This window comes from Nelumbo nucifera, chromosome 6 (genome assembly GCF_055504915.1).
Source record: "Nelumbo nucifera cultivar China Antique chromosome 6, China Antique-T2T, whole genome shotgun sequence".
Lineage (NCBI taxonomy): Eukaryota > Viridiplantae > Streptophyta > Magnoliopsida > Proteales > Nelumbonaceae > Nelumbo > Nelumbo nucifera.
The window spans coordinates 68,436,449-68,580,627 of NC_142654.1; the positions used below are offsets into that span (position 1 = coordinate 68,436,449).

Sequence of the window (144,179 nt, forward strand, 5' to 3'; positions counted from 1 at the left end):
GAGGAACTCGGTCACGGTCTTGGGTTGATTGACAACTACGTGCCACTTGAACTCTTTGTGGGTGATACCTCACTTAGCTGCAGTGAGGCGAATTGCGGGATCCAGGTCAGGTATTTGTAAGCAAGCATCGTTGAACCGCTTAATGTAACTCCGAATGGACTCCCCTTCCTTTTGAACTATGCCGAGGAGGCTTTCCTGAGTTCTCGGACACATTTTGCTGGTGACGAAGTGAGAGGTGAAAACCTGCACGAACTGTGCTAGCTTCTTATCGAACTAGGCGCGAGATTACAGTACCATGTGCGGGCTACCCCTTTGAAGGTGGTGGAAAAGGCCACACACATGCAGGATTCACTGGCTCTTGCCAGGTGCATCTGGGACTGGAAGGCGTCCACATGATCATTTGGATCGAAGGATCTGTCATACTTGTCCAATGGAGGGAGCTTGAAGTCCCTTGGCATGGGGACAACAAGGAGTTTTGGAGATAATGGGGAAGAAACTGAGAGGAGAGGGGTAACTTTCACTTCACCTGAGCGTACCTCCTCTTTTCCTTTGAGCTTGGGTGAGACTCGGGTAGCAGTTTGGCGAGCTCGCCGGTGTCTTCGCTGCTGCTTTGCTGGCTCGGCGTTGGTGCTTGATGCTTCAGTGTCACCGAGCTCGACGGGCTCAAACTGCTGGTGGTGGCTCTGAACCGAAGGGCCCTACCTATAGTCTACGGCCAGAACCTCGAACGGATTCTCTGCGAGCGGGAGCTCGAGCCGCAAAGGCCGGGGTGATACGGGCTTGGTTGGCTGGGAGGCCCTTGACCTGCCCACAGGCTGCGAGGCGGGGGTGGCTGGCCTTTCCTTTTGGCTATGGGAAGAGGCTTAGCTCTTTGCGGGATCCTTGGTCTGGGAGGCCTCTCCCCGGTGAGGTTGTTCACTCCGGTGGGAGGGCTTGGTCTGCTTCGTGGCCGGATGCCGAGGGGGAAGCGACGACTGGGCCTGAGGCAGAGAGGGAAACTGCTACTGATACTAGTATTGGGAAACCTGGTGTAGCACGTGTTGTTGATAGAGTTTGAATTGTTGAAATTGTTGCATTTGAGCTTGCATGGCTCACATGCACTGCTTTAAATCCTCCGACTGATTCAGGTTGACCGCTGGGGGCACAACCGAGGGTTCAACAAAGGTTGCTCCAACTGTGGAAGGGAGTGGAGCGACCGTGGGTGCCACTGTGAGAGGCACGTTCAAACTGGGAACTTTGTCCACGGAGAGGAGGACGGTGAACTGCCTAATACAGATAGTAGGAAGTTGGGGCTGCTCCTCAGAAGCATTCTGGCTGGCACCACGTCCGGCGTTGCTGGAGGAAGCCATGAATGTTGAGTTTTCAGAAAAGGAAATTGTAAAAGCTTAAAGGAAGGCTTCTTGAAGCGTTTCCCACAAACGACACCAAATGAAGCGGCATGATCCGGGCACTCCTAGCTGGCTGTTGACTGGCTTCTAGCTAGCAACGGACGACACCTGAGAAAAAGAAGGTGAAGGATTCCCGGGGGATTTGCCTGGCGGGAATACTCCGAAGCTTAAGTTAGAACGCTGGGGGAGAAAGTAAAAAGTGTAAAGAGGCTAAGAGTGTAGGTCGCGCTAGATCACTAAGTTCTCAAGATTAGCTCGAGAGCAAATAAGATGACTCAAAATCAGATTCAATCAGAGATGACTCAAAATCAAATTCGATCAGAGATCCCTTTCCCCTTCGACTAAGGAGCTTTTATAGGGGCATTCTTGTCAAATCGGGCGTAACCGCCACTGGGCTTCTGTCGCAACCGTTACTTGTCAGGGCTGCGTAGGTGACCGTTGCAGGGTACTACCCAATTGGATGGGTGACACATCCCGGGAGGACAGGCACGCCACCATCTGTCGAGAGACGTGGGTACAGTCTGTTGAATGGGCAGGGACTGCGTCGTTAGTCAATAGACATGGCGTAGTCTGACTGGTACGGTCTTGTCAGATAGAAGCTTCCTGAGGGCACCGCGTCGCTTAGTCACGAGCTACCCAATCGCGCAGCGAGCTATCTTGTCGCGAGCTACTTCGTAGTGAGCTCCCAGGGGTACTTTGAGGAGATCCTCATCAAGATTGTCTTTGGGGCTGTCTTTCTGCCTAAGTGTTGGAGTGAGCTGGTTACCCTAGCTCGCGAGTTGGGATAGTCTTGGAGTATTCCCTTTCAGTAGATCGGGGGACCTCGAGCACGCATTGTAGCGAGCTCCCCCAATAGCGAGCTGTCCTGCAGGCTCGTTACTTAGTCACAGTCAAGCTGTGGCGCTGAGCTGTTGCTCATGTTGAGTCATGTCCACGTGTCATTGTCTCAAGGGTTCAGGTCAAATCATCCTTCATCACTCAACGAAAGGGAGTTAGGTGGTGCACTACCAAACACCCCGTTACCCATTTTGTCTCCTATGATCACATTTCCCCCTCATACCGAGCCTTCCTATCTGCATTTGATTGCATCCCTGTTCCCAGAAATGTTGCAGAAGCCTTAAAATGCCCTGAATGGACAGATGCTATGAAGGAGGAGATTAATGCTCTTCACAAAAATCAAACTTGGGAATTGGTGGATCTTCCAAAGGGGAATGACCCTGTGGGGTGTAAATGGGTGTTCATGGTTAAACACAAGGTACACAAAACATTTGAAAGGTACAAAGCAAGATTAGTAGCCAAAGGGTACACACAAATATACGAGGTTGACTATGATGAGACTTTTGCTCCAATAGCTAAGATGAACTCAATTAGGGTTCTCTTGTCCTTAGCTACTAATCTTGGCTGGGAATTGCATCAACTGGACATAAAGAATGATTTTCTGAATGGTGATTTAGAGGAGGAAGTATACATGGTTCAACCCCCTGGATTTTGTGCCAAGGGAAGTGAAAATAAGGTGTGTAAGCTACGAAAGTCTCTTTATGGTTTAAAACAATATCCTAGTGCCTGGTTCAATAAGTTTCACATGGCAGTTCAACAGATGGGCTTCAAACAATGTCAGTCTGATCATACACTTTTTGTGAAGAGATGTCAGGAATAGGTTGTTGTATTGATAGTGTATGTGGATGATATCATCATTACAGGAAGTTGGAGTTCATAAATACAAAAATTGAAACAATTCCTTGCGTCTAAATTGAAGTGAAAGATCTAGGTCCCCTGAAGTATTTCCTTGGGATTGAAGTTGCCCGCTCAGAAAAGGGTATCTTTATCTCTCAAAGGAAATACGCCCTTGATCTATTACAGGACATAGGCAAATTAGGTGCAAGGCCGGCAGATACTCCCATGGACATTGACCACAAGTTAGGTGACTGTGATGGTGAACCTCTGGAAGATGTGAAACAGTTCCAAAGGTTAGTGGGAAAGCTAATTTATTTGTCCATGAACCATCCAGACATTGCATATTCCATTGGGGTCTTAAGCCAATTCATGCACTCTCCTAAGAAACCACACATGGAGACAACCGAGAGAGTTCTTAGATACTTGAAAAAATATCCCAGAACAGGTCTACTATTCAGTAAACACAATCACCTAAAGGTGGAAGTCTTTACAGATGCTGATTGAGCATGTGCTGTGGATGACAGAAAGTCCACAAGTGGGTATTGCACGTTTGTGGGAGAAAATCTAGTGACCTGGAAAAGCAAGAAACAAAGTGTGGTAGCAAGGTCAAGCGCTGAAGCTGAATATAGAGCTATGGCACATGGGGTGGATAAAGTCCTTTGGCTAAAGAATCTTCTAGGGGAGCTTGGTGTTGTTGTTCATAGTCCTATGTCTCTTTACTATGACAACAAGACTGCAATAAACATCGCCAGCAACCATGTCCAACATGAGAGGACCAAGCACATTGAGGTGGACAAACACTTCATAAGGGAAAGATTGGAAAAAAGGGAAATTTGCATCCCTTATGTCAACTCCAAGAAACAACTTGCTGATGTCCTCACAAAGGGGCTTCCATACTCGCGACACAATGAGTTATGTGACAAGGTGGGCATGATAGACATATTCAGCCCAACTTGAGGGGGAGTGTTGTAAGGCTTATTTAATTGTTACTTTGTAGTTGTTGTTAGTAGGCTGACTTCTGAAGATACTGTTAGTTAGTTACTTTTCTTTTTTTTTTCTTATTAGTTTGGTTCTAGGGTGTGCCGCCAGGGACATACTTGTAATTTCTATTATTTTTATTAAGTTAATATAAATAGAGAACTGGTGGCAGCCAGTAGTGATTTTTCCTTTTCCTCTCAATCGTATCTCCCTTTCTTCTCTTTCTCTCTCTCTCTCTCTCTCTCTCTCGTCTCCCACTCTCCATGAATGATTACAGGCACCAACTCGATTGAAGGGTCCCAGAGGAGGTGCCATAGATGCACACGCCGCATCACAAGAAGGAGCCACCTCGCTCTAAATGATAATGAGGAAAAGAAACGAGAAGAGAAGGAAGCCAGCCAAATCGACAACTCATTGGCGCAACTGGATTCCCGTACATTGCCACTGGCTGCCAAAATCCTCATGGCCCTGTGGCCTAAAGACTTCAAGGCCCCTAGTCTTGAATCCTATGACGGGACAACTAACCCATTCGACCACCTCAATAGTTTCCAGGCCCTAATGTAACAAAACGGGGCAAACGATTGCAACTAAACGCAACCAATCTAGAGTACCACATCCGAGTTTCCAAGCCTTGATGCAGCTTCATGGCCCCATGCACCTCTTACTCGTCGTGAAGGCATCCGAGAGCAAGCTCAAATTAGGGTCATGACTTATGAGCAAAGAGTTGCCAGATACTACAATTCCTGGTTAGAGAGCATCACTTCAAGGAAGGTGACCTCGTCCATAGGAAGGTCATGGTGCTGGAAAACTTGGCCCTAATTGGGAAGGGCCCTACAAAGTCGAGCAAGTGGTCGGCCTTGGCACCTTTCGGCTGGAGTACATGAGTGGAAGATCAATACCACGTACCTAGAACTCCGAGAACCTCTGGATGTATTATCAATGATGTAAATATGGCTAGTGGAAATTTTGTGAATAAAGTGTACAAGTTCCTCTAACCTTGGCTCGAGTCTCCTTAGTGTAAATGTTCTCGTTTCATCTAATCTCCAAGACCCCTCGGCCGAAAGACCAACTGTAGCACACAACCTTCAATACGTTCGGACTAGATGATGACCCAAGGCACATGACTCTTGGAGAGTCATACGCCTATTCACCTTTTTTTAGTTAAGGCAAGAACTTTTGGAACCTCAACCATTGTTAATGAATGGCCTATGACATTGGCCTTGGCCTCAGAGACCCTCAAAAGAAGCGAGTCTTTATGTAGGCCAAAAGAGCTGATATTGGCCCATCACTTAATGCAAAACATGATGGACAAATATGCTAAACGAGTAATGCTACCCCCACTAAGGCAAAGGCACTCCGTGACCTCGGCCACACACCATTCTCTGAGCCTCGACCACATGTGAGTTCAGTCTCCAAGTCCCTATAGAAGAATATGTTAGGTAGGCTAAGGCAATTGCCTCCCTTCCTTTTTCGCTAAGGAAGAGGGTCTTGAGACCTCGGTGACAAAGGTTGGCCTTGACTTAACAACCTTAAAGAGAAATTCCTTTACGAGTAGCTAAGTCGAGAGTTATGAGTTTTCTTTGCAAAATACGCCTCTTCTGGGGAGGCATCGACCCCTTGCGTGAAAGAAAAGAAAAGGCAAAGAAAAGAAAGACAAAGGCATAATTTTGACAAAAAAAAACACAATCTAGCAAAAAAGTTTGTATATTCACAAAAAAAGTATGTCAAAGTAAGAAGAAAATAAGCAAATCAAAGAACAATCCCAAAAGGATCCTCAACCCTACACGAGCATCTTCACTCGGCCTCAATGTCAGCGTGCTCATTGGTCGCCTCTTGCTGCGTAGGCTACTCAGCGCTGCCTTGGCCCTTGGTTGGCCCACCACCTCGGCCGCTTGTTGACTCGGAAGACGAGGGCCCAACTGGCTGACATCAAAGTCAGGGAAGAATGCCATCACTTGAGACCGAGTGTCTTTGATCCCCTCCAGCTAAGAAGAGGCATCAAACTCAGCCAACTCCTCCTTGTGGGCCTTGGAGGCCTTGTACTCCTCCACGGTTCGGACATATGCCTCCTGAAGATTTTGCTTTGCCTCGTCCAATGAAGCCCTAGCAGCCCTCAGTTGCTCCCTTTTAGCCACCACCTTGCCCTCGAGCTTCTTGTGATGCTCATGCTCCCCATGAGCCGTTTTGGCGACAACCTCTCAATTGGCCCGCTCCTCGGCCAACTGGCGCTTTAGCTACTTGTTCTCCTCCTACAACGTCCAGAGCTGTTGTAGCATCACCTCCATCTTGTCGCAGAGGCCAATAACACAGGAAGGTGTCTACAAAGACACAAGGACCATATCAATTGGAAAAATCTAAGTAATAGGAGAGTTGCACAAAGAAAGTGAAAATTAAGCCTTACCTTGGCTAGCTTGTCGAGCAGCGTGTCTCAAATGGCCTAGGGGGAGACCTGGGTCCATGAGTGTCGATCTCCAATGGGAAGCAAGCAAGTGATCAAGGCGCGGTTGACGCCCGGGTTGCTAAGAGAGTTGCCCTCCCTGACGTTCTAGCTTGGGCGGAACACCTGACGCACCACCAGCGGGATGTCATCACGCGGGTCTGAGGAGTGAGGCCCCGACTACCGAGAACCTCTAACAGTACCCTCGGCTCGGTGGTCCCTCATTGCCACCTTCTTCACCCTCAGGTCTTGAGGTGCATCGGCAGTTCCTTTTGCCCGAGGTAGTTCCTTCTCACTTGGCCTCCTTGAAGGCCCCTCGGCTAGGCCCTTCTTGGACTTGGCCATTGCCGCCTATAGGAGCCTCTCCTTCAAGTTGACGTCCATTTCTACAATAAAGAAAGACAATCAACATTAGAAGAAAGACAATGAAGGTTAAGCAAATGACACAACTAGCTGATAGGAGTGCCCATACCAAGGGGGGAAGGACTAAGGCCAACCCACACTAAGGCTTCCTCTGTTATGAAGGGTCTGACATGAATTGTCCCAGTTAGCTTAATCTAATTCACCATGGCCAACTCCTCGTTGTTGTACGACTGATCCTCTTGGCCAGCGAGTTCGACGTCCCCCAGTCAGATCGGAAGGACCATCCCTATGGACAATGAATGAAGAAAACTTCTTCTTCCAATTGTAGAAGGACAATAGGTTGTCCACTACCCTACCTCGTCAGCCTTGGAAGTACCACAAACCTTCCCCATCGGAGTGCTTCCTCAAGGAGAACAAACCCCAGAAGATTTTCAAGGTCACGGACACACCTCAGAGGCGAGCCATCACCAACACAACCACTATGGTCCTAACAGCATTCAGAGCAAGCTGACTAAGGGAAATGTTGTAATAGTTGAGGATTTCAGGGATGAGAGGAGGCAAAGGAAACTGAAGGCCGAAGTGGAGGTAGTGCTCATGCATACACAACTCCCCCTCGGTGGGCTGCCATGGCCGGTCACCTAAGCAGGGGACTCTAACCCTATAGCCCCCTGGGACATTGTACATCTCGGACAAAGCCCTCACTTGCTCTTTGCCGAGATCACTATCAAAGTCAGAGTGGGGATAGTGCATCAATGTCACACCTCAGCGTTTGGACTCGGCTCGCTCCTCAGGTGTAGGATCTTCAGCCTCCTCTAGCTCCACCACTTCAGGAAGCACAGGGGCATTCCCCATGGCATTGGCCCTCGACCTCGTGGAACCAGTACTTTTATTGGGAGAGTTTACGCTCCGTTGGTCATGCTCGACTCCCCAAAGGGCGGTCCTCTCCCTCAGTTACCCAGACGTTGGACGCCCAAGAGGGGTTCTCGAAGTCACTACTGCCTCTCCCACTATTGGTCAAGGTGGAAGAGGAGCTGCTATAGTCACTCTAGTCAAGAAGTTCATAGCACTCAAGTCCTGAGTCTAAGACCGACATGTTGAAGACAGGAGTCCTTTACCTAGTGCCTGTGTGAGAGAAGAAGGCTTAGGGAATTGGCTTATTGGTAGCTCAGGTCTTTGAGATCACAAGCGAAGACTCAAGGATCGAGCGAATGGCGACAATTCGCTCAACCAACATCCCTATTTAAAGGAAAACATATGGCTCATAACTCTTTGATTCAACAACCACGGACTAGCCGATCTGACAACTCGAACTGACGAGCTATATGTGGCATCAGCCTCGGGAAGATGAAACGACGCCGAAGGAATGAACCGATTCACCTGTTAGCTCTGGGTCAAGAGCAACCCAAACCGGATGCCCCTTCGCACCATTTCGCATGGCCGCGACTGGTGAGCATTGACGTCCGTCTCGCATACAGACTCACACTGGATGACATTGACACCCGTATGGGGCACAACTGACAAACATGTGCGTTCCACACCCATGCCGGCCATGGTCGTACATTCTCGGTCCATCATGATCCTCCACTAAGGTGGGGAGCAAACAAGGAAGTAGTCACCACACAGTTGCCAAGAAGAGTCCTCTACAGCTGAGGCCGATGCCTCCACGCAACTACATGGAACTCTCTTTGGCCAAAGCCGAGGTCTCCACTCGACACGCCATCCGATCTCGACCACTACAACCTTGAGAATGGGGGGGGCAAGTGATGTAGGGATACTTGGCGGGCCTCAAATTGTGCCACGTGGCATTGGCTAGATCAAATCGTGGCTGCACATCACCAACTGGTTCCAACCACTCAAAGGCAAGGTCAGCTATAAAAGGGGGTGCTCATCTCAAGGTAAAGACACTTACTCACTTACATTCAGAATCCCAAGAGAACCATTATTGGCTATTAAGGATTAAGCTTTGAGCCCTCGTCTTTAGCCTGGTTCGACCCTTCTTAAGCACTCGGCTAACTTGACTGTTGGAGTCTCCACCCTTGGGATAATACCCGGACCTCTAACATGTACTTCTCTCTTGTTTGCAGGTCGGACTTGTCGGCCTCGGACACCAGCAATATTCCCTTGTTGCCCTCAGCCTCATATTTGATAGCAATAATACTATTATTTTTTTGCATGTGAACACAAACAATAAAATTTATTTTATTTCACTTTATATCATGAAATGAAGTGTGGTTTAGTGGTTTGGAATCAAAGTGGGTTTAATTGCATGTTAGGTGATCTGAGTCGAAATCACCCGATTTGCATTTTTTATGGAGATTAGTGAATAGATGTAGTGCGTATTGGCCTGTATCGCATTGTATTGGCCATACGAATGACTAATGGGACATTATTAACTGATATCGCTACAATACGCCTCAGACATATGATAAGAATTTTCAGAATTGATGCCAAACATCCATTAATGATGTATTAAAGTGGCACTTTTCAAAGTTTAGGTACTAAAGTGAGACCACCCCAAAGTTTAGGGTACTAATCTACAATTTACCCAAAATGAATTTATTTTTATCAATTATCATATTATTATTCATTTAATCAAATTATTCCTAGAACTAATAATTTCTATCATGGTTTTCAAAACTAGACTAGACAGTCAGACCGGAAAAACCAGGAATCGGTCAGGTGATCGGTTTTGTTTTTCCCCAAAACCGGATATTTGCAAAAAGACGTTGATTTGGTCAACAAACCATTGATCCCTGGTTGAATCGTTTGAACCGTTCAACAATTTTGACTATTTTTTAATTTTTTTGTCAGAATGGGCTGATTGTTCAACTTGGAAACCGGACCCCTGACCGATTTGTTCTCCGGGTCGATTTTAAAAACCTTGATTTCTATTCAATTTTCTTTTCTAAAAAGATTTGAAATGTATTAATAATTAATTATTTTTTTGCCATAACTATAGTACGCTATACAGGCACAGAACAAGAGGAGTTATCCATACATTATAAATGTAATTTGAAAGTGGATCTGAATTGGCTGCTAACTCTAATCTATATATTGAACGGATAACTTGAAAATGGGTCGAAAAAACCTGATGTAGTCATCTTACGCCATGTTTGGTTCATTGCCCATAGCTTCATTCTTTTAATTCTTGCCGATTCTAGAAAAGAATGGGCAAGAATGAATGAGATATAGGTGTTTGGATATTCATTTCTTGCCACAGAATGCATTCTTCCCAGAATGAAATTTGAGCTTCGGCAAAAATTTGTATTTTTCGTGCCCTACCAATTCTTTTTTTTTTTTTCGTTCGAGCTCGAGTATCTCGACTTTCACTGAACCCTCTCGCCCTCGCTCTCTGTACAAGGTAAACGCTCGCTCCTCTCTCTTTGTAGAAGGTAAACCCTCGTCCCTCTCTCTCTCTCTGTACGAGGTAAACCCTCGTCCATCTCTCTCTCTCTGTACGAGGTAAACCCTCATCCATCTCTCTCTGTCTGTGTTGAGGTATTTCTATCTGTTAAGTTAAACTAATCGACTCTCTCTCTTTGTACAAGGTAACCATGAGATCAAAATAAGGAAACATATGTCATTTTTTTCCCACGACAAGAGAAAGAAGAAATAGGAAAAATGATCATTTGACTGTTTAACGATGATCAAGCAAAACATAGAAGAAAGGGAATCGGGGAACACCTTTTACATTTGTTTGTCTGTCTATTTTCCTAGTTCTTAAATTCTTCTCTAATTCTTTTCATGTAGGACATTGCCCTCGCCGACTTGGCTCCCACTCACCCAATAAGGCTTGGGCTTGCACTCGACTTCTCGGTGTTCTATTATGAAATCCTGAACTCACCAGATTGTGCTTGCAGTCTTGCAAAGCAGGTTTGTCGTTTTAGATGTCTTTCCTTTTACCCTTAAACTCAATACATTGAAAGTGTTATTTTCCTGTTTTTATTTTCTCATACATGGTTGAGAAGAAATTCATTTGATTTTCTTGTTGCACAGCATATGAGGACCTTTGAGCCATTTTTAGGTTCTCCGTGCCATTACTTGCTTCCTAGTTCTTGGTCGTTTAACATTGTCTAATAGTTAATACAACATGACTTCTATGCTCTCTCATTGTGCATCTTTCTCCTTATTAAGCATCTTAGTTTAACTTGAAGCCCTTTTAGGAAGACACTTGGTATGGGGATAAGTCTCTAACTTTCAGTCTTGTACAGTTATACCCTTATACAGCACGGAGAGCATTGGTATCAAATGCTCTGACTTGGTGGTTAAAGAGGTGATGTTGAGTCCTTTTCTTTGACACCATGTGAATGACTGCTGTAAGTGGACTTGCTGGTTGATTTATTGTCCAAGAAAAATAAGACCTCTGTGGGGAAATGATAGAAGAATTTGGGATGTGGATGCTAATGGCTGTAGTGAAGATCAATAAAACATGTCTGTTTTCATGAAGTCTTGATATTTTCTTTGAGTGGTTGGGAAGTTGATATATTTGAATTGGGTATGGTGACTACATATCCTATCCAAGGTCTTATTCTTTATGTGATGAATGTAGTCAATAAAAGTCTCACCATTGATCAGCTTATGGATAGACATAGTCTCAGAGAGGCATTCTATACTTGTGCTTCCATTCCAAATAACAGGTCATGCCTCCCATCTCATGATAAACTATTAGTGCTTCTTGCAAATTTGGTGGCATTTTTTTTAATCTTTTCAGAATCCAGTGGATCATTCTAAGCAGCTTGGCTTAATTTCTTAGACTTGTTTGGTTAAATTCAATAGGAGATACCAATAAAAAAAACTATAGGAGGGGGATAAACTTTGTGGAACCTTGCAGCATTTTCTGTTGGAGTATTTGGCAACATTGTAACAGCATATTAGCTTATTCTTTACGGTATATTTAGTTAGGTCTTCAAGGTTTTTGAAAAAATTTAAGGGCTCTTATCTTTTTGGTCATCAATTATAAGAACGAAGTATTCTTTTGATTGCCTATTTTCTTGGAGTTTTTATTTTTTCTAATGATTGGCGTGGTATAATTATTGATCCAGTGGTTTCTGATGTATAGCATGTTTATACTTTTGGAGGGATTTCTTTTGCAGAGGGCTTTCATTTGGCCCATCTTATACTCATTAGTATAATATTGTTTTCTTTCTGATCATAAAGAAACAAGAAAATGAAAAGGATTGAATGACCTTCCCTTGCCAAGAAGCCCTTATAGCAATTATTAATGAAATAATAATTGCTAATGGTTGTACTTTACAGATGCAGGCTCATTCTGCCTAGATCATTGGATTGATCATATTAGGTGGCTCCTTGAGTGATTGTTGTGAACTTATTCAAAGGTTGTTTAGCAGATAGTACTGTGAGAGATAATCTTATTGCTGACCACTCTCAGTGTTCCCCAGCTTTCTTTTAGGGTCTATACAATTGGATCTTGATGGTTTTATTGGTTTGAAATGGGGCCATCTTGTACATGAGGAATGTCCACCGGTAGTTCTGATGTAGAAAGGGTGATTCAAGCAGAACTCAGCTCTTTGCTCTCCTTCAGAGGTTCATTCTTTTTCTTTCTCTTGAAGCAATGAGGTTTGGAACTTTGAAACCACTGAAGGAGATGAATTGGGAGTTGAAAGCTTTTGATTGAGCTCCATGCATGATATGCTTTTGAGATCAATTTAACAAAAATATGCCTGGAGGCTCTCCAATTTTGGGAATTGATGTGGTTTTGATAGTTGTACAACAAAAAGATGGTCCCATCCCCCTTATCAGGGTGTTTCAATACTTTGAGCCTTGCCCTGCACACCTGTAGATTCTTTTTTACTTTTTAGCATTTCCTTCTAGATTTCTTTTGCTGGAGTAGGGGCAGAGGGTTAGTTTGCTAGCAACCGGCAAGCCTTTCTTTTGGGCTGTAAATTGGAAAAATTTTAAATAACCAACACCACTTTGAGATAACTTGGAAAAATACAGTTACTGCTACAATCATCCAAGGAGAAAGGATGAAGACACTTAGGATCTGATGCAGAGAACTTACTCTTCCACCAGACCAAACCTATGTCTCCTGCACTTTATCCTCGGCCTTACAACTCATCTGTCTTTGTCCCTACAAAGACTTGAGTGGGGTAAGTGATGGATCTTAATTTCTTTTTTTTCCTGGGTGGATCAAGAAAGGTTAGCTTCAATCTCTAAAGCTTTTTCTCTGCAATAAGGTTTCCACTTTCCATGTGGTTATGACTTCTGAAGGATAAAATAACAGTGGTGCATATTTTGTTATTCACTTGTATAGATATTTGCTTCTTCTCGTAAAGGCTTCACCTAACTTTTGTAGCCTTCATTTTAGCGACCTGTACAAAAGCTTGTGGAAACCAAATTTTGGTGGAACCCCAAATGACAAAAGGCAAAACATTCAAGTAACTAACAAGCAGTGCGGTCCATATAATAAAGCAATAATTGGATCAGTTCATCCCCATTAGCCAGTTTGTTTGTGGATCATATGCAGTCAGGTTCCTAGAAATGACCCTTAAGGTTGTTAGTTTGTCGACTGATATAGATGGTGCTTTACAGGCATTCATTCAGGTCCATGTGAAGTTGAGAACTCAGACAACAATAATTGAATGCATCTTATTGTAGTTAGAGCTTAGGGGATGAGATATTTTCCATGTGTGACTGTAATATTATATGGGTAGATGTGGGTAGAATTTTTATGAGCAACTGTACAGGCATAAACACACGTGCAACTAAGGGCAAAGATATAAAGTATGGTTATATAATCAAGTATTTACTTTATATAATGATAGAATAGATAAACAAATAGAAGAAATGCAAGCTAGCTTTTATTTAATACCCATATAGAGATTCCCTTATTTGCCTAATTACGGTAGGCCATACACCCACTTGAACTTTAATGCTGGCATGGTAACAACATACATGTATTTACTAAAACAGGTCCACCAATTTTCAACAGAATCTTTCGTTTAGCAGACAAAATAAGAACTGCTATGTTATGTAAAATTATCACAGAAATAAATGTTTTTTGTGTTATTTTCTCAAGTAGTTTTCACTTGTATATTTCCAGCTATTTTTGTTTTCTATCTGCTTTTGAAATTTAACATAATCCACCATGGCAGCATGACCGATTTTCTAAAACATTGCTGGGTTTGTTTTTTCCTGGCTTGTATTGGGACTGGGTTGAGAGTGTGAGGAAGAGTGTTGTATTACTTCTTTATATCACTCATTTTGATGGTATACATAGCTTCTTTTCATTTTTTATATATATTTTTAATGCAACAAACTATAAAAGTTTCTCAAGTTTTTTTGTCCTTTTTCATATTATGTTATTGATATGGGCCCACATGAATATTTGCTCCTAACAAAGCGCACCTCACACCAACCTCACAGCATCATCCCACCGTGTATTGGGAACATCTCCCCAAGAATAACAACACAAAATATGGGAGATGTTCCCAATGTATGGTTAGGATGGTTGTGAGTAGACCTGTTCATGGGTCGGGCCTGGCCGGGTTCGAGCCGGGCTTTGCCTCTTTATAAACAGAAAATTACTAGGCCTGAGCCCGAGCTCGAGCCCGAGCCCGAGCCTATATAAAGTTTGAAGCTCAGGCCCAAGCCTGAAGCCCAACAGTGATAGGTATTTTATAACATATTAATTATATATTATATGATATATAATATTTTATATATTTAATATATGTAATACTTTTTTTTTCTATTAATTCTATTATTATATAATATATATTATGTATTATTAACATATATATTATATTTCTTTTATATATTTAATATTATCGGGCCAGGGTCGGGCTTGAGTCAGGCTTATTTGGGAAAGCCCAAGCCCGGCCCAAAAAATAGTCGGGCCTGATTTTTAGAGCCCAAGCTTGAGCCCACAGGCTTAAAATTTTGTTCAAGCTCGATTTAAGATGGGCCAGACCGGGCTAGCCCATCAGGCTACCTGGCCCATGAACAGGTCTAGTTGTGAGGTTTGTGTGAGGAGCAGATCCAGACTCATATAAGAATTCACATAACTACAAAACTAAAAAAAATTGGATCCAACATAGAGATAAGATGAACTTCAAAACTAAAATCTTTGACTTTAATACATAGATTGCACAACCATAAAATTTGAATCAAATACAAATAGTGATATAAAAATTAAAAATGAACTGTAGAAATTAAAAAAAAAAACTAAGGAGTTATCTACAACATGAATTATTTTTCTTGTTGCCAGTTTTAAAAATAGATCAAAACGATGTAGTTTGAAATTAAACAAATTGTTTCCCAAAACAAAAACCAAAATATCTTCTTGAGTATATGTGTTTTTTGTTTTCAAAACTAGAAACACGTTCTTGAATTTTTGGTTTCAAAAACATGTTTTCATATGCTTATTTAATATCATGTTGCATAAATCATAGAATTCTTACTTTTTTTTTTTGTTTTAAAAACCAAATATCTTCACTCTTGATTTCTGGTTCTCCATAGTATTTTATCCTTGTTCTTATCAAAGACAACCTTCAAAATTAAGGTTTTAAAAGATTAAATATGTAGTTTAGGCTTAATGGCCCAAAAAGGTGAGGCATAAGCCTCAAGGCATTACGAAGTGTAAGCTTCAAAGATTAAGAAAAAATTAATTAAAGTTTATAAATTGATAAAAATAGCATATAAATGTACCTAGAATGATGGAAGGTACCAATATCAATAAAATAGAAAGTTTTCAAATTAGTCAATTATAACTTTATAAGCATTTCACATTAAATAATATCCATTTTATATTTCATGTTTCAAAACTTAAAGTTTTCAAATTATTCAATTTAAAACAATAAGAAAAAGAAATCTTACTTAGTTTATCCAAGAGAAACTAAGAACTTGATTGACCCTTTTTGCATTGAAGTCTCCTGAAACACAAATAGAAAGTAAACTTGATTTGTCTTATTGGTTTTTCATTTTTTACATTTTTTTTCTTTGGCCCATAATTATTTAAGTGCTTCTTCCCATACATATTGAGCTATAAAAATGTGTAAAATATATTCTTTTGCATCAAGTCACGAAGTAATCCTTTATATTTGATTATTTGATGCTTACGCCTTTTTGTCTCACACATTGAGATGTAGGCTGTGTTTGTTTGTGGTGTAAAACATCATCGATGTGAAAGTCCATTGGTGATGTTTCACACTGACTGTTTGAATTGTTGAGCATCAAAAAACATGCGTATTGATGTAGTATTACATCAATTTTGATGATGTAGTTTTTACATTGATAATCGATGTAAAACCTCATCATAAGTGACGTTTTACATCAATTTATAATGTAAAATTTCACTCCATCCAAACACCAATAAATCTAAACCTGAATAGTGTGGAGTTTTACATGGATATTGATTTACATTGCAAACAAACTCCAAAACTGAACTGGTGGTGAGGTTTTACACTACAAACAAATGCAGCGTTAAGGCTTACATCTCATTCTACGAAGGCTTAAACCTCATCAAAGTTGTGAGGCTTAAACCTTAATACAAAATTTGTGCAACTTGCCGCCAAACATATGCCTCATGACTCAAGGCTTAAGCCTTTTAAAATAATGTTTAAAATTCTTATATTGAAATGGAGATTTCATTATCCAAATTTGATTGATTGTAGAGAGGAAGGATAAATTCATAAAACATAAAACATCTGACAGAATTGAAGACTGCTTGGAATTCAACGGACTAACAGCAAGACTCCAACTTACACCTATAGAGGTGGAGTGTGGGTATACCACCACAAGAGAAGAAGTAAAGATCTCCATGTAGGCTATATTTGATTTGAAGGAAAAGTAGGGAAAATCTACCTTTTCTGACCTTTTCTTTAAAACCAAGGGAAGATCTATGATGCAGAAAATATATGATATGGAAAGAGTTTTGACCAATCAAAACACACCCGTGAATTTTCATAAATAACACCTTATTTGCTATCACATTTATGATTCCAGTTTATTGGTCAGTTGTTTTCTCATATCATATCTTTTCTATATCATAGTGGAATTCTTAAACCAAACATAGCAGGGTATATGGCAATAGAGCTTTAGAGAGAAGGAAGTTGGGCAATTATGTCATTTCCAATCTTTTTCATTGGCATTTTAGGACAACTCCAATATTTTAGGACAACTCCATAAGATACTGCAACCTCACACCCTGTACTCGTCATTCATGGGGAAATAGAGTTCAAATCTGCCCCCCACAGAATGCGCCCCAAAAATGTCTCATAGCACATCCCAACCATGTACTGGGAACATTTCCAAATGACAAGTATGGGGAGATGTTCTCAATGCGTGCTGAGATGTGCATGTGGGACATTTTTGGGGCACGTTGTGTGGAGGGCAGATGTGAACTCGGGGAAATGCTGTATGTTGTCATTGATGGGAGATGTTTCATATGTACGGCTATAGTTGTCCTATGGGGGTAGGAGTGTCAATGGACTGAATTTAATTTATTACATCTAATACTTTCTTCCCCTTCTCTTCTTTTGCTACCCCGATCCCTCTTATTTAATAAGGCAATCTCCCTTTTTTGACAAAAAAATGATTACTATTATATCTTCGGATCTCCCTAAAAAAAAAAAAAAATTTAGGATAAATTGCAGATTAATACTTTGGGCCTAGTTTCACTTTAGTACCTGAACTTCATTACGTGCCAATCTACTACTCGAACTCCCAAAATGTTCTACTTTAATCCAAAATCATTAACCATCGTTAAGTGGCATGTGAAAGGAAACAAATGTCCTTCAAATGTCATATAATTTTCTTATCAACCACCCAAATGCCAAATCCAAATGTTCTTTGGGTTGTTCATCATTGCTTTGGTTCAGTCTTGATTTTTAAGGAAGAGGATGATGGGCAGTATCTCATTTTAAAGGGTAATTTTGACATTTTCAAAAGTGATAAGTCACATTATCACATAATACAAATAACTGACAGATTTCTAATGACAGAATTGAGATGTTTTGGAAGTCCAGGTACCCGATTGACATGTTTTGAAATTCGGGTCTGAAAGTGAGACTAGCTCAAAGTACAATGTACAATGATGAGAGAAAATTAGATCCAGTCAGATAGATTAGAAAGAGAAAAGAGAAGAATAAAATCATCCTCAATATGATTTAACTTATTCAACAAAAGAAATTAACGTAGAACAGAATCCAAAAAATAAGAAAGCAACTATTTCCTCAACACGATTGATTTCATGCAAAGGCACTAAAAAAATATTTGACAATAGGTGAATGCGAAACCCAGTTTCCAATTTGCATTGGTGGCCTTTCCGTCATCTCCGGTCAATCCCTCTCCCATGGTCGCAGATCTCCTCTGCTGTCCAACCTACAACCCGGCAGTGATCTTTGTTTTCTTCTCAACACTTCTTAAAATATCCCTGTTGCAGATCATGTCAATCCCAGGCAAATGCTTATAAAATTAACCATCCACCTCCCCAGTTTTCTCTCTTACCGCCGTCGCCAGAGCTCAACTAGATTTAATGATGCTAAACGGCAGAGTTGTTAGGTTATGGGATAGTGATAGACTGAAGAAGCCATGTGACTGAATATCGTCGAAAAAGATTTCTCGTTTCTTCATCTTCCCCCTTGAAGCCTGACCGAAAACTCATATTTTCTCTGCCACAATGGAACTTGACAGTTGGAGCAGTTAGAGGGAGAGGAAAAAAAAGAGAAGTTACGAGCAATAGAGTGGTGGGAGGAGTTTAAATATTTAAAAACGGAGTTTTACATCAATCTTTGATATTTTTTTACACTCCATCCAGACAGCGGCAAAATTAGACTGGAATGTACCGTAAACAAATGCGGCCTCAGTGACTTTTTCTCAGAGTTCTCTACAGTTTCGGATTCAAATTGCCACTGTTAGGAGCCCAGGTTTCCTGATAACTTTTCCTACCCACTCTCTAGTCTACCCGCCGTGAAATGCTGCTACACATCTCTCAATTATGCTCCAATTCACGCCAGGCAGAGACTAGAGAGTGGGCAGGAAAAGTGAGTAGAAAATCCCGAATGCATTGTTAGTACCGTAAGACCAGTGAGCACCAATTCAGTGGGGTTGAATCCTGATCGTCCATTCTAATTTACGTATTTGAAATCCGTTTCCGGCTTCTATAGTCATCATCTGCTCCCGCTCATAGTTGCTTTGACTAGAGCGGTAGAACCTATTCCCTAACGATGCTAATAACTGGTTAGATTCTCCACTCAAATCTATTGAGTCGGAGTCCTCAATTCCCTAAACAGGTTGATCCCGCACATTTGTTCAATACTACTTGATGATGCACAATCTGGCCGGTCTTAGCTGTCGATGATCTTGTCTCTGAACTGAGTAACAGGGACCTGAAACGGGAGGAGAAGAGAAGCTCCGGGGAGAACCCGGCGTAAGGGCTCCGAAGCTCAAGTTAGAATCCTTCAAAGGCAAGAATAACCAGATAGCGCGAAAGTTAGCATACCTCATCCCTAGGGGGGTAGAAGCCTTTTATAACCACCTCGCGCACTCACTTCCAGGCCTCTGTCAGGTCGGGCATGATTACTTCTGAACTCCTGCCAGTTCGGGTGTCATTTCCTCTGGTCGGACAGAACCGCCACTGTTCCTTTTGTCGGAGCCGTCTCTGCGGCTAGTGATGACGGTTGCAGGTGGCGGTGGCAGGAAGCCGTTTGAAATGCGGCTGTCAGGCGTCAGATCCCAAATCAGTCAGGTACGTCGCCCTTGGATAAAGACGTCCTTGGTGTCGGGTACGTTTGGCTGGCCTGGTGTTTTGGAAGTGAAGTGTTGGAGTGGCGAGCGAGGTGCCTTGAGTTCGGTTTGGAGTGTTCCGAGCTGCCACGGGTCAGCTCGGGTCAGCTTTGTGAGGCTTGGGGCCCAGTGTAGTTCGTGCTCCTTGCAGGGAGCTCGGGTTCTCAGTAGGGAGCTCGCTCTTAGTAGCGAGCTCGGACTCCCAGTTGGGAGTTTGTTCTTAATAGGGAGCTCGGTTTTTAGGGAGCTCGGACCCTTAACAGGGAGCTCGCTCTTAACAGAGAGCTCGGGTTCTTAGGGAGCTCGGGCTCCTAGAACCGAGCTCGGACTTGGGGAGCTCAGGTTTTAGGGAGCTCGGACCTTTGACAGGGAGCTCGCTCTTAATCAGGGAGATCGGGCTCCGAGTGGGGAGCTCGGATTTAGGGAGCTCGGGTTCTTAGGGAGCTTGGGCTCCTAGTACCGAGCTCGGACTTAGGGAGCTCGGGTTTTAGGGAGCTCGGACCTTTGACAGGGAGCTCGCTCTTAACAAGGAGCTCGGACTAAGTACAGCGGTCTGGAGTTCGGGCTCGGTAGTGAGTTTGGACTTGCTTCCGATGTTCGCTTTGGGTGCTCTACTGTTCCGAGCTGCTTCCAAAGTTGCAATGGCTCGACCTGTCCATCAATGCACTCAGTGGGAAGATCGCAGACAGCTTTCTAAGCTTACAGAGCCTCAGGCATGCAAGCTTCAGGGCAAACAGACTGTGTGGAGGGATACCGCAAGGGAGACCATTCAACATTTTTCCTGTGGCTGCTTACGCCCACAACCAATGCTTATGTGACAAACCCATGCCACCTTGCAAGATAAGCAACCTGCAGGAGTAGGGTCAGTGAAATGCTGACCCAACTACCAATGGTGTCGGGCGATCGCGAGGTCGGGCCAAATTTCCCTTCATCAATTGCCCCCCACTCCCTGCAACAACGGTTCCGTCTTGGCGCGGGGAGTTTGCAAGGTAGCAGGAGGGTTTTGGTCCGTGCTGAGCGCGTTTGCTCTAATTTGATTTTCAAAAAAAGGGTGCGCGTTGGGAGTCATGACGGCAATTGTTCGGGAGTTGCGCTGCAGACGCTTTTATTGCGAGGATACGTGCACCGTTACCCCGTCAGTTTCGGGAAGACGCGTGCCGACACCTGTCCTCTGACAAGACATGCGCGACGTTCCGTCAGTTTCGGAAAGACGTGCGCCGATTGGTCTTGGAAGACGTGTGGCTTAGCGCGGCTGTGGGCCGTTGGATTGGCTTCGATCTGGGCCGTCGCTTTCCGTACGCTGTGGATATAAATAGTGCGCGGGGGGGGGACCCGTCCTTGCTACTGTTGTACATCTTGAGCTCGCGCCTTAAGTTTCATCTCGCGTCCAGGCTTTTCAGCTCGCGCCCCAAGTCTTCCTGCTTGTTCGAGTTCTCGCGGTCTGCTTCAGTCTTCTTCCCGGGTGAGTGTTTTTGGAATCCCGTTCCGTTTCACGATGTCTGGTTTGGAGGGTTCAGACTGTTCAAGCGGGTCTGATGTGGGTTCTACGAACCAGTTTGCGTCCCACGGTAGTTCAAGTGAGCCCGATGTAGGTCCTGAGGAAGGGGTCGGGCCTACCACCCGAGGTGCTTCGGGTAGGTCGGCATCCACCTCCCGTCGTGGCCGGGTTGTAGATCAGTTCGGCCCTTCGACTATGACGCTTGAGGAACTTCAAACCCTTGTAGACTACTATAATTTGCCCAGTGAGTACGGTTACTTTATCCCTACGGGGAGCTTTCCTTGGGAACACGGTCCTGATGAGATGGTGATTTTTCGGGAACAGCTCGCCGCGGGGCTGCGACTGCCCTTCCACCTTCTTCTTGTCGAGGTCCTAAACCACTTCGGTGTGACGGTTGGCCAGCTTCACCCGAACTCTATTAGGAACTTAGTGGGAACGATCTCTTTATTTTGCGACGAGAACTTCCCTCTGGATCTGGAGATTTTTTCTTCTATCTTAATGTTGAAAAAGCAAGTGGGTCCCCTTCCTGGGCGTAGGCGGGCATACTACCTGTCCCCTCGCCCGGGCTTCAAGCTCTTACACGGACTCCCCAATAAGGTCCCGGCGTGGAAGCGGGACTATTTCGGGGTGTGAAGTGCGATGGGGTGGCCGTTTTAGACCGGCTGGGGGGTGGCCGCTCCTGATTCCGGCATCACACTTGATGAGGAGACGGCGAAGGGCCTCCGGCAATGGGCGCGGCTTGGGCTGGATTGCCAATGGTATCTGACGGAGGCCAAGCTTATTGCTGCGGGCCTGAGTTCGGGTAGGTTCTTTCCCTAGTGATCTTGTCTTGCTCTTCTTTTACGTCTTACTGATGCCGAACTCCTTTTCGCAGGTACAATGGATTCTTGAGGGACCCGAGGTGGGCACTTGTTCGAGGGCATGAAGAGGAGAAAGCGGGTGGCCAAGCGAGCTCGCGCCGAGCCATCCCGAGCTGCGGAGCCCGAGGTGCCGGATTATCCAGCAGAGGAGCCCGAGATGGTTCCTCCTATGCAGGGGCCGGCGGGGGCTCCTTATGCCGAAACCACACACACGGGGGCTCCCGCCTATTCTGAGTCCGCTCATATGCGAGCTGGACCGTCGGGCTCGGAGGCCCCGGGGGACTTCAGGAGCGTGCTGTCGCCTGTTCATGCTCTTCAACGGAGTAAGGAGGCGATGTTTCCTGAGGAAGTTGCGGCGTGGACCGAGCTCCCTCTGCACCAAGTGGCCTGCCGTGCCGTTACTCATGCCATGGTGGTAAGTGATCCCTTCTTTAGAGCTCGGCTTCTATTCTTTTATTCGTTTCTCTGATCTCGTTTTCCTTTGATAGGTGAACTCCTCCATTCACGCCTTGGCGAACCAGGTGGAGAAATGCTCGCGGCAGGCATGAGCTGCCGAGGAGAATGCTCGTGCTGCTGATGCTGCTGCTCGCCGTGCACGGTCTAGGCAGGCGAGGTCTCAGAGGGATGCCGAGGCCATGGGAGTGGTGGTGCAGCGCATGGCGGAAATGAAGCTGGACCTGGAGCACCAGGTCGAGTATCTTCAGGAGGATATCAGGGAGAGGACTCAGATCTTCTCTCAAGGCATCGAAGACGCGAAGAAGAAGGCTGTCAGCGATTACATTGCTTCGCCGGATTTCGATGACCTGATGGTAGACTCCTACAGGAGGGGTTTCAAGCTAAGTCGGTGGATGATCCGGAATATGTACCCCGACCTCGATACCAGCGCCATATCCACTTCGCGCATCACTCCGGAGATGGCTAATGCTGCGGATGCCGAACCAGACTCCGAGGGGGAGGCATGTCCTTCGGGCGTTGTCGGAGAGGCTTCTGATAACGATGAAGTAGCCCCGGGCTTGTGAAATGAAATGAAATGAAATGTCTCCTTTTTTTTTCTATATGTACACATCTGTTTTGAAATGAAATGTCTTTTTGTTCATGTACTGGTGTCTTCGAGCTATATTTTTTGCCGAACTAACCATTTCGGTCCTTCAGTTCGTTTTATGAAATGACTTCGGCGTACTTGCCTTGGTGGCCTATAGATAGTACCTTCTCAAGTTGACAACGTTCCATGCTCGGGGTACTTGTTTCCCTTCTAGGGTTCCGAGCTCGTACGCTCCCCCACCGAGTGTTTTCATTACTCTGTAGGGTCCTTCCCAGTTTGGTCCAAGTTTCCCTATGCCGGGTTCGGGCACCATGACCTTACGGAGAACCAGGTCGCCGACGCGGAAGTTCCTCTTTTTTACTCGCGCGTTGTAGTACCGAGCTACCTTTTGTTGGTAAGCCGTAGTTCGGATGTGCGCGAGGTCTCTCACTTCGTCCAGTAGGTCGAGGTTGGTGCGTAACTCGCCCTCGTTTTTCTGTTCGTTCGTTCGTCGTACGCTTCTAGTCGCAACGTAGGCACTTCGATTTCCGCCGGGATCACTGCTTCGGTGCCATAGGTGAGGTTAAAGGGGGTCTCACCTGTGGCGGTCTTTTTCGTGGTTCGGTGTGCCCATAAAACACTTGGTAGTTCGTCTGCCCACAAACCTTTGGCTCGGTCCAATCGCGCTTTCAGTCTACGGAGGATGGCTCTGTTCATTACTTCTGTTTGGCCATTTGCTTGCGGGTGTGCGACCGATGTGAAGTTCTGACTAATTCCCATGCTTCGGCACCATTCTTGGAACTTGATGTCTTCGAACTGTTTGCCATTGTCGGAGATCAGTACCCGAGGTAGCCCGAAGCGACATACGATGTTCTTCCAAAAGAAGTTTTGTATGTTTCGGGCTGTAACTATTGCCAGGGGTTCGGCTTCTATCCACTTTGTGAAATAATCTACTGCCACCACTAGGAATTTTCTCCCGCCTGTCGCTGGTGGGAATGGCCCCAGGAGGTCGATGCCCCATTGGGCGAAGGGCCATGGACTGATGAGGTATTTGAGGTCGGCAGCGGGCTGATGGTGGATGCTGGCATGCTTCTGACACTTGCCGCATTTTCTGACGAGCTCGATTGCCTCTGTCTTCATCGTTGGCCAGTAGTATCCTTGTCGAAGTGCCTTTTGGGCGAGCGCTCTGCCCCCCAGGTGTCCGCCGCACAAGCCTTCATGGATGTCGCGGAGTACCAGCTCGGCTTCGGTTGGGCGCAAGCATCGCAGATAGGGGAGCGTGTAGGATCGTCGGTACAACCATTCGTCTATCATGACGTATTTGGCTGCCTGGCGCTGCACCCTCTTGGCTGTGTTGCGGTCCGCGGGGAGGGTTCCGTCTAACTGGAAGCTCGCGAGTGGATCGATCCAGCTCGGCTCCGCTTCGGTGACGGGAGCGACCTCTTCTGCCCCACCGAGAATGCTGGGCCGAGGCAAGTCCTCTACGTACACGGTTCTCTTGGCGTTGTGGCTCGTGCTAGCCAGTCGGGACAGGGCGTCGGCCTCAGCGTTCTCTGACCTCGGGATTTGCTTGATGAAGTGTGATTGGAAGTTGAGCAGAGCTTCCTTTACTTTTGCTAAGTACGCAATCATAGTGAGTTCGCGTGCTTCGTACTCGCCTGTAACTTGGTTGACCACGAGCTGGGAATCACTGCAGATAACCATGTGCTTTGCTCCGACCTTGCACGCTAGGTTTAGCCCGGCTATCAGTGCCTCGTACTCCGCCTCGTTGTTGGATGCCGCAAACTCAAAGCGTAGTGCATATTCCAGTTTTGTTCCGCCCGGGCCGCGTAGCACTATTCCAGCCCCGCTGCCTTGTTGGCTCGAGGAGCCATCTACGTGAAGGATCCAGGGCTCCTCATCCCAGTTCGCGCTTGGTCTAACCAAGAGGGAAGCCACGCTGGCTGCTACTTCACGGGGTTCGGACTCGTTTGGCTTGGGAGCTCCGAGTTCGCCCGAACTGGGGATCTCGGGCTCGACCAGCTCAGGGGCTTCGGGGTTGAACGTGCACTCTGCGATAAAATCTGCCAAGGCTTGGGCCTTGATGGCAGTTCTTGGCTTGTACTGGAGATCGTACTCGCTGAGTTCGATGGACCACTTCGTCAGCCGGCCGGAAACCTCGGGTTTGAGTAAAACTTGCCTCAGAGGTTTGTCGGTCAGGACGATGACGGTGTGGGCCTGGAAGTACGAGCGGAGTTTCCGTGCTGCTACCACCAGGGCATACGCTAGCTTTTCTATCTGCGGGTACCTTGTCTCTGCTCCCTGCAAGATTTTACTAACATAATATATGGGTCGTTGGACCCGGTCTGCCTCCTTTACTAGTACCGAACTGACCACCTCGTCGCTAGCCGAGAGGTACAGCTCTAAGACTTCGCCTTCCTCGGGCCGAGCTAAGGTTGGCACATTGGCGAGGTAGCCTTTTAGCTCGTCCAACGCGAGCTGATAGTCTTGGGTCCATTCGAACCCTTTGCCTTTGATTGCTTTGAAGAAGGGTAGGTAGCGATCTGCCGACTTGGACATGAAGCGGCTTAGGGCGGCTATGCGGCCGTTTAGCCTTTGGACTTCTTTTATTTTCCGAGGTGGTCTCATATCTAGGATGGCTTGTATTTTGTTTGGGTTGGCCTCGATGCCACGTCGATTGACAACGTAGCCCAGGAACTTGCCCGAGGTGACGCCAAAGACACATTTGTTGGGGTTTAATTTCATGTTATACTGACGTAGGATTTGGAAGACAGAATCTAAGTCTTGTATTAATTCTTGCGAAAACTGTGTTTTGACGACCATGTCGTCTACATAGCACTCTATCTTTGTGCCAATCAGGGGCCGAAACAGCCTATTTACAAGTCTTTGGAAGGTTGCCCCGGCGTTTTTTAACCCGAAGGGCATTACCTTGTAACAGTATAGACCGAACTCGGTTATGAAGCTGGTTTTTTCCTTGTCGGACTGGTCCATCCGGATTTGGTTGTAGCCTGAGTAGGCATCCAGGAAGCTTAGCAATTCATGTCCCGAGGTCGCGTCCACTAGACGGTTGATCCTAGGAAGGGGGAAGCAGTCTTTCGGGCAAGCTCGGTTCAGGTCGGTGTAGTCGACGCACATGCGCCACTTGCCGTTCGCCTTTTTCACCAGTACAGGGTTGGCCACCCAGCTCGGGTAATGGACTTCCCTTATAAAGTCTGCCGCGAGGAGCTTTTCGACTTCCTCGCCGACCGCTTTCTAGCGCTCCGGGGCTAAGTTCCGTTTCTTCTGTCTAACGGGTCTGACTAAAGGGTCAGTGTTAAGTTTGTGAGTTATAAGACTAGGGTCAATACCGGGCATATCGGCCACGGACCATGCAAAAATATCTAAATTTTGGAGTAAAAAACTTACCAGTTTGGTCCGTAGGGGTTCCTTGACAGAAGCACCAATCTGGAGTGCACGAGCTGGGTCCGTAGGTGAGGTCGGGATCGTGACTGCTTCTTCTGTTGGCGAGGCTCGTTCTTCGCCTTGCTCCGTAGGCTGCTCCAAATCGAGGTCGCCGGCCGGCTTGGACTTGCCCTTTAGGGCGGCGACGTAGCACTTGCGGGACTCGAGCTGGTCGCCCCGCACTACCCCCACACCGAAGTCCGTAGGGAACTTCATTGCCAAATAGTAGGTAGAGACCACCGCTCGCAGGATATGCGTGATTGGCCGTCCTATTATGGCGTTGTATGGGGAGGGGGTCGCGACCACCAGAAAATCGTGGTTGAGTTTGACCGCACAAGGCCACGTGCCGACTTCCACGGGCACCGTTATCTTTCCAAGGGGCCTGACTTCCTCCCCGCTGAAGCCCACCAGGGGAGTGCTTGCAGGTTTTAGTTCGCTCCTTGGCAGCTGTAGCCGATCAAATGCCGACTTGAATAGGATGTCTGCCGAGCTGCCTGAATCTACGAGCACGCGCCTAACTTCGAAGTCGCTGATCCTGAGTTTAATGACAACTGCGTCGTCGTGAGGGTAGCGAACTCCCCGCGCGTCGTCTTCTGTGAAGAGGATCGGCTCCTCGGTCTTCGGCCTCTTCGGGGGGTTCCGCTCCTCGAGGACCGCTTCGCGAACTGAGGTCCGAGCTGCCGCTGATGTGCACCCCGCCACCACTGAACCTCCCACAATTACATGGATGGTTCCCCGAACTGGCCTTTCTGCCGGAGGCTGTCGCTGCATCGGTTCGGCAGGCCTGCTGCTAGTCTCCGGGGCGTCTTTTAAGTGTTCGCCCGGCTGGTCCGCTTTATTGCTATTATTGTTGTGCTGTACAAAGTTTCTTAAGTATCCGCGACGGATGAGCCCCTCTATCTCGTCTCGGAGGTTATTACATTGCTCGGTATTGTGACCGTGGTCCCTATGGAAACTACAATACAAATTCTTGTTTCTTTCGTTCGGATTTCCCTTTAGGCGAGGTGGCCATTTCACGAAGGGGGCGTCCTTGATCGTCATTAGGATCTCGGTCCGCCTCGTGTTCAGTGGCGTGTAATCCGTCCGAGCCGGCAGGGGAGCTCGGAACGACTGGTTCGGTTTTGGGTCCCGGGCCGGGTTTTTTCGGTCGGCCGAGCTAGAGGGCTCGCCGTCCCTCTTTCTTTTCTCGTTTCCGCCCTCGGTTCTTTGGTTGATTTCCTCCTCCGTCCTCATGAACTTGTCCGTGAGCTTGAGGAACTCGGCCACGGTCGCGGGCTGGTTAGCTACCATGTGCCACTTGAATTCCTTGTGCGTCACCCCTCTTTTTGCTGCGGCGAGCTGCACCGCGGGGTCTAACCGGGGTATCTGTAAGCATGCCTCATTGAATCGTTTGATGTAGCCCCGTATGGGTTCTCCTTCCCTTTGGACTACTCCGAAGATGCTTTCCTCTACTCTGGGGCACCGTTTGCTGGTGACAAAGTGTGCAGTGAAGACCTGCACGAACTGAGCCCAACACTTTATCGATCCGGGGGCCAGGTTCCTGTACCAAGTGCGGGCTACCCCCTTGAGGGTGGTGGTGAAGGCCACGCACATGCATGATTCGCTGGCTCTGGCGAGGTGCATTTGGGACTGGAAAGCGTCCACGTGGTCGTTGGGGTCGAAGGAGCCGTCATACTTGTCCAGGGGCGGGAGCTTGAAATCTCTGGGCAAGGGGACTGCCAGGAGTTCTGAGGCGAGGGGGGAAGGAACTGAGAGAATTGGGGTGACTCCTACCTCGTCCGAGCTCGTCTCACCTTTGCCTCTGAACTCGGATAGGACGCGGGTGGCAGTTCGTCGACTTGGACGGCGCCTTCGCTGCTGAGTGGGCCTTGTACTGGCGCTGCTGGCCTCCGTGTTGCCGAGCTCGATGGGCTCGGAGTGCTGGTAGTCCGCTCCTGCCAGTGCGCCGAATCGGTTTCCCATCAGTGGGGACTCCGGTTTGGAGACCCGAGGTGTTGACCTCGCGAGCGAGGTTCCTGATCCGCCTGCGAGCCGCGAGGCGGGGATGACTTTTCTTTCTCTCCGGCCTGGCTGTTTGGGGGGTTCTGAGGCCTGGAGGCCTTTCCTTGGTGGAGGCGCCCATCCTGCGGAGAGGCCTTTACTGGCTTCGGGGTAGGGTGGCGAGGTGGAAGTAGTGGTTGGTTCGGTGTCAGTTGGGGAAACTGCTGCTGATAGTGGTATTGGGAGAGGTTGTGCAACACTTGGTGCTGGTGAAGCTGGTGTTGCTGGAACTGTTCCATCTGGGCTTGCATTGCCCACATGCATTGCATTAAGTCGTCCAACCGATTTTGGCTAGCTGCCAGGGGGACGGCGGTTGGTTCAGTGAAGGTAGTCTCGATGGGAAGAGGGAAGGGGATGTTTGCGGAAGGTAGGCTTACAGGTGCCACTGCTTGTGGCGTAGTCAGATTGGGGATTCCATCCACCGTGAGGGGGATGGTGAACTGCCCAACACACACAACGGGAACTTGGAGCTGTTCCCCGGTGGTGTTTGTCTCTGTGCCGCGTCCGGCGTTGCTGGATGAGGCCATAAGTAATGAGTTTTTCAGAGAAGAAGGAAAGGGTATGAAAGTTTTGGAGGGAGGCTTTTTGAAGCGTTTCCCACAGACGGCGCCAATTGATGATGCACAATCTGGCCGGTCTTAGCTGTCGATGATCTTGCCTCTGAACTGAGTAACAGGGACCTGAAACGGGAGGAGAAGAGAAGCTTCGGGGAGAACCCGGCGTAAGGGCTCCGAAGCTCAAGTTAGAATCCTTCAAAGGCAAGAATAACCAGATAGCGCGAAAGTTAGCATACCTCGTCCCTGGGGGGGTAGAAGCCTTTTATAACCACCTCGCGCACTCACTTCCAGGCCTCTGTCAGGTCGGGCATGATTACTTCTGAACTCCTGCCAGTTCGGGTGTCATTTCCTCTGGTCGGACAGAACCGCCACTGTTCCTTTTGTCGGAGCCGTCTCTGCGGCTAGTGACGACGGTTGCAGGTGGCGGTGGCAGGAAGCCGTTTGAAATGCGGCTGTCAGGCGTCAGATTCCAAATCAGTCAGGTACGTCGCCCTTGGATAAAGACGTCCTTGGTGTTGGGTACGTTTGGCTGGCCTGGTGCTTTGGAAGTGAAGTGTTGGAGTGGCGAGCGAGGTGCCTTGAGTTCGGTTTGGAGTGTTCCGAGCTGCCACGGGTCAGCTTTGTGAGGCTTGGGGCCCAGTGTAGTTCGTGCTCCTTGCAGGGAGCTCGGGTTCTCAGTAGGGAGCTCGGACTCCCAGTAGGGAGTTTGTTCTTAATAGGGAGCTCGATTTTTAGGGAGCTCGGACCCTTAACAGGGAGCTCGCTCTTAACAGAGAGCTCGGGCTCCTAGTAGGGAGCTCGGATTTAGGGAGCTCGGGTTCTTAGGGAGCTCGGGCTCCTAGTACCGAGCTCGGACTTGGGGAGCTTAGGTTTTAGGGAGCTCGGACCTTTGACAGGGAGCTCGCTCTTAATCAGGGAGCTCGGGCTCCTAGTAGGGAGCTCGGGTTCTTAGGGAGCTCGGGCTCCTAGTACCGAGCTCAGACTTAGGAAGCTCGGACCTTTGACAGGGAGCTCGCTCTTAACAAGGAGCTCGGACTAAGTACAGCGGTCTGGAGTTCGGGCTCGGTAGTGAGTTTGGACTTGCTTCCGATGCTCGCTTTGGGTGCTCTACTGTTCCGAGCTGCTTGCCTTTGCCACGTGTCGGGCGATCGCGAGGTCGGGCCAAATTTCCCTTCATCACTACTGGTCTAATGTTCTATGTTGTTAAGCTATAGGATGGACAGGACAATCAGAATATCCACTCCGATCCGATAAATATTTTGGACCATTAACAGGCAGGGCTGGTCTTTGGTGAAAATCTTATGTCGGAGTTAGAAATTTCTAGCCAGAATTGCCAAGGCCGCCGGGCAAATCACTGATTCAAATGTAACAACGGTCACTTTTCTGCGGGTAATGCAGGTCAGATTCATTTTAATGACACTCCTAAGGCAGAATGGCCCACTACAACACTTGTAATAGTCATCATATAGATTATAGGAGTTTGGTACTTTGGTTGTGGAGTGACTTGCCGACAGAATTACCAGTGAAGTATAGCATTAGAGTCCATGTTTTCAACAGAATCGACCGGCCAACTTGTCCAACACACCAACCAGACTTCCAAGTCTTATTTCACCACCAAACCACTTGCAACTTGCAAAATGCCTGTTACCTGATAACCTCATAACTAGATCAATTTAACCACTGAAATTTCAGGTTACACATTAATTCTCTCTCTCTCTCTCTCTCTCTCTATATATATATATGCATTTTAACCATTTTCATCATTAATAATAGTACATCTTTTTATTTTTTTGGTAAAACAATATTTTTATCACACTTGTTTAATATAATGATGGTATTAAAGGCATGTTCAGTTCTGCCAATTCTCTAAAAATTCCTATAATTTTCTGTAAATTTATCTATTCTGTACCTTTAGTTCTTAATTTATGAAAATATGGCTTAACCCATTTGACTCAAATGGAGCGGTTCTGATTAATGCAACCATACTCATACAGCCAACACGTTTTAATCGTTAATCCAATACACTATCAAAGAAAGGAAAGACAAGTCAAGCCACGCTTGGAACCTCAAATTTACAAAGGAGCTGAGGAAAACCTGCCCCTTAAAAGAAACAATTAAATTACATGGGAGCCAGCCCAACTCAGCCAAATGCAGCGAACGAACCCCACATCTACTTCTATTTCTATATGACTAAATATGTCTTCTACATCACCGTGCTGATATGAATGTGGGGCAACATTCCAACTTACAATTCACTATTCAATACAAACACAAGCATCAACAAATTATCTCCACCATGCCAACGATACGTCAAAGGGGTGTTGTATATGATGCATGAAACTGACAAATGATAAAATCCCTCGCTCCCTACTTGCTAATTAAGGATACCTCTGTGCACCAGGTGGAGCTGTTGGCATTGGGAAGTTGAAGTGTGGAACACCAGCAATGTTGGGAGCCTCCACATAAGGGCTCTAGCAGGTATAATCCAATTGGAAAGGAAAATTAGAGCAAGGAAAAAAACAGCAAAACCCAGTAACAGAAAGCAAAGAAGGGATTGTCCTAAAGGTATGGGACAAAATTCATAGATTTTCTTAGAATACAATCTAGATCATTACTCAAGGATTTGCAGAAGCTGATGAATCTATCAAAAATGTCATCAAATCATTATTTATCAGGTGATCAAATGGTGTAAAAAGATTTGATTTATGGATTAACTATCAAATGAAAATGAAACAAGGAATAAATACCTGGGCTGCGTTTGTTGCATAAGATGGGTACTGAGGTGGAAATTTTGGTGATGAATCAGGAGAACTAGCATCATGGTTCTGTTGACTTTCATTCAGCTTATGAACTGAACTGTTGGGCATAGGTTCATTTTCGCACCCATTGGCTGACTTGGCCCGCTAAATTTTATCATATTCCAATGTAAAATAAGGAACTTGATGAAAAACAGTAATATCATGGATCAAGATACACAAAATAGTACCTGAAATATTTTTCCAAGTGTTTTCAACCCCTTGGCACGAGCACGAAGCTCCTCTTTCTTGATGCTGCTATCTTGAAGGACCTGCAATTTTGCGATGAACATGTTACCACAGAACACATCTGGCAAAAATCAAATTCAGGGGTAGCTATCTTCCACAAATAACAAGCTATGAAGAAGCACAGATGAGAAAAACAAACCATCTGACAAACACGGGAAAGTGTGGCTTCAATGTCGGCAACATTGAGCTTCCACAGAGAATCAATCATCAACTTTTTATGAGATTGTAGGTATGCTTCAAGTTCCTCTTCAGTATAATTCCCCTCTGAACTTAGTTGTCGTTTCATGTCCTCTTGCAGTTGAATCAAAGCAATTGCACCTGCAATAGCCACCAACCTCAATCAATTGATCCGCCAAAAAAGATAATGCCAACAGTTGAATTTTAGGTACCTTGAAACACAACAAAGAGCTCAAAGCAGACATGCATGCAACAATGTACACAGACAAATACACCAAGGATGTATAAACAATACTAGCAAAAACAACTAGGCGTAGTAGTTTTTGGGCACCTCGGGCAGTATGGTGTACCTGTTGCAGCTGTTACTTGAGATTTAATGAAGTGCCCTTTATTCCTAAACCACTCAGCAATAAACGGCACTCCCAAATACATCACTTTCTTTCCAAGCTCCTTTGCTGCCTGTCTTGCATATATATAACCAATTGTGTTCAACATATCAACACCATAAGCTGCAGAAAACAAAGAAACAAACAAATCAGAAGTATAACAACATAAAGGCAAGAAGCATTGGACACTTATTATTTGTTTGAGGAACAGTCAGGAAAATATAAAGAAAAAAAATCATTTTAAATGTATGCAACTGAAAGTTGGACATGTTAATGGTTCCAACTCCTGATATTAAAACTTATAGAAGGATGCGACAGATAAAAGAATCAGAAACAGTCCCAACTGCTTCAAAGAGATAAGCATGTCTAATAAGTCTAATTATACAAATTCAATGGCATAGCCAATTCCTATTTACTATCTTAATAATCCATTCAAGGAATGATGTAAAATTAGACAAGTAGTGGTTGGTTGAGACATCCCCCCAGCCCTTTCCTTTTTCCCCTCTTAGTTTGGGGCCTACAGTACCCAATTTTGCCGCAATTTGCTTCAATGGTAAAATAGGCATGTCCCCCCCCCCTTTTTTCCCTTTTCCAGTACCCAATTTTGCTGCAATTTGCTTCAATGGCAAAATGCCCCCACCCAGAGATTTAGCAGATCCAAAACACAATACTGTAGGAACTACATAGCAGTAAACCTTTAGTGTTTCAAATGCTAAGCAGACAATATGTAGCAGCCAGATATACCAACGGAATAAGCTAGAGAGGATTCACAAAGCTAGAAGCTTATCAACATGGTACCTGCATTAGAAAGCCTTGACACTTCAGCTTCTGCATAACAGATAAAGTCCTCTTTGTGTCCCTGAACATACCGGTTCAGTCGGTCTTTCAATTTCTCTGCAAGCTTATCCTCTCTTTCTTTCTGAACAACCTGCATCAAAGAAGAAGTAAATTGTAAACATTTTTTTTATGGATGATAAAACTGTCAACATTATTTCTGCCCTTAATTAGTCCCCTTCTCCAACCGGATCCAAGAACATTGCCACTTTAAGTAAAGACCCCTCCCTCGAAGGCCCAGGATTCCTCATGCTGCTACCATCAAAATTAAGTTTTATGAAGCCCTTTTTCTGGTGGCTCCCATTGTTTATGTATCACAGCCTTCTTTAAGGATATTCTCACCATTTCCACCCATTTCCTTAGAATATCGTCAATTGCATTCTTTGTATTTTCTATAACTTATGTATTCTTTTTTATTTCTTTTGAAGGGATACACAATGGGGGGTAACCCATCCCCCAACCCAGGTGCAGGGGGGATTCGATCCCATGTCTCCAACCGGCAAGAGACCTTACCAACCAGCTGGTTGGCACCTTGCATTTATGTATTCTTTCTACAATTTTCGTTATTTTTTTCCATTTTCTATAATTTTTGCTATACTTTCCTGTAAATTTCCTTGCATTTTATTTAGTTTCCATAATTTTTGAATTTCTTTTGTGTTTTAATGACTTAAAATTAATGGGTTGGGTCAAGGTGGGTTTGGGTTCAACCCAACCCATTTATTTTTCTTTAAATGGGTCATTAACGGGCCAGTGGGTTGAATGGGTTGGGTTGAAGATCAACTCAAACCCAACCCGCCCAAACCCACCCAATTGCCATCCCTAGCCAACAGAAAACTAGCACATGTCATGCCAAAAAATTGAAGTTAGCCATCAAAAGGCCAATTACAATCACTGAACTGAAGAACCAACCATGTCAAACAACTAGATAATTAGAAATGCCAACAGAATTACCAAATAGAGTTGGCTAGTGGAAAGCCAACTATGGTGAACTCCATAAACCGGAGCAATAACTCGAACTAAAGCCAACTAGATAAAGTGAATCAAAATCCCATGTCACCTAAAGAGATCAAAACTCTGAGGATTTCCTCAACAATAACTCGAACTGATGAGCATAGTGAAGGATCATTACTGAAACATTTCTTCAAACACCTTCCATGCAAAACATGTATGAGGCAAACAAACCAAATGTTGGCTAATGATAATACATCCATCAATAACCAAAATAGTCTAAATATCAAACCAAGCTACAAACAAGATCAGATCAGAACTGATCATAACAATGGGGAACCATTATAGAAATTTTGCACCTTAAACACCAAATAGTCACCTTGAGACCCAATATCACACGTTGATCTTGATCAATGTTTTAAAAGGTGTGGCAGGTGTACGCTTGGAGGTGCACCTCCAGGCGAGTTGCCCCCAAACACCCCGAGGCATATGCTATGGGCATTGACACCTTTGAGGTGTACGCCTCATATGCTTTTTTCATGAGGCGTGCTAGAGGCATATGCCTCATGTGCCTCATGCACACCTCATGTAAAAAGACGGAAAAAAAAAGAAAAAAGGAAAAAAGGAAAAGAAAAGAAAAAGAAAGAAAGAGAAGAAAAAAAGTGAAAAAGAAAGAAAAGAATAGAAAAGGGAAGGGAAGAAAAGATAAAGGGAAAGAAAGTGGGTTGGGGACTCCTTGGCTAGGGGGCAAACCCCCTTTTCTACAAGACCCCTCCCCCCTTCAACTAGTGCTATGCATTTACGTTTTTCTTAATATAAAAGATTTTTATTAAAAATAAAGAAAAACGAGATTCTTCTTCCTCCTCATCCCCCCCTCTTAAGGAGGCTTACACCTCTTACGTTCTAAACTACACCTCACACCTCTAGGTAGTGGAACGCCTTGTGTCACGCCTCCGCATTTTAAAACATTGATTTTGATAATCATAAATAGACTTGAGAAGTTGCAGAGCTTCTATAACATTTCTTTGAAAAGTAAGAACTCCCAAAGGAAACACCAAACTTGACTAAATAATCAGCAGTCAACCTTTAAGAAAATTAATCAAATAATAACATAAAAACCAGAATCTGCTTGAAGATATGAATCATATGCTAGGGAGCATATAACCCACAAGATGAGAAGGAAAAAAATAAATCTTTCCAACCAGATCAGCTTTCCTTGCCTATATGACCCTTTGATCTTTCCTTTTTTTCATATAAAAATGGCATGAACTCTAAAAGCATAAGTCTAGATTCCACCAAATGTGAAAGAATTGAAAGAAGATCCAAATCTGATTTTACTTTTTCCTGGTTTCCGAAAGAAGCAATATCACCCCTTTAGAGGGGTTTGGCAAAATTCCAAAAACAGATGAAAAATACTCACAAATATTTCTCGTTGAATGGTAAAAGTTCCTAACAAAGTGCTTCACAAATTCAAGCACCACAGACCTTGCACGAACAGTAACCATGAATAGTAACTCGATTGCTAGTCTTCCTTGGTTCACCAAACTAATTCCTACACTAAACCTGCTTTAATACCAAGTCAGCTAAACATAAAATAGAATATCAAATCAAGAAGAAAATAAAAAGAAATAGAGAAAACACCAAGATTTAACGTAGTTTGACTTAGTAGCTTACATCCACGGGAAGATAAGGAAAAATATCCATTATGAGAGCAAGAGATACATAGCTGACCTCTCTATAGACTCACAACAAAATATCCATTCTCACTCAACCCTAACCCCACACAACCAATGGATTAAATAAGCAAAAGGCCAAATTATATTAGAATTTAACATAGGCCCCTCTTCCTCCCATAAATACATACAAGTCCCCAAATTTTACCAACACTACAATATACCCCTGTAACCTCCAACACCCCCCTAAAAGAAAACCCAAATACAACAACAATATATCTCTCTACAGTTGGTGTCTCCATAAAGAAAATCAAGTTCCTCAAGATGACGAGATGGGTGACAGAGTTCCAAAAGGCAATGAGATGGAGAACAGAACTAAAACTTGAAGCAAAAATAAAAAAAAAAAGAAAAGAAACTTATTTGAGTAAGGAAGAAGTGGAGGAGCTGCGGCTTTGAAGTTCAGGGAAGATAAGAGAGCCATGATATTCCTAGTGGGTGAAGATGTTAGTTGGCTGAAAGGTTTCGTGGAAGTAGTATATTCTATCAAAAAACAGGGGTGGAAGAGCTCCTTAGGCATAATGAGGAAAGGTTATGAAGAAGAAATGAGGAAAAACATGAAAGGGTGGTTTGTTGCTATAACAGAAGGGAGAGAAAAGGCTAGAAGGCGTTCACTGATAAAATCCAGGAGTTTCAACTAAGGATGGTAGAAGAATAGAAAGATGTAGGTGGGAGGAGGTGAGAAAGTGGCTGTTGAAACAAGAGGTGCTAATAAAACCTTACCCTCTGTTTCACAGTCAAAGGAGATTCAGGAGGAAGGATGGGCGAGATTATGGAGACTTCAACCATTTTTGGCTGATTATAACATAAACCGAAAACTAATATTGAATGAAGATATTGGACATTGGAGGCAACGGATTGTCCTTATAGTTGCAAGAGATATTCTAGATTGGGGAAAGATTTTGTATTGTGTTTTGAAGAAGTTTGAGGTCAAGTCCCTTGCTTCAGTTAGACCGTTCTGCAATCAGAAAGCAATGTTAGACATTGGAAACTTTGGAGGGCTTGGTGATGCTTGAAAGATGGCACACATCTTGTAACCAACTTGACTTTCCTCATGAATTCTTTACTGTAATTCTTTTCGAACTTCCCTTCAATCTCTAGAATGAACAATCTGTTGGAAAAATTATGAAGTTGTTGGGGAGAATCCTTGTTAGTTGTTATTTCAACGATCTTCATGCGGTAAGACTGGTTGTGATGGGGTTAAAACCAGGTGAAATACCCCGAGCTCTAGATATGCTCGTTGACGACTGGTGGTTGAAGGTCTGGCTGATTACAGAATGTAAAGCATCTCTGTGGGAGACTTGATTGAAGGTTGAATATGAAAGCCCATTGGTGGAATGGGGATACATGAAGAAAGAGAGGGGGAGATAAAAAGATGGGAAGGGCAGGTGTTGGAGGAAAATGGGCCCCAAAACCTTTGTCAAGGCGGTCAAGACTGGGGCCATGTCTGAACCTGGACCAGGCCCATAACAAAATAAGATTCAGCTCAACCCTTATAACTCTGAGCCAGCCATGTCTAGACCCATCAACCAGAGCCAGGGTAGTAGGTTTACTAAGTTAATTTAATGTTAAAGGGGTGGAAGGAAGACAAGTCTCACACAAGGTCGTTGGGGAAAACCTCCAAAGCCTGAACAGAAAAAATCCAAACCAAAACAAAAGTTCTTGGTAGGGTGTCCATAAGGGAAGTGTTGAGGATCTTCAAAGGCCTAGTAGAGAGACATTAGGTGGGGATAAGCAACAAATTCCTGAGGGTGAACAAGTAATAACACAGAGGCAGGATGTTCCCAAGTCCCAACAGAAATCTACTACAGAACCTTCCCTTCAGTCTTCTTCTAATCATTCTTGTTCAGGTACAATGGTCATTTCGGTTTTGGATACTGACTTTAGCTCTATGCCTGTCAGCTATCCTCCAGGTTTTCTACAACTGTCAGAGTTGCGAGCCCAGAATATTGCTGATCAAAGGGTGAATGGAGAGATTGAGGATAAGGAAGGAGATGGGCCAATTAAGGTGTTGGATGTGGTGGAGGAAGGCAGAAGAATTTGGGAAATGATAGAGGCTCTATTTGAGGTGTTAAAAAGAAAAGAATCTGAGGCAGAAGGCAGCATTAATAGAATTGAGGAGGGTGGCACTAAAGTTGTGAGGGTAGAGGGGAATGGGAGAGAAAGAGAAGTAGATAGAGCAGGTACAATGGAGAAGGAAGATGGCAAGCATGAGGGTTTGGTGTTCTTTAAGGGCTGAGGTGTTGGCTGTCATGGAGGGAATGCAAAAGGCAAAGGACATGAATACAAGAAAGCTGATTATAGAAGGCAATTCAAAGTTGGTAGTGGAGTGGCTGCAAAAAGGAAGGACAAGGACTTTGAGTTTTTAATAATGAAAAGAAAAGGTTTAAGTGGTTAACACAAACTATGGATGTGGAGTTTAATTGGGTAAAAGGAACTGCAAATGGGTTTTCTGATGTATTAGCAAAGCAAGGGGTGGGAAGGAGTGATATGTTTTGGGCTCAGTTGTAATAGCTAATTTATACCATGGAGAGTTAAGAAAGTTTACCTCTTCTGCTCTTGTAATCGTTTTGTATTAATTTAATGAAATTCAGTTATTGATAAAAAAAAGTACGAGGATTTGGTGGAATTTGCTAGAAAATTTGGGTGTAGTGTCAAGGAGTCACTTGGTATGAAAACGTATTTAAGAATAAGGGTGAAGGAAAGGTGAGAAAAAGAATTGAGTTGAGAGATTGAAGATGGGCATTTAAGGTAGAAAGGAGTTTAGTGGGAGAAGGGAAAGGACAAAGGAGAGACAGTAGGAAGGGGATTAATAGGAGGGGAGTGAAGAGAAAATAAGCATGGAGAGAGAAGAAGGTGATTGGAATTGAAGAACTTGTGGGCAAATTCATAGTATCTATAAAATTTCGGCAAGTGGAGGGTGGTTTTGAATGGGTATTAAAAGATCTATATGGTCTGAATTGATATAGGGAGAGGAATGAAATGTGAGAGGAATTAGGAGATATAAGAGGATTGTGGGAGGGACCTTGGTGTATTGACAGAGATTTTAATGTGATCAGATTCGCCGAAGAAACAAATAATAGGAGACAGGGTATCACCACAAGTATGAGAAGGTTCAATCAGTTTATAAATGTTTCTGAACAAAAAGAGTTGCCTCTTCTTCATAGTAATCACACCTAATCCAATCTCCAAGCTAGCCCAATTTTCTCCAAACAAATAGATTTCTTTTCTTGGTGGATTGGGAGGAGCATTGGGCTGGTTAACTGTCTGGAATCAGACCATTGTCTATCTCCATCTGCAAGGAGGATTTGTTGGAAGAGGACCAGCTCCCTTTCGTTTTGAGAATATGTGGTTGTGTCGTAGATATCAAAAAAAAAAAATGTGGTGGTGTCATCCGGAATTTATACAAAAGATCAGAGAGTTGTGGGAAGAGCAACCCAAGAGTTGACTGGAAAGGGATGAGATTCCACAGGTAGTTGCAAGACTTAAAATCCAGAATCAAGGATTGGAACATTTTGGAGTTCAGGAGGATTAAAGAGAGGAAGCGATCTTTGCTTAACCAAATTGAGGAATTAGATACAAAGGAGGAGAGGGATACCTTTGAGGAAGAAGATAAACAAGATGATCCTTGAGGAAGCAATTGAAAAATGTTCCTCATAAGGAGGAAATAAGTTGGAGACAGAAGTCAAGGCACAAGTGGATTAAGGAGGGTGATAGGAACACCAAATTCTTCCATGCAATGGTTATTGGAAGGAAGAGGAATAATATCTCAAGATTAGTGGTTAATGGGGTTTCTATGACACATCAGCATGAGATAGCCAGGGCTTTTAAAGAACATTTTAGATCAATCTACAAAAGACCTTTGAAGGAAAGAATATCATTTGAGTGGTTTGATTGACCAAGAACTTAGGGAGGTTATTTTCTTAGTGGATAGATACCAGTGTTTTAAAAGGTGTGGGAAGCATACGCTCGAGGCGCTCCCAAAATGCCCTGAGGCATATGCCAGAGGTGCTGACACCTCTGAGGCGTACGCCTCTTGTGCTTTTTTCATGACGCGTGCTGGCATACGCCTCATGCGCCTCAAGCATATCTGAAATAAAAAGACAGAAAAAAAAAGAAAAAAGAAAAAAAAGTAAAGGAAAGGAAAGGAAAAGAAAGGGAAGGGAAAGAAAAAGAAAGAGAAGAAAAAAAAAAAGAGAAAAGGAAAGAAAAGGAAAGGAAAGGGAAGGGAAGAAGAGATAAGGGGAAAGAAAGTGGTTTGCCCCTTGCCCCTTCAGTTGGGGCCCCCCCCTGCCCCCTTTTTGATGTAGTCCAATTTGTTTTTTTGAATTAGGGGGGATCTTGCTCCACTTCGACAAGACCCCCCCCCTTTGAACTAATGTTATGCAGCTTTATTCTTCTTAATATAAAAGATTTTTATTAAAAATAAAGAAAAAATGAGTTCCCTCCTTCCTCTTCATCATCCTCCTAAACCCCCCTTCTCTTAAGGTGGCTTACACTTCCTTGTGTTTGGGAGGCTTACGCCTCTTGCATTCTGAACTACGCCTCACGCCTCACGCCTCTAGGTAGTGGAACGCCTTACGTCACGCCTCCGCGTTTTAAAACATTAATAGATACAAAGCACCAGGAACTGATGGTTTCACAATGGCCTTCTACCAAGACTGTTGGGACATTTTCAAAGATGATCTATTGTGAGTGTTTGGGGAGTTATATGAAAGAGGAGTAATTAATCAAGACCTTAATTTGACTTCCATTGCTTTGGTGCCTATGAAAAGTGACGCAACACATCCTACTGAGCTTAGACCCATTAGCTTGGTGAACAATCTCTATAAAATTATAGCTAAGATCCTATCTTTAAGGATTAGGGTTGCTCTCCCTTTCATTATCTCTTCAAATCAGGGTGTTTTTGTAAGGGGTAGGCATATCACTAACCAAATCCTAATTGCTAATGTGTGGAGGATTTCAAAAAAGTGGGAAGAAAGGCTTTGTTTGCCAATTAGGTTTGGAGAAAGGTTATGATATGGCGGATTTGTCCTTTCTATTAGAAGTTTTGAGGAGCTTTGGATTTGGGGAGAGATGGTATACGTGCATAAGAGGATGTGTTAAGACTTGGTGAATGGAACTGTGGTGGATTTCTTCCGGGCCTTAAGATGGATTAGGCAAGGAGATCCCCTATCTCCTTTTCCATTCAGTCTGATTGCTAAGGTCTTTGGAAGGTTGGTTGTGGTAGTATTCCAATTGCACACTTGCAATTTGCAGATAATACTTTGCTTTGTTTTGAAGGAAAGTTAACCAAATTTCATTAAAGAAAGAAGTACATGAGAAGATGTACAAGATAGGGGAGACTCCCCAAGAGATTACAGAGGAAGCTTGTCCTATATTTTGCTTTTTTGTGGAGGAAATAGAAACCAGGTTAGGAATTTCAAGTTGTTAGTACAGATTTTGAGCTAATTTCAATGTCACAAGGTTCTCCCAAGAAAACTCCAATAGAAAAAAAGTGACTAGAAGTATGAGGGAATTTTCCAAATTCATATACAGACACAACCTTTGTGATCTCCCCCTTCACAATGGCCAATTTACATGGTCAAACATGCAAGAAAATATGATAAGGTGCAGAATAGACAGATTTCTGGTTTCCCTAGATTGCCCAGAGCAGTTTCCAGATCTCATCCAAGAAATCAAACCCCATTGTACTTCAGACCACTGGGCACTAGTCCTGCGGACAGACAAGGTTCTGAAAGTAAAATTCCCATTCAGGTTGGAAAAAATGTGGACCTTGCACAAGGACTTTCATAAGAAAGTAACCTCCTTCTGGGAGGAATATAAAGTAGAGGGTTGGGCTGGACACAGATTTCAACAGAAGCTGAAACTCCTAAATAGAAATCTGAAAACCTGGGGGAAAGAAGAATTCAAATCCTTTGTAGAGGAAAAAAGCTCTATCCTCTCAGAGATTGAGGATCTAGACCAAAAGGATCAGGTAGGTATTTTGGATGGAGAAGTCCTCTCAGAGATTTCAACATAACCACTCTTCTCTGAAAGCTCTATCCTCTCAGAGATTGAGGAAAAAAGTAACAGCCTTGGCAAAGGTGTTGGCAAAAAGGATCAAGAGAAGTCCTAGGAGATTTGGTCTCAGTGAAAGGTCAACAAATTGTGGACAGTATCCTAATAGCAAACGAAAGTCTTGAAGAGAGAAGGAAGAGTGGCAGGTCGATTTCCTTGTCAAACTAAACCTTGAAAAGGCATATGACAAAATTGATTAGGATTGCCTCTTTTTCAAGTCTTGAAACTTAGGGGTTTTGGAGTTAAATGGTTGCAGTGGATGAAAGGATGAATTAGCTCAACCTGGTTTTCAATCCTCTTGAATGGAGAGTCCAAAGGTTATTTCAAGGCAAGCAGAGGTCTTTGACAAGGATGTCCTCTCTCCCCTTTTCTTTTTACTTTGGTGATGAATGTTTTCAGCCAGCTCGTAGACAAGGCAAAAAATCTGAATTTAAAAGGGTTTGAAGTAGGAAGAGGTGTCCTCAACATTTCCCACCTCCAATTTGCAGACAATATTATTCTATTCCTGGAAGCTGATCTGGAGAACATAATTAATGTGAAAAGGGTGCTAAACTGCTTTGAACTAGTCACCAAGCTGAGGGTTAACTTCACAAAGAGTAGTATAGCGACAATCAGTTCAGTTGAAGAAGCTCTTGTGGAAAGGTTCGAGGAAATTGTGAACTGCTGTGTGGAAAACCTTCCCCTAACCTATTTAGGCTTGCCTCTGGGTGAGAACCCAAAAGGTCCAAGTTTTCAGGAGCCGGTGTTGGAAAAATGTGAAAAGAAGCTAGCTACTTGGAAACGATATTATCTGTCAAAAGGGCTAACACTCATTAAGACTCTGCCCACCTATTTCTTCTTAGTGTTCCAAATTCCTGGCAAAATCAGAACACAGATTGGGAAACTTCAAAGAGACTTCCTTTGGGATGGTGGAGGGGAGAAAAGAAGTCATCTAGTGAGTTGGGCTCAGACTTGTAAATCTAAAGAGGCGGGAGGGCTGGAAATTGGTGACCTGAATGAGAAGAATACTTCTTTACTTGGAAAATGGCTGTGGAGATTCCCTAAAGAGACGAACTCTCTTTGGGCAGTTGTCATCACCAGTAAGTATGGGTTGGACACTAATGGTTGGGACTGCAACCTTCATTCAAACTGTGTAACTTCATCAAGCCCTTGGAAAGGTATCATCTCGACCTCTAACAAATTCTTTCCTTTCATAAGGTTTAAAGTGGGCAATGGTACTTGATGAGGGCGGATTTGGCCCTCCAGTGACATTGTGACACCAGCCACCTCGTGACAACTAGGTGCAGCCTCATGACAACCAGGCAGCTCGCCACTTACAGGCAACTCGCCACTAGGCAGCCTGCCATCATGTAGCCTGGCAACTTAGACAAACTCGCCACCTCACAGGCAGCTCAGCACCTGGTCAGACCGGCACCTCACAAGCAGCTCGACACCTGGTCAGCCCGACACTCTCGCCACCCAAACAGTTCAGCACTTACAGGCAGCTCGCCACCATGCAACACTTACAGGTAGCTCGCCACCATGCAGCACTTCACAGGCAGCTCACCATCATGCAGCCTGGCACCTTACAGGCAGCTCGCTTCTTAGTCAGACCGGCCACCGCATGACAACCCCGAGGAGCTCACCACCATACCCCGCATTTTAAGGGATTGACTTGTAACGGCTATATTAGCTCACCCACTCCCCGATTTAGGCGGAAATGGGCAACCTTACCAGTTGGTGGCTTTATCCCCACCTAACACGAAAGCAGGTCCCATCACAGCGGGACTCCAGGAACTGCTCCACCAAACCCATGAGGACTCCAGTATATAAAGACCTCACCCCCCAGGGGCGAAAAAGAGGAAAATGAAGGGTGATCTCTGCTCTCTAGCTCTCTCATTCTCTAATATCATTTTCAGCTCACTATTAAGTGCTGACTTAGCTATCGGAGTGTCCCCGCCGGGTAAGCCACCCCGGGTTCTCTGATTCAGTTCTTGTAGGCAACCAGTTCCCGCCGTCTACAAAGACGAGCCGATCATCTCCTGCAGGGAGGATGGGTTCCTCAGTTCCCGCCGTCTACAAAGATGGGCAGATCATCTCCCGCAGGGAGCAGCCGGGTTGCACTACACTAGGGAGCTCCACTTCAGCCCCTGAGTCATCGACCACTTGGGAGCAGACGAGATGACGAGGTACTTAGCCAAAAAAAAAATGATACGTGACCGGGATCAGTACTAGAATAAAATTCTGGACTGATCTGTAGTGGGGCAACACTACTTTAGCAGTTTCCTACACTAGACTTTTGAACCTTACCCTAAACAAAGAAGCAACCATCTCCCAATGCCTCCCTTCTTCCCCTAATGAGAGCAACATAAACTTGAGCTTTAGAAGACCCTTGGGGGATTCAGAGATCAATGAGCTCACTGAACTCCCCCTCTCCCTCAGAGAAGTATACATATCCCCTAATTCCTAAGACTCCCGTGTATGGAAACCTCACCCTATAGGTGAGTTCTCCTCCATTTCTTTCTTCAAGGTTCTGGTTGCAGAGTAGCAGAATTATCACTTCCCTTTCAAGAAGGTCTAGTACAACTACATCCCCTCTAGAGTGTGTTTCTTTGTATGGGAGGCTTGCCTGAACAAGATAAACACTTGTGAGCTATTGCAAAAGAAGATTTTTGGCAGACTTTTCATCTCCCTTCATGTCTGCATCCTTTGCATGAGAAAGGGAATCAACCGACCATCTTTTTCATTCACTGTCAGGAAACCAGGGACATCTAGAGCCATTTTCTACAGTTAGCTGGGTACATCTGGGTTGCTCCAAACCACCTCCAGGACTTGCTCCATCAATGGCAAGGCAAAGGACTGAGTAAAAGAGGTAAGGTATATTGGCAAATAATTTTACATGCTGTACTTTGGGGAGTTTGGGAAGAAAGGAATAACCGCTTCTTTGAGAACAAGGCTAAGACAAAGATTGATCTGATCTATCACATTACCTATCTATGTAACCAGTGTGCTTCCAGCTCAGACAAGTTTAGAGGAGTCTCTATAAATGACCTAAACAGGGATGCTGATTTTTTCCTTTTCTCCTCCCCCTCCTCACTCCTCTTCCCCATCCAAGGGGCCCCTTAACAAGGAGGGAAGGAACTTGGACTCTAATAAGTTTCGATGGAAGTGCTTCAGGTTACCCCGGTACTGCTGGTATTGGAGGAATACTAAGGGATGAAAATTGGAACACTCGCTGGGTGTACAGTGGGCCGATAGGTATAGCTGACTCTACAAAGGCAGAAGTGATGGCTACACTTACAGGAATTCGATTAATCAAAAGACTAGCATTCAGCATCTATCCATAGAGAGAGACTCAGCAAACACCATAAAGTGGTTAGGAAGACAAGAGACTGGGCCACAGAGACTCAGTCATTTTCTGACAGAGGCAAGGGGTCTACTGGCAGATACAAACGTACACCTGTACTGGATTCCAAGGAATCTTAATGCTCTTGCAGATGGGTTAGCAAAATTAGGTTCTCTGTTAGAAGTGATGTACTGTGATAAGATCCCTTCTGTGTAATTTTCAGGGGTCGGATCCCTATTTGTTTGTCTTCTCTGTACACCCTCTTGTGTACTCTCTTTCTTAACGAATTCAGTTAACTTTTCTCAAAAAAAAAAAAAAAAGAATTCCAGCCTTAAGGTGAATTTTGACAAAAGGTGTATTGTGGGTGTTAATATGGAAGAAGGGGAGATGCTAGAGTATGCAAACATTTTGGGTTGTGAGGTGTTACATTGGCCACTGAGGTAATTAGGGATACTACGGAGAGATAATTCAAAAAAGAGTAACTTTTGAGATCCTGTAGTAGAAAGATTTGTCAAGAGACTGTTAAGAAAAGCTATCTGTCTTTAGGGGGAGGATCACACTGTTAAGAGCTACATTGGCTAATTTGCTTGTGTATTTTATGTCTATTTTTAAGATACCAGTGAGTGAGTAGAAAAATGGAAAAAAAAAATTAATAGGGGAACTATGGGAACCAGAGGAGGAGGACCATAGAGTTAGTTGGGAAATAGTGAGCAGAAGCAAGAAGTTTGGTGGGTTAGGTCTACGCAATTAACAAAAGGGAATGTGGCTTTGCTAGGAAAGTGGCTTTGGAGGCTACCTGTGGATAAGGACAAGCTTTGGGCTAAGATAGTGATTGGCATCCATGGGCTTGCAACTGACAGTTGGGATGCTAGAAGGCTGATTGGAGCTACTAGAGCCTCTCCTTAGAAGGCCATCCATGCTGTCCTCCCACCTTTCCAACCTTTTGTTAGGTATGACCTTTGTTTTTTTTTTTTTGATAAATAACTATCATTAAATTTCATTAGAAGCAAAGGATTACATCTGTTACAAGCATCTCAGTGTGAGGCGAGGTGCAGCCTCACTTTTTAACAAAAACATATAGCAGATTTACAAATGGGCCTAGTACATCTGATCCCTAGTTACCCCTTGCTTAGCTAGAGAATCAGCCAGTTCATTGGCCTCCCTTCCCACCCACTGTATAATTAAAATCATCTGTTGGGTGAGCCATTTGAATTTCTTCATTTCATTTCTGTAACACCAAATCACTAAATCTGGGTTCTTTAGCCAACCCACCACCACCTTGGAGTCCCCTTCTATCATCAATTTCTCCACTCCTAAATCTTTTGCAATCTGAGTGCCTTGTAGAGCTGCATATAGTTCTGCCTTTAAAGAGTCTCCATGTCCCATTGGTCCTGAAAAGATGGCTTTTAAATTTCCTTCCTTGTCTCTCACAGCCCCTCCCATGCCAGATGGACCAGGGTTGCCTTGGCTGCTCCCATTAAAGTTTAGTTTCAGCCAATCTTCAATGGGAGGATTCCAAACCGACCTTGCTTTAATTTTTTTATACTGCACTAAAGGCTATGAAGCTCCAATTCTTCCAGATATCATCAAAAGAGAAATATTTGAAGAGGTCCAATGTTTGCAACCAATGTATAACCCTGGTCATAACACACTCCATAATTTGTTGTTTACTTCTTTCCTTCTCTTGGAAGATTCTTGCATTTCTTTCTTCCCATAATGTCCAGATCACTGCTGCTCTAGTGCATCTCCACATTATTCTTCCCCTTCTCTTCGGCAATCCAAAGGTTGATGGATCAAATAGCATTTTAATCTCCGTTGGCATATTCCACCTACACCCAAACAAGGAGAAAAACCAATCCCAGATTTCTTTAGCAAATGAGCAAGAAATTAGTAGACGAAAGCAAGATTCACCGTTGGATTTACATAGAGAGCACCAATTTGGGGAAATACATAGAGAAGGTCTTTTCTTTTGCAATGAATCCAGAGTTTTAAATTTCCCAAGAGCCACTTCCCAACAAAAAGCCTTAATTTTAGGGGGAACCGGATGAACCCAAATTTATTTCGAAGAAAAGGACAAAGAGGAGGGGGACTGGCAAAGAGGTTTAAAAAAGGATGCACAAGAAAAAAGGCCTTTAGGACTTGGGCACCAAAGTCTTCTATCAGGATTAGTAGGCTCTAAGCAAACTTTATCAAGGAGAAGAAGTTCTGACAAATAATTAACCTCTTCATCCCTTAACCCCCTTCGAAACCCAAGATCCCAGTTAAGATTCAAAGGCAAAGAAGGAAGAACAAGAAAACTGGAGATCACCTCATTTCTGTACAAAGAGATAGAATACAAAGAGGGGAACAACTCCTTTAAAGGCCGATTACCAAACCAAATGTCTTCCCAAAAACGAATTAAATTCCCTAAGCAAACATCATACTTGATAAACCTGAGGAATTGAGGGAGGAGGCTATGGATCGCCTTCCAAGGTGCTGCCAAGGTAGCCCTTCGTGATACACCAGCATCCCAACCATTCTCTGATCTACCATGTATGCTAGCCACTATCTCAACCCACAAAATTTCCCTCTCTAAAGGCCATCTCCATAACCATTTCCCTAGGAGTGCTGTATTTTTCTTTCTTGCATTCCCAATACCTAATCCATCCTCTTCATTGTTTCTACACACCACCTCCCAACTTACTAAGTGATCTTGACTTCTACTGGCTCCCAAAGAAAGTCTCTCATGATTTTTTCCAGTTTCTTTTCCTCCCTCGGTGGGATCCTAAAAACAGAGAGGAAATAGATGGGTAGGTTAGCCAATGTAGATCTTATTAGAGCAATCCTACCTCCCAAAGAGAGATAATTTCTCTTCCAACCAGCCAACCTCTTTTTACTTCTTTCCACAACTAGGTCCCAAAAACTGCTTTCCTTCGGCTTTGCACCTAGGGGTAGTCCTAGATAGTTCAAAGGCCAAGGGGTGATATGACACTCTAAGCAATTTGCTATCAAGCTCAAGTCATTCTCCTCCATATTAACCCCTGCTATGCAACTCTTATTTAAGTTTATTTTCAAATTGGAAACTTTTTCAAACTTCTTAATCAGTTCTTTCAATCTCCTCACTCTCCTAATGTCTCCCCCTTCATAGAAATTTACGATATCATCTACAAACTGGAGATGAGCAATTGGAACATCATCTCTACCCACTCTCCACCCCCTAAACCCGCCTTCCCTATCTGCCTTAGAGAGGAGTCTACTAACGACATCCGCCACTAAAGCAAAAATGAAGGGAGAGAGAGGATCACCTTTCCTTAGCCCTCTGCTAGCTGGGAAAAAGTCTTTCACCACTCCATTAACAAGGATAGAGAAATGACAAGACTGTATACAACCAAACGTCCAACTACACCATCTTTCTCCAAACCCTCGATGTTGCATTACTTCTAGGAGAAATTTCCAATCCACCATATCATAGACCTTTTCTATGTTCAGTTTGCAAACAAATCCTTCCTTTAGAGACCTTTTCATTTCCTCTACACATTCATTAGCTATCAGGATTTGGTCGATTATTTGTCTTCCTTGCACAAAAGCTCCTTGAAACTGACTAACGAGGGAGGGGAGAATTACTTTGATCCTCAAAGATAGGACTTTTGCCATTATCTTGTAGACACTATTCACTAGACTAATGGATTAATGTCCTTTGGATGGCTAGCATCAAGATTTTTTTGGAATCAAGGCCAAGAAAGTTGCATTAACTCTGGGGCTAACAATATGTGTGTTGGAAAATTCTTTAAAGACTTCAAATAAATCATCTTTCAGCACTTCCCAACAATCCTGATAGAAAGCCATTGTGAAACCATTCGGTACAGGTGCTTTAGATCTATTCATGGAAAACACTGCCTTTCTTATTTCCTCTTCCTCAAAGTCCCTTTCCAACCACCTTGTTGTCTCCTCATCTAGTAAAGGCCACTCTAAATCCTTCTAAACTCAATCTTTCCTCCGAGGGTCTTCCATAAAATGATTTGAAATGATCCACAAAGATTCTGGCAATTTCATCCTAATTCGATATTTGTTCCCCATTCATTTCTAGCCAAGCCACAAAGTTTTTATGCCTTCTTCCACTGGCCATCACATGAAAATATTTTGGGTTCCCATCCCCTTCCTTTATCCATTTATGTCTTGACTTTTGTCTCTAGGATATTTCCCCTCTCTTCAGGACTTCCTCCAATTCATTCCTTAATTTCCATCTCAATTCCCTCTCTTCTTCCTGAAGGTTCCTTTCACTTTCTACCTTATCCAACTCTTCAATTTGAGAGATAAGAGTCAACTTCAGCTTCCTTTCTTCTAACCTCCCGAAATGATCTCTATTCCACTCTATTTTAGATCTCAATCTTTGCAATTTCTTATGGAATTTGATTCCCTCCCACCTTATCCCCCTTAGATCCTCCTTCTACCATTCTTCCACTCTTTGAATAAAATCTGGATGTGTCAACCACTTGTTTTCAAATTTAAAAGGAGTAGGACCATGTAGGAAGCATTCTATTCCTAATCTAATGGGGTGGTGGTCCAAAGTGACTCTGGGTAATGCTCTCGAAACCAAACCTTCCCAATGATTCTCACACCCTATGTTAAACAAAAATCTATCCAATTTTGAGCACATTGGGTTTTCCTGAAAGTTGGACCAGGTAAAGTTTGTTTGAAACAGAGGGATTTCCTTCAATTAACACAAATCTATAAATTCATTAAACTTCCTCATACTAGTGGTGATAGATTGATGGGGGTTAGAAGTTTCATTGGAAAATCTAATTACATTGAAATCACCTCCCAAACACCACGCACCTTCCCACAAGCCCCATGTTGCATACAGTTCCTCCCACTTATCACTCCTCTCTCTATAACTATTTGGTCCATAAACATTAGTTTACACCCAAGTGAATCCATCCTCCATTGTTTTGAACTTAACAGATATGGTATATTTGCCAATTAGTTCTTTTATTGATTCCACCATGGTTTTTAAAACCGAACTGGTCAGGGGTCCGGTTACCGGGTCGAACGGTCCAACCGTTCGAACCAAACACTCGGCTCGTTCTGGCAGAAAAATAAAAAATAAAAAAACGTCAAAACCATTCGAACAGTCAACCGCCTGGTTCAGCGGTTCGCTGACCAAAATCAACGGTTTTAGGGGGAAATCTAGTTTTTGGGGAAAACGGAACCGGTCAGGTGACTGGTTCCCGGTTTTTCTAGTCCGGTCTGGTTTTGAAAACCATTGATTCCACCACTTCATCCTACCATAAAATCGCTATACCCCTCAGCCCCCTAGGACGAAGCATCCACCCATCTAATGCCTCTCGATTCCACAAGCTTTTGATCAATCTTTTATCCAACTCTACTAGTTTGGTCTCTTAAAGCATCGTCACATCATGATCCTCTCTTTTTACTAAGTTTTTTATCACACTCCTTTTCCTTGCACTCCCCAAACCTCTTACATTCCAACTAATTATTTTCATTCTTTCACTTTTTAGATTGACCCTCTTTTATTCTTTCCTCCCTACTTAAATTTTTTCCTTCTATCTCCTCTCCCACTAAATTCAATATCACCCTCTACATTAGATATTAGTCTTTCTACATCTGTCTTTTTTCTTCTTCTTTTTTTCCTTTTTTCTTTATTCTTTCTACCATACATCTTCACCCTCTAATTCCCTTGTTTTTGTGTGTTTTCCTTTACAACTGAGTCTGCCTTATTTTGGACTCCCTCTTGACCTATTTCTTCCTTTTTTTAAGGTCCTCCAAGAATTTTCTAATCAAACCCCAAATCCTTTCTACTTCCTCCCTCGTCCCCCTCCTAACTTTTATCTCCCTCCCTTCCAACCTCCATTCTCCTTCCTCAGGATATCAGGTTGGGTAGCTGGTGTACCTGTTTCAGGCAAAGCACACACATTAGTAACCAAAACTGAATGGACACACTTACCAGGAGACACTAGTGGAGGAACGAAAGTACAGGAGTTTAGGGGTCCAGGTTTGGAGATCAAAGAATCGGGATTATCCCCTAAACTTAGTTTCTGTTGATCGGAATGGGAGAGTTAACATCTCCGTTTGCGTCATTAACCTTCTCTGTTGCCTCCATGCTAACCTTCAAGGTCTCCTCTTGTCTCATTTCCTGAGTTTCCTGTTCTTGCTGGGAGATTAGGGGTAAATTCTCTAAGTTTAGGGAGGAAGTAATCTGCTCAGCTTCAACTGTAAATACTGTGTGTCCGTGATCTTTTATTTCTTTTTCATCGATCGATTTCTCCAAAAAGTCTTCTAAAAATAGTTCTTCAGTGTTGAAGCTCTCTGCTTCATTCATATCAATCTTCACTGTTTGATCTATACTGCCCAAACTCGAGTATTCACTTGATTCTGAGTCACTACTATCTTCAAACTCTGAGTCTGAATTTTGCAATTTCTTCTTACCTTTGCCGCTGCACATATTAAACTTTGGGTTCCTCTTTTCTGGGGAAGCTGAAGCTTTCCCTTTGGTCTGTACCCACATCATTGAAGATAGCCGCCCCTGGTTTTTTCTTCGACATCCCACTATTTCTGATTTGGTCGAGGAAGAAGATGATGGACCGAAATTATCTTCCATCGTCAAGCTTGCCTTAGTGCTCATGTGTCCTTTAAAGATGTCATGTGTTTCGGCCTTTTTAAGCCCACTGGTTGGGCCCAAGGGACAAAACTAGCAACTAGGCCCAAGCATTAAAAGCCCAAGCCCGGTTTCCTTATTACCTCTCACGTGGTCATTTAAAATGGCACGTGATTGGCTTTTAGAATTTGACCCATCTGATTGAGTCCGGCTCAGGTCTGATGTCCCAGCCGACTGAGTCACCCCTGCTTTTGAATTTTGAACTTGAGGTTGCTTCCCATATCGAAGTCCACTGGTCACTGCTTCAGCATATGACCAGCCGTGTGTCTCGCCCCTCTCTACCCTTGGCTTATATATTTCTATCCCTGTTATTTCACTTTTTTCCTCCCCAGAGATTGCTTTTCTATTTCAGTGTAGCTTCTTTTCTCCTTTTCTTCACCCATTTGACCTTAGCCACGTAACCACTCTTCTTTTATCTTCTCATCTTCTTTCCTTCTTCCCTCCCTCCATAGCTCAGCTTCAATGGCTGTTACTAACCAGGCTGAATACAGTACTCCATCAACCAGCACCTTCACAGAGCAGGGGATGTCTTCCAAATTCACATTGCTCAGACATATTGCCGCAGAACGGAGGTCTTTAACAACAAAATCATCCAACCTTGCTTTACACAGAGTGGCTATAGAGGCAAAAACATCTGGACTCCAAAGATGGAACGACAACCCCAGGATTTGAACAATTACTTTGTCTTTCTCATGCAAATCCTTGGAGTTGGAGTGAGGGGACCATTTTGAAACAGTCACAGAGGCTGACTCCAACTGATAACACATGGCATGGAGTTCCAATTTCTCTCCTACTAACTCTAGAAGGGCTTTACATTTTTCAAAGGGGGTTAAAATTATAGTGCAGTTTAACTTCAACTTTTTCAACAATTCTTCAGCAATCTTCTTCCAATCTGCATTTCTGTTTCTTTTTTGGGCTTTTCCTTCTGCTTTCCCACTTCAAAGTCTCCAATAAACCCCTGTGTTTCTTCTACAAGTCCCACTCTTCTATCTTCTATAGTTTCCTCTTTAGCAGAGTAGTCCTTCAAGATTTTTGTGACCTCTTTCCAGCCAATCCAATTCTTTCCTTCAGGGAAGCATACCATCTGCTTTTTTCCTTCCCCAAAAAACTCCATAAGCACCACGTATCTTCCTTTAACATTCTCCCTTCTTTTTACTACATACCTCCTACCAGCAAAATCAAATGGTTCTTTGCATACAAGCTTCCTATGCACCTGAATAGCATCCTCCATGAAAGTCTGAAACCACCCCATAGCTTCTGCTCCTATCAGAAACACCATCGCCATGTTGACTTCCCTGATCTTTAATGCTTTTTCCCCTTCATCCTGAAACTTTCAAACAGAAAATGCTTTTCTTCAATCCTTAGAGGTAGGTCTTCTTCGAACCTCAGTCTTCTGAAATTTCCTTTCCTCCGTAACTCCAAGTTGTTTCAAGCGTGGAACATCAATTATCCATAACCTTCTGGCATGTTCCTGTTCCTCCAAGGCGAAGGTTTAGTGCCCTGTTAAAGTTCTTCAAATTTCTAATGCCCAGCCCTCTTGCCTTCCCTTCAAGATTTTTGTGACTTCTTTCCAGCCAATCCAATTCTTTCCTTCAGGGAAGCATACCATCTGCTTTTTTCCTTCCCCAAAAAACTCCATAAGCACCACGTATCTTCCTTTAACATTCTCCCTTCTTTTTACTACATACCTCCTACCAGCAAAATCAAATGGTTCTTTGCATACAAGCTTCCTATGCACCTGAATAGCATCCTCCATGAAAGTCTGAAACCACCCCATAGCTTCTGCTCCTATCAGAAACACCATCGCCATGTTGACTTCCCTGATCTTTAATGCTTTTTTCCCCTTCATCCTGAAACTTTCAAACAGAAAATGCTTTTCTTCAATCCTTAGAGGTAGGTCTTCTTCGAACCTCAGTCTTCTGAAATTTCCTTTCCTCCGTAACTCCAAGTTGTTTCAAGCGTGGAACATCAATTATCCATAACCTTCTGGCATGTTCCTGTTCCTCCAAGGCGAAGGTTTAGCGCCCTGTTAAAGTTCTTCAAATTTCTAATGCTCAGCCCTCTTGCCTTCATGGGTCCACAAACTCTTTCCCAATCAACTAGATGGAACTTTAGGTATGACCTTTGTTCTGGTAACCTTATAAAATTTTGGGAATTTTTGAAAGATAAGTTCCCCTTTCTTTTTGCCCTATCAAGATATAAAGATACTCGTGTTCTCTTTCTCGGTTCCTTGACCTTCAAGCTTAAGAAATGGTTTTGATTGGGATTTGGGTTTGAGGAGGGGTGTGAGGGATTCAGAAACTGATGATGTTTTGGACTTGCTTCATATCCTTAATGAGGAGTACTTGGATTGCTCGAAACCTGGCAGTCGTATTTGGTCCCTATCCTCCTATGGTGTCTTTTCCTATGCTTCTTTCTTTTAAGGCCCTTATTCAAACTTTTGACTCATTGGGGGCTACCATTTTTTGTGAAGGAGGTTGAGGGTAATCCTATCCCTCCAAGAGTTGTAGGCTTTTGTTCAGAAGTCTTCCTGGAAAGAACTAATACTTGCAATTTACTCCAAAAGAAAAGAACAATTTGGTGCTTATCCCCACACTAGTGTATTATGTGTAAGGCTAATGGAGAAACTTCCTTTCATTTATTAATCTCTTGGCTCCTGCACTTCTATAGTTTTTATTTGGGAGTGATTTTTTAAATTGTTTGGATGTAGGTGGTCTCCCTCAACTAATGTACAAAGCTTGTTTGCTTCTACTTTCATGAGGTGGCCAAAGAAAAGGGGACAAGTGTTATGGAGATGTGTAAGAGCAGCCGAGTGCTGGACTATATGGGAAGAAAGAAATGCAAGACTATTTTCAGAGAAGGAAAGAAGAGAAGTTGTCATTGAAACCATTATGGTGAGAGTTGTTCATTGGGTAAAATCTATGGAGATGTTTGCTGTCTTCTCGACAGGTGATATCATGAACAAATGGAAGTGGCTAGCTTTGATTGTCATAAATCCAATATATGCCCTACTTGGTCTCCTCCAACGATTGACTACACCAAGTTGAATTTTGATGGGAGTAGTGTAGGAAACCTGAATCCCTCTAGTATTGCAGAGATGTTTAGGAATAGTGAAGGCAGAACCATTGGACTATATTCAGGCCCAATTGGAGTAGGTGATTGATTCCTTAAGGCTATGTTTGGTTTGAAGGAAAAGGTAGGGAAAGGAAGGGAAAAGTAGGGAAACCTATACAAGGTCTGTAAAGGTTTCTCTACCTTTCCCTACTTTTTCCTTCAAACCAAACATACCTTAAGAGTTATGGCTGTCATGGTAGGATTGCAAAAGGCAAAGAAATTGAATGTATGAAAGCTGATTATAGAAGGTGATGCAAAGTCAATAGTGGAGTGGTTGCAGAAGAAAGAAGAGGGTTTCTGGATTTTCAACAATCAAAAAAAGAGATTCAAGTGGCTGACTCAAGATATGGACATGCAATTCAGTTGGGTTTAAAGGACAGCAAATGGTTTTTCTAATGTCTTAGCAAAACAAGGGGTGGGAAGGAATCAATTGTTTTGGGTTCAATTGTAATAGCAATTTTGTCTATGGAGAATTAAGAAAGCTTACCTCTACCAATCTTGTAATTATTTTCATAATTCTAAAGCAATTCTGTTATTGATCCAAAAAAAAAAACAAACAACAATAAGGCCTCCTAATATGAAGCAAGCGAAGGATATCCACTCTCTCATGGCCAACTTCCCAACAAAATGCACCTATTTTAGGAGGGATATTTTTTGAAGAATCAATAAAAAATTCATTAAAGAAAAAGATTACATTCTAACACCCTTGTGATTGTCTAGATGACACACCAAATACATTCTCAAAGATTTAAAGATGAAAAGGATTCTGCATTACAAGGCTATAAATCAAGACAATTCCAAAAATTTTCAAACAAATCGGCTTTGGAGACTTCAACAAATTGCTCATTCCTGCTGCTATCAAATATTCAATGCTCCACCCATTCTCCCTCCTTCCTTCTCTCATACCCCTCACAATCCAACTACAAAACCTCATCTTCCTCCCCCTCTCCATGTCTTCCCACCAACCCCAAGATCACTCCAGTCCCTCCTCTTCTCCCCCTTCCTCGTCCCATCCCTTGATTTTTTCTAAGTATTCTTCCTTTTTTCTTTTTCTCTTCTGTTTTCTTTTTTTTTTTCAAACTTCTCAAATGCTATTTTTGCGAAGCCTTCCCCTCCCCAAAAAACTAAACTGAGAGACTTTCCCATTTTGTACTAATTCCTTGACTTCTTGGTCCTTTCGAATCTGTTCTACTCTTTCTCTCTCTCTATTTCTGTCCCGAGTCTTTGAAACTTCTCCTTTTGTTTTTATTCTTCTGGTCTCTACTGTGTGCCTTGAGTTTACTGCCTGCATCAGCTTCTAAATCATTTGCAGCATTGCTTTTGATCGGACATTTCTGATCTAGAGTTTGCCTCGTGTCCTTTCCTTTTTGTAAATTCTCTTAAATCTGTCACATGGACCATTCCCAACCAATCCTTCCCTAAGACGATGAAAAACCTTCGTTACATGAACAAGCTGTCCATTACTGTAACCTCTAGTTTTCCACACGTCCTCTGCCTTTTGGTTCTCTGAATTAGTTTGTCCCGGGTTGGTTACGACTCTTCTCCTACCTAGCTCCATCCCCAGCTTTCCAATCAAAATCAAAGTCCACACTCTTTCTTTGTCCATCCCTTTAGCTTTTTCATCACTCGTTACCTTCCCCGTTATCTGCAACATCTCCCTATTAGGAGGGATATAGGTTGGCTCCAAACCTCTTTCACAGGAAAAGGCTGCAGAGATGAAAGAAAGAGGATTCAAAGTCCTAAAAAAAAGAAGCACAAGTGAAAGAGACCAAGGGATTTAGGTGTCCAAATACAACCATAAATCTTAACAGGGTCCAAGAATACTGGACCAAAGATTTGAAGTAAATAGTTTAAACTGGAAAGATCTGAATCTTGGACACCCCTTCTAAAACCCGAGTCCCAATCAAAACCTTTAGTTGAAGATGAGGGGACAACAAAGAAGGAAATAGACCCTTTAAGGGTGAATCCACCACCAAAACATGTTTCCAAAATCTAATGTTGTTACCAGAACAAGCATTGTACTTGATAAAATCATGCTTAATCTCCTTACAAGGAGAAGCCCTTGCTGTCCTATCAAATAAACCAATATCCTAACTGTTATCCGCCAACCCATGAACACTTACCACACTACTTTATGTCATAACATTTCCTTGCTAAAGGCAAACTCCATAACCATTTTTCTAACAAAGTAATGTTCTTACTTTCTATATTTCCTAATTCTTAACACTCCTTACACCACTTCCCATTTTACCAAATGATCCCTTCTGCCCTCACCAGGTTCCCACAAAAAGTCTCAAATTACCTTTTCAATCTTCTTAGCCATCAACTACGGGATCTTAAAAACAAACAAAAAGTAGATAAGGAGGTTAGCTAAGGTTGGCATGATCAAGGTTATCCTACAACCCAAGGAAATGTAAGTCCTCTTCCAAATAGCCTATCTCTCTGAGAATCCTTCTAAAATGGGGTTCCAAAAGTTATTTTCTTTAGAGCTGGCTCCAAGAGGAAGAACTCAATAATTCATTGAACAATAAGTGACAACGGAATCTTTTGCAAAGGAGGCAAGGTTCCTAACCTCCAACATTAATCCCCACTCGATAACTCTTATCTAGATTAAACCTTAAGTTTGGGATCTGCTAAAAAAATTTCACTGTCAATCTTAGATTTATAACCCATTCTCCACCATCCCAGTCTTTTTCAGTCATAGAAATCTAGGGTAAACTAGTGCCTCTTACGATTAGAGCTTTACATTGGGAAATTCTCCTTAAAAAAATCAACACTTGTTACAAATCTATAAAAACAGAAGACATGATTGGCATTTGTCTCCACATTGGTATGTTCTTTGTAATACAAGTGAGGAAACAACATGCCATTCACTAATCACATGTTCTTATGCTTCTAGTACTTGGAGATGGTTTCTCTTTTTATTTGGTTGTAGCCTCGTAGATGAAATCCTCCTATAGATGTAGCTAGCATTTTCATATCAGCATTTATTTCCATACCTAAAAGAAGGGGGAAGATCATGTCGAACCACACAATCACCATCTCCACTGATTTTAAGACTCGTTTCATTCCAGGAACATTTTCCCTTACTATGCCTTTAAAGAGAAACGATAGTAATATAATTAAAAACATCATGCATGTGTAAAAGGAATGAAGAAAAGTGTTTTGAAGAACCTAATAGAAAGAGGACAAAAAAAAAATACCCTCATTTTCTCCTGCAGCTTTTTGGCATCGAATTCTTCCCCTTCAGTGAATATGTCAAGTGAAGCCATTGATGCCATTGCAAGTTGGCCTATGTACTCCTCAAATAGCTCACTCCCAAAGAGCATAGCAAAGATTGCTGCTGGATCAATGATCCCTTCACTGGAAAATGAAATGTACAAATGGCATGATAAGATGAAATGTTAAACTAAAACTTAATTAAATGGAGTTCTAGTAATGTAACGGCAACATCAATTTATGTAGATTATTTTATAGAACAATATGCATGGAAACTGGAAACTTGCGTTGAAATTCCTGATTTCCCATGAGCATCATAAGCTTGCCGTTGTGCTGGATCACTTAATACTTGGTAAGCTTCACCCAAAACCTGAAAAACATCCACAAATGCTTAGTATTTTAACAGCCAATTATAAGAATAATACTCAATATTTCAATTTCTAGCAAGTCAACCAAGAAACAAAAGGACAGGCAAATCTACCACCTTACATATGACACGACTAAATTGTAAAGAGAAGTTGGTTCAAAACTTTTCCAACAAAAACTGCATTCCCTCTTTATTTTTTTCTGTTTTTTCTTTGGCAAGATGAGTAAAACCTCCTCAGTTAGTACACATTGTTGGCCCAATACATAGTCAATATTGTTCATATGCCAACTGTTCCTAGCATTCACCTCAATAGCATTTCCCTAATAAAGGGAAACTGTAGTAGGGAAAACAAAATTGTCTCAAAGAAATGTTATACAAATATTTAACAAAAGCATAATAGGGAGATGCAGAGACCCATAATATAATTAACTGCAAGACTAACCTGAAAATTTTGGGCTGCAAGAGGATCATTTGGATTTTTATCTGGATGGACTTGTCGTGCCTACAAGTAACACAGGAAGTGATGAATAAGATGACCATAAACTAATAAGCAGTCCAAGAAATGCATAAGAAAGAAACAAAAGAAAATGCATAAAACATAGCAAAAATGGGCATATGTGCCTTTTAGTTTAATTTCTTTTTACTACTAACTAGACATTTGCCGTCTATTAACAATAAGGTAGGCGCAAGTTGTCATCCATAAGGAATGAATAAATCTAAATAAATAAAAAAAGTGTGGGTTACATGCATGATTTAATCCAACACAGCAGAAATTCAACTATAAATTGCCAAGGTTTCCACACCATATAAAACATACCTTTCTCCAGCTGGGGTTGGGTTTTGGGTCACCCATAACAGACTCCAAATTCAAACAGGAAACTAACCAATAAGAACTTCAAATTGCTTCAAAACTAAGATAGACATACAGAAAAAATTACTGTTTGTGATTTGCTGGACCTTCAGGAAGGAGAAAAATCAGCACATGTATTCCTTTTATCAGTAAAATCAGCACATGTTTTAAAAACAAGAGATGCTCAACTAATTATATCCAAACTTTTCAGGTCACTATACTTCTGGGCTTCTATTTTGGTTGAGCTTAGAGGGTTTTACAATGTTGTGACTCCAATTTTAAATTGGACAGAATTATCTTTTGTTGGAAGATTTCGGTAATTATGTATTATATTATGTACTATTTTAGGTAGTTGAGAGATTTGTGAGCTGTACAAATATTTTTAGAAATCAGTTTTATTTTTTCCTTTATTTAGGGAGATCTGCTACCTAGTTTGTATCCTAGAGAGAGCTATAAATTTTGATGTATAGAAGCATAAAAAATCATCTCATTCTTATTATCTTTCTGCCTCTTCTTTATGGTATCAGAGCAGAAAAGACCTAGGGTTTGTTTCTGCGTTTCTGTCCCTAAAAAATGTCCGAAGTCACGTCTAGTTCTCAGCCTCCTCAGCCTTTTCAGCCTGAGCCCCAAATTGTCAGGAATCTGCCTGAAAATCACCCTATTCAGATCACTACAATCCGACTAAATGGTGACAACTTTCTCCGGTGGTCACAATCTGTTCGCATGAATATCAGAGGGAGAGGGAAAATTGGCTATATCACAGGAGACACGAAGAAGCCTGATGTGAAGGATCCAGCCTATTCTGTTTGGGATGCTGAAAATTCCATGGTGATGACATGGTTGGTTAACTCCATGACTGAAGAGATAGGGGCAAATTATCTCTGCTATTCTACAGCCAAGGAATTATGGGACAATGTCTCACAGATGTACTCTGATTTAGGGAATCAATCCCAAGTGTACGAGTTAACTCTACAACTCGGAGATATTCGCCAAGGTGAGAACTCTGTGACTTAAGTATTTTAATTATCTTAAGAGAATTTGGCAGGACCTGGACTTATTCAACGATTACGAGTGGAAGTCACCCGATGACTGCAATTATTACAAGAAGATGGTGAATGTTGGCCCAGTCTTCAAGTTTCTTGCAGGTTTAAACGTTGAATTCGATGAGGTTTGTGGCCGAATTATTGGAGGAAACCCTCTGCCCCCAATCGGTGAGGTATTTACAGAAGTACGTAGAGAAGAAAGCCAGAGACAAGTGATGCTTGGAAAGAAGGCTGCAAGTACAACCGGACCTGTGGAAGTGTCAGTCTTGATTATTTCCGAGGCCCAAGTTAGTCGAAGGTCATCCCAAAATCAACGGGTTGGAGACAAGAATAACTTGCGTTGTGATTACTGTGGGAAACCTCGCCATACCCGAGAGAATTGCTACAAACTGCACGGGAGACCATCCAATGGCAGGGTGAACAAACCCGGTGAACAGAATATACCTACAGCAAACGATGTTGAATCATCTCCATTCAGTAAAGAGCAAATAGATCACCTTCTTAAACTACTAAAATCCTATTCGTCACCTAATACTCCTATCGGGTCTATGGCACAAACAGGTGGCAATTCTTTGGCACTCTCAATTCTAGGAAAATCCGGTCCTTGGATCATAGATTCAGGGGCCTCCGATCATATGACAAGCTGCTCTAATTTATTTAGTTCCTATTATCCTTGTTCTGGTATTGAAAAAGTGAGAATAGCTGATGGTAGTATTTCATCTATTGCAGGCAAAGGAAACATTAAAATTTCAGAAAAAAATTACTCTGAAATCTGTTTTACATGTTCCAAAACTTGCCTACAATCTTCTTTCTGTCAGCAGATTGTCTAAAGATACTAACTGCTCCATTCTTTTTCTTCCTTCCACTTGTGCTACTTTGATGAAACCACTATTGGTAATAAAAAAGTTCATGGTTTAAGTAGTACGAGTTCAATCTCTGTCTGTGATCAAGTTATATTATGGCATAGAAGATTAGGGCATCCTAGTTTTCCATATCTCAAACATTTGTTTCCTAAATTGTTTAAAGGAATTGATTGGTCAAAACTTCATTGTGAGGCTTGTCATTTGGCTAAAGATCATCGTGTTTTATTTCCAATAAAACCTTATTTTGCTTCAAAACCATTTTATTTGTTACATAGTGATGTTTGGGGCCCATCTAAGGTTAACACACTTTCTGGAAAAAAGTGGTTTGTGACTTTTATTGATGACCATACAAGGGTATGTTGGGCTTACTTGTTGGAAAGGAAATCAGAGGTTGAACAAAGATCTAAAGAATTTTTCCTAATGATTGAAAATCAATTTCAAACCAAAATTGGTATTCTAAGATCAGATAATGGAACTGAATACTTTAACAAATACTTAGGAGCATTTCTGACCGAAAAAGGTATTATTCATCAATCAACTTGTCGTGACACACCACAACAGAATGGGATTGCTGAAAGAAAAAATAGGCACCTTCTTGAGGTAGCTAGAGCCATCATGTTTTCTATGAATGTACCTAAATATCTCTAGGGAAATGCTCTCCTAACTGCATGTTACCTAATAAATAGAATGCCATCTCGAGTTTTAAAATATGAAATTCCTTTACAGAATCTGAAAATTTGTTTTCCCACATCTCGAATAACCACGGATCTTCCTTTAAAAGTGTTTGGTTGTGTCTGTTATGTGTATATACCAAATGTTTTTCGATCAAAACTGGATCCAAAAGCTGAAAAATGTGTTTCTTGGTTATGCATCTAATAAAAAAGGGTACAAATGCTTTAATCTAGTTACAAAGAAATTTTTTGAGAGTATGAATGTACACTTTGTTGAGGACCAACCTTTCTTTCAAAAAAATTCTCTTCAGGGGGAGAACACAAGTAAGGAAGATAATTTTTGGGAAACTTTACCTATTCTAGAAGAATTTATACCTTTGATTAATTCTGATAAGCAAGTTTCGGAAACAATTGTTGAAAGAATGGAACCTAGTGATAGTACTCTTAATCTAAATTTGCCAGATACTACGTTATCAGAGACAGGGGGAGAAGTACTTCAAACGGATCACAATCCTCATCCTGAGCTTCAGTTTTATACCAAGAAGAGGTTTCACAAAAGTACTACTGTTCCAGAGTAATCCTTCTTTTACTCCTATTCCGTCTTTGCCTAATCTGTCCTCTTTAGATCTTGACATTCCAATTGCATTAAGAAAAGGTACCCGAACTTGCACAAAACATCCTATTGCAAAATACTTGTCATATGAGAAATTATCACATACTCATAAAGCATTTGTGTCTAGGATTTCTAATCTGTATGTGCCAAGAACTGTTCAGCAAGCATTAGATGATCCGAAGTGGAGGTTAGCTGTGATGGAAGAGATGAATGCTCTTAGGAAAAGTAACACGTGGAGTATTACTGATCTACCCCATGACAAGAAGACAGTTAGGTGCAAATGGGTGTTTACAGTGAAGTGCAAGGCTGACGGAAGTGTGGAGAGATATAAAGCAAGACTCGTAGCAAAAGGATTTACCCAAACTCATGGTATAGACTACCAAGAGACTTTTGCTCCCGTTGCTAAAATTAACTCTATCAGAATACTTCTTTCTCTTGCAGTTAATTTTAACTAGCCACTTTGTCAGTTCGATGTCAAGAATGCCTTATTGAATGGAGACCTAAAGAAAGAAGTATATATGGACCTACCACCAAGATTTGAAGAAAGTCTTGGAAGAGGCAAAGTTTGCAGGTTAAAAAAATCCCTATATGGGCTAAAGCAATCACCAAGAGCTTGGTTTGAACGATTTGGGGATGTAGTAAGGGCGGCACAGCTTCTCACAAAGTCAAGCTGATCATACTTTATTTTTCATGCACTCCACCAAAGGTAAAATAGCTATTTTGATAGTGTATGTAGACGATATTATCATGACTGGAGATGATTTATTTGAAATCAACAAGTTGAAGAATAAGCTTGAGGCTGAATTTGACATTAAAGACCTGGGAAAACTTAAATATTTTCTCGGAATGGAGTTTGCAAGGTCCAAGGAGGGAATCTTTATCAACCAACGCAAATACATTCTTGATTTGCTCAAGGAGACAGGGATGAGAGGTTGTAAAGCTGCAGAAACTCCAATGGACCCAAATATGAAGTTAAAAGCAACAACAGCAAATGAGGTGGTTGATCGAGAACGTTATCAAAGATTAGTTGGAAGACTAATCTATTTGTCGCACACAAGACCTGACATAGCCTTTGCAGTAAGTGTAGTAAGTCAGTTTATGCATTCACCTGGACCTACTCACTTTGAAGCTGTTTTCAGGATTTTGAGATACCTGAAAGGAACTCAAGGGAAAGGACTCTTGTTCAAAAATAGGGGTCATCTCCAAGTCGAAGCCTACACAGATGCAGATTGGGCAGGTAATATAAATGATAGAAGATCTACTTCAGGTTACTGCACTTTGGTAGGAGGGAATTTGGTCACCTGGAGGAGCATAAAACAGAGTGTTGTAGCAAGGAGTAGTGCAGAGGCAGAATTCCGCTCTGTTGCACGTGGCTTTGTGAAGTGTTATGGATCAAAAGGCTCCTAGAAGAGTTGAAGGTTCCTAAACCAATACCTATTAAAGTCTATTGTGATAACAAGGCAGCTATTTCCATAGCTCATAATCCAGTTCTACATGACAGAACAAAGCATGTAGAAGTGGATAAACATTTCATCAAGGAGAAGATAGACAGTGGTGTGATATGCATGTCCTACATACCCACCATGAGCCAAGTAGCAGACATTCTCACCAAAGGGCTTCCTAGGGCGCAGTATGAGAACTTAGTTAGCAAGCTTGCCATGAGTGATATATTCATGCCAGTTTGAGGGGGAGTGTTGGAAGATTTCGGTAATTATGTATTATATTATGTGCTATTTTAGGTAGTTGAGAGATTTGTGAGTTGTACAAATATTTTTAGAAATCAGTTTTATTTTTTCCTTTATTTAGGGAGATTTGTTACCTAGTTTGTATCCTAAGGAGAGTTATAAATTTTGATGTACAGAAGCATAAAAAATCATCCCATTCTTATTATCTTTCTGTCTCTTCTTTATCTTTATTACTCCTCAATGCAAGGTTTTTTTGTATAGATTGAGCACAAAAATTCAGATATGCTTTTACTCTTTAACTTTAGTCCCTTTTACAGATGTGATCGTTTCAAGTGAACTTGAGGAGGGTAGGAAAGATGCAAGAGAGGATGAAGGTGTTGAAGGCGAGCTTAGTAGGGAGACTTGTTGGTTGGAAGTTAGAAGTGGAGAAGGTAGAAACGTGGACAACACTTGAATGGGGAAAAGAGAGTTTTGGGAGTCAGAGAGGATTCTGGACTTAGAGTCAATGAAAGAAAGGGAAATTGATCTTCGGCTCAGTTAATGGTACCCAGTGGCAGGTGCACTAACAGGATAGAGAAAAAGAAGGGCACTGTGGATTGATGTAGTAGGAATCCCGTTGTGCCCCTGGAGTATCCTTACCTTCAAGAAGAAGAAGGGCACGGTGGTCATTGCAGGAAAGAGTGAAGGACAGGGGACAAATGAAGGGAGAGGAAGTGGGGAAGAGGACAAATGAAGAGCCGAATAGATGAGAGGAGGAAGGCAAAGAAGTTCGGGGTATAAAGGATGACAAGCGGTCGATTAAATTAAGTGGAGTCCACAATAAGGATGGTTGGCCAACATGTGTCAACAAGGAAAACAGGCCAAAGGATGGGGTAAGAAGTTGGATGGGGTGTTTTTGGATACCTCCCAAGCTGATAAAAGAATTTGGACTCCCACTCCTCATGGTTTGTTTACTTGCTCATCTTTCTTCAATTCCTTAACCCAACCGGCAATTAGTGGGGGTCTATCTTTTCCTATTAAAGAGGTATGAAGCAAACCTATTCCTGTTAAACAAAGTCCGAAAGAGGTAAGAATTTGGATGGGGTGTTTTTTGGATACCTCCCAAGCTGATAAAAGAATTTGGACTCCCACTCCTCATGGTTTGTTTACTTGCTCATCTTTCTTCAATTCCTAAACCCAACCGGAAATTAGTGGGGGTTTATCTTTTCCTATTAAAGAGGTATGAAGCAAACCTATTCCTCTAAGGATTGGATGTTTTTGCTGGGAAGCATACTTGGAAAGAATCAATACCTGTGACTTGCTCCAAAGAAAAAGACACAAGAGTTGTTTGTCTCCCTATTGGTGCCTTCTTTGTAAGGTTGATGGTGAGAGTTGCTATCATTTATTGATCTCCTGCTCCTTTATTAAAGGTTTATGGATATGGTGTTCTTCTTTATTTGGTTGCAGGTGGGCCCCACCACAAGATGTGAAAAAGCTTGTTTGCTCCGTCCTTCCTCAGATTGCCAAATAAAAGATGAAGAATAATGTGGCGTTGCGTGAGGGCTGCTATTATATGGACCATCTGGGAAGAAAGAAATTTTTTACTATTCTCAGGGAAGGAGAGAAACAAGGAATCTATTCAGGAGGTGATTTGTTTCAAGGTAATGCATTGGCTCAAATCTTTGGAACTATTCAACAATGTATCAATAGATGATTTGTCCGAAAATTAGAGAGAAGTTGCTTTCTCAGCCCCGATTAAGGAGGTAACAGTCCCAGTTTGGTCCCCCCCCCCTCCAAGTGGCTTTCGCAAATTGAACTTTGATGGGAGCAGTTTTGGCAACCCAGGGCCCTCAGGTATTGGAGGTGTGTAATGAGAAAGGGATAATAATCACCCTGTTCTCAAGCCCTATTGAAGCTGGTGGTTCTCTTAGAGTTGAGATTTTGGCAGCTTTAGAAGGTGTGCAGAGAGTTAAGGACCTAAATACAAGGAAGTTGATTAGTGAAGGAGACTCCAAGCTGGTGGTGGAATGGCTGAAGGGAGACAACAATGGGTTGTGGGTGTACACTAATGAAAAGAAAAAATTCAAGTGACTGACGGAAGACATCGAAGTTATAGTTAATTGGGTTAAGAGATGTGCAAACTCCCTTACCGATGGGTTAGCAAAACAAGGGGTTAACAGGGGTGAGGTACTTTGTTTTGGGCTCACCTGTAATTTTTCTGTTTTCTTTCTCTTGTTCGGAGGAGATAACAGAGGTTATCTCATCCATTTGTACCTTTTTCTCTATTTAATGAATTATTCTGTTGTTGATAAAAAAAAAAAAAAAAACTAAGAAGAGTATCAAGGATAGTCTGAGATATTGGCTGCAGTACAGGGAATTCAGATTGCTAATCAACTAGGAGTGGAGAACCTATTGATTGAAGGGGATTCTAAGGTGATTGTGGGCTGGCTGTCAAATCCAGACTCAGTTGTTTGGAGTTATAGGGATCTCATAAAAAAAGTTAAATGTTTAACAAGGCACATAACATGTAGATATCAGTGGGTGGGTAGAGAGGCAAATGCCTTGGCTGATCATCTTGCTAAACAGGGGCCTACTAGGGACCATTTTTTTCTGGGCAGCATTGTAATTTTTTTTTCTGATCTCTTGCAACGGTTAGGGGAGGCTGCATCTCGTGCCTCTCTAAGGGATTCTTGTAAAAGCTTATTCCTCTTGTTTAATGAAATCATTTTCAATTATAAAAAAAAAGAATATCAAGGATAGCGACCCAAATCTGGGAAAAACAAAACTAAAAGACAAAGTAGGAAGGGAGCAGGAGAAATGCTAATGCTACAGTGGAGCAATTGGCTCAAATACAACAAGAAATAGGATGAATTGCTAATGCTACAGAGATTCAAACGACAGAGAGGGAACTGGAGCAGTGGAGAAATCAAGAGAGATAACTATGCGAAAAGGAGATCAATGCTGATTCCTGTAATGAAAAGGTAAGATCTGTTGTCCCACTCACATCTGATACTGTGGCAAAGTTGAGAAAAAAGAATAGGAGAGGAGGAAAGGTAGGAGATGAAGAAAAGGGGGGGGGGGGGAGGAGAGAAGAAGGGAGTGAGGCAATGGAGGAGGTAACAGAGGATGGGATAGCTATGGAAGTGAGGGAGAAGGGAATATCAAATGCTGATAAAAAAACAAGGGAATATTGAAGTAAGTCAAAATGGGAAGTGGCAATTGATATATCGGTGGAAAGGGAGGTAGTGGTAGGAAGGTCCCTCTATCTGTTCTTTTGAAGAGGGGAAGGATTTGCTAGGATAGCTTTTGAACAATTTAAAAAAAAAAAAACAAAAGAAAAGAAAAGAGAAAAAAAAAGGAAAGAGTTGAGAAGGACAAGGGTTGCGACGAAGAAGGGAGAGAAGAGGATGATTTAGAAGATGAAGAGTGAGGGATTGAAGCTCAAGGATTCTACAGGAGTTGAGGGTAGGAGATTAGAATAAAGCTGCTGAGTGGAATGTAAGGGGATTGAGGGAAGGAAGAAGAAGGGCATTGATAAGAAACTTAATAAGAAAACACAAACTCAAGGCAGTGCTGTTATAGGAAACAAAACTGGAAAATTTTGACTTAAGAATGAAAAATGAAATCTCGGGAGAGAAGAGTGGAGAGTGGGTAGAACCAAACGCAGGCTTCAGCAGCCCGCGAACTTCTGTCAGAGGTGATTAGTCTCCTTACGTGGTGGCAGGGTCGTCACGAGCAGTAAGCGTCGGGGTTTTCAGGTGGTTTGGTCATCTTGTGGGATCAAGAGTCTTAAGGAAGTTAGGGGAGGGGGTTGGTGCATTATATGTCAGTGTGTTTGCAAGAAGCAAATGGAGACTGGAGTTGGGGTCTAACAAATGTGTATGGTTAGAATGAATAAGGGAAAAGAGTGGGGTTTGGGGAGGAGTTGGAAAGGTTGAAACAAAGGTGGGAGGGCCAGGGTGTTTGGAAGAAGATTTCAATATTAAAATGAAAGGGGAAAGGGAAAGGAGAATAAGTGTGGGAATGAGGAGGTTTGAGGAGTTTATTAGTGGATGTGAGCTAATAGACCCCTTTAAGTGGTGGAAGATTTGCATAGTAAAATAGACGGTGTCCAGCAATACTTAGAAAACTTGATGGATTCTTGTATTCTGGGGATTGGGTGGCTCATGCAGGGAAATGGTGCAAAAGTCTTTTTCATTGTGCATGTCAGATCATAAACCAAATTTACTAAAAAAATGGGTGCTATTTCAAGGCTCAAACCATTCATGTTTGAAAATGTTGGACTACATCAACCAAACTTAGGGTTTGGGGGTTGGGTCGAGGAGAAAAAAAGAGGTACACAAATGAAAAGTTCAGCTAGGTTTAGGGTAGTAAGAAAGCTGCAGATTATTAAAGAGGAGTTGCAGGGGATGAGGGTGGAGGTAAGTGAGGAAAATGTAAATAAGGAGGTGTTGGAGAAGCTAGCAAGGTTGAAGAGGTTGGAAGAAGGAAACTTTTTGAGAGAGGTTCAGTTGGAAAAAGAGGGCTTGGAGAGTGAGCTAGAGAGGATAATCATGAGAGAGGAAGTGAGATGGAGGCAAAAATCAAGAGAGATTTGGTTGAAAGAGGGTAAAACACAGCAGTCTTTTATGTGTTTGCACGTGGAAGCAAGGTTCAAAATATTGATACAGGCAGATACGCCCGTTGCTTGCTTTTATTTATTTATTTTTTTTAGTTTTTTTTAAACTGGTTCAGAGGGGTCGATTTAAGGCCTGCCTACCCCCTAAACAAGGTCACACCCAAAAACACCTCCTGTAAGGTGTATCAGGAAGCCACCGATACGATATGTATCAGCTGATACGTATCGAAATTTTGAACAAAGAAGGAGAAACCTCATTACAAGAATTCAGGTGGGAGAAGAGGTGCTTGATTCTTGGGGTGAAATTCAAGAGAATGTGGTGGATTTTTACAATAAGCTTTATTCAGGAAGGACTTGGTGTTTGGTCACACTGGGAGGTATTGAACCTAGGAAGATGAGTGAAGATTCAGCAAGATGGTTAGAGAAAGAGAAGGATATGTTGCTTATCAAAAAAAAAAACAATGGATGGAGAAGGAGATAGAGGCAGTCGAAGTTAACAAAGGCCTGAAGAGGACTGATGGTGATAAGCACCGGGGCCTGACAGTGTCAATTTTAATTTTATTTAACACTGTTGGAGCTTTTTGGAGGCAGACTTTATGCAGATGGTTAAGGAATTCAGTGAAACCAGAAAGTTGGAAAGAAGAGCAAATGAAACTTTTATATCTCTGATTCAGAAAAAGAGTGGGACATTGAAGCATTGAATATAAAAGACTTCAGACCAATTAGTTTGATAGCCCTTACAAGCTATTAGGTATTATCGTGAAGGCAAGAAGGCTGAAGAGAGTAATCCATGAGGTGGGGGGGACTCAGATGGCGTTTGTGGAAGACAAATTCTGGATGGGGTTATGGTGGCTAGTGAATTATTGATCAAAAAAATATATTGTGGCTAGTGAATGCATTGATTCGAGGTTAAGAAGTGGGAGACCAGGGCTAGTGAGCAAAATAGACATGGAAAAAGCTTATGCCCATGTGAGTGGAGTTTTTTTGGAGGAGGTGCGAAGGTTGATGGGGTTAGAGGACAAGTGGAGGAGCTGATGTATGGGTGCATTTCATTAGTCTCTTTCTCAATACTCCTAATTGAGTTATGATGGAGTTTTCAAGCTTGTAGAGGGTTGAGGCAAGGGGATACAATCTCCCCTTTGCTGTTTGTATTGATTATGGAGGTGTTGAACCTGCTTATGAATAGGAGCATTTGTTGGGCTGGGTTGAAGGATTTAAGGTAGGGTCAGATGGCCATGAATCTCCCACTTACAATATGTCGATGACACATTTCCTTGGATGCTTCGGTGGAACAGGTGCTGAACTTGAGAGCAATATTGGCTACATTCAGATGTTTTTTATCAGCAACAGAAAAGATTTCAATAATTAGAAGAAAAATAGATACAACAAGAAGTTGTAAAATCCAGCTTTAGAAAGCTGACCCAACCCAAATTACAATTTTGCCCAAAACAGCTGTGTTCTTTGAACCCCTTGCTTAGCTAAAACTATCCGCCAAACTATTGGCAGTTCTCATCACCCATCTCACTTGGATTGACATATCCTTTGAGAGCCATTTAAATTTTCTGAGATCGTTTCTCATCTGCCAGGTCACCCCTTCACCCTTTTGTCTCCAGTTTATCACTGTTTTCGAGTCTCCCTCAATAACCAACCTGTTAATACCCAGTTCTTTTGCTTTTTCCAACCTAAATACTGTATCCATGAATTTGATCTCACCACATCACTCTGTCCTGCTGGACCGGAGTAGAGAGCAATGATATTTTCATCTTCATTTCTAATAACCCCTCCTATGCCCGAGGGGCCTGGATTCCCACACAACTCCCATCAAAGTTAAGCTTCTTCCAACCGTCTATTGGGGGAGACCAATTCTCAATAAACTTCTGTCTTATTGAAGAGGAGGTTATTGTTTCAATCAATGCTTCCTTGCTTTTTTCTCTTTCTTCAAATATTCTTGCATTTCTTTCCTCCCAAACAGTCCACAATACTGCTGCTCTAGCATAACACCTCCACATGTTTTTACCCCTCCTTTTAGTGCAACTAATGCCAATAGGGCTAAATAATCCATCCAATCTGTTCGGAGAAGACCACCTGCAACCAAAGAAGGAAGCAAACCAATCCCAAATAAAGCTAATAAAAGGGCAAGAGATTAGAAGATGAGAAGCAATCTCACCATTCAGCTTACATAGGACACACCAGTTAGGAGACAAACACCTGTTTGGACTTTTCCTTTGAAGTAGGTCACAGGTATTAATACATCCATGAAACACTTCCCAACAGAAAGCACTGACTTTAGGGGAAAGGGGAGCAGAGGTGTCAATTGGACTGGATTTGGTCCAACCCAATCCAGTCCAATGTGAGTCCACTTACAAATGGACTGGACCTAATCCAGTCCAAATCCAATACAAATCAAATCCAATCCAATCCATTAAAATGTAAATGGACTGGATTGGATCCAATCCAAACCGAATGAAATGTCAAAAGTTATATAAAAAAACATAACATATAAAAAATTATAAAAATATATTAGAATGAAGAAAATCTAAAAATTACAAAAATATATCGTTTTGTCATTGAAAAAGCACTTTTGTAAAAGTGCTTTCATAAAAGTACTTTGGTAAAAGTGCTTTTGTAAAAGTGCTTTCGTAAAAGTTCTTTCATAAAAGTTCTTTCATAAGTGCTTTTGTAAAAGTGTTTTTATAAAAGTACTTTCATAAAAGTGCTTTTATAAAAGTACTTCCATAAAAGTGCTTTTGTAAAAGTACTTTTATAGTACTTCCGTAAAAGTGCTTTTATAAAAGTACTTCCACAAAAGTTCTTTTGTAAAAGTGCTTTCATGTAAAAGTACTTTTATAAAAGTGCTTTCGTAAAAGTACTTTTGTGAAAGTGCTTTTATAAAACTGCTTTCATAAAAGTACTTTTGTAGAAGTGCTTTCATAAAAGTATTTTTGTAAACATGCTTTCATAAAAGTACTTTTCATAAACTTACTTTTATAAAAGTGCTTTTGTAAAAGTGCTTTCATAAAAATGCTTCCGTAAAAGTACTTTTTTATAAGTATTCCGTAAAAGTACTTTTATAACAGTGATTTTATGCTGGCTTCAGTTTTTATTGGTTTCAAATTGGAGAAGGGTTTGACAATTTGGCCTTGTGATCGGATTATTGGAAATTTGGTTTAGGTCCAATTCAGACCAATAAGAATATGGACCACTTGGATTGGCCCAATCCAATAATTATAACGGACCGTCTAAATCCAATTTGATAAGGTTTGGATCGGATTGGATCCAATCCAAAACCGGTTGATTGACACCCCTAAATGGGAGAACACCAAATTTCCTTGACTGGGAAAGAAGGAAAAAAGGAGGTGGCTAACAAAGAGTGTAAGAAGGTTTTACAAGAAAACACCCCATCAAAATTAGGGATCCAAACCCCCTTCTTCCAAGAAAACTGAATTCAGCAGATTCAATAAATCAGACACACTGGGAAGCTCAGACTCTCTAAGGTTCCGTTTGGTTTGTGGGATGGGGACGAGAAAAAGGGAATATTCCAAAAATATTCCCTTTTCTCATATTTGTTTTGAGGGAAAGAGGGGAATGGGATGAGAAAAAAGTGGGATGCGAGACCCCAAAATCGTGGATTCGGGATCGCACCAAAACAATGCGACCCCGGTGAGAAAACTCAAGTTTCCATCTCCCTCCTCCCTCCTCCCTCCCTCCTCCCGCAAAACAACCATGCCGAAGGTCCCACGCGCATTAACAGAGAAATCCGGCAACACAGTCCTATTCAATGGCACTAGCGTAGGTGTCCGGCACCAATGCCACCGCCAGCAATAGGGGAATCGACACAATAGTAAAAATCCCTCGCAATGGCCAAAATCCAAAGCAACTTACCCGTTCGGATAGAAGAAGTCGACACTGAGAGTCCCATATGCATCTTCTCCGGCAAGTCAACGCTGAAAGCAACTTCTTCTATTGGTGTCTCTGTTTCCAATAGTTGATTCTATTATCAAAGCAGCAGAAATGGAGCCTTGTTTATAAGTGCGAACAGGGCTGCCAACCGGGCTTCGAGTATTGGGGCAGTGAGCATCGTGTCAGAGGCCGGCAACGGGGATGCGCAGGTCACGCCGGTGCCGGCCATTGACAGTTTGAGGGAAGGCCAGACATCATTGTCGAGACTGAAGTTAGATGAGGTGGAAGAATTTTCGACCCCTGAGTTTAAGCATAGGCTGTCGATGCGTAGGTCGAGGAAACAGAGAGGTTGAAACGAGAAGAAGAAGAGAGGAGAAAGAGAGTGGGAGAGGTGGGAGATGAAGGGGGTAGCCATCGCCTCTGTTCGTCTCGAACGAAGGAGGAAGGTGAACAGTGCCATTTTGGTCCCCTTTTACATTTTCCCATCCCATCCCACCCAAATCTTCCCACAAACCAAACGGAGCCTAAGGTTCCTATTGAAGCCAAAGTTCCAATTTAGCCCCGAGGGAAGAGAGTGTTGACTTAGGAAATCAGACATAGGTCTTTCCTCGAAACTAGAAAGATCAAAAAGAGAAGGGAATCTCTTACCCAAAGGGATATTCCCGATCCACACATCCTCCCAAAATTTGATCTTTTGACCGGAAGCCAAGTCATACTTGATATGAGTTAGAAAGGTAGGAAGAAAATCATAAATGGCCTTCCAGGGAGAAGACAAGGTAGCTTTACGGCTACAGTCGACATCCCATCCATCGCTTGACATACCATGAATGCTTGCCACTACTTTGTGCCATAATTTCTCATTTTCATTAGGAAACCTCCATAGCCATTTGTTAAGTAGAGCCTGATTCTTCAACCTAATATTGTTGATTCCCAACCCCACTTCTTCCTTCAACTTCACCACCTCTCCCCAATTGACCAAATGATCCTTCTTTTTTCCCCTGGTTTCCAAAGAAAATCCCTCATCAATTTTTCAATTTCCTTCACAATCCCTTGTGGCTTCCTAAAGACTGACATGTAATACTCTAGAAGATTTGCAAGGGTAAACTTAACAAGAGTTAATCTCCAGCCAACAAAATATAATTCCTTTTCCACCTAGCTAGGCGCTTCTCAACCTTTTCCACCACTGGAGACCAAAATCTAACGGATCTAGGGTTATCACCAAGGGGTAAACCTAAATATTTCATAGGCCACTCACCCTTCTCACAAGTCACAACCTAGAGAATCCGTCATACTCCTCAACACTTCCTCTTCAATGTTAGTTCCAACAAGTAAGCTCTTTGACCAGTTAATCCTCAAATTAGACATCCTCTCAAAGAGCTTAACCACCGATATCAAGTTATCAATCCCCTCCCTACACTCTCCATCACAGAAGATCAAAATGTCATATGCAAACAGCAAATGAGATAATCATGACATTATCTCTCCCAACTGTCCAACCTCTAAAAAGATGCAATCCATTTGCTCTCGAAATCAATTTGTTTAACACTTCAGCAATCAAGGTAAATAAAAAAGGGGAGAGGGATCACCTTGCCTAAGCCCACGGAAGCCCTCAAAGAAATCATACACCATCCCATTGACAATGACTAAGTAATGACTAGTTTGTAATCAACCCTTAATCCATTTACACCACAACTCTCCAAAGCCAGACCTCCTCATAATGTCCAATAAGAAGTTCCAATCCACAAGACCATAAGCTTTTTCCAAATCCAATTTTATTGCCACTCCTTTCCTCTTTAACCTCTTTTGGGCCTCCACACACTCATTTGCAATTAGAATTTGATCAATAATTTGCCTATCCTGAACAAAAGCCCCTTGAGATTGTGAAACAAGTGGGGGGGATCACTTTCTTAATCCTCAAAGATAACACCTTTGCTATGACCTTGTAAATGCTAGTGACAAGGCTGATGGGTCTAAAATCCCCAGGCCGGTTAGCATTGTTCTTCTTTGGGATCAGTTCTAAGAAAGTAGAGTTCATACCCGAACCGATAACCCCTCTTCTATAGAATTCATTGAATACTTTGATAAGATCTCCTTTGATTATATCCCAACAATCTTGGTAGAAGACCATCGTGAAACCATTGGGCCCTAGAGCTTTTGATCTGTTCATAGCAAAGACAGCCTCCTTAATCTCATCCTCTTCAAACCTCCTTTCAAGAAATTGCACCTGATCTTACCCCAAAGTCTCCCACTCAAAACCTTCAACTAGCCATTTCTCATCCAAGGATCTTCTATAAATAGACCTGAAATGCTTCGAAAAAGCCTTAATGGTCTCACTTTGATCAGTACATTCATTTCCCCCCACCATTAAAGAAGTAATTAAACTCTTCTTTCTCCTTCCATTTGCAATGGCATGGAAAAATCCTGTATTCCCATTACCTTCTTTGATCCACCTCTCCCTCGATTTTTGCTTCCATCTCATTTCTTCTCTCAACAAGGTCTCCCCTAGCTCCCCCTTCAAAGACCATCTCAATTCTCTATCATCCTCTCCTAATGAGCCCTCAACTTCTTTGCTATCAATTTCCTCAATTCGAGAAATCAAATCAGTTTTCTTTTCCTCCAATCTTCCAAACTTCTCTCTACTCCACTCTTAAATCTCCTTTTTCAACAGTTGGAGTTTCTTTAGGAACTTTTGGCCTTCCCACATCATAGGCCAATGTAGGCTATTCCACCAAATCTTGACCTTCTCTTTGAAGTCTGGGTGAGTAAGCCACATGTTTTCAAATCTAAACGGAGTTGGGCCTCCATCAATGGACCTTTGAAACAAACAAATGGGCCAATGGTCAGAGGTGATTCTAGGCAGAGTTCTCCCAAATAAGTCTAGCCAATGCTCTTCCCAATCATGTGAGACTAAAAACTTGTCAGGCTTAGAGAGAATAGGATTTGCTTGAAGATTTAACCAAGTAAAACAGGATTGTCCCAGCTGAATATCTCTCAAATCAAAGGTCTCAACAAAAGAATTAAAGTTTCTCATGCTTGTTGTAGTCCTTTGTCTACCCATACTTGATTCGTCCACAAATCTAACAACATTGAAGTCTCCCCCTATACACCATGGCCCTTCCCAAAGACCCCTAATATCCTCAAGCTCCTCCCACATCAAATTCCTATATCTATAAGAATTTGGCCCATAGACATTTGTCAGAACCCATTCAAACCCATCCTTCAAATCCTTTAACTTGATAGACACTGAGAATTTGCCCACCAACTCTTCCAAACACTGAACTACCTCTTCTTTCCAAATTGTTATTATGCCCCCCGAAGCACCCCATGAGGGTGCAAAACTCCAACTAGCATTTCTCTCCCCCTAAATACTCCTTATCCATTTTCTGTCAACATCCTGAATTTTGGATTCTTGGATTAGAACAAAATCTGGTCTTCCTCAGTAACTCTTTAATCACACTTCTTTTTGTGGCACTTCCTAAACCCCTTACTTTCCAACTAATAATCTTCATGATCACTACAAAGAGATAACCCCAGTCACCAACAAAAGACACCTACAAACCCCCCTTCCTTCTGTCTCCTCTAGCACTTAACTCCTTGTCCCCTTCTACATCACCAATAAGTTTTTCCACTTCATTTAGCTTCCTTCTCCTCTTGCCTCCCTTTTCTTTAGTTGTTTGGCTTGGAGGTTTTCTTTCTTTGATTTTCTCCACCTTCAGCCCCATTTTATCAGCCAAATCCATCACCAGGTTCTTTGCATTCCGTATTTCTTCATTTGTTTTACTTTTTCCGGACTCAATCCTTTCTTCCCTTCCTTTGCTTGGTTCATTCCCCACTTTTCCACCTTTTGGACACTCCTGAGACTGGTTTCCTTTTGCTACCAATTTTTCCCCAACTATACCCCCCTCCTGAGACTGATTACAGATCACTTCTTGAACATCCTCCCTTCCTTCCCTATCTCCAATTGTTTCTCTTCTAAAACCTCCACCACCTAAATCCCTACTTGTTTCTCCGTCTGTAGGCATCTGTAGAACCAGCAAGACAAAGATTAGTACAAAAAACTAAATCACCAAAGTTATAGTGGTTACCAGAGGTTGGCTGAGTGCCTGACACTACAGAGGGACTGACAATTCTTTCAAAAACCTAAACCATTTGGTGGCTCTCCAAACCCCTAAAAACATCACTAACAATTTGAGAAGGCTTCAAAGGAGTGTTAGACTTCACCAGATCTGGGTTTGTACCCCAATCTAAAGTGTCCTTTGCAATTTCCTGGTTTTCCTGCGGACTCACCACCTAAACCCCATGACCTTGCCACTCACTGGAAACGGTGTCCTTGACTCCTTGGCCACCTTTGTTCTCATCTTGACAAGTTGAAGGAATCTTTGAGCTATTACCTGAGAGAAGCTGCACTTCACCAATTGGAATCGGTGTCCTTGACCGCTCCTTATGACTATCCTTCTTATTAACAACTTCCTCTCCTCCCCCAAAAAGAGAACCAATGTGATAGTCCATGTCACCTTCTAGGCAGACTTGGACTGTACCTTCAATGCCTTTGTAGCTTGAATCATCTTCGGAAGAGAAGTCGTCGTCTGATACATCACAATCCACCCAACGACCATTTTCAAAATTGTCCCTCCAATCGACCTTGGCCCTATCGTAACAAGGATTAGGCTTATCTCATTTCACCCAAATCAGTTGTGACGGAGAAGCCCCCGTTCGACTGTTAGAAGTTGATGGGGACGATGATAGACCACAAATCTTGTCCCCCATCGCCCTTTGCACATGACTTTTAAGTCGTCACGTGGCGAACACTTCACAGCTAGGTCAACTCAACGGTTCATTCCTGGTTCAGCCAACCCCACCTTATTTTGCCCATCTTTTTAAAACCTCCACGTAGGGTAGGTTAACTTTTGGTTCAACTGACCTTGTAAATTCAAAAACATTTGAGAAACCCAGATTTAATGGCCAATTAGAGCCACCCGAGCCAAAGTTCGGTGGTATAGCTTCTAAAGAGAGGCCGACATTGAATTTAAAGTTTTCCTCCTCATTTACACCACTTGTCAGCCATCTGGCCATGCCACCGTCTTCTTCCTCCTCTTTACTCTTCTCCCACGGCAGCGTTTCAGCTTCCAACGCCAACCAAACTCTCCGCCATCGACCATTGGAAAAGAACTCAACTATTCTAGGAATTCAATCAGAATTAGAGCATTTCACCTTGATTTTGGCTGCTTGTAGTGACGAGGTGTTTACTGCTACCAGTGATCCTCCGCATAAACTTGCCACTTGGAGGAAAGTCTCGAACTTACACAGATTGAACCGGAGACCAACCAGCTTGATTTGTAGCACCTCTTCCTCCAGCTTAAACTTGTAACAAGAAGGGTTCCACTTTCAGATGTTGACAGGGATGAAAGTGAATCTAGAAAAAAAAATGCCTTATGATTGGAGTTGGAAAGATAAGAAGATAAGTCCTGGAGCAGTTTGCAGCAGCTTTTGAGTTCCACTTAGGGGAACTAACTTTCTTCTCCCGATGAGGCTAAATCAGCCACTGTAAGCATTTGGAGACCTTATAGAAAGAGTGGAGAAGAGGCTGAAAAGATGGAAGGCAAAGCACCTCTCACTATCGAATCTACCTACTTATTACCTTTCATTGTCAAAGGTCCCAACAGCAGTAGCCAACAAGCTAGAGAAGATTCAGAGGGATTTCTTTGGGAAGGGGCTGCAGGATCAAAGAAGTTCCACTTGGTTAAGTGGGAAAGGATATGCAGGCCAAAGGGAAGGGGGCTGGGATTTAGAAGGATAAAAAATTTTAATAAAGCCCTCTCGGGAAAATGGCTTTGGAGGTTTGGCCGTTTGGGTTGGAAAGGGAGGGAGGATCTCTATAGAGGAGAGTGGTAGTGGGGAAGTATGGGGTGGTGAGGTTTGGATGGGAATCAAGAGAAGTGTCAGGTTATGGGCTGAGTGTTTGGAAAGGTATCATGAGGTTTAATGAGGACTTCAGGGGCTTGGTTAGGTTCAATGTGGGAGATGGAGCTAGAGGGAGAATTTGAGAAGATGAGTGGAGTGGAGTTAGAAAATTGTGTGATCTCTGCCCAAAACTGTACAGGTTTTCTGAACAACAAATAAAGACTAAGTAGTATGAGCTGAGAGGTCAGCAGGTAGTGTGGTGTCCTAAATTCAAAAGGCCTTTGCTGGACCAAGAAATGGAGAAATGTATTACGTTGTTGGATAGGTTAGAACTTAGAACAGTCAAGAATTTCAGCACCTTTCAGTGATGGACTCTGGTGGAAGGAGTGCAGGGATGGAAAGTTCTCGGTGAAATCATTTTACTTGGCCATGATCAGAGACAATATGACCACAGACTAAGTAGAAGGTGTATGGGGGAATCCAGTCCCTCCAAAGGTGGAAGAATTTGCATGTCTGGTAGCATTAGATAGTATCTTAACTATAGACCATCGGAAAAGTAGAGGTATGAGCTTGGCAAACTATTGCTACTTATGTAATTCAGATGAGGAGACTGTTTGTCACTTGTTCTTCTACTGCAAGGCAGGATACTTGATATGGAAATTTTACTCATTCTTATTTATCCAAAAAAAAAATATACTCATTCTTATTTGGTGTGAGAGCCTTTCAGACATCTTCATCAGTGAAATATTCCCCTCTTGGCCAAGACTCAAAGGGAACAAAAAAGCAATAATTATTTGGAGCTGCATCCCCTTTGCAGTGTGCTGCGCAATTTGGATAAAAGGAACAGAAGGTTGTTTGAAGGCAAGTCAAAGAACACTTTAGTGATAGTTGCTTCAGTTGGAAAGCTTGTAGCAGACTGGGCCTTGATTCTTTCAGAATTTGAGCAAGTTAATAGAACAGATTTAGTGGAAAATTTCTGGGATGTCCTTGAGCTTCAAGCTTGTAATGTTGATCTTTTTGTTTTTGATTAGTAGTTTGGTGTGCCATCTTGACAACCTTTCCTCTTCAAAAAACAGAATAATACAATTAAACCTCACCATACCTATCAAAAATAAATATATAAATAAAATAAAATAAAAACAAATAAGTTTTCCATCGAAAATATGCGTGTTCAAGGTGTAGTTCCTAGAAAAAAGACACCTAGTGTGGATACTTAAACAATGAGTCCAGGTTACCTGAATAAATCTCCCAGAAACTACCAACATGGAACACCCCTATCATGCATGTTACTTAGGTGCTCAACAAGAAGCCAGCATTTTATTTTATAATAGAGCATCGTTTTGAATGAAGTTTGAATTGTGAGTTAAAAGTCTGGTACGGAAATTGAATTGGTAAAAATGCACAACCGTGCCAATTTTAAGTTAAATACGGTGCTTCTTTTTTTTTCCTGAAGAGACTTCTTTTGGTTTTTTCGTTCTTTCGTTCTTTCTTTTTTATTTTATTTTATTTTTTTTTAGTTGGGGGAAGGTTTGCTGCCCCACTGGATGGAGGAGCTCTCAGTTGCTCAGAGAAGAAATTAGAAATCCTTAACGAATCAGGAGTCTACCTAACCACCAAAATAGTCCAAAAAGAGAAAAACCTTTTTTTAACGGATGGGCAAAACCCACCTTCCCCGAAAACACACCCTTCACTGAATTTCCTTCCAATACCTAATAATTCATGTACTCCACTTTGACCTAATGGCTTTTCGACGCATTCATCTTCTCAACCCTCTTGAATCGAACTTAGATCATGTTCTTGTTTTGGAAATCAACCCAAAGCGCTATTTCATAGCTTTGGAAAACTTCTACCAATCTAAGGAGATTAATTTGATTTATAGGCATTTATCATTCGTTCTTAATAACTTTTATATTTGAATGAGAAAACATTGAGACTTAATTAATGGGTCAATGAATGGTCACCTTGATGTAATAAGCTTTCTTGATCTCAGCCTCTGTAGCTGTCGGGCTGATCCCCAATATATCATAGTACTCCGTTTCCTTCACCATTTCAAGGCTTCTGTCTGTTCCGATCCGGGGGCGGCTTCTGAGACTGCCTACGATAAAACGAAGATCTTTTTGTCCTTTTCACTTATCAGAATTATGCTAACAAGGCAAATAAAATAAAGAAGGAAGAGTTTCAATGGGTACGCTGGAGGACGAGCTGCAGAGATGCCGGCCTAAAAGCCAAAAGAGATCGATGAAATGGAATGGAGCGGAGATGTAAATCGGAGGACACGACAAATAGAAAATAATGAACAGGGAGAGAGAAAGGGTTTCCATCGAAAGGCCGCGTTGGATATATGGTACGCGCTTGCTTCGTATTCCCACGCGTGACGCGTGTTAATAGCCTGGTGAGTGGTGAATCACACTTTTTTTTTGTTTTTTGCCTGGTGAATCACACTCATAGGACTACAAACGGATGAATGTGAAACATAGAATCAAAGAAAATTGCTGAAACTAGTTGGAATTCGTGCAACGGATTTGTTATACCAAATCTGTATCTATACCACTTCACTAATATTTCTCAAATTTTTTGAGAATAAAATTTGTATTTTTATATTTACATTTGTTAATAAAAAATATGGTAAAAGGGTTATCAATTATTAATATTAAATGAATTGAAAAGATATAATTATAAGATATTCGACTTTATTGAATTATATATTTAAGGCATCTTTATTTTTTTCATCATTAAATTCTATTAATTAAATCCATACCTAATAAATTAATAATTTCAATAACATAAAAGCATACTTTTAAAATCTACCTCAAAAAAAAAAATAGTGTTTTCATCTAGGCAGTGGTAAGAAATTAAACCATTTTGGGTCAAATGGGTCAAACCATGTTGTCACTATTAAATAATAAAATTCAAAAATAGATAAAATATAAAAAATATAGAAATTAAAAAAAATAAGAACATTTTTAACATCATATATTCGACATATTAAACAATAATAAGTATGATAAATAAGAAATGTTTTTATTAATGATGAAAATAGAATGTAAAATTTAAAACTGATTAGAAATAAAATTGTTTTCCTATTCTCTCTCACTAAATCTCATGCTAAGGTATATTCTCTCATTAAATCCACAAAATTAATTTTAATGTTATAAAAATAAATATTTTAAAAAATATTTTGAAAATAAAACTATTTTCTCCCCTCCCAGTGGCGAGTAAGCAATTCAACTATTTTGGGTCAAATGGGTTAATAAATAATGTCATATTTAATAATAATAAATTAAAATATATAATACAAAAAATAAAAAGAATTAGACATATCTCTAATATTGCATATTCATTATATTAAATAAAAATACATATGAAATGTAAAGTAATTCTATTAATGATGAAAATAGAATGCCAAAGTTAAAATCAACCTATAAATGTAATGATGTCATAGTCAAATAATAAAATTTTTAAAAATAGAAAATAATAAATAATAACAAAAAATAGAAAAAAAAATTGGGTACATATCTAATGTTACATATTCATAAAAATAAATATTGGGTAAACCTCTAATATTATACATTCCTTGTCAATGATGGAAATATAATATGAAATTTAGTGTCAACCTAGAAATCAAATTGTTTTCCTTTTTGGGTTGTGGGTTAGTGGTTTGGGTCAAATAATAAATCTTTAAAAAATAAAAAAGTGCAAGTATCAAAAAAATATACAAAAGTATATATTAATTATGTCAAACAAAAAATAAGTATAATTTATTTATATAATGTAGATGATATATAATTTAAAACAAATCCAAAAGTAAAGCCATTTTCTTATCTAGATGGTGAGTCAATGATCCAACTTTTCAAAGAAACTCATGATGTCATAATTGAATAATAAATATTTTAAAAAGATAAAATACAAAATTCTATCGCATTTAGGAACATCTATAATGTTATACATTCATCATAATAAATAAAAATAATTGTTAAAATAAATTTTATTTTTATTTATGGCAAAACTTAATGGAATACAAAATTTAATAATAATAATAATAATTGTTATTATAATTTAAAATTTCCACGTGCAATACACGTGCACATTTATTACAAGCATTTGAGTTTATTTTTAATCACATTGTTACTTTTGTTAATTTTCAATTTTTATCTTAATTATAATATATCTAAAATTCAAATAATTAATGTAAAAAAAAATCTCACATGCAACACACGTGCTTAATTACTAGTTTAAGTAAAAGACATTAGTTTAGTTTTAAAAGTAAATTGCTGAAACTTCCCAAAGTATTTGGTTATTGCTGAAACCTCTGCTTAACTTTGGTAATTGCAATTACCTTTGTGAATTTTCTAACAAGTAAACCCTCTTTGTAATAAGAGGCATGAAAATATTAAAAATACCCACTTAGTTACTTTTGACCAAAATGTTTTATTCATATCAATCACTACTCCAACCCTCTCTTATTCAAAAATTGATTTACTTCTTAAATATCACTTCATATTAATTACTCAAATGTAAAACTACAATTTTAATTAAACTCTCTTTGTTTTGTTGTCTGTAAAGTTTGCATTGTTTTTTCTATAAAAATCAGCCTCATTAGTAATTACATGGGTATTTTGGGCATTTCAGTGCAGGATTTTAACAAATGGGGTCTACTTGCAATTATGTCAAAATGTTGGGGTAGATGATTGTAATTACCAAACTTTAGGGGAGGTTTTAGCAATTTACCCTGATATTAAAATTAATTTCAATTTTATTTTAATTTTTATCGATTGCATTATTTTTTATTAATGTAGTTATTTTTAAAGGAGGTTCAAATCTTAATTAAATAGAACTTAAATAATAATAAGTTAAATTACTCCTACTATTTAGCTAATCTCAATTATAAAATATTATAATGGGCAAATTTCTTAAACTACTCCTACTATTTAGCTAATCGGCAAACTATATCCTTACTATTTAACTATTGTCTTAAACCATCATATTGTTTCTAACAATTGTCAATGTCATTGTCATTAAATCATAATGGAACAGATGAAATGTCCCTTTTGCCCTTGGTCTCTTCATCATTTAACCTATTTTGAAAAACAATCTTCATTCTCCGATCCTTTCTCATTCTCTCACTCTATTTATCTCTCTATCATCCTCTCTCGAGCACCCATCTCTTTCTCCCTCATCTATTATCATCTCTGCTCACCACTGTCGCTGCAACTTTCAACAATGGCGGTTTTCTTTTTCCTCTCTCATTCTCTCCCTCTCCCTCTCTCTTTCTCGTTTCTTCTCCCATCAGCCCAACTAGAATCGTGTGCTCGTCCAAAGCCCTTCTCTTTTCCCTCTTTCTCCCCTTCCTCTTCTCTACCGTAGCAAGGTGCCAAAGACTAGGTTGAAACCCATTGTACTTCAACACATGCTTTTCAATCCCCCCTCTCCTTTTCAATTAAAAAAGAAGAAAACTTGTACACTAAAATACCAATTCAAACCTCTTTGACCAGGACTCCATGTCTTTGTTTCAATATTCGACTGTATCTTGTGTTTTGTGATGGAACACATGACATAGTAATGATGGCAATTGTTAGAGTTGTCGATAAACTATAACATTGACTAATATCTTATAGTCTACTAGAGAACAACGGATTAAGACTTGAGTCCTATTCTCCTGAACAATGCACATATGGTCCTGGGTGGTGTAAATTTAGCAGACCTTTCCATGTCTTCTTCTCTATAAATAATTGATTTGGGGGTCGAAGCCACAGTTATTGAAATTTTCTCTTTTCTTTCTCGGTCATATGCATTCTCGGCTCTACCGCACAAAAGTATCCAGGTAGTGTCTCCAAAGAACTCAAACCATTGAATTTGATTTGATGCTTCTTCCACCCTCTCCATAGTTGTAATTACACAATAGCTGAAGTGGTCCCCGGAGACAATGACGATGGCGATGGCAATGCAAACATGTGCCACAGGAGGTGGAAGCTACTTCCTGGTTACTTTCGAACCCTAACCCTACTAAGCTCATGGAAACACTAGATTTGAAAACTGGTGTAACAATCTTGCTCACAGGCAGTGATTCTTACCTAGCTTACAGAAGATGGGTAAAAGGGTAATATTGGGTTTTAGAAAAATTTTATATGTCACATGGTATCACGAGTGTATTGATTTTGACAAAACATTAGTAGATGCTAACGACAGGGGTAGAGCTAGTCAATTGTCATAAACAATAGGGGTGGTTTAAGACAATAGTTAAGCAGTTTAAGGGCATAGTTTGTCAATTAGCTAAACAATAGGGGTAGTTTAAGAAATTTGTCCTATTATAATTTTAGCTATTTTAAACTGAATTAATTTTAAAAATAGTTGTTAATTAAATTAAATTTCATTTTAAATTTGTAATTAATTAATTAATAGTTAATAGTTAATTTTATTTAAAAATAAAAAGGTTTTTAATTAATTATTGTGATTTTTATATTTTAAATAATTTAATTTTAAAATAAATAACCACGTGCAAGAAATGAGAGGAGGGGGAGTTTTTTTTTTGGAAAGGAGAAGATTGAAGATTTATGTAAGCATTAAGATGAGAGATGAAATGACTCTTAACCTCCTTCTTTCTTCTATATACTATAGACTAACACTAACACGTGTTAGACAGTGTATGCCCTTAGCTCCAGTCAGATTGATGTACTTATGACATTTATTGTAAATGAATAAAGTACATATTTGATTCATGTTATTGTAGTGTGTTTTTTGTGTAATACCTTTAAATTGGACACATAATGAGACTCGTGTTAGTTTAGAATGTTCACAGCCGTTGGATAAGTCTGGGGAGATTTATCCTGCTACGGCTGACACTGGTGTGCCACCAAGTGTTGGGGTGGCCTATCTCAGCTGCCAAGGTGAGACCCAAGGTACATGTAGTGTAGATTTACTTGAAACCCTGAACCGGACCAGATTTCTTGCATTGCCCTGGACCTTGGTGATCAGTGGGCAAAATTGGAAAGTTACACCTGACCCCTAGACTTGATTATGATACTGCACTAGGTGTCGGATTGGGCTGTCTTTGATATGCCAATCAGTGAGATCCTTAGAGGGGGTCAGAACCTGGGTATGTTGGGACAGTCCGAGAATTCATCTGAGTGGGTGATCATAGTGACAGGATCAACCCCTTTGTCGGACAAAAGTAATGATTGGGGATGCACTCTCTCTGATGGAAACCAAGACTGCCGGCAACCGATTTCAATCGTTGAAATTTGTTTTGCAAAATATATTTTATATACGGATATAAATATATATATATATATATATATATATATATATATATATATATATTATGGTTTCAAAATGTTTGCAAAAGGTTTTAATTCCTGGGATCCATGTGAGCAGAGAGTGCAACACTGCTCCTTACAGCCGAGGGAGAGGTCCTCTCTTGTCGGGCAGTGTATGATCATTATGGACTGAGAGGTTAAGTGTAAGACCATTGAGGGTAATACCTGATGGACTAATCTTGCATCTACTCACAATCCCTGGGTTTTTTATAAGGTGGCTTGGCCCAGGGACCACTTAGTGTAAGTGCTGGGCCCATTAGGAGTCCATGTGATGGGCTTCAGGGGGTTCACTGTCTTTTCAGTGAATTCGGCCAGGCCGAACTCATGTGGCTGATGTGTAGATCAATGTTTGGGTTCCATGCCATACAAAGAAGCCCAACTGGGCAGCAGGTTGGAAGCAATTTGAGCCCTTAGACTTATTGGGCCTAAAGCCCATTTCGAACTGGCCTAGTTTGACTAGTTAAATAAGGGGGCGGATCTGGGATTAAATCAGTAGATAGGATAGGGTCTTACCCTATCCACTCAGAGAGTCCAGATCAGAATTCAGATATGGAAACCTCCTAATGAGATTAGGAGAGAGCTGATCTAATCTATAGATAAGATAAGGGCTTATCCTTATCTCTTAAAGAGAACTCCTTATCCAAATACAGATTTGGATTAGGATACTCCTAATGAGATTATGAGCTCTCTTTAAGGCTATAAAAGGAGGAGGGGTGAACCATTCAGTTCATCCTCAGCATCCCAAGCTTCTCAGAGATCAGATCTCAGAGCACCCAGAGAGAAGACAACAACAGTGTGACTGCGCCATCTTCTCCTTGTGTTTCCTCCAGTTGCCGCCATACTGCCAGTTCGATCTCCTTCCTTTGTAGGAGCGATCAAGAGGTGTCTTGATATCAGTCTTTGGAGAAAGGCTGATCAGAAATTGTGTTCATTGCCTCCTTCGAATTCTTGCTGAAGAATTCGGTTCGTTGGACGGACCCTGCTGATTCTGCTCCACCATTCACTGTGTCATCTTCAGTGGGAGCAGTCTTTGGAGTCTTTCTTTGGGCATAAACACCTTCGTTAGGAGATATTGTATCTTCGTATCAGGTATATCCCTCTCCTACAGTTTTGGTTCAGATTTGGTTCGGTTCTTGGTTCAAGATTGATTATTGAAAAAGTAGTTTTTCTAAAGCAGGGAATGTGATTCCCAAATGGGAGAGAGAAAATTTTTGAAATTTCGCCCTACCTTCCCGCAGGGTTCGGCCATCCATATGATGGATCTTTCATCCCTTCAACACGTGCACTACACAAGCTACTTCTTAAAAATGTATTTTTAAGGGAAAAAATATTCACTAGAGTTTTTACTATAGACAAGTCATAGTTTGACTTGTCTGCCCCTAATGAGGTAATAGTAAAAAAATGAAGCAATGAGTCACAGTTTGACTTGTCTGACCCAAATGATCAAATCGATGACTCATGACCTGAAGGCAAAAACAATTCAACCTTCGACATAGTTTTTGAAACATTGATATATAGTAGAAAATGCAAGACCCGTGTCAACAACACACATATGGAAGAGGAAAATAGACATTTATGGCCAAATGCGGCCTAGGCAAGCCCTATGGAACATGTAGGGTCTTTAGTTCGCAAATAGGATCAAAATTAGAATAGGAATCGAAATCACCTATTCTTGACGCATGTTTGGTTTGGTCAATAATCAAAATTGGATTCCAATTGTTATTGTTTGGTTTATTTGAGTTGGAATTGGAGTTAACTGATTTTTTATTTTGTAATAATTTATTTATTATTTTATTATTACTTTATTAATATTTTGTGAATATATAATTATTGTTTTATTAGTACTTATTACTAATTTATGAATATATCATTAATATATTATTACTTTAGTAATGCTTCTATTATTATAATTTATTCATATTTTCTTATTAGTTTATTAATATTCTATTATTTGAAAAATTAATTTATTATTAGTTAATAATTAATGTGCTAGTATTTTATTATTACTTTAATTATATTATATTAATATCTTATTTTTACTTAATTATTATTGTGATTATTGTTTAATAAATAATATCTTTGTTTTTTATTGTTAATTTATTAATATTTTATTATAATACCTACTATATTATTAATATTTTACTAACATTTTATTATTATTTTAATTATTAATATATTATTATTTTATTTTGGTTATCATATTATTACTTTCATAATATTTTATAACTTAATGTGTTTTATTATTATTTCATGAATTGTTTATTAATATTGCATTGTTATTATTTTATTTATATTGTATTAATATTTTATTTGTACTTTATTATTATTATATTTAATACTTAATATCTTTGTTGGTTATTATTAATTTATTAATATTTTGTTGCAATACTATTGTTTTAGTACTAGTTTACTAATACTTTTGTTAATATTTTTTAATATTTTAATATTTTATTAATATTGGGGTTTGGAGGGTTTTATTATGAGTTCTTTACTTCTTGAGAGGCTTTGGAATGGGAATCCATGGCCACTTCCCCATATGGGGAACGAAATGGACCCCTAAATCAACAAACAATGTTGTGCATCCTTTATGCATTGTAGAGTAAAGGTAAAAGAAAAACACAATATATGATTTGTGTGGTTTTCCTACTAAAATTTCACCTTTTTTTTTTCAATTTCCTTTAACAACAAGACCATTGTGTATAAGTTAGTAAGGCTAAGTTTAGGAGTGCTTAAAAATAAGTGCTTATTTGAATAAGCACTTATTTTCGACCTAGATGGCAGGAGCACACCAATAAGCACTTATTTGCGTTTGGGAAATAAGCAAAAAATAAGTCCTTATTCTGGGCTTATTTTTTTAAGTGCTTATTTCTTTTCTAGTTTATATTGTCCCGATACATCATTTTAAAAACACTTATACTACCCCAATTTAAAATAAGTACTTTTTCACCAAACGTATAAATTTTGATGATACTAGAAAGAAATGATACCAAAAGATATTTGGAATTTTGATGAAAACCACTTGATTGGTCACCTCTTTTATGATATTGGGTGATTGGTCCAAAGGTATTTAAACACCAAAGACACCACCCAAGGATATATCTTGAAAGGTTACCCAAAATGACAAAAAAGATCATCCCCATAAAGAGTGTTGCACACATACCCCATAGCATATTACAATAGTGCATTGAGAACATCTCCCGTACTTATCGTGGAGAGTTCCCAATGCACATTTGGGATGTGCTCTGGGACATGTGTGGGGCATGCTCTATGGGGAGCCAATGAGAATGCAAATCAAACATTTGAACACAAAATTATGGCCTATGAAAACTTACATATACATTTATGTGCAAATTGTAACCCAATGACTAAGTCAAATGGGGCAACAATTCAATTACTCAAGTCAGATGGTGTTTGACCATGTCAACGATTTTTTAGGAATTTTTAGGTTTTATGAACCAGACTTGGAATTATGACCAGGTGATGTTTTGAATGGTATGACCATTTGGATCAACAATGAGTTAAAAATACTATCATATATCTGCTAATGGGTTTTATATGTATGCCTATAATTATTTTGTTGATAAAAATAGAATAATAATGAAATGTATAACCAAATGAGTTCAAAATTTATTCTCATTATTGTCACAAAAAGAACTCATTTTTTTTAGAAAAATACATTTAGTTCATAGCAACATTTTCTCATTCTACCCAATTTTGTCCATTTTAGAATTTTATTATTAAAAAGAATGAACAATAGTAAGTCGAACCAAATAAAACCTTACTAGACCAAAAAAAAAGAAATTAGATCAAAATAAACTCTCAAATATTGCTACTTTGAACCTTGGCTCAAACAATATTAGGACATTTTAAAAATTTCCAGTTTTTTTTTTTTTAATTAGAACATTCCAATTCACTAGTATTAAATCTCTTGGTCTTCTACGACCATATATCAATGTAAAACTACAAGTCAAGTTATTTTAGTTGAAGAATTTCAACTAGGGGTGTAACTTGGGTGGGCCCAACCTGAGCCGAAACCAACCCAACCCAAAATTTTACATGGGCTAAGGTTGGATTTTTAGTTTTCAGGATGGGCTTGAGCTTAGCCCTTAGGTAGCTTGAACCTGGTCCAACTATACACATTCGTACATACATATGCATATATTTAATTTTTTGCATATATATTTACATATATACATACATATATGTATGCATATTTTCATAAATGCATACACACATGTATAATTTTTAGAGCGGGTTCATTAACCAACCCGAACCCGGCTTGGCCCGAACCAAACCCAAATACATCAAATTACAATACAGGTTGAACTTAGGTTGAAAAGAACAGGCTTGACCTTAGGCTTGGTCCAAGCTCGGGCCTTAAGCCCAAATTTTAGGACTAGTCCTAAATTGGCCATAAACTTGGCCCAACCCACCCCATTTGCACAGTTGCACCCCTAATTCTCAATCCAGCCCAATTTTACTATATATCACACCCACTAATTTTTCCTTTAATCATCAACATCAGTTGTCAAAAGCGCGGGGATGGGTGTCAGCGAGAGGGAGGTTGATAAGGCCCTTGAGCATGAAATTCAACAAGCAATTTCCAAAGAAGGAATCCTGAAGAACAACTTTCAAAAAGAAGGGGAACGAAGTACCCTAGAAGAAGAAAGTCAAGGTTGGCAAGTCTGAAGTGTGTCGAATGCAGGGTGTTTAGGTGAGAAGGAGGAAGGGGAGGGAAGGCAGCTTATTTTGACAAGGCCCCAAGCCCCTAAACTTGACGGGGAAAGTGGAAGAGGCGTTGATAACTCTTCTCACTTTGAAGAAAACATGCCCAACGAGAACCAACATAACACCATGGCCAGCCCAATGAAAATTGATAGGCCTATGGAAATTAAGCGTATTAAGGGGGAGCCCAAGCCCAACCCAAACAATGAGAAATCCCACATGAACCACAAGACTACGGGAATGGTGCACCGATCTCTCACATTCAGCCCAATATTCGAATTGAAGGAAAATGGGAAGAGGATAAAAACTTCCTTCTCCATTTTCTCAATCTGGTCAGGTATGACGTTAATTCTGTAAACAATGTTCTTTTTTGGGAAGACATTTGGGTAGGAAATCAACCTCTTAAAGATTTTTTTCCCTCTCTTTACTCTCTTTTCCTTTATAAGAAAGAGTCTGTTTATAGTTTTATTTCCTCCCCAACTTCTTCTGTGGCCCTAATCTAGGATTTTGATTTCCATAGAGGGTTAAGTGATGATGAAAGTACTTGTGTTTCAGTACTGTTGTCTTTACATGAGTCTATTTGTTTAAATCCCCTCAATCCTGACACAAGAATTTGGAACTCCTAACTTGAAAGGCTTTTTCACTTGCTCCTCTTTTTTCAAGTCCCTTTTCTCCACTTCTGCATCCTAGAACTTCCCAGTTAAAGAATTATGGACTAGACCCATCCCCCCAAAGATTGATGTTTTTTTTTGGAAGTTTGTTATGGCAAGATTAATACCTTTGAAAACCTACAAAAGAGATCAAAATGGTGCTTATCCCTTAATTGGTGTGTTCTTTATAAATCTCAAAATGAGGATTGCCACCACGTACTGATCTCTTGCTTCTTTTCTACAACTTTACGGAATTGGAGTTTTATGTTGTTTGAGTGTATGTGGAACCTACCATTTGATACTAGCTTGTTGTTTAGCCCATCCATCTTTTAACGGCACACAAAGAGAGGGAGAATTATGTGGAAGTGCTTAAGAGCATCTTTGTTGTGGACAGTTTGGAATGAAAGGAACACCATAATTTTTTGTAAAAAAAAAAGGAGCATTTTGGAAGTTAAAGAATGTATTATGACAAGGGCAATTCAATGGCTGAAAAACTCTAAATCTCTTTGATGCATACTCCTTTGATGACCTATGGAGAAGCTGGTTAGCAGTGGCTAATACTTCTACCAGGAAGGACATACATGTGGTTGAATGGATGCCACCAGGGGAGGAGTTTATTAAGCTAAACTTTGATGGAAGTAGCCGAGGTAATTCAGGACGTTCAGGCATAGGAGGAGTGTTGGGGAACAAAGACACTAGCATTATATCTTTGTACTCAGGTCCTGCGGGTATGGGAGACTCTTTAAGGGTCGAATTACTTGCTATTGTACAAGGAATCCAGCTCGCAAATCAGCTAGGCATAGAGCATCTAATTATTGAAGGGAACTCCCAAGTGATGGTGGGTTGGTTGAAAGATTCAGACTCTGTAATCTAGGGTTTTAGAGATCTTCTCAAAAAGGTTAAATGGCTAACAAGGAATATGACAATCAGAGTTCAATGGGTAGGCAGATCAGCAAACTCAATTGTTGATTCACTTGCAAAATAGGGGGTTCTTTGGGCTACCTTATTTTGGGCTTCTGTGTAATTTCTTTTGTACTTATAATTCTGTAACTAGTCTTAAAGGAAAGGTCGCACCTCGTGCATTTTCATGGGTTGCATGTAACTCTTATTTGTTGGTTTAATAAAATCTTCCTCATTTATCAAAAGAAAAAAAAATTCCTTGCATGGATTGAAAAAGATTGCTAGAATGAACGTTCAAAGCTCTCCCAATCAGGTACGATATAGATTGTGGTTTGTTTCAAAAATCTCTTGGTTTGACCCCAGAACTAGGAAAAAACTTGATACTTCTAGGGTTTTTATGAGCGGGTCCTAAATATCTAAGCAGGTCAATAAGAATCAAGAGGTCCAGAGGGGAAAATAAAGAGGAAGAGAAAATGGGATCACCCCTTATGGATCTCACCATAATTCAATCAGAAGTTTTAAATAAACAGCACTGACTGCTTGTCCCTTGTCAACCCCAGGGTGATAAATGTTAATTTTGTCTTGGAATTGTCAAGGACTAGGGGGTCTAGGAAGTTCGTCACCCTTGGTTCCTTTGGAGAACAAAAAAAAAACCCAAATTTCCTTCGTAATGGAACAAAAAAACTCTTTCAATAAAATAAAATCAAAGCTTGGGCTGAAGTTATGTTAGAAAGTTGACTTTGTTGAGCCTAATGGTCTAGCAATTGGCCTTACATTGATTTGGGATTCCAAAATTGATCTCATGGTCATCTCCGCTAGTCGTTTTGGTTTCCTTACATCAATTAAGGATGAAAATGACTAGGAGTGGAATGCCTCTTTCTTATACGGTGAACCTAATTTGACTTACAGAAGGCATTTCTATGACTATGTGTGCGAGATAGCTGCTAGCATTAGCCAGCCTTGGATATGTATAGGCGACTAGAATTGTATAATGGATTCAACAGAGAAAAGAGGAGGCAAGATCCCTATCAGAAGGAAAATTGAAGAAGCGTTAGAAATGGTGAATACTGGTAACCTCCAAGACCTAGGTTTTAGTGGTTATCCCTTTACATGGTCTAATAGGAGGGAGGGGGAATGGTAGAAGCTAGACTAGATAAAGCTTATGCTTCTATGGATTGGAGGCTCAGGTTTGAAGATGCTGAAGTAGCCCACCTTTCAAGAGTGAACTCTAATCACTGCCAATCCTACTAAATAACTCTTCGACCATAAATTGGCACCCTAGAACTTTTTGTATCGAGATAGCCTAGAGTACTCATGAGGAGTGTAGGGAGGTCATAATGGAAGCTTGGAAGCAATAGAAGAGGGGATCTAGCATGTCTTAGATGGCGAGAAAGATTGAAGAGGTAAAAAGCAACTTAAAAAGGTGGAACAAGACATCCTTTGGAAGGATTCCGAATAACATAGAGAAGATCATAATGGAAATTGACAAAGTAATTGGCTAGAATAAACAAGGGGAGATGGAGAGCTTAATCAATGATCTTGAAAAGACTAAAGAAATAATGAGAGAGGAGATGGTTTGGTTCAAAAAGTCCAGGATTAAATGGCTGCAATGGGGAGAAAGGAATGCGAAATTTTTTCACGCGGCGACAATTGAGAGAAGGAATAACAACTATATAGAGAAGCTAAAAGATGGTAATGGTAATATAGTAGAGGGGCAGATCCAGCTCAACATCCATATAACCAACTTTTTTGAGGACCTTTTAAGAAGCTCCAACCCCCACATCGAAGAGAGTTGGGCTGAGAGTATCAGAACTAGAATTTCTACGGAGCAAAGCCGGATGTTGGAGGCAAAGGTAGAGGTGTAAATCAGGTTGATGGTTCATGGGTCGTGTTGTGGGTTGGTATGATTGTATGGGCCAATGGGCCGAACCGGTCATGGGGTTTTAGGTCAGAGGGTTGGGCTGGCACAACCAACATTGTCGTGTTGTGCCGCCCGTGGGCTAGCATGGCCTGACTTATAGGCTCATAGCAGGCTACACTCAGCCCATCTGAAGAACTAGCCTTTGAAGACCCCTCCAATAGCTATAAACAACTATATAGGGGGGTATTTATGTATTTTGGCTTTGGGGGAGATAAAATGACAATAATGCCCCCTTAATAACTATATAACAACTAGTTTAGGGGTATTTTGTTAAAGTGATAAATGAGTTTATAATGACCAAAATATCCCTCCCAACAACTAAAAACATCTAGTTTTTAGGGTATTTTGGGGAATTAAATTATTTTCAATTCCTATAAATAGCCTTATCCTCCACCATTCTCAACTTGATTCAAGTTTCTACAAGAAGGCTTGCTCTGGTATCTCAAGTTAGTAATTTGGGAGACTTGGAGGCTTCAACCTTTTGAAATCAAGTTGAAATTTCGAATTGGCAATCCAAGTAAGTGCAATTAAATTAATTTTTATTTTTTATAATTAAAAAAATGGCTAACTCCTCCTTTCGCTCTCGATACCAATTCCCAACGCAGTTAATGTTGATGATGTCGATGTTCAGTCGCAATATGATAGTATTAGTGCCGATATGGATGCTGCAGCTGATATTGCTGACGTTCCCACCCCTCGTACTGCTACTAAAGGTAGGGAAAGAAAAAGGAGAATACTAGGTTGATTAGCTCGGTTTGGACAATATTTAAAATAGAGGAGGTTGAGGGGAAGGGAAAGAGAAGCGTTCGTAAAAAATGTAGGAGCGACTTTAGCTATAGTAGTTGTGGTGGTACTGGCCACTTGAGCAAACATTTGAAATGACATTTGATGAAAAAAGAAGAAGGGAAAGAAACATCACAAGCACAAATAGGAAGTGAGATTTTTTTGTACTTTTAAATATTCCTAAGAAAAAATGAGCCAAGAATTAACAAAATATATTGTGCATTTTGAACATCTATTTTTTTTTTAGCTGAAGATACTAAACTTAAAAAATGTTAACGTAGATCTATAAATCAATAATTTAAAAGAGTTTCTAGAAATACTATTAGAACATATGCTTTAAAATTTTTTATTCATATAAACAAAATTTAATTTCTATATTATCAAATCTGAATTCTAAAATTGCATTTACTTCTAATGTTTGGACATCTAGATTTAACATAAATTATATTTGTGTTATCGGTCATTTTATTGATGAAAAATAACTTTTACATAAAAGAATTTTAAGTTTTACTCGGCTTGAATGGCCACATATTGGCTCAATTATTATTGTAAGTATTTTAAATACTTTACATATTTATGGAATTGAAAATAAACTTTTTCCTATTAGTTTTGATAGTGTTAGTAATAATGGTTTAGCAATAAATATTTTAAAATCTCAATTAAAACCATTTTTAGATGGTAAATTATTTCATATTAGATGTGCATGTCACATTTTAAATTTATGTATTCAAGATGCTTTAAATATTATTTCTCATCATACTTTTAAAATTAGAGCAAGAAAACAAAAATTTAGATATTTATGTTAAAATTATGGTTTAAAATATAAACATTTTGTATTAGATGTTCAACATAGATGGAATTCTACCTATTTTATGTTAGAAAGTTGTATTGCTTACAAGCAAATTCTTAGTGATTTTTATAATGCAAAAATGCCACACGATCCTATATTTGAGGAAGATTGGGGAATGCCAATTTGTATAAAAGATTTTTACAGATTTTTATGATGCAACTAATGAATTTTTAGGTGTTTATGACTCAACTAGTTGTCTTTTAGTTAATCAACTATTTATAATTAGTGAATGTTTTGCAAAATATAAGAAAAATCTACAATTTCAAAGTACTATTGAAATAATGGAAAACTAATGTAAAAAATATTGGGAGAAAATTTCTCCCTTGTATTGCTTAGTTGCAATATTAGATCGTAGGATTATGAAAGATGGTTTAGAAATTTTACTTGAATCATATTGTGAAAATATGAATATCGAAATTGAAAATAAAATAGAAGAAGTTAATAATTTATTATTTGAAATGTATAGTTTATATGAATCTCAAGTGAGTGGGCATAAGAAATCTTGTACAGGTGCAAGTTCCACTTCTGAAATAGCTAGTTTCATTTCCAGTAGTGGAGACAAAATTCAGTCTCTACTACATAAGAGGCAGAAATCTAACACTAGTTCATTTATTGAACTTTATTTTTATTTACAAGCAAGTGTTTCTACTTTAATTGATTCCGTCGACAACGAGGGATGGGATAATAATTTTGATATTTTAGCCTGGTAGAAAGGACATGAAAATAACTATCCAGTCCTTGTCACCATGGCACGTGATATACTAACCCGTTCGGTGTCTATAGTTCCATCAGAGTCTTGTTTTAGTGCAGGTACTAGGGTGTTGGATGACAAGAGAAGCTATATGAATGATATAAATCTGGAGATGTGCATTTTCCTTAAAGATTGGTTGAATGTTGAAGATAGATTACAAGACAAAGGAGGGCATGACATTGCAGCTAATGTTTCACCTGAAGCAGATGATGATAATCAAGGAGATGATTAGATGAAGGTGTAGGTGGAGGTGGAACTTGAAGAAAAATGATGAAGTCAATATTTGTTATTCTTTTATATACTCAAATATTTCATTATTTCAATCATTGTAATTTTTTTCAATTTTAAAAATTATTGTAATTTTTTTAATTTTATTTATATTAGTTTTTATTTTCAATTTATAATTGTATTATATTTTTATATTTTATTCCATTTTCTATATTTCATTCATCCATTGTCCATTGACCATTGTATTGTTCAAATTCAAGAAATAAAATTCCCGTTTTTCCAATTTGTTGTCCATTTTGTATTTTGTTAAGTATTTTTTAATTTCTTTGTTATATTTTCTAATTTTCCAATTCATTCCTAAAGCTCAAAGGAATTATTGAATTAAGGGAAATGAAGTATTTTAGTAAAAAAAAAATCAAAATGTCAAAAAAAAAGTTTGGCTCGTTTTGGCCCACGCTCAAGGTCTGACATGTAGCCAAGCCTGGCATGGGCTAGGCCTACTGCACGACCCACATCTCGCCCAGCCCAGGCTCGGGTTGTGGACTGTGCCAGGTCGACCCCCGAAGTATCCAGGGGAGGGAAGTACGGCCCGATCCGACTTACGGGTCGTCACGACCTAATTTACACCTCTAGGTGGAGGTGTTTGAGGATGAAATTAAAAGAGCATTTTATCAAATGAGCCCATATAAGGCCCCTGGACCAGATGGTCTTCCCCCCATTTTTTCCAACAATATTGGGGGGAGGTGGGCCCAAAGGTTGTTAAGGCTGTCAAAGAATTTTTTGAATCAAGAAGAATGCTAAAGGAGCTTAATATAATGCTTTGATTACCTTAATACACAAGGTTAGGAAGCCTAAGGACATCTCTCAATTCCATCCTATCAGTCTCTATAAGACTGTAACACCTCATATAAGATAATGGCCAAGATCTTAACTAACAAATTAAAGGAGGTTATGGATGATATCATAGGCCCTTTCCAAAGTGCCTTCATAAAAGGAAGACAGATCTCGGACACCGTTCTAGTGGCACATGAGCTGCTCCACTTTATGAAACGATTCAAAGGAAGGAAGAAGTTCATGGCCCATAAATCGGACATGAACAAATCCAACGAAAGAGTGGAGGGGGGCCCTTCCTGAATAAAGTGATGGAGAGGATGGGCTTTGGAGCCAAATGGAGAACTTGGATCTGTCAATGTATATCCACGGTAACATATACATATAGGGTTCTCGTCAATGGCTCTCCTGACAGAGTGGTTCACCCAATAAGGGGCACTAGGCAAGGAGATATGATATCCCCCTTCCTTTTCCTCTTAGGGGGCGTTCTTTTTCTGGATTTTGAGAGGGGGGAAAGTTGGTCAATGGGATTTTGATTCCCATTGACCAAAAATCTTATGTTCTTTTTTCAGATTTTTGTGGGGACCAGGGAAAGTTTATTTTCCTTGGTATAAGTAGGTAAATAACTTTCCCACCTTGGGGGAAAGTTGCCAACACTTAAATGGGACAAAAATACCCATTATAATAATATATTTTTATGGCTAAAATGGTCATTATTTTGTTTGTATGGGTACCCGGATAAGTAACTTACCAAAAAGTCAACGGGGCCTTAATGTCAAAAGTCTTTTCTGCTAAAATTTCTAAGCTGCAATCCCAAGGGAAGATTGAAGGTATCGGAATGAACTCAAGATGCCCAAGAGTCTCACTTCTCATGTTCGCAGATGATAGCTACCTGTTCATAAAAGATACAATCAATGGTGCTGATGTTGTTCTTAATCTCCTAAACAAATTTGAGATGGAATTCGGCAAAAAGGTAAATTGGTCAAAGTCTGAAGTATTTTTCAGTCCAAGTACCCCTAATAGATTTCAAAGGATCGTAGCCAGAGTTCTCCATGTCCAGCGTATTGCCAAACCCAGCGTATATTTGGGTCTCCCCCCTGAAATTGCAGATCCAAAAAAGAAACTTTCAAGTTTCTCAGAGAAATAGTCGATAGGAAACTTCAAGGATGGAAAGACCAACTCCTAACTATTGCAGAGAAAGAAGTGCTGATCAAATCAGTTATTTCAGCCCTTCCTGTGTATACAATGTCTACTTTTCTTCTTCTCAAAGGTATTTGTGAAGACCTTGAAAAGGCACATTTTGGTGGGGTTACACAAGTAGGGGGAAAGGGAAGATTAACTGGGAAGATGGAACATCTGTCAAAGGAAAGATGGAGGTTTAGCCTTCAGAAATATAAGATGCTTAACCTGGCTTTACTGGCCAAGGAAGCATGGAGACTCTTTCATGCCCCTAATTCTCTTTAGGCTGAGTTTGGAAGGAGTATAAATGCAAATATATAGAGTGCAAAACCTTATATTTTGTATTTTTTTATGCTGTACATATTTGCATTTGTACTCTTTCAAAACTGAGCCTTAGGGACAGATTCTGAAGGCCAGATATTTCCCGCATAGCAACCTTCCCCATGCTCCAAAGCCAGGTTGGGTTTCTTGGGGCTGGAAAAGTCTATGGTCAGGGAAAGAACTGTTGAAGAAAGGCTGCTATTTTTTGATTGGGGATGCCTGTAAGGTTAACATCTGGACAGACCCCTGGCTGAAAGACCAGTCTAATTTTGGAGTTGACACTCCCAAACCCGTCGGGTGCAACCTTTAACGGGTCGAAGACTTGATAGAGCCAACTAGGAGATGCTGGAGGAATGAGGCTATCAGAGAGTGGTTTCCCGTAGACATTGCAACCAAAATAAAAGCCCTCTACATCCCTCGCCATGCAAGAGAGGACAAGCTGTGTTGGGTTCATAATAAGACTGGAATTCTGTTCACAAAATCAGCGTACCACTTTGCTAAAACTCTCAAGGATCAAGAGGAGGGCATCATAACCATAAGCTCAGAGGAAAGATAAGAGAACTTGGAAGAGGTTCTAGAAACTAAAGTTAATTCCCAAAATAAAATCTTTTGGCTTTCATGAGAGCTTTCCCGTAAGAAGGAATCTGAAGCAGAGGAAGGTGATCACAGATGAGGGATGCCCTCTCTGTGAAGAGAGTTCTGAAACAGTAGCCCACTGTCTCTTTCATTGCCAAAGGGCCCAAGCAGTATGGTTCGCGTTGGCTTATCAGTCAGCCAAAATGAGTCAATCTCAGCCTTTCAGCTCTTTAAGTCCATTGCAAGGAATGAAGAGCCTGATACTGTTGATAATTTAAACCTATGCCTTTTGTTCTTTGCAATTCTTTGGTCTGTTTGGAAAAGCAGGAATGACTTTGTTTTTAATGTTGTTCTATCTCATATTCTCACCCTATTGATATCCTTGGAAATGCTTTCAGATTAACAGCAGAGATGGCATCGATGCCCAGTCATTGGGATTGGACTCCTAATAGGGAGTCAGTTCGGTTAGCCAAGAGCCTGAGGCCAACGTATGTTTTGCGATGAAAACAGATGGTGCATTCTTGGCTTCAGACGAGCAGGTCAGGTTACAGTTATGTTATTTTACAGTGAGGAAGGTAGGGGCGGATTTGAGCCGAGCCGAGCTGAATACTTGGCTATTTGAGCTCGGTTCGCTGAATTTGTGTTTGGCTCGAGCTTGAGCAAGCCAAGTTCTTTTCTAAAACATAAAAACTACACATATAAAAATATATTGTTTATTTTACATACACAAATTAAGAATTATAAAAATTATTTATTATTATACATATAAAAATATTTTTATTTTACATACAAAAATAAGAATTATAAAAATTATTTACTATTATACATAAAAAATAAAAATATTATAGATAAAATATTATTATATATAATAAAAAGTATTTATTATATATTTATATATGTATATGTATATGTATGTATATAATAAAAAAATATTTATTTATTATACTAGGCTCGCGAGCCTCACGAGCCAAGTTTCACTGACTTGAGCTCGGCTTGATTAACAAACGAGCCTATATATCAGGCGAAAGCTCGGTTTAAACCGAGCCGAGCTCGAATAACTCGTGAAAAGTTTGGCTCATGACCACCCCTAGAGAAAGGCAGGTTTTTGTATGCAGAAGCCCGATCGAATATCCCAAGATCTCCACTTTTTTCTGAAGCTTTGGTCATGCTGCGAAGTCTAAAAACTGCAAATTTGTTAGGCCTGCAGAGAATTACAGTAGAGTCGGACTACCTTGAGCTGGTGAACATCTTGAAAGGAACTCCGTAGCTCCAGCGGGAAGCTGGTTCGTGTGACAAGATGTGTTGAACGAGCTCAACTTTTTTGATCAAGTTCAAGTGAAGTATACTATTCAAACAATGCTTACGCTCATTACTTGGCTAGCCGAAAGTGCTCCCCAGGCCTATGGTTTTCTTTTCCTGCTGATTATCAAAAAGTTTGTAACTCCTGGCTTTTGTATCCGAACTCTTCAAATTTTCATCCTTGGAATTTAATTAATTCGCGGTTACCAAAAAAAATTTAAAATTTCCCTTATGTTTGATCATAAAAAAAATCCCATATATTAGAAAACATCCACTTAAGCACTAAAATAATTTTAGACAGGAGATTGTCACCAATGGCGTATGGTATGATACATTGAAATAATTATGTGTACAGGCGTCCTGAACTTTATTTGGAAAAGGTCATTTATTGGTTTAATCTGGAATGCGCCATATATGCGAAAATCAACTTCAAAAACAAAATCAAACGTGTTGTCGAACACCACCTTAATTCCCAAAGCTTCATCAGACCATATATAGAAATTAGCATTTATTGGTCTTATCTGGAAATTATGCAATAACATGACTGGAAATCTCTCTGCAAGTTAACACTACAGAACTAAATACTTTAACATCAAATATTGATAAACAGATGAGACATTTGCTTAAAAAGAATTCGTGTATTACCTTTTCGGCTTTTCAAATGATAGCCTACAACCATTATGAGGCTGAAGTTGGAACTCGAAGAACCTGTTGTAATAATCGTGCTGCAAGACGTTGACTAATCCCTCCAACAACACGCCCACCAAGATTGCGAGCTTCTGGCTCTTGAAGGACCTGGTCATTGCATGCTACATCAGCAAGCCTAATACAATACATGTTCCAATGCTGAATATGGTCAGCATATTGGTTCCGTAACTTCAAGAAAATATCAAATCTTCATTAGTGGGTTAATGATAGATACTTTTAGTCATGGAATCTTGTTCAATACCTCAGTGAGATTACAGATATTATGTTTCCATTTTTACTCCAAAGTGAGATTGCTCCAAGGAGGAGCTTAATTTGATTTCCGATCTAGCAAGATCAGGCATTTTTTTTATCAGTAACCATGAATTATACTAGTTATGAGGTATAAGAGAAGACAATATGATCAGGCATGCATTTATCTGGAATACAGAGAAGACAATATCATCATCATCATCATCCATGCCTTATCCCAACTAGATGGGGTCGGCTACATGAATCTTGTTTCTCCAATTAATTCTATTTAAAGCCACTACTATTAAATTATTAATGCCTGATAGACCTGGCAAAAAGTTGACCCAATCTGCAAACCCAACCTACCACGAAAAAACAGGGTTAGGGTCTCATATTTAGCTACCTGAATTTGAGATTACCAGACCTGGAAAAACTGGGTTGGGTTGGGTTATGGGTCAACCCGCTAACCTGATTGTTAGGTCTAATTGGGACAATTTATGCATTGTTAGAAATTTCCACTCTTTAATCTTTACCATTTAGTGTTTACTCTTTGAATTGTTAAATGTTCAAGTTTTTTATTTTATTTTTGGAATTTTAAGGTTAATTCCTTTAATTTTGGCATTTTTTTGTATTTTTTAAAATTTCAGTTATTTTTTGGATGACCTAAATTGACCCATGAGTCAACCCGAACATTTAGGGTTAGGGTCTAGCATTTCCCGACCCGAAATCAATCCAAAGTGTCTTGACTCAACCCGAACCCGAACCCGACCCCGACCCATCCAACCCAATTGCCAGTCATTTTCTTACTATTACCCATGTCCTTTTTGGTCTATCCCTAGCTCCTTCAATTATAACTAATCACTTTTTTCTAAATAGAGCTCTCACATGACAAACCATTTTAGTATACTCTCTCATTTTATTATCTATTGGTAGGGGTGGATTCAAGCTGAGCTGAGTCGAATAGTTAGCTATTTGAGCTCGGCTCGCCAAGAGAGTATGAGGCTCGAGCTTGAGCTTGAGCTCGGTTCAAGCTAAAGACTTGAGCTCAAGTCAAAGTTCATAAGCTCGAGCTCAACTATGAGTCACATGCTTTATAAAAGTAAAAAAAAATTATATAAAACATTTATTTTTTATTTGATATTTAAAAAATTAATAATTAGTTATTATATTATTATATATATAAATACATATTTATACATTTTATATAAATATTATATGTACGTATGTATGTATGTACACATGTAGAAGCTTGATTAGGCTTGCGAGCCTCACGAGCCGAGCTTTATTACTCGAGCTCGGCTTGATTAACAAACAAGCTTGTAAATTGGGCACAAGCTCGGTTTAAACCGAGCTAAGCCGAGCTCGAATAGTTTGTGAAAAGCTTGGCTCGTTGCCACCCCTACCTATCAGAGGGCTACTCTTAGGTTCCTATTGATGACCTCATTCTTAATCCTATCCTTTCCAGTTTTTCCACTCATCCATCTTAGCATTCCCATTTCTATCACACTCATTTTCTAGACATGTTGTTTCTTGACTACCCAACACTTAATCTGTACAAGATAGTAGGTTGTACCACTGTTTTATAGAATTTTCCTTTTAATCTAAGTGGTATCCACCTATCACATAAAAGTCCAGATACACCCCTTCATTTTCCCCATCTTGCTCTAATTCTTTATATGACATTCTCCTCAATCTCTCCCTTGTTATGAATTATTGAACCAAGGCATCAGAAATGGTCACATTGAGTTATCTCTTGGTCTCCAATCCTAACTGTATCCCCATTTGCACTCCCATTATTACCAAATTTACATGTCTTTGTTTTACTCCTACTTATTTTAAAACCTCTTGTTTCTAAGGTATTTTTCAATAAGCTTAACTTTGCATTTAATCCTTCATTGGTTTCATCAATTAAAACAATGTCATGGCAAATAATATGCACCATGGAACTTCCTCCTGAATATGCTTAGTGAATTCATCTATAATCAGTGCAAATAGACAAGGGCTAAGTGCTGAACTTTGGTGAAGACCCATCATAATTGCAAAGTCTGGTCTTTCCAACTGGTGTTCTAATATTGGTTGTTGCCCCCTTATAAGTATCCTTAATTAGGTCTATATACCTACTTTTAACCCCTTTCTTTTCCAAGATCCATCATATTATCTCTATAGAAATTCTATTATATGCCCTTTCGAGACCAATGAACACCATATGAAGATCTTTCTTCTTCTCTCTGAACTTTTCTATCAATAGTCTCAAAAGAAATATAGCTTCCATGGTTGATCTCCTTGGCACAAAGCCAAATTGGTTATCTTTATTCAGTTATTCTCTCCCAAAGTTTCATAGTGTGGCTTGCCCCCTACAGAAGCTGGTCCTTGGTTTCTCCATCTCTTACAATGCCATCTGCTATTGTATTAGCTGAGCAAGGTATCCATATGAATTAGTAGTTCAAATTGGTTGCCAAAGGCATAGTTTCTCTAATCACCCATCAGAGTACCCAAAGGCCCTCATTCTTCTCCATCCAGCTAAGGACCAATTTGCAGTCACCTACTACAATCAGATTGGACCATCCTTGTGAGGCTATTTCCAAGCCTTGAAGAAATGCATGAATCTCAGCTGTTAAGGAGTTCCTTTCCCCAACTCATGACAATATGTACATGGTAATTTCTAACACCCCCTATATGTGAAGGCCCCAGATTGCCGAGGTGGCACCCATCAAAATTCATTTTCAATCATCACATCTATGGAGCTACCCAAGAGGTATTGATAATTATTTTTTCTATGGGCAAAGCTAGTTACTGTTGCCCATCCTCTTAACATATCATCAACTGATAGACCTTTGAACCTGATCTGATGGCTCTCACGTGGTAGATGACTCGGACGTCTAATCAGGGTCGAGCCTTCCTAATTCCTCAAGAGATGGCTGCAAGTTCTCTCCTTAGAGTATAGCCTTCTGAAGAAGGAAAGAAAAGCTTCTGTGATCTCCTCAACGTTCTCCACCTCCCTTTGGTCCACTTTCAATTTTGAGATGAAATTTTTGTTGTGCCTTCCTGAAGTGTAAACATGGAAGAATCTTGAATTATTGTCTCCTTCCTTTAGCCATCTCACTCTCGATCTCTGCCTCCAATAAATTTCATCTTTTATAAATACCTTCTTCCACAATTTCCTCAAGTCGGCTCTACTTACTCAGCCTGAGTTATCTAGAGAACCATTTTGTTCCTGTTTCTACTGTTGCTACAGTAGTCCGAACCAGTAAGGAGAAGAAGAAAGAGAAGGAGAAGAAGAAGAAGATGAAAAAATTGTCGAACTTGATAGCTAAACCCTATCAGTCGACCTCTTAATAGTGATTAGGCTCTAATTAAATGTACAAGGAGTAAACTGCCCCTACTTAAGTATGGGGCAGAGAACCTCTAATAAGACTGCCACATAAGCTCATAACTTAACCAAGGTGAGTTGACTAATCTACCCTTATTCGGCTAACTCTAACACTCCCCCTCAAGCTGGAGAATATATGGCATATAATCCCAGCTTGTTACATATATAGTTCACTCTCCCTGAGCTTAAGGCTTTTGTAAACAAATCTGCCCACTGATCACCTGAGCCTACATGTTCTGTGCTTATCTCTCCAGTAAGAACCTTCTCCCTCACAAAGTGGCAATCAATCTCTATGTGCTTTGTTTTCTCATGAAAAACAGGGTTGGATGAGATATGGAGCGCAACTTGATTGTCACAGTACAACTTCATAGGTTTATCCATGTGGAACCCGATTTCTTGTAGGAGATTCCTCAACCACACTAATTCACATGTAGTGTGTGCCATGGCTCTATACTCGGCTTCAACACTGCTTCTAGCCACAACCGTCTGCTTTTTACTCTTCCACGTCACAAGATTTTCTCCAAGAAATGTGCAGTAACCTGTAGTAGATCTTCTATCAGACACAGAGCCCGCCCAATCTGCATCCGTGTACCCAACTACTTCAAGTTTTCCTCCTGGTTTATACAATAGCCCACGGCCCAGAACTCCCTTCAAATATCTTACAATTCTAAGAACTGCATCCCAGTGAGATATACGAGGGTTCTGCATAAATTGGCTCACCACACTGACTGCAAAGGAGATGTCTGGTTTCATGATAGTCAAATAGTTCAGCTTCCCCACTAGTCGTCTATACCTTCCAGGATCATCAAATATTTCCCCTGTATCATTGCTCAACTTAACATTTGGTTCCATAGGAGTCTCAGCCGGTTTTGCACCTAACAGTCCTGTTTCGTCCAATAGATCGAGAACATATTTTCTTTGGCACAGGTTTACACCTTGTCTTGATCTAGCAACTTCTATACCCAAGAAATACTTCAATGTCCCAAGGTCTTTGTTTGAAAATGATTTTGCAGAAAGACCTTTAGTTTGTCGATCCCCAATTTGTCACTGCCAGTTATGACAATATCATCCACATAGACCACTAATAAAATCTTTCCAGTTTCTGAGTCATAGCTGAACACTGAGTGATCAACCTGGCATTATTTCATTCCAAAATTCTTCACCACTTCACTAAACTTCCCGAACCAAGCACGAGGCGATTGTTTCAACTCATAAATTGCCTTTTTCAGTCTGCACACCTTACTAGCCTCCCCTTGAGCAACAAACCCAGGTGGTTGCTCCATATATACCTCCTCTATAAGGTCACCATGAAGGAAGGCATTTTTTATGTCAAATTGAAATAGGGGCCAATCATACATAACTGCCAGGGAAATTAACACACGGACAGAGCTAATCTTAGCCACTGGAGAGAAGGTCTCCATATAGTCCACTCCATACAACTGTGAATAACCTTTAGCAACAAGTCTGGCTTTCAGACGCTCCACACTACCATCTGGCAAGTATTTAACAGTATACACCCATTTACAACCCACAACATGCTTACCAGGAGGAAGAGTAGTGAGCTCCCACGTGTGAGTATGCTGAAGAGTAGAGAGTTCCTCCTCCATTGCCTGCCTCCACCCAGGTGAACTAAGAGCCTCTTGGACATTGTTAGGTATGGAAATAGATGACAATAGTGAAACAAACTGGATGTGGAAAGGCGAGATATTGAAACAAAATTGGAAATAGGATGGAGAGTAGAACTACGTTTACCTTTCCGTAAGGCAATGGGTAGATCAAGTCCTGAGGGTTCAGCAACAGGAGCAACGACAGGATCCGCGGACAAGGTAGAAGCTGGAGGAGGGGTCGGTGTCGTTCGACGTGTATACACTTGCCGAATTGGTGGTCGTTCAGTAGGGATCTACACTGGATGAAGTGACGAGTCAACTCCAACAGGAACACCTGGAACGGGATCACTGACCGGAAGAGGAAGAGGAAGTAAAGGTGGAGATGAAGATGCTTTAGTTCCTGAGAAGAAGGGAACAAACTCAAAAAAGGTAACATCAGGACAGACATAGCACTTCCGAGTAATGGGATTGTAACACTTGTACCCTTTTTGAGTCCGAGAGTAGCCAAGAAAGACACAATGGAGCGTGCATCCAACTTGTCTATTCCAGGACTCAGTTTGTGAACAAAGCACACACGGCCAAAGATACGAGGTGTTAATGGAAAGGGAGACAAGGTGGGGAACAAGATAGAGAAGGGAGACCGACCATAAAGAATAAAGGAGGGCATCTGATTAATGAGGAAACACGCAGTAAGTACAGCATCATTCCAAAACCGTTTAGGAACACTCATATGATGAAGAATAGACCGAGCCGTTTCAAGGAGATGATGGTTCTTCCGTTCAGCCACCCCATTTTGTTGAGGAGTGGATGCACATGAAGTTTGATGAATGATGCCATGCTGTTCTAAATATTATTGAAAGGAAGTAAGAAAATATTCACGACCATTATCTAAACGAAGAACTTTGATTGGAACACCAAATTGTGTACGTATTTCAGCATGGAATTTTTGAAAAATGGAAAATAATTCACTCATTTCTTTCATTAAATAAATCCATGTCATTCTTGAACAATCATCAATAAAAGTGACAAAATACTTGTAACTATTATAAGACTATTTTGATTGGGCCCCAAACATCTGAATGAACAAAAGCAAAATGACTCAACATATGACTTTCAACTCTAGGACTGAAGGAAACACGACGATGTTTCCCAAACTGACACGACTCACACTGTAACACTAACAAATGACTCAAAGACGGAACTAGTATCTTGAGTGCCTTGAGAGAAGGATGTCCCAGTCGACAATGCCACTGTAGAGGAGTGAGTGAAGTCTGAAGTGCAACTGACGATCCACCACCGTCAAGATAATACAATCCACCAGCTTCATGCCCCCCACCAATCTTCTTCCCCGTCCTGAGATCCTGAAAAACACAAGAGGAAGGGAAAAAAGTAACAGAACAGTTAAGAGTCTTGGTTAATTTACTAACAGACATAAGATTGAATGGAAACTTAGGGACATATAGAACAGATGATAAAGAAAGAGAAACCATGTCAACATTGCCAACACCACAGATGGGAGAGGAGGAACCATTGGCAAGGGTAACAGTTTGAGATGTGGAAGTTTCAGAGAGAGAAGAGAACACACCTGGAGTCCCGGTCATGTGATCAGAGGCTCTAGAGTCAATAATCCAAGGAGAGGTTTTAGATGACAAGCAAGCTATACCTGAGTGGGCAAGAGTAGCAGTAGTGTGCTGTGAAGTGGACTGAAGGAACCGCTCATACTCATCACGCGGTACACTCACCATCTCCCTTCCGGAAACAAATGTAGATGTGGAAGGAGTTAGGTCTGCCTGTTGATTATCACTGACATCCACCCCACCAGCAACAACATGATTGGCCCATTTAGAGGGAGGGCGGCCATGGAGATCATAATAGAAATTTACCGAATGTCCTTCCCTGCCACAGTGGGTACACTTCCTTGTAGAGCTGCCTTTTTCTTCGCCACGGCCTCCCCCTGAGTCACGACCACCACCACGGCCAAATATGGAACCACCACGACCTCCTCGGGAGGCATGTCCTCCCCCTTTCGTACCACGTCCACCTCCTCTGGCTGTCACAAACGCTGATCTATCAGACTGTGTGGGATTCTCTGTCTGTCCCAAAGAAATCCTGCGAAACCGAGCAAACACTTCCTCAAGTGTAGGAAGGGTAGAGCCCCCCAATATTTGGGCCCTAACTGGTTCATACTCTGATTTCAACCCCACTAAGAACCTTGTGACATCTAATTGTTCCCTCTGTCGTTGCTGAACCTTAACATCTGGAGTGAGAGGATGATAGACATTGAGTTCATTTCTGAGGTTCTTCATACTGGCATAGTACTCTTCTAGGGTTTTATTTCCTTGTTGCAGACCAAAGTACTCCTGATAGAGCTGATATACCCTTGTAGTATTATCTTGCCCAGAATACAGCTTCTTGGCATGTTCCCATATGTCCTTAGCTGTATCTAAGAACATGAAGTTGGCACTTATTTTGGGTTCCATACTGTTCCATAGCCATGTCATGATTTGAGCATCCTCCTGTTCCCAATCATCAAACCCTGGAGAGTCAGCTGATGGTTTATCTTCTTTCACATGCTTCACTTTTCTCTTTGCCTAGAGAAAAACATCCACCGACTTGGCCCATGGAACATAGTTCTCACCATTCAGTTTAATTGAGGTCATCTGTACACCTAGATAATTAGAGGAAACCACCACACTAGGTTTCTGATCACTACAGCCATCTCCCGTTGCTGCCATGATACTCTTTCAATGTTGCCTCTAATCTGACTTCCTAATCACCAACTAAGTGCTGCTGTCAAGAGTTTGATGTTCCATAACCTACAGCAGCCCCTAAACACAATGATAGATACACACGCCTTTATTCTTATCCACACCACTACTGATTTCACAAAAAACACAGACTACACCAACCTTAATTCAGCACTTACTAACCACATGCAAGCTCTCTTACAACTACTCAACAGAGTTTGTGCATCACAAGCACCACCACACAGCCATAGCTGTCACACACAATACAGACCTGCTTTAACGCTTTTAAGAGGGCACCACAAGACCAACAAGAACTCAACTAGTACCATTGCATTACACCTTGCACCATTTGGCCACCTACAGTAGCCCCTACACCATCCGGCCACCAACAGTAGCCCGTCACTGTAAACACAGCCTGTTCTTGGAATTTTTCCAAGAACCAGGGCAACAACCAACCTAGTTCTCTAGGTTCTGATCAGTCCTCTCAAGTTCTTGAAGATTTTCAACCTAGAAATACCAACAGCACAAAGAGAAGAGATAACCAACCTTCGTTTGAGAGATTCAGCCAACCAGTCACTACTGAAGTTGTTTTCTTAGGAAAGGAGGTTCTGCGCACCAGAAAAAAAAGAAGAGCTACGATGTTTCAGGCCTGGGACGAACCACTTTTCTCCATTGACAGCCCAGAGAAGAAAAGGAGAGAACTGAAGCACGAACTGAAACAGGTCACGAACCTTGCTTTGATACCATGTTTCTACTGTTGCTACAGTAGTCCGAACCAGTAAGGAGAAGAAGAAAGAGAAGGAGAAGAAGAAGAAGAGGAGAAGAAGAAGATGAAAGAATTGTCGAACCTGATAGCTAAACCCAATCAGTCGACCTCTTAATAGTGATTAGGCTCTAATTAAATGTACAAGGACAAACTGCCCCTACTTAAGTATGGGACAGAGAACCTCTAATAAGACTGCCACATAAGCTCATAACTTAACCAAGGTGAGTTGACTAATCTACCCTTATTCGGCTAACTCTAACAGTTCCCTTATACCTAACTCTTCCAACTCCAAAAGAATTCTCCTTTTCTCATCTCCAAAGGCCTTGAACTCTTCTTTTCCCCAAGCTTTTAACTTCCTTTTTATCTCCAAAAGTGGGCGGTTGCAGTTGGAAGTGGTTTGGATAGCTCTAGTTTGAGCGGCTACCTCTTCTCTCTTTCTCCTCGGAGGCCAGGTACGGTGAAACCCTAGTTTTGGGGCTTTTGAGTGCTTGACTGACCTTAGTTAGGTCTATAAAGGTTAAAAACATTGTTTTTTTTTAATTTTCGTTTGATTGATGGAGCAATCTGGAAGTGAGGTGAAGCAGATCCCAGTGTCGGGGGGTTGGTCCTGTAGATTCCATTTTGACAAGAGTGACTACAATTAAACTTGACGGAACAAATTTCCTTGAATGGGCACAATCTATTAAGATCCATGTCTGTAGTAGAGGTAAACTAGGGTTTCTAACGGGTAGTAAGGCGATGCCAGATGAGTCTGACCCTACATATGAGAAATGGATGCAGGATAACTACACAGTTATTGGGTGGTTGGTAAATTCTATGCAGCCCCATATAAGTCAACACTACCTGTGGATGACTTCAGCCAAGGAGATTTAGGATGGTGTGACAGAGACATACTCTCAGAAATTAAATGTTGCAAGGTCCTACAAACTAAAGAGTGATGTGAAGAATTTAAGACAGGGGGAGAAGAGTGTGGCTGTCTATTATTTGATGTTGAAGTCACTATGGCAGGAGTTGGATGTTATGGAAGCATTTGTATGGGAAAGCACCAAAGATGCTGAAACTTTCAGGAAATTTGTGGAAAGAAACAGGGTGTTTGAGTTTCTTATAGGACTCAATCTTGAATTTGATATTACAAGGCAGAATATCTTGGCCAAAGATGATGTGTCACTTTTACAGGCATACTCTATGGTGAGCGGTGAAGAGAACAGGCGATAGGTACAACTACAGACCCCACCTCCTCTAGAACATTTTGCACATGTTGGAATAAAACCAAAGGGGCTAAATGAGAAAAAGGAAGTGATGTGTGAATACTGCAAGAAGCCGAAACATACTATGGATTCTTGTTGGAAGCTTCATCCAGATCTTCTTCCTGCGAGGTTTCGGAACAACAACAGCTCTAAGAAGGGTGGTTAGTCTGGAAAACTCAAGAATGCAAATGTTGCCACACTATCTGAATGTGAAGAAAAATCTGCTGTGGAACAGTTGGCAGCAGTAAAGGCAGAATTTGAGAGATATGGGAAGTTGATAAATCACTTGGAGTCTACTATTGCATCTTGCTCCTCAGGCCCCTCCTCTACATCTGCTTTGCCCATTCAGGTATTCGTGCTTCTGCAAATCATGTTACAGTCTCAGGTAATTATAGAATTCCTTGGATCATAGATTTTGGTGCATCAGACTATATGACTAGCCTACCCTACCCAACCTTTTTTGTTCATACCAGCTCCTCTCGGGTAGAGAGAAGATTTCTCTTGCCGATGGGTCTCTTGCTCCCATCTCTAGCAAGGGGAATATTAAAGCCTCTGATTCACTTGTATTATCCTCTGTCCTTCATGTTCCCAAACTTAGTACTAACCTTTTATCTGTTAGTAGTTTAACCAAATCAATGAACTGCAGCATAACCTTCTTTCCTACTTAATGTGTTTTTCAGGACTTGAAGTCTCAAAGGACGATTGGGAGTGGCCATGAGGCGAATGGAATATACCTGTTGGATGCCTCTGATCAAAGTTCTGGATTACCTAGTGGAGTTGCCTTGAAGTTTGTTTTATCATAGTCAGTTAATAGAGTCATGGTATGTCATTTTAGATTTGGTCATTTGCCTTTTTCAACTTTGAGTCATTTGTTTCCAGAAATGTTTAAGGGAATATCCCTATCGATCCTTCATTGTGAGTCATGTGAACTTGCTAAACATTGTAGACAATTTTTTTCAGTGAGTAATAAAAAATCTGTTTCTCCTTTCCATATTGTGCACTCTGATGTGTGGGGGCCATATCATTTACCTGCTATGGGGGGCTACAAATATTTCATTCTTTTCATTGATGATTTCTCTGGTTACACATGGATTTACCTTTTGAAATCCCGGAATGAAGTACCAAATATTGTACAAAAGTTTCATGAACTTATACTTACCCAATTTAACACTCAAATCAAAATATTCTGATCTGATAATGCAAAGGAATATTTTGAGAAGAGTATCTCCTCCTACTTTGATACCTTCGGAGTTATTCATCAGAGTTCCTACTCCTACACTCCTCAACAAAATGGAATGGCGGAAAGGAAAAACAAACATGTGGTTGAGGTTGCAAGAAGCCTTTTTTTGCTTCCCATGCTCCTATTAAATTTTGGGGTGATGCTATTCTTACAGCTACATACTTGATAAACTGAATGCCTTCTCGGGTTCTGGGGTTTAAAACTCCCTTTAGCTTGCTTTTTCCAAATGAGGATTTGTTTTCTCTTCCTCTCAGGGTGTTTGGGTGCACTTGCTATGTCCATGTCCACAGTCATCAAAGACATAAGTTTGAGCCTAAAGCACACAAGTGTGCCTTTTTGGGATATGCCTCCACACAGAAAGGGTACTGCTATTTTGACCCAATTCGTGGCATTCGCTTTGTTTCTAGAGATGTCACATTTGCAGAGTCAGTCCCTTTCTTTGGTACTTCTCTTGAGGGGGAGCATTTAGACGAGTTGTTTGCATTGTCACCATCTGTTCCTCTTCCAATTCCCATTGAATTGGACTTCTCCAGTTGAGTCACCAACTATACTTCTCCAGTTGAGTCATCTATCTCTGCTCCCCCTCCTACTCATCCTCCTTTTCTTTCCCATCCTATTATCCAGAGGTGGTACCAGAGACAAAGACTTAGAGACATGCAAGTTGTTTCCACGCCTTCAGATGTGCCTCTTGCTCCTCCCATCACTACTGAGATAACAGGTCAGCCCTCTTCTACCACTTCGGATACCTTCCCTAACCTTGATCTCCCTATTGCCCTTCGCAAAGACAAATGAAAATGCACAACTCATTGTATTTCCAAACACCTGTCCTATAGCCTCCTTTTCCCTTCCTACTATTCCTTTCTTGCCTCTGTTTCCACACATGTAACTCCCCGGTCTGCCCCAGATGCCTTGTCTAAACCAGAATGGAGAGATTCTATGATGATTGAACTAGATGCTTTGCATAAGAACAATACCTGGGAAATTGTGGATTTGCCTGAGGGAAAGGAACCGGTTGGCTGTAAGTGGGTGTTCACTATTAAGTATCATTCTGATGGTACTGTTGAGAGATATAATGCCCGTTTGGTTGCTAAAGGATATACTTAGATGTATGGTATTGACTACTTAGAAACTTTTGCCCCATTCGCTAAGATGACCTCAGTTCGAGTTTTGCTATCTTTAGCTACTGCTTTTGACTGGCCTCTTCATCAGTTTGATGTAAAGAATGCCTTTTTGAATGGGGACCTAGATGAAGAGGTCTATATGTCTTTACCTCCAGGGGTGTATGGGCAGGAGATGCAAGGAAAGGTCTGTAAACTGAAGAAGTCTCTTTATGGCCTTAAGCGGTCTCCTAGAGCCTGGTTTGATAGATTTCGGGCTGCTCTTGTTGCTTTTGGGTACATACAGACTCAGTCGGATCATACTTTGTTTGTTAAGAGGAGAGATTCCTTAGTGACCCTCCTGATTGTCTATGTTGATGATATTGTGGTTACAGGAAATGATACTCAGGAAGTTGTTCATCTCAAGAGTTTTCTTAACACTGAGTTTGAAATTAAAGACTTGGGAGAACTCAGATATTTCTTGGGAATTGAAGTTGCTAGATCTAAGGATGGTATGTCCGGAAGTATGTTATTGATCTCCTTGCAGAGACTGGGAAACTGGGGGCTCGACCTGTTTCTATTTCTATTGACCTAAATCATAAGTTGTCAACGACTGAAGGTGAATTGTTGCTTGATAAGGGGGTGTTCCAGAGACTGGTTGGGAAGTTACTTTACCTTTGCATGACTTGGCTAGATATTTCCTATGCAATTAGTGTAATCAGCCAGTTTATGCATTCTCCCAGAGATACACATTTAGCAGCTGTTGAGAGAGTTCTGTGCTATCTAAAAGAGACACCAGGGAAAGGTATCCTGTTTGCTAAGCATGGACACATGAAGCTGGAAACATACACTGATACTGACTGGGCCGGATGTATTGATGATAGGAGGTCTACTTCAAGTTACTGTGCTATGGTAGCAGGGAACATTGTATCATGGAGGAGTAAGAAATAGTCTGTAGTGGCAAGATCTTCAGCTGAAACGGAATACAGGGCAATGGCACATGGAGTTTCGAAACTTTTGTGGTTGAGATCACTTTTAGATGAATTGGGTATAGACTATGAGAAGCCAATGATGTTATATTGTGACAACCAGACTGTTATCAACATTGCACACAATCATGTTCAACATGACAGAACTAAACACATTGAGGTTGACGGGCATTTTATATGAGAGAGAGTTGCCTCAGGATGGAGAAGTCTATCTACCATTTGTTGCTTCTAAAGAACAGTTGATTGATGTTTTGACAAAAGGTGTTCCTAAAGGAAAGCTGGTTCATTATATAAGCAAACTGGGCATGATAGATATCTATGCTCAGCTTGAGGGGGAGTGTAGAGAGACTGGGCCGAATGGGATAAGTGTCTTTCTTATTAGTTCTTTCATGTTATGTTTTCTTATTGGGCTTTTTTCTTTATGGGCCTTTAGCTCTTAAGCTCTTATTTATGTTTTATAAGTTTAGTGCTGATGTGGACGCCTACTTAAGGGCCTCCTTGTAATTTATGTAACTTAAGTAAGTTTAATAAAAGATTAGAGTAGGGGAAAGAGGAGATATTCGAACTCCTCCTTTCTTTCTCCTTTCTTCTCCAATCTTCCTCCTTGCTGTCTCCTTCTCTGATTTCTTTTGCTTTATTCTGAAATATTCTATTGATTTTATTGGTCTGAATCACATCTGGGATTTTCTTTTAATAATTAGTTCTGTATTCAGCATTAAGGGCCAGTGATCAGAAGTGCATCGAAGCCGGATTTCCTGGAATAAGTTGGGAAAATTCTCTATTCATTCTTGAAATGGATAAATCTGTCAAGTCTGCAACTGATGTAATTTTCCTGCATATTTGACCAGGTGAACTGTCCATTCTTGAACGGAAGATTGCACAAGTTGTGTCTGGAAATGAATCTGGAAAAATTCCTCATGCTTCTAGTTAAGGCTCTGCCCCTTGAGTGCTCTTGACTGAATCTTATGACGTTGAAATCTCCTGCTATACACCACGGAATGTCTTCCTCTTCATGCAAAGAATCCACCTCCTCCCAGAATAGGACTGTTTCCCTTCATATTTATTCTGGTCTTCCTCTTCTCCTCTTCAGCCATTCTCCTATTGCCATGTGAGGACCAACTGGCAAGCTCAGCTTTGTCTTCAAGCTTTCAACAGCCCTTTTAGAGCAATGCTTCAATTCCCGCCGCTAGCCATGTTCTCCTCCACCGTCCCTCTATCAGTAAGTCACAAGAGTGAGGAATGCATTCCGGTTTCACCCTGAGGAGCTTAATCTTTACTGAAAATAAGTCTTCAAAGTTGTAATCTTCTAGAGTTCCTCCCAAAGCTTCTGCAATTTTTTTTTTCTAAAACGACTCCTTTCCAGAGATTGAATGCATCCCCATCATTTTCACCATTTTACTCAATTTATTTAAAACTATTTCATTACAAGACATCTTCCATCTCTCAAACAACGCCAAGCCTTCCCCTGTTTTCACCATTGAGACCTCTACCACCTCATCATAGATGTCTACGATGACTCTGTTCTCAGAGAAAGGGAGTAAAGCCGCCATGTTTTTGATCTAGAGCTCTTCTATTACTGAATCTAGCACTGGCCACCAATCATTTACTTTTTCTTTTGCTGTAATTACACATCTTTTGACCTAGTTCCCTTTCTCCACCTCCATTGACATTTTGTGTTCATTGTGAGCTAGCTACTAACACCATTTCCCTTTCCTCTTCACCTCCATTGCTGGAACCAGACTCACCTCTAATGGTGACTAGGTTTTCATCCCTTCCATGAAAGCAATCACCATCTACCGAAGCTTCCTTCTACTCCTCCTCAAGTGTCCTTTGTCCATATGGACCAAGTAAAGTTGCATGTTCTTTGTAACCATCTTCCATCCTTTGCACTCTTTTCCCTCCAGTAAACAAATCATTTGTTTTCTTACCTTCCTTGAATACTTTTGTAACAATTACACACCATCTCTTCCTGTTACATTGAAGCACTGTCTCATACTTCTGATTTGAAGTACACAATGAGCTTTTCCACCCTTGCTTTCTCACCAAGAAAGTTACTCCATCTATGAAGCCCTACAACCAGTGTTTTAAAAGCGTAAGGCACAGAAAAGGCGCAAGGGCCAATTTGCGCCTGAGGCACAAGGCGAGGCGCACGCCTTTTTAAGAAAGGCGCAAAATTACAAAAAAAGCTAAAAAATAAAAAAAAATAAAAAAATGCAAAAAAATTCACAAATTATTAAACATAATGTTAATAAAAAATATAAACTTAAATTTTAAAATAAATGTTTTAAAAAACCTATTATCTAAAATTAAATTACAAAAACATAACATGTAAAGCATATTCAAATGAAAATTTAAAAATAAAAGCAAACATATAAAGCATTTTCAAGCATGTAAAACCCACAATCACTTTTTCTCCTTAATTGCATTGCTTCAAGTAGCTAATGTGATTTTATTCTATGAGTCGCCTTTGCACCACGCCCCTCGAGGCAAGCCCGAACAAGTCTATGTTAGGGTCTGAAATTCTTATTTCTCACATAAAAAATAATGATTTTATAACTTTCATTGCCTTTTAAGAAGATATTTTATTGCAATGAATGAATGAACAACATTAGCAAATAGGGGGTTCTCGAAGCTTCGGTGAGCGAGCGAACCCCCTATTTGCTAATGTTGTTCATTCATTCATTGCAATAAAATATCTTCTTAAAAGGCAATGAAAGTTATAGAATCATTATTTTATGTGAGCAATAAGAATTTCAGACCCTAACATAGACTTGTTTGGGCTTGCCTTGAGGGGTGTGGTTGGGGGTCCGGGGGCGGAGCCCCCGGCCTAGCTGTTCGACTAAAAGAAACAGCAAAAAAGTGCAAAAATTTAAAAAGGCGCATCAGGCGCACGCCTAGGACCTGAGCAAGGCACATACCCCAAAATGCGCCTCGCCTGTGTGCCTAGGCACACCTCAAGCGCGCCTTTTAAATCACTGCCTACAACCATTGTATAGCTTCTCCAACCAAGAATATTGTAGCCTTCCTTTCCTCCCTAATCTTCAAAGAGCATTACCCTGCCTTCCATTATTCTCTGCAGCTCTCTTCAAAAATAGATTGCATTATAGGCTCTAGATAAACCAAGAACAGTACTTGCAATTTTCACACAAGAGAGAGAAATAAGTTGTAAAATTTAAATATATGTAAATGTGAAATAAATCAATTGGATGATCACCCATTTAAAATGTGGTTAAAGAAATATTTGGGTAATAACCTCTATGTACCTGAAGAAACTTAACTTTATAATACTGTCTCCATTCAAGCCCAGCAAAGAAATGAAAAGAGAAAGAAACCTTAGAGTGTGTCCTACCTGTACGATAGGTTGCAGAAGGGCTGGATCAAAATTCTTTGACGACTGCAAGAGCACCCATATTCTGAACACTTGATCTCGAAGTTCTAGCATGCTTTCCTGCTCACTACTACTCACAACATTAAGTCCAACTGCACTATTGTTGAACATTAAACTCCTTATAAAACTAGGGATGGAACTATATGTATCAATCATTGTGCCAAAAATAATAGCTTCAGCTACACGGATGGCCTCCTTAATAACTAAAGTTCTTAGCTCTTCACCCCCTGGGCCTAGTAATAGCTTCAAAACAGGTTGCAAGGCATCTTTAGCAGAAAAATCCCTGTCCTTCCTTCCCTGAACGATTAGGTTTTCGAGCCTATTCCACCTGCATTATGTTTCTTATTGGATTAGATTTTATTAACGGCAAAAAGGATTTCAGTATAGCATGAAAAAGTTACAACATGGAAGCCAAAAAAATGCCATAAACATTAATCTGCAATAGCCCCAAGACACCCTTCTTGCCCCCACCCCTCACTGTTGTGCTGAAAACAAAAACAGAAAATAAGAAAAATGAAAAAAAAGGCATTTGTTTAAATAGACTTGCCTAAATCTTCCATCCTTGAACAGCAACTCAATAAGAGCATCTCTAAGATATGGATTTGGATCAGTGAGTAGCCTTTTAGCAAAATATGGATATGAAGCAGCCAGCACCTTAAAGTCAGGGTCAGCATAAAGAGCTAAGCCTTCCAGTACTGTAAGTGACCTCAATATCAAGGCATAATATGCTGGGACTGCAAGCAATATGAAGAACTAAGCCATCTGACATCATTCTCCATGAAAACATAAACATGTGTGTGCACACATACAATGAAAAACTGTAGTTTCTTATATATTTGTATTACTGTCCCTTTCAGGTGTTTGAGGAAACCAAAGACTTAATAACTTGAACAAATTCCCGAGTCTCTTTGTCAACATATACTTCTAGTCTCTTGTTTGAGTGTTCTAGTATAGCCTCCAATTGAAAAAATAACCAACAGGATAAGCCCTGAAAGTCATTGTTAAGTCACAATTAAGACTCACCATTAAATGGATATTGATACAAAACAGCGCCCAAACCATCCACAATTGTTTTAAAGTTGAGTTCACTGACAGTAGAATTAAGTGCATCATCAAAGAAGTTTCGAAGTGCTGGAACAATTGGAGAAACATCTACCTCTGGAGATAAGAAATCCAAAGCATAGTAATCACGAGCCATAGCTTCATAATCCCGATTAACCATGTGAACAACATGACCAATAATAGCAAATCTTGCTTCTTCTGGAGTCTCACTCATCATCCCAAAATCAAGAAAAGCAAGTTTTCCCTCTGGAGTTGCGAGGAGATTACCAGGATGAGGATCTGCATGAAAATAACCATACTCAAGCAACTGCCTAAGGCTGCATTGGATACCTGTATTGACCAAATCCAAGACTTTTAAACCTTGCTTCTCAATGGCTTCTTGCTCATTTAATTTGACACCATCCACCCACTCCATTGTTAGTACTTTCCCACTGGTGTAATCCCAAAAGACATCTGGGACAAGCACATCCTCTTTGTCAGCATATAGCTTTTTAAACCTCCGTGCATTCTGACCCTCCTGCACAGACCTGACACAGTTAAAATCCAAAATAGCCAAAAGCCATTTCTACAAATATGGCAATCCAGTATATCTGCTAACTATATGAAACCAACGCTATAGACCACTGACAATATCAATGATATGACTAAATTGAGACACAATTGTTTTCCTTTATGGTCAAAACTCCAAAAATATAATGTAATAATTACATGCCCGAAGCTGAAGGATGATATCTTTTGTGGAGGGCACAAACCTGTACATAATTAAGCTCTTGATAAACTCTACATGCAAATTCATCGACAAGAGCAACAACATCACTGGATATTATGTCCACATATTTATTTATTAGAAACCCAAGGCCTCTTATCAAGTAAAAGTCCAACCCTATAGCTTCTTCAATACCAGGTCTCTGTACCTTCACAGCAACAACCTGTCCAGAATAATTCAGTTGAGCTTTATACACTTGGCCTAAACTGGCTGCTGCGATTGGAGAAGGAGATATGAACGAGTAAATGGATTCAAGTGGCATTCCCAACTCCTTTTCAATGCACGAAAATGCCTCTTCATTTGGAAATGTTGGCAGAGCATCCTGCTCAATAGAAGGTAGCAAGGAGGATAGGGGTTTAGCAATTGAGCTAATCATACATTTAATTGCAATAAACAGTATAATGTACATAAAAACTTCAAAAATTTTCACCAATTTTTACATAAGGGAAAATAATAAACTTCAGGTAGAACTCCAAAAGGAAAATAAAAATTCTTTTCATTTTAAAGTAATAAACTTAACTCCATGTGGAGAACAAATATAGATAGAAAGTGAACAAGTTGAGAATTAAAACCATAACGCAGACAAGCATAAATAATTGGATATGGGTGTATCACATGCCTCAGTGTAGAAAGGATATTTTTTGCATCTCCAAAGATGATATAATCAAAAGAACCAAAAATAACAAAGATCGTGTAAACAACCACTTATATCAAACTTGAAAATGCCAAGTTAATTTTCATTTTCATATAAATAGGAAATATAGGAGCTCCACCAGTTTGGTCTTGTCTTATACTGCCAGTCCCAAGTCCAAATAAAAGAGGGTTGTGCCAGGTTAGAAGCCGGTATTAAGACTTTTGCCAAACTCTTATGGTCAGGGATCCTAAATTATCCTTTTGTGCTCATGCTAGGTCATTCCTTGGAGATGAAATCAGAACAGTAAGTTCTTGAGAAATAATTCAGAAAAAAAAAGAAAGAAAGTTAGAAAAAGAAGTTCTGTTTACACAAGGAGAAAGAGGCTCAAAGAAAAATCTTGCTGGCAGGAGATGAGGATGCAACTTCCAGCAAGTTTCTTTGGTATGCAGTGCTTCAGCTTCTTGCAGTATTTACAGATAACTTTTTCTCATCTGCAGTTCTAGACTTTACTCCAGCATGAGCAAAGAGATTTATAGGCGCCTCCTGAAGCTGCAGTTTGTTGTTTGGACTGTTATATCAGTATATAGGCTGAACCAAGCTAGGTTTAGTGGCCAAATTTCAACAAATTTTTAGCCCAAACACTAAGAACCAGATTCTCTAGTTTTGGAGAATCAAACTCTCCTAGGATCGATCTAGCATTGGATTGAACCAGATTTGGCTTCAAATTATATTATGAGTGTACCTGATACAGAGACCAAAGAGTGCAGCTCCCAAAGTGGTGGTTTACGTCCAAAATTCAAGCACAAAACGTTCTCCCAACTGAACATGGTGCAATTGATCTGAAGAGGTTGATCTTGCAACTAGTCTCAACCAATTTGCCATTCCAACTTGCTTGGATATGTGCAGTTGTAACCACTTAATTTCTCTAATGTTTTGCAAAGGAAATACAGCAGAGAACAAGAGAATTGATGCTTCTCAAAGGGTAGGTCGAACTAAGGTTTTTTGGGTAATAAGAGAGTAGAGAACAAGGTGCAAGGAGGTATACTAGTGTATGTCGGCCTCTACCTCTTATTTCTTTTATAGACATCCCAATTCTAATGTAATTAAGACTATCCAAATCTGATTTCGTTAGGCCTCTAACTACATTAGTTATTATGGAAATCCATACCTACATTCAACCCAATACACATGACAATTTAAGCTGTCATGTGATTAATCTAACTAGTTAATGGGCTAAGGCCTATTATTTAAGTGGTTCATTAACATAACTGTTGCAGGCCTTATTGGGCTTGAAAAATGTTAGGCATGGGACATACAAAGGTCTTATATTAGTCCATATGGGTTCAAACCATGTAAGAAAGCACATGGGCTGAATTCACTGAGTAATTCAAGTGAACCCTTGAGCCATCGAATTAGGCTCAGTATGGGCACAACACTTAGGTTGAAGTGACCCTTGGTTTCAGCCATCCTATGAAGCCCAAGGATAATGGAATAACATAAGAAAAGCCCATTAGATTTCAGCCCTTTAATGGCCTTTTGCTCTTAACTTCTTAGCCCAAAATGTTCAAACACTGCTCATAGGGAAGGACCTCTTCCCTGTCTGTAATATGTAGTGTCACACCCTTTGCTCAGATGGATCTCAAGATTAAAACCTTTTTCAAAAAATAATATATTATAAATATAAATGCAATTTGCAAAAATGATTTGAAAAACAAGTTGAAATCCACTACCAACAGTTTTAGGTTTCCGTTAGAGAGAGTATTAACCCTGATATTCTCTTTGTCTAACAAAGGGCTGATCCTATCACAATGATCACCCATTAAGGTAGTATTTCGAACTGCTCCAACATACCCGGGTATTTGACCCTAAGAGGATCTCACTGGTTGGAATATCAAAAGCAGTCTGATCCAGAACCTAGTGCAATATCATTATCAAGTCTAGGGTTAAGTGCAACTTCCAATTTTGCTCATCTGCCTCCAAGGTCCAAAGCACAACTAGAAATTGGTCCATGTTCAATGTTTCTTATAAACACCCATAAATTGTACTTAGGGTCTAACCCTAACAACTGGGACAAGTTGTTCCACCATTTAAGGAGTACATCAATATCAACCTTATTAGGATAAACTCCCCAAATTTATCCAATGGCTGAGAATATTTTAACCAACATAAGTCTCATGAATGTCCAATTTAAGGGGTATTTCACATAAAACTACCAATCACAAACATGAAACAATAATGAACTGATTTTATTAATTCATAATTCTTAGTATACATCAATCTGATTGAAGCTACGGGTATAAACTGTCTAACACACCTTTTGTTTGCTCTCCCCACTACTAACCGTCACATGGCCTTGAAAGAGAATTACTTTGTCTTTTTCTAGTATATTTTGTCTAATGATATCAACCTCCAGATTGAGGCTGATTAGGAACTCAAACACTCTACTCCTCTCAACCAACTTCCTATAAGTTTCTGCATCCTTAGTACTTTCCCACATAATAATCTCCAATAGATCTATTTTTTGCTACAAGCTGTGAATAGTATTCAGGCAATGGCTTCTCCCCCTGTCATAAACTATTCACATCATTCTTCAATTGATACACCTTGGCTACATTCATTTTCTAGGAGTACATTTCAGCAATATTGTTCTAGATTTCCTTGGTTAAATCCATCCATAAATAGTTCTTGCTGATGTGTGGTAGCATGGAGTTCACCAACCATCCAATAACTATATAATTCTCCTACATCCACTTCTCGTAGGCAGAAGCAGTCTCTGTTGGCTTCTTCTTACGACCTTTAAGATAGCCCAACTTCCCCTTGCTGCAAACATGGATGCGAATGGATAGTGACTGGGCAAGATAATTAGTTCCATCTAGTTTGATTGTCGTTACAACATTCAATAGGTTATCAACGGACCCTGGACCAATTCCAAATTCTGAAATCTACTTCATCTCACTTCCAAATTGTACCATTCAAACTAAAACTCAATTTAATACCTCCAAAAATAAGAAGCAATCAAAACAGATCCCAAACAGCAGTCCCTTAGTCGGAAACTTGACACTAAACTTGAAACAAAGGTTCTATCCACTTAAGCTATTAGGAGTAAAGGAGAGAAAAAGCTTCCACTCCTAGCAGCCTTCCTGAAAATCTGTTCCAAGGTTGCCGCACCCTAAAGCCAATAACAAAGGTCTTCCAAACCATCAAGCGCCAGATAAAAAAAGTCACTATACTCCTTACCTCAAGCCAAGAAAAAAACTATTATAGTTATTCTAGATTTTGGGAAGAAATCTCCAAAACACTTTCTAGGCCTCTTTAACCAACTTTGAAATCTCCAAAAGCCTTTTAGTAATTGGGCAACACCAATCAAAGATGATCAACACCTCAAACCTCCATACACTCTGCTGAGCCTCGAGTATAGGTTCAGAGAAAAGGAAGGAGAAAGAAAATCACTACTCTAATACCAAGATGAAATTAGAACAATAGATTTTTTTAGAATTAATTCAGAAAAAAAGAAAGAAAATTGAATGTTCTCTTTTTATTGATAAGTAATAAAGTAATTTATTAAGAATAATTAAGATGAACCAACATAAGGTACAAAATAGAGTTCCCACAGAGAGGCGTGAGGTGTTGCCTAAAAAAAAGCAAAATTACAACTAAGCCCAAAATGATTGATTCCTATGCACCCCTTGCTTGGCTGAAAGGTTGGCATCCCATTAGCTGATCTCCTTTCCCACTGGACTCTTATTGTTAAATTGGAGGTTAGCCACTTAAATCTTCTCATCGCCCCCTATAAGACCATGCTACAATTTAGAGTATTGAGAATATTGGGTGTGTTACTGTTCACACCTAGAAAACTTACACTTAACATATTGTGCAAAATTGCAAAGGGGCCCTTGAATAGGCGTTCTAATACAAAAAGCATAGAAGGACAAAAATTCCCTTACACTCCCCCTCAAGTTGAGCATAGATGTTTGTAATGCCTAGCTTGTTCAAATTGTTGTTAAGATTGATTTGGGGACACCTTTAGTAAGACAATCACCCAATTGATCTTCAGACCTCACAAAAGGTAAACAAATATCTCCACTAGCAACTCTTTCTCTAATGAAGTGTCAATTAACCTCTATATGCTTTGTATGATCATGTTGAACAGGATTGTGGGCTATGTTTATGGAAGCTTGATTGTCACAATATAATATCAATGGAGTATCAATTCAGAAACCCCATGAGCCATAGCTCTATACTCTGCCTCTGCACTAGTTTGAGCCACAACTGGTTATTTCTTACTTTTCCAAGATACACCATTACCACCACCAAGATACAATAGTTAGAAGTAGACCACTTATCGTCAATAGAACCTACCTAGTCAGCATCACAATAGGCCTATACCTTCAAATGCCAATGTTCCGAATACAACATTCCTTTTATTGGACACCCCTTCAAATAGGCAAGTATTCTATTCACAACTTGCATTTGAAATGATCTAGGCTTATGCATATATTGGTTGACCACATTTACAACATATGATATATTAGGTCTAGTCAGACACAAGTAGAGAAGGCGACTAACAAGTCTTTGATACACGACTTTGTTAGGAAGGACATCTCTATCATCAACACCCAACTTATGATTGGGATCAATCAGAGTTTCAGCTGGTTTACAATCCAATTTTCCTACCTCTTGAAGCAGATCAAGGACATATTTCCTCTAAGAAATATAAATGCCCCTCTTTGACCTTTCGACCTCAATCCCTAGGAAATATCGATGATTTCCAAGGTCCTTAATTTCAAATATAGTAGCAAGAAAATACTTCAGTTCAACAATTCCAGAGATATCCTCCCCTATGATAACAATATCATCGACATGTACTATTAACATAGTCACTTTTCCATTTACTCTCCTGATAAACAAGGTATGGTCATCTTGAGATTGTGAGAAGCCAATTTCCAAGACAGCTTTTCTAAATCTGTCAAACCAACCTCTATGGGACTATTTAAGGCCATAAAGGGATTTTTTTCAAACAGTAAACCTTTCCTTCACTCCTAGGGATGTTCACTTTTGGAGGAAGTTCTATGTAAACTTCTTCTTGAAGGTTACCATTAAGGGAGGCATTCTTAACATCCATTTGATACAAGGGCCAAGAATAGTGGGTAGCAAGAGACATGATAACTCGGATTGAGTTCATCTTGGCTACTGGGACAAAGGTTTCTTGGTAATCATCTTTTGCCACAAGTTGAGCTTTATACCTTTCAATTGAGCCATCGACTTTATGCTTCACTTTGTAAACCCACTTACATCTAATAGGAACTTTGCCTTCTGAGAGAAAAATGATTTTCAATGTCTGGTTTTTTTCCAAGTGCCTCCATTTCCTAGTTCATAGAATCCTTCCAACGAGGGAACTGCATTGCCTCAGTAACATTGCGAGGGATAAAAACAAAAGCAATGGAAGAGAGGTATGCACAATAAGAGGGTGATAAGGTATCATATTTGAGATAAGATATTTAGCAAATGTCCTTTTTGCTTTACAAATTGCAATAGGGAGGTCAATGTTAGAACCCACACTAGGAAGCTCAATAATAGATTCAACACAAGCATCAGAAATAGGAAGAGGTTCAGAACCCAAATTACCTGAGTTCGGGAAATCATATTATAATTGTCATAATTGTTAGAAATAGTTAACAAGGGCAATATTGTCTTTTTCATGCTATTCTTTCTCTCTTATATCTGCTATATTTTTCCTAAGGGTATTATAGTCATTTCAGCCTTAGTAGAATGTTAATACAACTTGGGTCGACAATACGGAGAAGTGAACAGATTTCTCCTTTCTAGTCTTCCCTCTTTTCTTCTCCTTTTCTTCTCTTTCCCTTCCCTTTCTCTTCCTATCTTCTTCTCTTTCTTTCTTCTATCATTTTCATCACCTTTTCTTACTTTATTAAAGTTGGAACATGGTATCAGAGCCTTGAGGTCGACTGTATCATTCACGACACTGTTCACGTCTCAACTTTTTGTGCCCTAAGAATAGAGAATATTCTCTTTTCTTTGTTGGAAAGGAAAAGGACTTAAGAGGACTGATCACCCACTTGGAAAAGAGGCTTTAATGCCTCAAGTTGTACTGTTGTGTGAGTTGGTGGTGTTTTTATAAAAGCCCTCTATTCGGCAGTTTGAAGAGGACAGCTTTGTGATGTTTCGAGTTGTGAGGTAGGTGCTCCTCAATGTGTGGTGATTTTGTAGTGGTTTATGTTGTGGTGACACCTTGTGGTAAGTATGCAATCTTTCTCAAGTGTTTCTAAAGTAGAGGGCTGATGATTCTTGGTGTTTTTCCTAAAGAAAAAGGTGTGTTACAGTAGTTGCATACCAGCTGTTTGACAGTTTGCCTAGGTGACAAATCACTGATCTATTCTCACTCATGGCTTCATCAAATGGTAGCAATAAACCTATAGTAGTTGTACAATCAGATTTCATGACTTCTCCAATAAGACAAAGGTGTGTTATATCCCATGAAAAGTTGAGAGATTTGTCCTCTACTGGCCAATCTATCCAAGATCAGGCTAGATTATCAACTATGCCCTCTAACTCTTGCATTTCTCCAATAAGACAAAATATGCAGTGGTAGAAGCTTTTATCCAACAAGTTTTAGGGCATAGCATAGCAAAGAAAAACAATTACAATATTAAGAGATCGAGGACCATGAAAAAGGCACAGAAGTATTTGGAAAGGGAGATCTAACCTGTAATTCAGAGAGCTCCTCTAGGTACTCAGGCGGGCAGATATCGGGTCTAGTTGACAAGCCCTGACCAACTTTGACAAAAGTCGCGCCCAATCTCGTGAAAATCCTTTTCAGCTCCGCAGCTCGCATACGCTTGTTCCGTTCGAGCTGCCCATTCCTTTCATCCAGCAACAGTTTGAAGGCGAAGGTACCCAGGCTTACCAAAATCTCCAGTGTCCTCCGCAAAGCCTGACAAAGAAATTGGCACAGACACAACAAAGATCATCTTGCGTTGCGTCAATCTTGCACGGTTTGTGTAATAAAATTCCAACGAAAAACAAAATGACAGAATTGGTAGAGGGATATTATTGATAATACCTTGATGGGGCGAGAACCGTATTTTTGGGCAAGAAGTTCAGGGCTATAGACGGAAGAATTGGCTGCGCGGGCCATGGCCCGGGCCTCGGCTTGCATGTCGTTGGCACGAACCTTACTGGAAGAAGACGAGAGAGAGCCATTCCCTTCCAATATCTGAATGACATAATTGCCCCCTCTGTCTCCCACCGCTTGAACCGGCCTAGCCTCCACCAGTGCCGACTGGGGTGGGACTCTGGCTTTGAGCTTATATGGACATCTTGACCTCGAAACCGCCGCGGTCCCCAATGGCGGCGACGTTGGAAGAAAACCAACGGATGATAACGACGATGATAATGGTAGAGGAAGAACTATCATCGCCCGAACGGTACTGGTAAACACCGACCTGCGAAACTGGAAGGGCTGAGTGCAAGGAGAAGGAAAAAACAGTTATGTTTTTGGACGAGGACGAAAAACAGTTTGAAAGACTGCCTACCAAAAAAAGGGAAAAAATAAAAAGAACAGTTTGCAATGAGTTCGTTTGCAAGACCACAGACTGCGGAATCTTGCTCTCACTCGGGGGAATCACAAAAATGACGATATAATGGCACACGCCACACTTCAGATAAAATTTTAAAATACATGATTATTTTTTCAAGGCAAAATAATACATAGTTTTTTTTGGGTGGGGCAGAAAAATACATAGTTATTAATTACATAACGCATTTCATCGGTTCATCCAAAGCCACGTATTAAAATGTAAGGAGTAAATTTCAAAGACCACTGGTAGCTCCCCGTAAGATGCGTGGCTTTGTTAAAAGGAAATTCAAATAAAAGAAGTCCTATATCTCATAAATTGTGTCGTTTGCGCATTATATCGAGAGTGGCCAAATTGATCAGGTCGGGCGCGTTTAGCAGTCAGGTAGTCGATTGCCTTATCTCAGAGATCTCACTTTATCTATACGTTGATTGTTGGATTTGAGCTTCTAGGGTCGTATAATCGGTCGGGGACTTAATTCGAATGCCACTGGACAGAATTATTAATTTTAGGGGAATCTAGCTCCCCCTCATAAATCGAAATATGGAAAAGAAACGTACGGAAATCGAAACCTATGCCAATCCCACCCAACAAATATGAAATTTGTTTCAGTTCCTCCCCCTTCATCATATTATTGTCTTACCCATTATACCCTCCACCCCAACGGCATTTTTCAACGTCTTCTTCCTCATTTCAAACCAACGATTCTCAAATCCCTTAATTACAGATCGCCGGAGCTCTACAACAGCGTCTTCCCATTGTCTTCTTCCTCATTTTGAACCTAAGACATTCCCACTGTTTATCAGATTCGTTAATCACAGATCATCGGAGCTCTACAGCAATGTCTTTTCATCGTCTTCCACCTCATTTTGAACCTACAACATCCCTGTCATTTCTCAGACCCATCAATCACAGATCACCGATCGCCCATCGGCCCGACGATCTGGTCTGACAGTGGAAAACGGTGGTTCTGCAAAGCACTGTTTCTCACCGTTGGCCTTCCCCGTTGGTTTGGGGTGTCTCTACCTCCTCTAGTGACGTCTAGAGGACCTATCTCCACCCCGTGGATGTGGTTCCGCCGCCCATCTATCCTCGCGCCCCCCTCTAGGACCGCTTTTGGGAAATGACAAAATCGGCCAGAGGCCGCTCCGGCGGGTGCGACGGGGTGTGATGGCCACCAAACCCACTCCGCCCTACTGCCACTCACCCACCGAGCAGCCCAACACCTTCCGTTCTCCCATCGGCCCGACGATGGGAAATGGTGGTTCTACAAAAGCACCATTTTCCCACCATCGGCCTTCCCCGTTGGCCTGGGGCGTCTCCGCCTCACTTGAGGATGTCTAGGGGACCTCTCCCCACCTAGTGGAGGTGGTTCCGCCACCCGTCTACCCCCGCGCCCTACCCTTTGGGACCACTTCTAGGAAATGGCAGAATCACCCGAAGGTTGCTCCGGTAGGTACGGAGGGGTGCGATGGCCACCAAACCCACTCTCCCTATAGCCACTCACCCACCAAGCATCCCGACACCGTTCGATCGCCCATCATCCCAATGGTCTAGGCCGACGGTGGAAAATGGTGGTTTTGCACTATTGACCTTCCCTGTTGGCTCGGGGTTTCTCCGCCTCCTCTAGAGACGTCTAGGGGACCTCTCTCCACCCCATGGAGGTGGTTCTGCCACTCGTCTACCCTCGCGCTCCCCCTCTAGGACCGCTTTTGGAAAATGGCAGAATTGCCCGGAGGCCGCTCCGGTGGGTGCAGATGGGTGCGATGGCCACCAAACCCACTCCGCCCTACTACCACTCACCCATCGAGCATCCCGACACCTTCTGATCGCCCATTGGTCCAATGGCCCAGGCTGACAGTGGGAAATAGTGGTTCTACAAAAGCACCGTTTCCTACCATCGGCCTTCCCCGTTGGCCCGGGGCATCTCTGCCTCATATGGGGACAACTAGGGGACCTCTCCCCACCCCGTAGAGGTGGTGTGCGCCTCCCTCTGGGACCGCTTCTAGGAAATGGCAGAATCACCCAGAGGCCATTCTGGCAGGTGTGGAGGGGTGCAATGGCCACCAAACCCACTCCGCTCTACTACCACTCACCCACCGAGCATTCTGGCACCTTCCGATCGCCCATCGGCCAAACGGCCCAGGCCAACGGTGGGAAACAGTGGTTCTGCAAAAGCACTGTTTCCCACCATCGGCCTTCACCGTCGGCCCGGGGCATCTTCACCTCCTCTGGGGACGTCCAGGGGACCTCTCCCCACCCCATGGAGGTGGTTCCACCACCCCTCTACCCCCGCACCCCCCTCAGAGACCGCTTCTTGGAAATGGCAGAATCACCGAGAGGCCATTCCAGCGGGTGCGGAGGGGTGCGATGGCCACCAAACCCACTTCGTTCTACTACCACTCACCCATCAAGCATCTCAACACCTTCCAATCGCCCATTGGGCCGACGGTGGGAAACAGTGGTTCTGCAAAAGCACCGCTTCCCACCGTCGGCCTTCCCCATTGGCCCGGGGAGTCTCCGCCTCATTTGGGGACGTCCAGGGGACCTCTCCCCACTCCATGGAGGTGGTTCTGGCGCCCGTCTACCCCACGGCCCCCCTCTGGGACCACTTCCCGGAAAAGGTAGAATTGCCCGGAGGCCGCTCCTACGGGTGCAAAGGGGTGTGATGGCCACCCGCTGGTCACTCCTAATTGTTACTTCACATTGCTTTGTGACGCTACATTTTGAGCAAAAATTTGATCACAAGTCACTCAACACACACAATTGGACAACATTACTTTGGAGACAAGGTTTCACTAGGCAATATAAAAAAATTGCTTTTTGTATTACTTTAAGCCATTCATCTGTAAATTTACGTATTTTAGAGCTGATCAATCGTTAGCTCTGTACAAAAATTTAAATTGTTAATATATGCTCAAACTAGTAAAGTGAGAGAAAGAAAAAATAAAATGGTTTCCAATCATCTTCATAATATCTACAATTTGTGGGATATGGTTCCAAATGATTTGAGCCCTATCTGCCACTTAATAACATCGATATTTCCCTACAACAAACATACTACATGTTAGTACTAACATGAGACATTTAGGTATGTGCTACCAAACGAAATTCACATGTACTCACTAGATCAAAGTCAAAATCTGAACCTCGGGCAATGCGATCATGTACTTCATAACAACCACCCCATACTTTCTACCACTGCACAAAAGATACATCACTTTTTGACTCAATAACTACCATACAAGTACCGTACACCTAAACGTTGAACATGCAACACATACCCAATCTGTTGGGGGGCTGACTCTATGAATTCAAATGGCCAACCGATGATCCCGAGAACAAATGGTGCCAGTTTTTCTCTTAAACTTATTTGTTGCTAGATAATGTAAAATTGAATAGACACATAAGTAATCTAACTCATTATCTTATACCCAATTAGTAGTGTAAAAATAAACTCAATATACATACCATGGATCTTGCATAAGCGTCGTGGAGGCTGCTATTTAAGGAACTATAGGCTTCGATTTTTTGGTCCAACATATTCACCACTAGTAGCTGCTAGTGTGAGCCATTGGATAAAGGTATTAAAACCTTATTGCACGTCAATATTTCATTGGGCTTCAACCACTGATACAGAACATTGTGGCGGACATCCGATAAATACAATTGCATTACAAACAAATAGCATTAGGATTATATCACAAAATGCATCACGAGTATATGGATTTTAGTCACATTGCAATCAACAACCCATACTAGTGTCATCGAAGACACATAGCATATCTTGCTGGTGTTGGTGTTTCTTGCCATCAGTAAAAACCCATACGCATCAATGACCTACAAAACCACACATGTCAAATCAGCCACATTGCCAATTAGCCTTATACGACCTGCAACACTCCCCTAAACCAAACTAATACCTCATCGTACTCCCATGTTTTCGGGTCAAAGAGAGTTAACAGACAATCCGGAGTAAAAAATACAACCTCATTACACAAGAAAAAAATAATGATACAAACAAAATCTAGTTTAAAGCAAATCACTTAAATAGACACAATCTACTATACAGTCATGTGCACTTGCCCTCTCTTGTGGTTCTTCAAGAACTGCTTCACAACTTCTAAGTCCTCCTTTGGGACCAAGTCCTTCATCTTAAAAGAATTCCACAATAATTGTGCATCCACCGACTACAACAAATATTCCACTAGTCACTAAACTACTAAGAAAAGCAAATCAAACCAAAACAACCCTACAAACAACATCGAGACAACACCAACAATTATCACTTCACCTTCCCCTTCACTTCTCTTTTGGACCCTACAGCAATGGAAAATTCTTTCGCTACCTGCCCTTGCTGCCCAAGAGCTAGGTAGGGCGACACCACCGTGCTACTTTTCTTTCACTCTCTCCTTGCCCAGGGAAACTTTTGTTTGTAAGTTTCGGCAATGGAGGGCGAGACATTAACAATCTCGCAGGATGGGGCTACAACACTAGTCCTTTTAGGAGATTGCTCTACCCCATGGTGCTACATGCAACTCCAACAGGCAAGTCTGCACCATAATCATCATCGTCTAGCACGTGGTTTTCCAAACCTGCTTGTCCCTCACTAAATGGTGTTGCATCAGGGTTCAACCCATTATTTCTCATCATTTTACGAAGCCTATTAACTTCATCACAAAGTGCTTTGTTCTGCTTTCTTGTCTAGGAATACTCTTTGTTCTCCGTACATAGAATTTGATATTCCATAGATTCTACACAAGATTTGCAAAATTCCTGAAAAATCAAGTTAGAAGCAATTTAATAAATCTCAACATTAGCAGTAAGTCAACTTGTATATAACTCAAAACATGTATGCTGTGCTAATCATACCTTTTGCCTAGGCCAACACCACTCATAACTAGCATCCTCTCCATTATAAAAATGTTCCCCACACACACCATGGCCCCCTCGGTCCACAAACTGCATATGAACACCAAAGGTTAATAACTACCATGCACTTAGATCACATAAAGGACTCCACTATAAAGAAAAATATAATATCATTAATTCAATTTACACAACCCTCTGATCGAACATCCACTAAGGCCATCTCCTCGCTGTAGGGTTCAAAACCTCAATAACCTGTAATAAGTTTACAAATCCATATGAGATCTTCAATTTCAACCAAAACTAAATAAATAAAACTACGAACAACATAAGTAGAGGAATAGAAGTGAGAACCATTTTTAGCCTAGCTTTCTTTAACAAATCAGCCATCTTCAACTTCCACTGATACCCCATATTCCCCTACTTAAACAAACGAGGACTGGCATCAGGAACCTGAAGGACTGAATAGCATTGTGTGCTCGTATAGCCATGCCTACAAAAAAGAAATTAGCCAATAAGCGATCATCAATTGAATGCGGATAACATAAAGAATAAATAAAACAACATGAATCTTGATGTAGCGCGATCTGACTGCTCTCTGATGAAGGGTAATCTGGCTTCCAGTCGGATGGCGAGCTAAGTAAATCTGCAGAACAAGATCAGAGAACCCGAGGTGGCTAGCCCGATGAGGTCGCTCTGATGCTTAAGTTAGTAAGCTGTTGCGAGTTGAATAGCTTTGAGAATGTAGAGAGCTACAGAGCTAGAGAGAAGAGAAATCACGCGTACCTTGTGCCCGCGGGGTTGGAGCCTTTATATAGTTGAGTCCTCGCGGGTCTTGCGGACTGGTTCTGTGATCTCCATCACGATGGGATCCATTTCCACTTTAATTGGGAGATAACACTATCAATTGGTAAAGCTTATCAATTCCTCCTGAACCGGACGGGGAGGAGATAAGGCTTGCCATTATACGGCGTGATCCCGCGAGGTTCAGGGTCTGTTGGAGAGATTTTCGGGATTGTCACATAATGGTCTTGGTCGGTATCCCTGAGCTGATACTTTTTAGTTCCGAACTGGACTGAATGCCGAAGTACCTTGGAGCCGAAGTGGCTTTGTCCCGAGGTGACGGCGACCTTGTCCCGAAGTGACCCTGTGCCAAGGTGGTTGGGTGTCCGAGCTCAACTGTTGCAAACTAGGCATGTCAGGCTAAGTTGTCATCTCTTAGTCAGGTTGTGTCCACGTGTTCCCTTTTTACTAGGTCGGGCCAAATCACCCTTCATCAATTGCCCCCCACTCCCCGAGCCAGGGGTTTCGACCCAGTGCGAGGAGTTCATGACGAGTCCAGGTGGATTTGGCACGAGGTCTAGGCGGTTTTCCAGGCGAATCATTTGGTCGGACTTGTTCGGACTTTTGGCTCAACCAGTAATAACCCAAGTCGCGTCGGGTGTACGCGCAGATGTCACATTGTTTATGGACTCTGTCGACGTCAAAAACGCACTCAACCAATTTCATCCTCGGGCGTCGTGCAATCGGTTTTCATGAGAGCTGTTGGATCGAGCAGGTCTCAGCCGTTGATCGCCTCGCGGTGAACTATAAATAGGGGGCCGAGGGACCCCTCTTCCTCGCCAAAAATCCTGTGATTGAGCTCTCCCGAGGTCGCGTCGGAGTCCTTCAGCTCGCTACTTCCTCCTTTGTATTCCGAGGTCGTTTTCCTTTTGGTGAGTTCATCTTTTCTTAGTTTGTTCTCCTTTCTTGTTCCTGTTTTAACATGTCTAGTGCTAGCATAGATAGGCTCCGCTGGCGAGGTCAGCTCCTCGCTAGGTAGCTCCCCCGTTCGCCCCTTAGAGGAAACCTCTTTACTTGAACTTGGGCCATCTCGGCCTGAGGAGCCCGAAGCTCGAGAGGAGGGACCGACCTCCAGAGAGGAGGTTCCATCTTCTTCTCGGGGTTGGGATCTGGATGACTTCGGGCCTTCTACTATGACCTCGAACAGGCTGCTGTCCTTGGTAGCTCGTTATCATCTTCCTGATAACCTAGTCTTTAGTATCCCTTTAGGTCAGTACCCTTGGGTTCATGGTCACCATGAGCTCACGGTTTTCGAAGAGCAGCTCGTAGCCGGGCTGCGCTTCCCACTCCACCCATTTATTATAGAAATAATTAAGTTTTTTGACATCACCATTGACCAACTACACCCGAACTCCATCCGAACTATAGTAGGTACCATCTCCCTGTTCCACGAGTATAACTGACCTCTGTCCTTAGACGTCTTTAATTTGATCTGCTCAATCAAAAAGAACTCTGCTTGTCTACGCGGGGAAGTCCGACAAAGTTACTACATCTCTCCTCGGCCCGGGTTCAAAATCCTATTCGGAAGCCCGAACAAAGTGTCAGCCTGGAAGAGAATATACTTTTTTGTTCGGAACCATGAGGGATGACCCTTCCCGACTCACTAGAGGGTGGCTATCAAAGACCCTGGGGTAAGCTTAGATGCGGAGACTTGGGCGGTCATCAACTCCTAGAGGGACCTCGACTTAGAGATGAGAGATTTCTTGGCCGAGGAGAAGCTTGTGCGAGCTGGACTGAGCCCTCTTGGTAGGCCTCCACTTCGGTACTTATTTACTTTGAATTTTCTTTAGTTCAAGACTAACCTTTTCTTTTCCTTTTGCATTAGCCATGCTGGAGGTCGATGTAGAGAACCTTTTGAAGAGCTTCCAGAGAGGGAAGAAGAGGAAGGCCTCAAAGAAGGCTCGCCGGGAAGCCGGTCCTTCTGCCCCTGTTCCGCCCGAGGTCGCTACGCTAGAGCTGATCTCTGCCGAGCTTCCGGAGGAGGAGGTCCATCCCCAGCCTCCCATTGTGGACCTGGACGAAGACCAAGACAAAGGCACTCTGCCTTGCGAACCGGAGAGCACTTCCGCGCCCGAGCCCCAACTCCCGAAGGAAAGTATAATGACCCCTAGGCTCGGGCTCCTCAAGAGTAAGGACGTCATTTTTCCTGTCGAGGTCGCGGAGTGGGCTGACATGCCTACAAGTCAGCTCAGAGGTCGGGCTGCTAACTATTGCATGGTGGTGAGTATTCTTAGTTTACACTTTACCGTGAGCTGGACATAGCTCGGGGTGAGGTTCTTCAGGCTAAGAAGGGAGCTCAGAGTCAACAGGAGCTGATCCTGGCATTGACTGAGGAGAAGGGGAAGCTTCAGCGCAAGAACGAGACCCTTGAAGCGATGATCCGAGAGCACACCGAGATCTTCGAAACCGCCATTCAAGAGGCGCAAGCTGAAGAGAGGGAGCGTGCCATTGAAAACTTCAAGGAGTCTCCGGAGTTCCACAACCTCCAAGTCGAATACGGATCGAGCTCTTACCGGTCCGGCTTCAAGCTATGTAAGTATCTGATGCGGCAGAAGTTTCTCGAATTGGACCTCGGAGTTGTTTCTATGTTTGACCTTACTCCGGAGGTAGGCGGCGAACGAAGAACCTGGCTCCTCCGAGGAGGAAAGTGACGATGAAGTCCCTGAGGCGGGCCCATCAGGTCGAGAGGACGTGGAGGAGGAGCATATGGAGACTGACCTACCTGGCAGTCTGAATGCATGATCCTTGCCTTTTTCCTTGGACCCTTTTGATGTACACCCCGGGCCTCCAAGCTCGGGTTATAATGAAAGTTTCTGTTTTTTCCTTATTTTGTACTCAACATTTTATATCAATGAAATGAAAACATTTTGACTATCTTTGTGCAAAATAACTCCCAAACTGGCGAACTAAACCAAGTAGGAGTAGAAATGTGTAGGTTACCCCGAACTGTCGAGCTAACAAGCTGGAATAAGAGTAGGGGTAACTTCGCATATTGTACGCCAAGGTGGGCGGACATTGTAGGGTAGATACCCGACATGTCTGCACACAGGCTACTCGCTTAGGTGTCAGTTATCCCTTAGAGTTAGTGGGATCAACCTGTTGTTATATGCCGAGGTGGGCTAGACGTCGTAGGATTTATACCCGAGCTGTGTATGCCTTAGGCATGATGGCTGATTTGCCTAAGCCGAAGAGGCGACTATGACTTGTCTGCCTATGCCGAAGAGGTGACTAGGACTTGCCTACCCATGCCGAAGAGGTGACTGGGACTTGTCTGCCCATGCCGAAGAGGCGACTAGGACTTATCGTAGTGCCGAGGTCATATGTTAGCTTGGCATTATGGCCCTTGGGCTTCTGAGAGTGACTCAGTCCTCTCTCCAGTTCGGCAATCACAAGTAGTATCTTCTCAGGTTACCGACGTTCCACGCTGGAGGTATTTGCTTCCCTTCCAAGGTCTCGAGCTCGTATGTACCTTCCCCGAATACCCATCTTACTAGGTACAAACCTTCCCAGTTCGGTCCAAGCTTACCAACACCGGGCTCAGGTACCATAATCTTCCGAAGAACCAGGTCGCTGACATGGAAGTGTCATTTCTTGACCCGGGCGTTATAGTACCGAGCTACTCTCTATTGGTAAGCTATAGTCCGGATGTATGCTAGGTCTCGTACTTCTTCCACCAGGTCTAGGTTGGTACGGAGCTCGTCATTGTTTTCCTCCTCGTCGTAGGCTTCCAAGCGTAGCGTAGGCACCTTGATTTCTGCTAGGAACATTGCTTCCGTGCCGTAAGTGAGATTGAAGGGGGTCTCACCTATGGCAGTCTTGATGGTGGTCTGGTAGGCCCATAGCACATTGGGCAGTTCATCTACCCACAGTCCTTTAGCTCGAGCTAAACGAGCTTTCAGTCCACGGAGTATGGCTCTGTTGGTGACTTCCGCTTGCCCGTTTTCCTGGGGGTGTGCCACCGAGGTGAAGTTTTGCTGTATTCCCATCTCGGCACACCAATTCTGAAACTTGACATCCTCGAATTGCTTTCCGTTGTCAGAGATGAGTACCCGAGGTAGCCCGAAGCGACATACTATGTTCCTCCAGAAGAAGTTTTGTATGTTGCGGGTTGTGATTGTTGTTAGGGGTTCCGCTTCCACCCACTTCGTAAAATAGTCCACTGCTACGACCAGAAATATCCTCTGTCCTATCGCAGGCGGGAATGGGTCAAGTATGTCGATTCCCCACTGTGCGAAGGGCCATGGGCTGGTGAGGTATTTGAGGTCGGCAGCAGGTCGGTGGTGGATGTTGGCGTGCCTCTAACACTTATGGCACTTCTTGACGAGCTCGAGTGTGTCTACCTTCATCGTGGGCCAGTAATAACATTGTCCGAACGCCTTCTGGCGAGAGCCCTACCCCCCAAGTGTCCGCCACACAAGCCTTCATGGGTATCGTGAAGAACGAGCTCAACCTCTGAGGGTCGCAAGCAGCGCAGGTAGGGGAGCGTGAAAGATCTCCTGTACAGTTGTCCATCTATAATGACGTACTTAGCTGACTGGCGCTCTACCCTTCGAGCCGCATTGCGTTCTGCAGGGAGGGTTCCATGAAGTAGATAACTTACAAGTGGGTCAATCCATCTCGACTCTGCTTGTGCTATAGGAGCAACCTCTCCTGCCCCCCGAGAATGTTAGGCTGAGGTAAGTCCTCTATGTACACGGTCTGCATGGTGTTGTTGCTTGTGCTAGCTAACCGGGACAAGGCATCGGCCTTAGCGTTCTCGGATCTCGGGATCTGCCTAATGAAATAGGAGATGAAGCCGCGCAGCATCTCCCTGACTTTGGTTAAATAGGATGCCATGATGGGGTTGCCGGCTTCATATTCACCGCTAACTTGGTTAACCACGAGCTGGTAATCGCTGCATATGACAAGATGCTTGGCCTTCACTTCCTTTGCTAGAGTGAGCCCAGTGACTAATGCTTCGTACTCTACTTCGTTGTTCGATGATGCGAACCCAAACCGGAGCGCGTATTCCAGCTTCACCCCACTTGGACCATATAGAATTATTTCCACACCGCTTCCTTGTTGATTGGACGAGCCGTCAACGTGGAGGATCCAGGGCTCCTCGTCCCAGGTCGGACCTGCTCCAACCGGGATTGGTGCCACACTGGTTGAACGTGCATTCTGCCACGAAATCGGCCAAGGCTTGGGCTTTAATTTCCGTCCGAGGTTCGTACCAAATGTCGTACTCGCTGAGTTCGCTAAGATTGGACTGCATGAAATAGAGGTAAAAAATGATCCATAAAAGATCCAACTGAAACGGTAGACACTAAAAGCTTTATTTATTTATATATTTTTGTTTTCTACTCTCTCTCTCTGAGTTACAACCTCAGTGGGTGGGAAACAATTAATGCTGGTTCGATTTATCTTCCGTCTAAAAATGGAAAATTTTACACTAACCTACACAGGTAGATTGCAAGTGTAGAGGCTGGAGAGAGCTAGAGATTTCAGTCAACGAGCGGTGCATGTAGTTAAGAATTGTAGTCAGTGAACTCTTCATTACTTGCGATGGAAGAAGAAGAGATGCAAAAAATACAATACTTGAGGTTGATCCCGCCACCGATGATGATTTTTTGTTACCAGAGATGATGGTTGTGCAGTTGACCAAGCGAATGGGGAGAGAGAGTGTGAGGTTCATCTGCGAGAGGAGAGGAGCAGCATGCTAAAGGCTTTTCGCATGCTTCAACCCATCACACGATTCGGAGACACATGGCGTGTCCTCCAAATGTGCGAATGTTGTCTCGATACATCGTGCCTGGATTGAAGCCGAACTCCCTCAGCTTTATCTAGATGTGTACATTACCAACCACTCTTGGGCTTGGGGAACATAGGTCAAATCCCGTTTCAGACTACTAACTTTGTAAGAATGTGGTGTGAGCTTGCTGGGCTTGTAAGAAAGAAGCTATGGTTGGGTTTAGATAGTTTAGAATGAAGGGAAAGGAGAGGGAGAGAGAACGAAGAGGAAGGAGAGAGAGAACGAGAGAGGTGAGAGGTGAGAGGAAAAGAATAACATGACGAAGGCAACCCTCTACAATTCTTTCCTGGTTTCTCTATTTGTTTTTCTCTAAAATAGTCCCTTGCACTTCCCTCTCCATAATTCTCATCTCAGTCTCAAGAACTGTTTCTCTTGTCAATCTCTTGTTATCGACACTATAGAAAGCAATGTTGTAGAAAAGTTCAAAATGGTATAATATGCAAACTTGAAACAGGGATGTTGTGCAGCTATAATTGGGTTGTTGTAATATAAATTGGAGATACTGATGATGCTATTAAGTTATTAATAGTACCTTGTGTGGGTTTGGGACCGGAGTCAAGTTCTTGAAAATTCCAGGTTTTCCAAAAGAGAAATCTGAAATAACGAGGGCAAATTTGAAGAAGAGGAGCGAGAACAAGAAGAAAGAGAAAGATGGAGTAAAGAGAGAAGGAGAGAGGGGGTTGCCTATTGAGAGGAAGGGGACGAGAGTAATATTAGGTTTTAAAAAAAAATTTAAACATCGCATGGTATTATGTATGTGAAGGGAAGGGAGATTCATCATATGGATGGCCATACCATGCAGGGTGGTTGGGCGAAATTTCAAAAATTTCTCCTCTCGCTTCTAGGAATTGTATTCCCAATTTAAAAAAATTGCATTTTTCAAGGATTGTTCTTGAAACAAAATGGACCAAACCTGAAACCAAAATAAAGTGAGAGCAATACCTGATACAGAGTCCACACGTGTAGCTCCCAAAGTAGGTATTCATGCCCAAAGAGGGTACCAAAACCCGCTCTCATTGAAGATGGCGCAGCTTGAGATGAAGTAGGTTCAACAATGCAGTCTTTCAGCAAGAACTGCAATCCAACAACTTGGATCGAGCAAGGGGGTATGAGCATGAAATCTGATATGATTTTCTTGCAAAATCAGAGGTAAGAATTGATCTCTATCAGTCCAAAAACTGGAGATCGAATTAGGGTTTGGGCGACAAGAACAGAGGGAGAGAACTGAGAGCAGAAAAGTTGTAAGCTGAAGCAGTTCACCCCCTCTATTTATAAGCCTTAAAGATCTGCTTCTCCTAATCCAAATCTTTATTTGGATCTGCACTCTTTAAGTGATAAGAGTTATCCTCTTATCCTATTGCTGATCTAGGCCCATATCCATACCCAAATTCGCCCATGTCACATGACTACTTAACTTGTCATGTGACTTCTTAATTAATCCAGTTAATTATGGGCCTTAGGACCATTAAGCTAGCAGGCTCACTTCCCCTTTTAATTGCTGGCTAACTTGACTCTCTTTATATGGTGTGGGACCCTAACATTGACCTCACAAAAGCCATATGGGTTCAGTTTATCCATTGTTACAAGGTTTTGTCGAATTCACTGTTAAACATAATGAACCTCTGACTCCCCCAGTATGGGCCCAACATTTACATTATATAGTCCTTGAATCCAGCCATCTTATGAAGGCCCAAGGACTATGGTCTTAAGTGAGATTAGCCCTGACTGTTAAACACAATGAACCCTTGACTCCCCTAGTATGGGTTCTTAATGGGCCCAACATTTACATTAGATAGTCCTTGAGTCCAACCATCTTATGAAGGCCCAAGGACTATGGTCTTAAGTGAGATTAGCCAATTAGGTATAGAAGCCCTAAATGGTCTTACACTTGACCTCTCAGCCCATAATGATCAAACACTACCCGACAAGAAATGACTTCTCCCTCGGCTGCAAGGTACAGTGTCGCACTCTTTGCTTAGATGGATCCCGAGAATTAATACCTTTTGCAAACCTTTTCATAAAACATAATATATATTTTTTGCAAAAACAAATGTCAAACACGTTTGAAATCGACTGTCAGCAGTTTTGGTTTCCATCAAAGAGAGTGTAGTCCCCGATCATTCACTTTGTCCGACAAAGAGGTTGATTCTGTCTCTATGATTACCCACTAAAATGAATTCTCAGACTGCCCCAACATACCCAAGTTTTGACCCCCGAAGGATCTCACTAATTAGCATATCAAAGACAGCCTAATCCAACACCCAGTTGCAGTACCATAATCGAGTTTAGGGTTAGGTGTAACTTTCCAATTTTGCCCACTAGTCTCCAAGGTCCAGGGCAAAACTGGAAATTAGTCCGGATTCAGTGTTTCAAGCAAACACACACTACATGTGCTTCGGATCTGACCCTGGTAGCTGAGACAAGATACCCCAATTGACTTGGCAGCACATTAGTGTCAGCCTTGGCAAGATAAACCTCCCCAGGTCTATCCAATGATTGAGAACATTCTAAATTAACACGCGTCTCATAAGTGTCCAGTTTTAGGGTAATTACATAGAAACATACCAAGTATAACATGAATCAATTATGTACTTTTATTCATTTACAATAAATGTTTAATGTACATCAATTTTATTGGAGCTAAGGGCATACATTGTCTAACAGCTCCCACTTGCACTTAGGTCCAATCAGGTACAAGTCGGAGTCCCATACTGTCCACGTGTTTCTTAAACACTTTCTGCGTTAGTGGCTTTGTCAATGGGTTTGCCACATTCTCCATTGATGCTACCTTCTGATTCTGGATGTCCCCTCTACCAAGAATCTCCCGCAGTACGTGATACTTCCTCTCACTATACTTTGACTTCGAGTGGGCCCAGGGCTCCTTAGCCTAAGCAATGGCTCCAGTGTTGTCACACAACAGTGGAATGGGTGATATGCTAGATGGAACTACTTCTAATTATTGAATGAATTTCTTCATCCATACTACTTATTTGGGAGCTTCAATTGCGGCAATGTACTCGACCTTGGTCGTGGAATCTGTTGTAGACCCTTGTTTCCTGCTTTTCTAGCTAACTACACAGGACCTTATTGTGAAGATGTAACCAGATGTAGACTTTCTTTCATCTGGGTTTGATTAGAAACGGCATCAGTATACCTTAGGATTTATAGTGAAATACCATCGAATACCAGACAAAACTCTTTTGTCCTCCGAAGGTATTTGAGTATGTTCTTTATAGCTATCCAATGCTCTTGTTTTGGGTTTGATTGGTATCTACTTTACACACTCACGACCTGAGCAATGTTTGATCGAGTGCAAAGCATGGCATACATGATGCTCCCTATGGCTGAGGCATAGAGAACTTCTTTTATGCTCTCAATCTCCTCAGGAGTCTTGGGAGACATACCCTTAGAGAGAGTGACTTCGTGTCTGAAAGGGACTAATCCTTTCTTGGAGTTCTCCATGCTGTATCTTTTGACAATCTTGTCAATGTAATTAGACTGGGATAATCCTATTATCCTTTTCGATCCATATCTACAGTGTTAAAGTCCCAAGATGTAGGAGGCCTCTCCAAGATCTCTCATGGAGAATTGTTGCCAAAACCATACCTTCACCGTAGTCAACATTCATACATCATTCCTAATGAGTAAAGTGTCGTCTACATACAGAACCAAGAACCTAACCTTATCTCCCACTACTTTCTTTTTAACACAGGGCTCATCCGGATTCTGCTCAAAGTCAAACTGTTTAACAATGGAATCAAATCGGATATTCCAACTTCTAGAAGCTTGCTTAAGTTCATAAATGGATTGGTTAAGTTTACACACCATGTGTTCCTGACTCGCAGCAATGAAACCTTGTGGTTACTGCATATAGATATATCTTCAGTAAAATCTCTATTCAGGAACGCAGTTTTAACAT

General features: G+C 41.3%; 2 protein-coding genes and 1 long non-coding RNA gene across 18 annotated transcripts; 1 reads left to right on the plus strand and 2 right to left on the minus strand.

Moving 5' to 3' along the window:
* Nucleotides 1-30,950: 30,950 nt before the first annotated feature.
* On the minus strand, nt 30,951-81,501 carry LOC104606928 (DNAJ heat shock N-terminal domain-containing protein). 2 transcript variants are annotated; one of them, XM_010272370.3, is made up of 11 exons: nt 81,176-81,501; nt 80,948-81,077; nt 59,306-59,365; nt 58,784-58,866; nt 58,481-58,640; nt 33,410-33,539; nt 32,576-32,734; nt 32,188-32,366; nt 31,991-32,071; nt 31,752-31,907; nt 30,951-31,475 (listed from the first exon to the last, which is right to left on the minus strand). In XM_010272370.3, the coding sequence occupies exons 2-11, from the start codon at nt 81,032-81,034 to the stop codon at nt 31,383-31,385; spliced, it is 1,188 nt and encodes a 395-aa protein (XP_010270672.1). In that variant the 5' UTR covers nt 81,035-81,077; nt 81,176-81,501; the 3' UTR covers nt 30,951-31,382. The 2 variants fall into 2 exon arrangements, with proteins under 2 accessions (XP_010270672.1, XP_010270673.1); XM_010272371.3 differs by having other exon boundaries at nt 80,948-81,081; nt 81,176-81,317.
* Nucleotides 81,502-98,715: 17,214 nt separating this feature from the next.
* LOC148791166 (uncharacterized) lies at nt 98,716-101,494 on the plus strand. Its single transcript, XR_016077604.1, has 3 exons — nt 98,716-98,911; nt 100,413-100,553; nt 101,222-101,494. It is a non-coding gene; the product is annotated as an uncharacterized LOC148791166 (long non-coding RNA).
* Nucleotides 101,495-101,741: 247 nt separating this feature from the next.
* Nucleotides 101,742-129,195, minus strand: LOC104606929 (Protein kinase superfamily protein). Of its 15 annotated transcripts, none has more exons than XM_088890197.1 (9): nt 128,922-129,147; nt 128,244-128,625; nt 127,887-128,114; nt 120,515-120,850; nt 119,724-120,279; nt 119,248-119,434; nt 118,662-119,028; nt 101,959-102,108; nt 101,742-101,791 (listed from the first exon to the last, which is right to left on the minus strand). In XM_088890197.1, coding segments are annotated over exons 1-8 (2,175 nt in total). In that variant the 5' UTR covers nt 128,924-129,147; the 3' UTR covers nt 101,742-101,791; nt 101,959-101,991. The 15 variants fall into 15 exon arrangements, with proteins under 15 accessions (XP_088746323.1, XP_088746326.1, XP_088746322.1 ...); XM_088890200.1 differs by lacking the exon at nt 101,742-101,791 and having other exon boundaries at nt 101,807-102,108; nt 119,724-120,008; nt 120,093-120,279; nt 128,922-129,164; XM_088890196.1 differs by lacking the exon at nt 101,742-101,791 and adding an exon at nt 101,807-101,869 and having other exon boundaries at nt 128,922-129,146.
* Between the last annotated feature and the right edge of the window lie 14,984 nt (nt 129,196-144,179).

Coding starts and splice junctions, on each gene's coding strand:
- LOC104606928 (XM_010272370.3), bottom strand. CDS start 81,034: ATGGTGAAGGAAACGGAGTACTATGATATATTGGGGATCAGCCCGACA. Junction 32,367..32,575: donor TCAAGTAACAGCTGCAACAG/GTACACCATACT, acceptor TGGCTATTGCAG/GTGCAATTGCTTTGATTCAA. Junction 32,072..32,187: donor TTTCCCGTGTTTGTCAGATG/GTTTGTTTTTCT, acceptor GCAAAATTGCAG/GTCCTTCAAGATAGCAGCAT.
- LOC104606929 (XM_088890191.1), bottom strand. Junction 128,115..128,243: donor ACGGTTCTCGCCCCATCAAG/GTATTATCAATA, acceptor TTTCTTTGTCAG/GCTTTGCGGAGGACACTGGA. Junction 120,851..127,886: donor AGGAGCTCTCTGAATTACAG/GTTAGATCTCCC, acceptor TCTATTGAGCAG/GATGCTCTGCCAACATTTCC.